Genomic DNA, 144,179 nt, shown 5'->3' with positions numbered 1-144,179 from the left:
GTAATTTTGAGCAATGTGATAAGAACAAACTAGTAGGGCCCTGCTGTTTTTCTGTTTTCTGCTTCTCATTAGGGTCTAAAGAGCTAGAAGTTCACTTTGCTTAGCTCTCTGTTCAAACATCAGTAATATTCAAAGTTTAAAGCCAAAGCATGGTAGCTCACCCCTGTCATCCTAACACCCAAGATGATGAGACAAAGAAAATTAACACAAGTTCCAGCCAGCCTGGGCTACACCATGAGTTCCAGGCCAGCCTGTGCCATATAGTGAGTTCCAGGCCAACATGGGCTATACCATGAACTTGTCTCAACACCCGGGGGAGGAGGGCCTAGGCTGCAAATGACGACAGACTTTGAAGATCCCCCATGGAAGGCCTCACCTTCCCTGGGGAGTGGAAAGGAGATGGGATGGGTGGTTGGTGAGGGGCAGGGGAGGAGGGGAGAGGGAACTGGGATTGACATGTAAAACAAGCTTGTTTCTAATTTAAATTTAAAGAAATTGTCTCCAAAACAAAACAAAACAAACTGACATACAAAAAGTTTGAGATACTTATTCTGGACAGATAGTAGCCTAACTCTCTGTGCCATGGATTTCTGCAAAGAAAAATTGCACTAAGTTCTTGGGGAGAAAGTCTTATGAAAATGTTCATAAATTATATTTTATTATTATCCTATCTCTGATTTCTCTTTTGCAAAGCCATGCCTTTCCCTCTCAGTTCCCCTTAGTCACAGGCTGGCTGAGGCAAGTCATCTAGGTTCCATAGTGCTGTCACCTGGGAAGCAGCGTGGTAGTTATTTCTTCCATTTTGTCACAGGAAACACTCATTCCACCCCAGCATGCTCTCAGACATCACAGCAGCCCTGGTGTTTCAAAATAGATTAACTATGACTGACCTTCGTGTAAGCCTGCTGCCTTCTAAATCATGACCTGTCTTCATGTCCTACTTTATCTCTTCACCAGTCCAGGCCCTGACACATATGAGTCTGATGTCCCTTTTCTAGACCCTAAACCAGCCTGCCACTCAAGTGGAGCAATCCTGTCCTTCGTGACTAAGTGGCTTTGTGAGCTGGCAGGCTTGGGGGAAGAGTGGAGAAGAGGGGACTTCAGCAGAGATGGTACTGGGTCCATGAGCTTCATCCACTATCAGTTTCTGTACAGACTGTTGTATATCAGTTGCACCATGTTGTCCCTTCACGGAGAGCTTGCACTGGGCATGCAAAATGAGACAAGCTCACACTGTGAGCTCCCAATGTTTCATGACTTTATTTAGAAGCTGTGAACAAATTTCTATTAATCTCAGGTGGACACCAACAACATACCTAAGAGATGACTCCACCCAAGTCTAGATGGGTGAACCACTGTGTTTCAGGGGCTGTCACTCACAGGAGCAAAGGTGAGAGGTGACCTACAGGAAGGAGTAAGTGGTTCAAAGGTAGTGGCTTCACTGAAAAGTCCACCCAATGTAGGTGAAGACCTCAAAGCTGAATCATGGCACACCCTGCACCACACTCAGAAAACCAGCCCTTCTTAGCAGTTAAGATCACCACTAGCTGGAATTCAGGACAATTTCTGAAACCATTAGAAGCTGGAAAAACAGTTCCGAATGCAATCTTGGATTGACCCAGATAGGAGCTTACTCTTATTTTCTGATAAATGATGTGCAATCATCACTTCTCTCTGTGGCAGACAGTCAACAAGAGGTAGAGGAGCTTGCTAGGCTCAAACTCTTCTGGGCCATTTGATCTCAGAGACCATATTAGCTGTCGGGATGCAGTGCCCAGGTGAGGGCAGGATAAGAACCTGGGTGGTAATATGTGTTGACAATTACTTCTCTGAATAAAAATAAAACTACAATTTTCATTGAGATTTTTTGTTGGAAAATAAACATACACACACATATATATGATCTAATAAACACATGAGTCACACACATATGCATTGGGAGAGAGAATTATCTATAATTTTAATGCCCAGGCAAAACCCTGTTAACTACTGCTATTTAAAATTAAAGTTATACAATTTTTGTTTAACTTTTGCTTTATTTATTTGACAGATTCCTAAAAGCTTTTTCAATGTAATTAAAGTTCACCACAGACATCATTTTACATCTGCATAATTATCCTACATTCTCCATCAATTTCTTTACTGTCACATATAACCTTTGCTCTTGTAAGTAACACTTCCATGGAAGGTATTTCAGCAGAGAAAGTGTCATGATGCTGATAATTTGTCCCCCCCCCTTTAAAATTAACATGTACTAATTATAAAATAGTGGATTTTAGGCCATTTTCTTAACTGTATGTAATATATTTTGATTATATCCATTTTCCTCACTTGTCCCCAGTCTCCCTCCTGCTGATCCCCTTCCTATTTCCAGATTGTCCCCCTCCTTTTAAAAAAGTCTTTAAAAAACAAATCTAAATTCCACATAGGAGAGAAAACTTACAAAATCTATTTTCCTGCCAACTTACCTTCCAACAAGATGAACTGTTGTCCCAACTGTTGAATGCCAGGTGGATGGCAGATGCAAGTTCGTCATATGTTCTTCAACATGCATTTTTTAATGACTAATAACAAAACATTGGGGGATAGAAGTGGTATGATCGGCCATTCACACATAATTTTAAAGATTTGCCATTTTAACATTTGAAATGGACAGAAGTAACTTCCTAGATGCTAACCCATGTTCCCAAATTATCTTTGAGAGATGTGTTCCAACAATGTCCAGCACCAGACCTCCCTCAGTCCACACACCATAGAGGATGATGGTTCGGGAGGCAGCTTTCTGCTATAAGGAAAGGCAGTACCACACAACTTTGGTGAGACATGTGTTTGAACACTTATCAGGTTCATTAGCTTTTTGTATTCCCTTCTTGAATTGTAACTTTGGCCCATTTTCCATTGGAACTTTAATGTTTTCTCACATCCCTGGATAAATTTTAATTGATTTTTGTGAGTGACACATTCTACACTCAAAGGTTTGTGAGCTGAAACAGTCTCCCTGGCCTCACGAAGCCCCATCTTCAGAGATGACCTGTGCAGAGCTGTTTCTTCCGGTATTTTCTCTAAATGGCATGTCACTTCTTCCTTTTTGTCTTTTGTTTCCTTCTTCAAACTTATTAATACATAATTTATACATAGTTTATCCATGCTTTTACTGTGCAGTTTGATTGCTTTCTAAACTGTGGTTAAAACCAAACAAAATTTATCCTCTAACTATCACCCACTTCACAACTCAGAACATTGACAAGATTCATACTGTTGAGCAAAAGGTCTTTAAATTTTTTCCATCATGCAAATATCTATTGAACAACTTCTCATTTCTCCCTCTGCTCTGATTTAGTAACCACAACGCTACATGCTTTGTGTTTTCATTAGTTTGGCTCTTCACAACCCCCATGAAAGTGGAATTGTGCAGTATTTGTCTTTTTCTGACCAACTTATTTCTCTCTTAGATTTAATCTGTGTTTAATATATGGTGGGGAATTTTCTTTTTCAAGGCTGTGTAATGTTCCATGGTATGTTGAGACATTTGCAATTGCTTCCATTCAAGATTTTGTGGATAATACTGTAATGACCATAAGGCTAGAAAAATCTCTTAAGTGTTTGCATTCAATTCTTTTGCACAAACATCCAAGAATAGGATTACTGCTGGTATATTTGGTGATCCTGTTTTGGGGTAAGAAGGGTGTAGAGGATTGAACCCCTGGCCTTGTGAATGCCAGGCAAGTGCTCCATCACTGAGCTCTATCTCTAGCACCTGCTGTCAATGTACTGAGGAACTTCTGCTAAGTAATATGATTTCACAGATGCTTCTTAGAGCTTTCATACTCTGGGAAACAAGCTTCATTATAAACCTCTGGCATCTCAGTTTCCAATTCTACTGTCTTCCATGTATATTTATACTACAAACTGAGGTGAAAATACTGTTTTGTGTCTACATTTTTACAACTATGGGAACATTGTTTATTCAGTTTCCTTTCCTGAAGAATTTTTTTTTCAGGAGTTAATGGTAGTTCTATTTTTGGCGCCTAGTAGATTTTCATGTATTTATCACCAATTTATAGGGAGGTTCACTTTGAGGAAAGTTGCTCTCAGGGTGGCCAAATACATGGAGAAAACTTCTCATTGCACAGTGTCCCTTGGAGTCACCTCTTTGCCCGCTCTTGCTCCCATGCTTTCTAGCAGCCTGCTGTGGAGACAGCATATTAGAGATTGCTTCCAACACCCCAGTTAGTCTTATTTCCTGCTTACATTGGGTCCCCTGTTTCCTGAATCTATATCAGAGTTTTAAGGCAATCATTGGCTGCCTATTTCACTTAAATTTGGAAGATGTATGCTTTAAAAAATAAGCTGACTTTTAATTAAAGAGTATATTTTAATCTGTATAAATTGACAATTCAATGAGTATAAAAGACTGCAGGGTTTTTGAAACATTATGGTTGATTGCATTTTTATATTCTTGGTAACATGAGTGCCTTTCTAACAAATTTTTTCATATAATATATCTGATCATGATTTCCACTTCTCCAATTCATCCCAGATCCCCCCTCCCCACTTATACAATTCCATGCTCTTCCTTTCTCTCTCTTTTCTTTAGATAAAAAAGATGCAAACAAAAAAATTAGAAATTAAAAAAAACACCAGAAATACGCACACATACAAAACATACAAAACCTGCAAAATCAGAAACAATAACTAATGTACAAACAAAAGACAAGTAAGACAAAAATATCCAAGTGCGGCATCATGAGACAAGTTGACTGAGGAGGCTGGAGGCATGGCTCAGCTATTGAGAGCACTTGCTGCTCTTCCAGAAGACCCGAGTTGGGTTACCCAAGACTCACAGCAAGTGGCTCCCAGGCAACTACCATTGCATCTCCAGGAGATCCAACCCCTCTTCTGGTTTCTGCTGCCACCTGCACACATGTGACACACACACACACACACACACACACACACACACACACACACACACACACACAAGCACAGATACCATAGATAAACTAAAAGAAGATCAAGAGTGACAAGGCAGACCTCCTGTTATGTGATAGGAACAAGAAATTCATAGGGGTTGGTGGTGGTGCTAGGAAGAAAAGTAATGCTCAAAGAAAACAAGTAAAAGACCCGTGCCTCTAAATCTAGCACGGTAGGCTGACTACTGTGTGGGGGGGGACAGTGGGGGCACAGACGGGAATCATCTGCTCCCACTGAGAAGCCTTCCTTCTATGACATACTAATGATAATGCCAGTGAGAATTGCCTAGTGTGTGCATGCTCCTCTGTCAATTCCCTACTGTGTGCATGCTCTGTCAATTCCCTACTTAATTTGTAGTCTTCATTTGGCTTTAGAATAATGACCTTCTCTGAAGTGGTAGGATCTGATTGTATTGGGAAGAATGATTCATAGGCAAGACTGCAGTTTGGCAAAGGGTATTTTACATGGTTTTGTCTTTTCAGCTCTAGTCATCATTGAAAATGAAAGAAATAATGCTTCACTAGCCATCATGTTATACAGGGCAGTATTATAATATATCATCTGTATAAAAAGGAATGGGTAATGCATAGATTTGCATAAATCGATTATTTTTCTAGAAAGACACTCAATATGGTGTGGGTATGTCCCAGAAGGGGTGGGATATATGAACATGTCTAGATTTGAGGAGAGCTTTTGAACATGCCCAAACCTTCTAATGAGGGCGAACCCTTTCAGTCATATGCATTTGTATTGTTTCTTGGGTAAAAAACTATCTACAGTAAACACTGATCATGCACAATGCACTAGTCATCTAGTTTAGATTATAATGGAAAACTCTATCAATATAACTCTCCCCAGCGCTCCCTTCTCAGGAGAGACTCCAGTCCTGAATTTAAAGCAAGGTAAGGTCTTGGGAAACATCCATACTGGGGAAAGGAGGCTGGGGCTGCTGTCTGTCATTACTCATTCCTCTGCAGTGGTCACAGTTTGGGCTAGAGCCAGAGTTTGCAGTCTCAGGGTTAGCTTTAGCCACATAACAGCAAGACTGAAGGAATGAATAACTGAAGTAGTAAAGCTAGTTGGCTGAGACTGAGAGTCCTAAGTGGTCAAAGTGGAGGTCCATGGAAGAAAAGAAAAGCAAACATCAAAAGCAGGATGCAGTAATGTGAGCACTCCAGAGGGTGATTACCAGCTATTATCTCCGAGAAAGGAAGCTGGTCTTTCTGTAGCTGGTTCAGAGTTCAAACTGTGCTTACACACTCAATCCTCCCAACTTCTACAAGGGGGACATCATTCTAATCCCCATTGTACAGATGCAAACACTGAGTCTCAGAACTAGGGAGTGGTTTCCCAGTCATATAGCTGGTAGGTGTTGGTGATTAACACAGTAGCTTGTTCCAGAGGCAGTAACTGTGCCAAGGGTAGGGATAAGCCATTCACAGTATTAACTATTGCTTTCTCTCTAAAGAGGCATGTAATTGCAAACTGAGGTGATAAAGCTGAAGTTTTTTGTTTTTTAAAGACAGTTTATAGCTAACATTCTTGATAAATACTTCAGGTTGAGAGAGAAGACTTTTCTGAAGGGGAAAGCTTAACTGAAACCAAGATATTGATTTGCCATCCCAAAAAGCCGGAGCAGGGGTGTCTGGGAAAGAGGAGAGCCTCCAAATGAGAATTAACAAACACAGATTTCTCCTGTGGCAGGAAGGGCTTGAGTCTGCAGAAAACCAACCTAGCAAATGTTGGCTGCTGTGAGATTAGCCTAAGCCAGGGACAATGCTGTGGAGGCTGATTAAATCTTGGCCATTGCCAAGATATCTAGTATTTATGGGAAGTGCTCTAGAAGGAAGGCCTCGGACTTCTTATGGGGAGTCAGCGTGAGTGTACAAATCAGCATCTAGCCCTATGCTTGTCTGTGGACAAGGGCGTGTTCATTTTGTTCCTCTCGGACCCTTGTTGACTCCTTTCTTCTGTATGTCTCCAATTCTGTGGCAGTGCCCAGGCTGCATAAAGAGCTAAGATGTTAGCCCTTTGGAAGGAGGCCTTTCTCCCAACTCTCTCTACCTCTAGTCTGGAATGACTCACCATAGAGGCAGACAACTGAAGTAAATTTGGCTAAAGCCAAAAGCACATTTTGTTGCAGGGCTTTTTGGCTTTCTATACTCTAGGCTTTCAAAAGCATTACAAATAAGAGAGGGACCAGATGCCAGGGCCCATTGATCTGTGTCTGTTAGAACTGAAGTGGATGGCAGCCATGTCCCCGTGTGGCATTGCTCTTCTGTACCATGCCAGAAAGGTTCTGGAGAATTCCTACAGCATGAGGGATGGAAAGGTGGCAATCTGACTTGCCCTCACTTTCTTTATTTGACTCTATGCCAGTGCCAAGGCTTATGTCTACCATAGAATTACCAAATTCTGTTTGCCAAACTTTGGAGTTTTAGCTAGTTTTTCATTCCTGTAAGATTGTCCATTTAATAATTAGAGGGCAACTGGTTATTCAAGAATGTACTAAAACCTGGGTGTGGTGATGCATGCCTTTACTTACTGAACTTATTCTGGAAGGAAGGTGGAGATAAGCAGATCTCGGTGAGTTTGAAGCCAGCCTGGTCCACATAGTGAGCTGCAGGCCAGCCAGGAAAACATAATGAGATATTGTCAAAGGAAGAAAGGAAGGAAGAAAGAAAGGAAGGAAGGAAGGAAGGAAGGAAGGAAGGAAGGAAGGAAGGTAGGAAGGAAAGAAGGAAGGAAAGAAGAAGTGTAGACACTACAGGGAATCATACTTGACTCTTAAGAGTGTTAAAGGATTATAATGTAGGGACTACTGAACAAGGCAGGTGTTAGCTTCATTTGAAGACGATCCTTCCCAAATTCTATCTGAACAGTCCTGGACAGGTGAGCTTATGGATCTCAAGGTAAAGCTGACTCTACCAACCCCGAATCTTAAACCCAAAAGCCATTCACCAAGAATACTTACCATCAACATGACTCAACCCTACTATGTCTCTCAGAACCCAGAAGAAAGTAACACATGAAGTGAGTGTTGGCCACTCGTACCTTGGGGTTGCCTCCAAAGTCACTGACGGGTGACACGAAGCATGATGGGAATGGAGTGAAAGCCAGTCATATTTGGGAAGGTCAGAGAAAGCCTCAAAGAGCCACCTGGTCTTTTCATATCTCTCCAGAATGACCTCATTTAACCTTCCCTCTTGGAAAAGAGTTTGTTTGCAGAGCATTATAGTTTGAGGTCCCTGTCTTGTCATCTGTAGCTATCACCTTCCTATGCATCTTTACTGGAGTCTTCTGATTGTGTCCCTAGGAGTCAACCACTGTCCAAAGTAAGTCCCATCACATCCACAGCAGAATCCCACAATGCAGTTACTTTCTCATTCTTACTTCATAGATGAGCTGCAACTTGGAGGGATTCATTGGTTATCCAAGTCATAACCTGGAGGTGATTGAGCAACCATTCTAAATAGTCCAGGAAATGTTGTTCTGAACCAACTGATTTTATAAGTAAAGTTTTATTGCAAAATAATTTTACAATTTCTTTTCTATTTTCTATGGCTGCTCTCATGCTGCAAAGACATTTAGGTAGTTGTGACAATGACTGTATGCCCCTGAAAAGCCTAAAATATTTACTATCTGACCCTTTTCAGAAAGGGTTTGCCTGTCGTGTTCTTGACACAATACTAAATGACCTCCCTTCCAATTAAGTCTGTTTCCCAGAAAGCCCAGTCTGCCCTGATCATCACTTGCCCATTAACCTCAAGCCAGGGAGGCACTATCATTTATAGTTATATTCCAATAAACCTTAAAATGCTTACTCAAGTGAATGAATTTAGTCTATGTGAAAACAATCTTCAATACCCTTCTAAATATGTAAAGACCCAGGCAAAAAAAAAAAAAAGAGAGAGACATTTGCTGCAACCTTTCTTGGGCTAGACAAATCCCTGAGGTCAAAACTGATGATTCTAGTAGTGTAAGAAGGGCAACTCTGGATTTAAGTGAATGCTACCTCTGTAGAAATCCCTTGTTAAAAATATGTTATTCCTGTGAGTTAGATCTGCAATAAACTGCCTACAAGAGGAGAAAGAAAAAACAATATATCTTTCACTACTTTGGAAACTGGAAAATACACATAAGCAAAACCTCAAGGAGACAAGAATAAATAAGGAAACTGTGCATTAAGTTCCCTGGCAGCTTGCATCATCCCTGGCTGGAGAAGCAAGAATGAGGGATGGAGCTGGTAGTTCTCCGAAGCAGCAGGTAGGGGATGCTACTGGGGGGTTTCTGACCAGAAAAGGGTACTTATTTTGGGTGGTGCCCAGGAACTGAGTGAGAACATTCCTGGCAACCCTACCCAAGCTTTCCCAGAGTTTGCCTAGTTTGTTGTAGTCTGGAAGGAGGAATGCCCAGTTGATAGGGAAAAACCTGGACCTATTCTCTGGTGACTTCCTGACAGCATCACCTGACCCAGGACCTAACCAGCAAGTGCGTGACTCATGCATGAGTGAGTGCCTATTGGAACTCTGGGATACCAATGCTGGCACTAATCCCAACCATGTCTTTGCCAGCTCTCACACTTTATACAATCATTTGTAAATTAGATTAAAAACTAAAGCAGGGCTGTGTCTTCATCTTTCTATTCCCAGAACCAGGAACCAGCAGGCACTGAGTGTTGAGTGGACAAGTCTCTTTAAACCTCTGGCTAGTGTGAACACAAAATGAGAAAGTGAACATCAAGTCCCGATGACTGCTGTTAGTGTAGATGAAGAGGACACTGGGAATAATGTCAGACAAGCAAAATCAGTTTCTGTCTTTCCGTTTCCTTGACAACAAAATAGACATTCATAAATGTCTCACTTGGGAATTAAGGGTAGAATGAATACAAAAGTGGCTCCCTTCTCCATCTCACAGAAGTGTGTGCCTCTCTCCATTTTAGCACATTACCAGGATCCTATTGCTCTACCACCAGTACAGTAGGTGCTCAGCAAACACACACCAAGGCTAGCAGCCATCAAAAGTCACAGAGCAGTAGGTTCATGGAAAATGACACTATACAAATGACCTTTCAATTCTGAATGCAGGGGACATTTTAGTTCTGCTGTAAGGAACCTTTGAAAGGGGCTGGCTAGAGAGGTAGTGTTATTCTTTTGCTTAAATTAAAGGTAAAGAAGAAAAGTGCAAGATGAGACTTGAGACTATTAGACATATTAACCAGTTTATTATAGGCCCAGCAGAGTGGAGAGACTAAGAAAGAAGAGAAACAGGGTTAATGGCTGATTGCCATGGCTGGTTGCCATAGAGAGAGAGAGAGTGCATAGGTGGGAGAAGAGAAGAGCAGAGAAAGAGAGAGTAGAGAGCATAAATGGGTAGGGGTCTGTCTTTTAAACGGTCCTTTGCACCTGTGTGCAGACTTAGTTCCCATAGAACCCTGGGCTGACCCAGGTACTGCCTGAGCGGATTCCGACAAGTAACAGAGGCAGGCCAAAATAATACCCGAACCTTTCAATCCCACCTTTACTTATTATTAAAAAAAAGATGGGGTGTTAGACATGGCAGATTAAGGAATAAGGGTGTCGAATTCTTAAGACTGCTTCCTGCTGACATGAGGGGCGTTGACCATCTTTGGGGGAACTGAGAAGGTTGGGGTGCTGCCACATCCTGGGGTAGCTGGTTGTTTTATCACAGTCCAGGCTGTATGGAACTCCCTGGTGCCTCTTAGACCTGGCAAGATGTTTGCAGAGCAGAAGACAAGGTTAAGCTTAGGAAAAAAATGTTTTCTTAGGTCCTGTCACTTGAGGGGAAGATTGTAAGATGAGGGGGGAGTTCTCCAAGGGGTCCCAACATGAGGGAAGGGATTCCTGGGACCAGGGAAACATTGAATAATATCTATTTGGAATGAATCTGACCTGTATGTTTGGATCTAATTCAGCTCCCTGGAATTTACAAGAATCCTTAGAGTTTATGGAAACATAAGTATTAGATATACTAACAGCATATTCATGTTAGAAGCAACTTGGCTGAAAGCATTAACATTTTAAAACTGAAAGTTTTTTTTAGGACAATGAAAAGCATCTTAATCTTGACCTTGTAGTTATGGTCCTATAGTGGTATTGTAGAACTTTACTATGAACAGTAGCATGAGAAATACAGAAATCAGGAACATATTTTATTCTTTTTAACTCTCAACTCACTTTATTATCACTTAAGCCTTTTTCTCCTCAGACCTTCATAACTTTAATTCATACACCTTACATAACCATCTTAGACCTTCCATTTTCAGACCTTTATACCTTCTATTCTCAGACCTTCATAACTTGCATTTATCCACCATATTAGACCTTTCCATCCTCAGACCTTTGTAACTACATTCCCAGTCCTTCATATACCTTGCACTTTCCTATCTTCACATAGATAAACCGGAAAATCCCTGTTCCTGAAATCTGTTTTGCTTTAAGCTGGAAAGACTACCAGTCATCAAAAGCATCAGAGTTCTTGAGAAGGATAGGATTTTACCTGAATTAATGATTAAAGAATAACAGAGACTTGCCAGCAGGCTGCATGGACAGCCAGCCCCAAGGTCCTCCATTCATAGTAGTGGGCTGCAGGACACATGCCTTCTTGCTGATAACATGTGACCTGTGGATTACGGACTACAGGAAGGCTTGATTACCATTGACCCAAGCAACTCAGGGGAAGTCGATTCCACTGTCCTCTTGTCCACGGTCTGGAGTACTTTGTAGCTGTTGAGGTAAAGGGAAGGGTTGCTCAGTGACCAGAGTTGTCACTGACTTGAGATGAAGTTTCTTCAGTGCCCATCAGTCTTCTTGGAGGAAATGGGGTGGGGCCAACAGCTGGCCTATCTCTCTGTTATAGAATGCTTTTTAACAAAATATTTTAAATGCCATATTCTCTAGATCTCTGAGCATTTGAGGGCTATCTGTCTGTTTAGTATCTCAGCAGTTAAAAATTTGCCTTTAGTTAGAGCAAAATCCCTTTTTGTAATAAAAAAAAAGCTGTACCTTTGTAAATGGCTTACAGGATGAACTGAGTGGTATAAATATTTTGTTAATTTGTAATAGACCTTTATGATTTTAAACATTTATTATCATTTAAAGATACATAACAATTTAAAAATAGGAGACTTAGCACAGTTTAGTTTAAGTTGCATGTAGAGTTAGATAAGTATAAAGCTAAATTACAGGTACAGAGACAAGTAGGACTGGATAACAGTAAGAGGAACCAGAATGCAATTTCTGATCCGTACATGGTAGCAAACAGACAGGAGATGTAAAGGGACAGAGTAGACTTAAACAGAGGGCCCTGGAAAGATACAGTATTCTGTAAACAAGTCATGAGCAACAGATCCAGTGAAAGAAGAAATCACAGACAAAATAAGAAAAAACCAAGAGTCTGGCAGCCAGGTTTGCTGGCACAGGCCGCTAGAGTGGGCATGTCTACAGGTAGGTCACATGGCCAAGATGGCAGCCCCCAGGTCAGACCACATGGCCAAGATGGCAGCGACCATAAGCCAATTTTTTGACTGTTTACCCACCTGTTGGCTGCAACCAGAAAGGTTCCGTATGCATTTCCCATGGGTGAGGCAAGTAGAAAAACCAGCAAAAGCGCCTCTCCGTCGGCCAATGGGAGTTGCCAGGGGCCTGGTCCCGAAGGGGAACTCCGCTGTCCCAAAACCGAAAAGGACCCAGGGGTCCGAACTGAAAAAGCAAAAAAGCACCATTCCTGGAGCAGGATTCCAAACCTGACCCACAGGAAATTCAAGGGATATCTTACCAGATTGTAGCGAACAGGCAGATGAGTGGGTTCCAAAGATGGTTAGTTGGAAAAGCGACCTGGTTGAAGTATAGAGTTCTAGCATCTCAGGCCACTGCAGACAGTAGGAACTGCCAGGAAAAGCCGAGATGGAAAGTGGGTTATGAGTTCGAATTTTAGGATCCCTGAAATTTCCCGTGCCCCTGGCAGTAGAGGTTTCAGGGAGAGCCTAAACAGAGTTGGGCACCAAATAAATATGTTTTTGCTTAAATTAGAAATAAATAAAAGGAGGCACAAGATGAGACATGAGACTATTAGACATATTAACCAGTTTATTATAGGCCCGGCAGAGTAAAGAGACTAAAAGAGAAGAGAAACAGGGTTAATGACCACCAAGGCCAGTCGCCATAGAGAGGCAGAGAGAGTGTAGGTAGGAGAAGAGAAGAAAAGAGCAGAGAGAAGAGTAGAGTGTGTGTAAATGGGCAGGGGTCTGTCTTTTAAAGGGTCCTTTGCACCTGCGTGCAGACTTAGTTCCCATGGAACTCTGGGCTGACCCGGGTACTGCCTGAGCAGATTCCGACATGTAACAGAGGCAGGCCAGCATAATGCCTGAATATTTCAGGTAGTTCAACAAATAAGATCAAGTACTGCTCTAACAGAGGACCCAAGTTCAGTTCCTAGCACCCATGTCCAGTGGCTCACAACGACATGTAACTCCAACTCCAGGGGATCTGACATCCTCTCTCGTCTCCATGAGTACACACACATATCCACCCACCCATACATAAGTAAATAAAAATAAAACAAAAAGTTTATTTTTAAAAAGAATATGATCAGAAAGCAAGTGACTTACAAATTATGTATCATATGCCAATGCTTGCATTGTCAATAGTCTCTTGCTTCACCAGCTTGCAGGGTTTTCTTGCTTACAGCAGCATTTCAAATCAATGCACCTTCCAGACATTTGTTCATGCCTTTCCTGGAAAAAAAATCTGTTCCTCCTCCAGGCTTCTGACACCTTTAGTACCAGCTGAATCATTTCATGGATAGCGTTTCTGAACATGCTGGTCAAGTGCATGAGTTCCCTGATTCTCCAGGTCACACATGAACTTCTGACAGAAGCCACCAAAGTACCTTCTAGCAGGGAAGATTTCCAGCCATTGTCATCAGTGTCTATCAAACCAACTAGTGAGCAGATTAATGACTTATGTTTAGGTGAGTTAGTTTTATGGACAAGCATCTCCAGAGTCTTCCTAGAACTTCAGATGAGATTAATTTAACTCACTACATTTGTAAAATTATATTTGGCCATGGCAAATATTGGCCTTAGCTGTAGCTCAAGGGTGGAGCACTTGCCTAGCACACATGAGGCCCTCCAAAAGACAACAAACAAACAATCCTACAATAATAACACAGGCCTATTGCATTCTCTGCAGCTCCTGCATTCTTGCCTGTTCCTGGAAGCCCTTGCCAGAGTAAGGGAGGGAGACTAGTCATTCCACTGGGAATGGAAGCCACTTAAATTGATCATTGGTAAAATTGGTGTATAGTAGAAACAGATTGAAAGGAATTAGTTGCTTATATCCAATGGTGGTTTGAATGAGAATGGCCTACATAGGCTCATATACTTGAATGCTCAGTCTGCAGTTAGTGGAACTGTTTGAGAAGGATTAGGAGGTGTGGCTTTGTTGGAGGAAGTGTGTCACTGGGAGCAGGCTATAAGGTTTCAAAAGCCACTCCCAGTTAGTGTTCTCTCTCTTCTTCCCTTTCCCTCCCTCCTTCCCTCCCTCTCCTCTTTCCCTCTCACCCCTCTCTGCCTCTTACTTGTGGATCAGATGGAAACTCTCAGCTACTTCGCCAGTACTATGCTTACCTGCCTGTTGCCATGCTCCACACCATGATGTTCTTGGACTCTAACTCCCTGAAACAATAAGCAAGCCCCTATTCAAAATTTTCTTGTAAAAGTTCCATAGTCATGCCAATAGAAAAGTGTCTAAGACACAGCCATTTTGCATCTACTTGTAATGCATTCATGTGTATAGGTCTGTAAGAATCTTCAAGAAAATGGAGATATATGTATTTTTACTGAAAAAAAAAACAACAGAAAATCAATTAGAGCAAAATGTAAGGAATAAGATCATGGCCAGCCAGATAGATATGGGAAAAACGCAGGTATTGATTGGGAGGGTCAGGAAGCACCAAGGCTGTGTCCTTGCCTCATTGTTGGCAGACAGGGCAATTGATCCAGTCTGGAGTTTTTAATCTTTCCTTTTCTGTGTGACATGAAACTTCTATTTCCTAGGCAGCAATAAGTACTATGGCATTCTCTCCTGCTCCCTAGAGTGCTTCCCAATGCAAGGGGAGTGGGCAAGCCATGCTACTAGGAAAATCCGATGGCCACTTAAGTTGGCCATTGGTGAACTCAGTGTTTACCAGCCCCAAGTTGATGGATAGCTGTGGTGCCTGCACCCTGAGTAAGTTTAATGTATCAGGCAAAAGCCTGGAGATTTAAATGAAAGACAAGATGTCTGGTCATTTGTGCTAAGAGAATGTGTATGAGTGTCTCTTTATCGCAGGGAGGGAGCAGCCTTATATACAGACTTACAGCACAGTGGAAAAACCCCAGGTGTAAGAGCTTGTGTTTTCCCAGGTGAGGCTGATGCCAGTGGGGCAAGGCTGGGACTGTAAGCCAGGACTAGAAAACAGGATGCACCTGTGGTTACTGGCTGACAAGCAACTCACAGAGACCCCGTGGGGGCTGGGACCCAACAGATAGCATTTGCATAGCGATCATCTGGCACCTGCTTGCAGTATACCCATGTGCTATAAGTCTGTAAGAAACTTCAAGAAAATCTAAAATATAATATATCATAATCACTGCTTTGGCCTGCATGTCCTCATCTACCCAAATCCAAACCATGGAATCCTAACCCCAAGGTGATGGTTATCAGGAACTGGGGCCTACGATGTGATTAGACTAGGGGACAGCTTCCCATCCTGAATGGGATCATGCCTTTGTAAAAGAGGCCCCAGAGCGCTTTCTATTTCTTTTCATCAAATACGAAAGCAACATCAACTGTGGACCAAAGCATAAGTCCTCACCAGACACCAAAGCTACTGGACCTTGACTTTAACCAGCTTCTGGAACTGTCATACACAAAATTATGTTGTGTATTGAAGGAACCAGCTTCCCTTTTGGCAGCCATAACGGCCAAACACGTGTTTCTATGACCTTGACCTAGTCACTAGAAAGTCAGATTCCTGTCTTGTGACAGGGAACCAATCAGAAGTTAGCTGGTGGCGCTATGCTTTATGGCTCTGGGTGTGCTTTACTGACAAGCGCACAGCAATGATGTAAAGAGCATAGCAACCACCCTGGGAGGGCCTATGGGCCATAACAACCAGTTGACCAATCAACACAGGGCAAGCCCTCCAAGCCTGGAAGCACACCAATCGTGAGCCTGTGCGTACCCCTAGACACTCCCCTTACGCTGCCCTATAAAGATCTATGCGCAGCGGCTTCAAACCGTCTTTTCTAGCCATCCGCCATGATGGGTGGATCAAAGACCCGAGCTAACATGGGGTTAGCTCGTTAAATTAAAATAAAGCCTTGTGCAGTTTGCAGCAAGCTCTCGAATCCGCCTGGTGATTGGGGTGACCGCGAACGTGGCCTGGGACCCCGGATACTTGAGTTTTCGGGGGTCTAACAGTATAAACTATCTAATTTCTAATTTGTGATATTTTGTTACACAGATCCAACAGACCAAGACCTGCTCAGTGAGTGCTCAGTCTCCTTCCAGCCGGTTTCACCCAGAGCCTGACTTCATTGTTCTTGGTAAGTGTTAGGTCCCAGCCCCCACGGGGTCTCTGTGAGTTGCTTGTCAGCCAAAAACCACAGGTGCATCCTGTTTTCTAGTCCTGGCTTACAGTTCCAGCCTCACCCCACTACACCTGGAAAAACACGAGCTCTTCTTCCAAGAGCTCTTACACCTGGGGTTTTTCCACTGTGCTGTAAGTGTACATAAGGTGCCTCTCCCCCTCGAATAAGGAAGATGAATAAAGTCGGAAGGACGCACATAGCACAAGTGGCCAGACATCTCTGTTTGTAACTAAATCTCCAGGCTTTAGCCCTGTACTCGGACTTAGTCGTGGCATGGAAGCCACAGGTAAGCCTAAGGGCTTTTGTCTAGAGAGAAGTTTAATGATACTAAATATCCATTTTGTTATGTAGTCTAACACCCCCCCAGTCCCCCTACCGCAGACAGCCACACACATCCCCATTAATTTAATTTGCACACTTAAATTTTGTTTTGTTACATTATTTGTGTGTGGGGGGGTGTACGGGCCTCACACATTCTATCTGTCACACATGTAGAAGTCAGAAAGACAACTTGCATAATTGGCTCTCTCATATGGGTCCTGGGCATTCAGCCTAGGTGGTCAGGTTAAGAAGGCACCTTAACCACTGAGAAATCTTGCCAATCCCAAAATGTACTCATCCAGTTGGGTCCTTGAGATCATAATAAGTAAGATGAAACTACAGATGTAATTTGCTGTATAACATGAATTTGCAGGGAAAAGATAATAAATCCAAAATCCATGTTCTGCTGTATAATATAGCAGCCCAAAGTTTAATGGATTCAAACAGCTAATTTTATTATTCTTCAAATGTTTGTTCCACATTGAGTGGTAGTTCTGGGCTGGCTCCATCAGTACTCCATGGCCTAAGGCAACCACCCCCCCTTGACCCTCTTCTCAGATCTTGGGATCTCAGCTGACAAAAGATGGGGGTAGCACAGCTGAGGCCCTTGGCAGATAAGCAAAGCAACATTAATGGTTTTGTTTTGCAGGGCTGGAGATTGAATCCAGGGCCTTGCACGTGTTAGGCCAGCACTCTACCACTGTGATGCACCCTCCGTCCTTGGGGCATTTGTTATTTAAGAGTAGTAAAACTGGCTTTTGTCTAGTAACACAGTGGGAGAGAGAACAGACCTCCAATTCCATTTGCAGAGGGGGACTGTGAGTTTTAAAATGGCCCATGAATCCCAGAGCAGCAAAAGCCAGGGGAGAAAATTACATAAAGTGTGTCTAAGGGTGGATCCATGCCATGCCTACAGGGGCCCTGTCTGCCAGCTACAGGATTGTTTTAAAATCCTAACTCAGAGACAGGAAAGCAGGGTCACTGTCCTGGAGACCACATGGACTTCCTTGCATCAGAACACATCTCAAAGAGACAGAGAAAGAAGTTGGAGTTTTAAGTGGGTTGGGTTGTTTGGCATTTGTTTGGCAGCTGTTTGTTCTCAGAAAACAAGGGCAGAATCCTTTCTTCAGCTGTGGTAGGAACACCTGCAAACTGTTGGACAACCATGTGTTTGTCCAGACAAAACCTCAAGGGTGGTAGAAGTAGCAGCTGTGTTGGAGTCAGCTCAAGTCTTTCAGGGTGAAGGCAGCCAAGGAGGCAGGTGTTGCTGGGCTGAGCCTTTGCCTTCTCAAGCCTGTGGGCATACACAGTGTCTTGATGCACATTAAAACTAGGCAAAGTGCACCCTTCAGGGAGGTTCAGTGGGGAAAGAGACAAGTCCCTGCTTCCTTCGTGTTTACTTACATCTCATTAGTCAAAGATGGTCAGATGGTCACACCCTTCTTCAAAGTAGGAGAGAAATCATCTTCCTGTGAGACGAGAGGAGCACTAACCTCATGGGGCCAAAAGGTTTGAGCTGTCTTGGCAAACAATCTGCCACTACTTTCCCATCTGCTGTGTGACCTTTCTTCCAAGCCTCTTTCTTCAAGGGGGTTGGGGAGTGATCAAATGGAAGCTCAGGCTAAAGTCTAGTGCGTTCTGGTTTGTCACTTCCATAGTCCACCCAGGTAGAAAGTGTCTTTCTGGAATAAGAATGTGCTTGTGTGGTCCTTGTTCTTTCTAACCCATTGAGTCAGTGTCTAAGGGATGTAGCAGAGATGTGTCTGGTGCAGACATTGTGTGTGGTTGTCCGTTTGTGTCTTGAACTTGCTATGATGTGGCTAAAGTGGGGCCTATTACCTCGTGTGCCCAGCCTTGACCAGCTATAATTGAGTCATCTGGAGAAGAGACACCTCTTGCCACTGGCATAAAGACACCGAATATGCTACCAGAGCATCCCCCACCTCCCCTAGTCCCCTGGCAACGAGTCCTTGGGCACTAGGTACATCTATAGGTGATTTAGCAGCCAGAGACTCCCTGGTGTCCATTAACTTCCCATGGCTTTCTGGGATCAGATAGTGCCTGGTGCCTATATCCCCTCCATTGGCTTTTTCAGGTATAAATGACCCCAAAGCAGCCATCAATGGTCCTCAACTGGGACCATCCCATGGGGTTTTAAATAAGTCTAAATCAGTGGTGGTTTTAAATAAGTATTTCCTTGACTCTGCTCTCATGACCAATGTCTTCAACTTTTATAATGTTCCAGGTAAGCTCTCCAGAACTATGAAGTGTCATGGCATGTGTCCAAGTAGATGTGGCTACTCCCCAAACTGTTCCAGTCAGACCCTGGTCTTCCTCAAGTTCCATAAATACAAGTGTCTCTGCCTTTGGCATGTCTCTCAACTTACCCTGAACCCAAGGCCACAGCTCAGAAAAGGAAAGCAGGAACCTATGCTTGTCTTCCCTTCCTATAGTCTCTGGGTCTAGAAGTCAGTGAAGCTTTCTCCCTACCCTGTTTTCCCTGATTCCAGTTCCATCAGACTTCTGACATTTTGCTACCCAATGTTGTCATCTGTAAAGTTAACACAGATCTGCTTAGTAGAGTTGCCCCCCCCACACAGACACCAACAACAACAACACCAGCACTTCCCACACAAACCTTCCATCCTGAGTTCAACCCCTAAAACTAGTGAACTGACTCTGCAAAGTTGTCCCTATCCTCTACATATGTGCAACACACATGTCATGTGCATACATAATAACCAATGTGAGGCAATGTTAAGATGTTTTAGCAAGAATGAAGACCAAGCCAGAAATGCTAAGGCTTCCTATGCCTGCAGACAGAACTAGACCCTCAGGGCAGGTCTCTGGGAGAATCATAGTTCTAGAAGCATACACAAATCCTTACTTCACTTCATCCTAAGTATCAATGTTTTAGTTTTCCCTACAACAGCAGGCTCTGCTACTGACTCATCTATCTCACTAAAGAAGCCCAACTACTAGTTGACATAAATCTCCTTAACAACTGCTTTGTCTGGCATCAGGCAGAAAGCTAAGTGCCAACATAGATCAAGATAGTCTTCACTTTGGGGTCAAAAATAGGAAAAAACTGTGGCCCAGCTGTGCATTCTTTCTCAGAAATGTGTACTGAGAGGGTCAGAGAGCTCATCACCTCCCATGTATCTTGAGTATAAGAGAACCCACAGAATAGCCCTTGTGTATATATGGGGGGATGGCCTGCACTATGTGTAGTGGGTCCATACTGTGGGGGCTCCACACTGCGTGTGCTGGGGGTCCACACTGTGTGTGTCAGGCAGGAGTCCACACTATGTGTGTGTTGGGGGTCCACACTGTTGCACACAGCATGTGGCTTTGCGCAGCACAGCTATTTGAGTCCCTTGCTGTAAAGAAGATGCTGAAAATTCTAGAAAATTTCCCCTGTTCTTCCCATCCCCTATTTCTCTCACCGGTTTCAGAATATGGTGATTAGCATACATAATGAAGAACCAGCCTGCCTCCTGCCTCCGTCTTAGGCTTAAAAACCATCTTATAGTAAAGGCAAACTAGGTTCATTCCTGTTTATGATTAAACCTCTTTCTCAAGGATTTGGCTACGACCCAGCTATAACCTTAACTACAAATGTTTCTGCACTGCCTGTTCCAGGAAACGCAATCATGTCTTTGTTTCAAAAAGTTGTTTATAGCTATCTTGTAACCCTTCCTTTGTTTCAAAAGGTTATGTGACCACCTATGACTACCTTGCTATGCCCACCTTGGAACCATGTCTTTGTTTCAAAGGTAGTTAGGACTGACTTGTTTGTCCTGGTCCTATAACTTCACCTATTTTGACCACCAACCCCCATTTGGAACGCCCCCTCCCCTGAGCTATAAAAGCATTGTCCTCTTCATATCTGTTAGGGTCCTGGAGAAGTCCCACAGAAGACCACTATCCACACACGCAATCAGCAAGAGTGTTGGGTTTGTTTATTTATTTATTTATTTATTTATTTATTGTTTTTTGTTTTCTCGAGACAGGGTTTCTCTGTGTAGCTTTGTAGGCCAGGCTGGCCTCGAACTCACAGAGATCTGATTGCCTCTGCCTCCTGAGTGCTGGGATTAAAGGTACGCCAAGCCACAGCCCAGCAGCAAGAGTGCTTTTATTCCAGCATGCTGGGGCCATCCATCCCATACAAGGCAAGATGGTGATGTCCCTGGCAAGTTCACAGGCTCCTTTAACAGCCAAGGGGAAGTCCAAGGGCAATTAATCATTTTGAATATGATTGGCTTAAGCAAGTGGCAATCATATTAGTGCTTTCTAATTGGCTAGGACTAGCCAGGGGATGGTCAAAGCTACAGTTTTCTGATTTGGTGGGAGGTGGGGGGGCAGGCCAAGACAAGTCCCAGGCCTTTCTGTCCTTGAGCTGCTGCAGAGGCTGACTGGCCTAGTACATACTGACTGTGGGGGCTGGCTCAGTGGCTCAGCCTTGGCACATCTTATCTCCCTTGTCCCTGTCTCAGGGACATCAGTGATTAATTGCACTTTGTTCATGGCTCTTTCTGAAACTGCTTTTTCAGTCTCAGGACACCGAAATTAAGGCCTGATCTCTGAGAGAAGACTGAGCAGCCTGACAATAGCATCTGCTTGGTCTTCTCAATATCCAATGCTGACCTCTTGAAGTCCACATCGGGGGTAAAAGGGAATCCCATGTACACTAATAAAAAAGAAAAAAGCTTGCTTTAATTAATTTACCATGATGATTTGGGTTGGTGATTTTTTTCTCCTGATGTAGGGAGCCGTCCCTGCATTCTCCATTACAATGATGGTGCCTGCAGGCACTGAATGTAAATTATTTCGCAGGCGCTGGGTAATTTGCCATTTCCTTGATCTCTGCCTATTCCATGGCTCATATAGCCTGAGGAGCTGAAGCCATTCATAGGGTGACACGTCCCAGGCGGGGCTGCCAGCCTTTATTAGGGGACGGGATTCTTGGCTCGGGGTCTCCGCTCTGGTAAGCTTATGCTCTCCTCTCTCAAGATGCATTAAAGCTTTCCTGCAGAAGGATCCGAATGTCCTGTGTGATTCTTGCCGGCGAGAATATCGCGCGGGACATCCTGAATCTTTGGGATTAGCAATACATTGAAAAGGAGGAGAGAGGAAAGAAGGGAAGGCACAGAGGTCTCACCAGTGACAAGGTGTAGCTTCAGTATGGGACAGTCCACTGAAGGAGCAAGGGCCTGCCCACAGCAGTCCTGTATGTGTACCCTTTGGCATAGTAGATGGGTTAGCAGACAACTGAGAACAAAGCAGAGTACTTTGGCTCTCTGACAGATGTTCTCATATCCTATACTGTTGCAGCCATATCTAGGCTATAGACACAGAATCCCAGTGATGCCAACCATTTAATACAGTAAGAATGAAGCCATTGCCTTCTGTAAGAAAAGCCACCAAATCAGTGTTTTACGTACCTTAGGGAAACAATCGTATTATAATTTTTAAAATTCTTCCAATCAGTTGTTTCAATGTCTGCCCTACTGTGAAGGTTTCAGAATATATGACGTGTGAAAGCCTTTTACTCTCTATATCAAAACAGCAGTCCACATAGTGGGGTATTGTCTCTTAGAGATAGTCTTGTGCTTACAGGCATGAGAAAACCCTCCCTCATTTAAATATTGTTAAATAAAAAGAAGGTGCAAAATAGTTCATACTGTATAAATCTTCTTGAGGGGAACCCAAGCATGTGAACGTATGTTAATTCGGCAGGCAGGGTTGAAGTTGTTGTGGAGTCCTTTTTGGTATCACCACTGGCAGGGAAGCAAACTGTGAAGAGGTGAGAACTAAAACTTGGTGTAGCTGGTCTTGGTCAGTCAGACGGCATCAAAATGTCATGGTTTGTTCTTACACATTTAAACACAGTGGAACTTTGGAAAAGGTTTTTCACATGCCAGTTATCACAACAGAGGTTTAAGCATAATTACAAAGAAACTCTAGAGCAGTAGCAAAGCACTTGTGACCTTCACAATAAGAACATGTTCTGTTGGTTGATAAACAGGGGTAGGGCCTAAGGAGGAAGATTTTATTGATGGAGGATGCAGAATACATTGGACCTCTTCCATAGGGATGTGTGCTATTCACTGAGGGACAAGGCTCAGGATTAGGCTTTAAGTGATGCTCGGGATATTGGGGGAATCCAGGAAGGCTGGCTCCATAGAACAGCAAAAGATCTCCAGGTTGCCCGACAACATCTGCTTCAGCCTTCTGGGTGACCAGGCATCATTCCTTTCCTTAGGTGAAGAAAATGGGCCTACATGATTGATAGTCCTGGTTTCTCCAATGCTTACTCTAAGCTGTGCTTCCTACAGGAAGTGTTTTCTCTTTGTTCATTTTTTTAATGTGTGAAATAAGCTTGTATTTTTCAAAACAAAAAAGTCAAAGACAGCATCAAGAAAAATGTCTTTGTGGTTAGAATTTTCCAGATTTATGACAGAGTCTAAGATTGCTTCACAAATCAAGTGCCAACAACTAGTGGGTATTATGGTATGTGGAGATTATTTCTGAACTGGAAAGAATGCTGCTTGTAACCAACTAAACACTCTGGGACCCCTGAGACGCATTTGAGAAAGAAAGCCCATATTTCAGAGGACTCAGCTGTGAAGTGTCCACCGAGAAATGTCAGCAAGATCATAGAAAGATGCCTGGCAGCCAGGCTTCTCATCCTGTCAGTCTGGAGCCAGCAGCTACTGGGCCCTGGAACTTGACTGACAAAGTATGTTTGTCCTTTTGTCTTTTTTTGCTTCAGGGTGGTCCCCATTCTAGTTGTTTAGTGAGCTTTCTGTTAGACCTGAGCTTACTGTAGGTCAACCGAGTACCTGTGTGCACTGGGTCAGCTTGGGACACTCTCCTTTCCTGTGGCACTGGGCTTGTCCTTCTGTGATCCCATGTGGCATAGGCATAGCCTTTGCCTTCCAGCCTATACTTACAGACTAAAGAAATGGACATTTACACTTTAAAATGATTATGTGTGTATGTGTATGCATAGGCATGGTGCTATGGGCTCAAGTGCAGACAACAGAGGACAGCTTGCAAGAGTCAGTTCTCTCCTTCCTCCATGTAGGCCTTGGGGATTGAACTCAGGTTCTCAGCCTTGGCAGCAAATGTCCTTACCTGCTGAGCCTCCTCACTGGCCCAACATTTACATATTTTAAGTTTAAAAATGTAAAAACTGTTGAGTGAAATGCTTCAAATTCTCTTGGATACATATGACTCTGCCTTATGTGAGTATTAAACAAGATTGTTTTCAATTTAAATAAATAAAGAAAAGAAAAAATTTGAATAAAATAGCATAGTCCCAGACACATGTCATCAATCCTGGCTGTTGATAATTTCTCACTTTCCTTTTTAATAGAAAATAAACTTGTTAATTCTCCAAATCTGTTTATTTTCAATAGTTAAAAAGTTAGTTTAACTCTCAGTCTATGGAGAGTAGAAGTCCCAGATCACAAAATAATGCTTTATCTCATGTGTCCAGTAGAGATTCCTTTGTTTTCAAACCAACCAATTGCCTTTCCTGATTTCATTTAGGGTCTGGAAGTGTGGATGGTCTTTCAGTGCTATCTTGCTTTGCCACTCTTGAAAAAGGCTGTGCTCAGATGTGTGTGTGTGTGTGTGTGTGTGTGTGTGTGTGTGTGTGTGTGTGTGTGTATGTGTGTATGTGTGTGTGTGTCCCACAAGGGTCAGTCTTGATGTCATCATGGAGTTATTCCATGATGCTGTTCTTGACACTCTCTACCCTGCCCCAGAAAGCATTAAGAGTGTGTGGCCTTAAGCATAAACTTCTGAGCCAAATGGTCTTATGAAGAAAAAAAAAGTCTATACTTTGGAATGTTCTAATTTGGAAACCAATATCCAAGAATGAACATCTCTGCTATTTTTAGAGCACCCACCCTCTCCCTTCTACTCCTCTTGAATTATGGGCCTGACCCTAACACCCAGACTTTCAATTCAAGGACCGAAAGCCAATAAAAGTATATCAGATTCATTTTTGACATTATCCCTGTTGCACTCACAGCGATGCTCAAAATAACTCTGTCAAAAAGGATACTGTCGCCATGGCAGGTGGTTTCACATGCTCACACATACACAGCAGGGAGGGTCTAGTGGGGTGGAGAGGGAGACAGAGTGACTGTTGCTAGCCAGTCACCTCTGAGAATAGGTGCAGTCCTTCTCCTTCCAAGTGGGCACTACTATCAGAGCTTCCTGGCTGCCAGGAGGACACCTGTGACCTGCACTGGTTCAGAGGAAACCTCTGGATGGTTGTGATCTGAGAATGACTTTTTAAAAAAAAAAAAAAAATCCTTTTTGCTTTAAAGTATTGTCCCACAATTCTTACTGCTAGTGGAAGCCACTGCTCTTTGGAATGGCTCTATGGTCACCTGCCTGAGTATTAAGGGAACTGGAGCCAGGATGGAGAGGGTTTGATATGAGAAAGGAAGAGACCAATACCAGAACTAAGTGCCATTTATTAAGTGCTTACAATTGTATTTCCTCTACCTGAGACCCCTCCCCCCCATCAGCCTGATGGGGCACTCATAACAGAGCCCTGGGAAACAGGCTACCATGCTAAGATGGGAAATGGCTATCCCAAAATGGAGACAGTGTTTCCACTAGTTCTGGTTTCCAGTACTCACATAAAGCTAAATCTACATATGTGTGTCCCTTGTTTTAGTTGTGCATTCCTCTCTCCCTAATTCTGACCCCAGTATTCAACTTTTGAGAAATTGGTGTTGTGTGTGTACGTGTGTGTGTGTGTGTGTGTGTGTGTGTGTGTGTGTGTGTGTGTGTGTGTGTGTTTCTCAATGCAGGTGACTATTGGGACCCAAAACCAACAGCTAAGCTTTATGAGTTCTGGTAACACTGGCCCAAGGAAGTCTCGGGTGCCCATCCAAACTCCATTTTGCCCATTCTTCTGTTAAGTGTAAAACTTGAGGCAGTTTCAGATGGGTTCATTTGAGCAAATAATACCTCAATACAAAGGATACTCGGAGTATCCTGTGCATCAGATATTTACATTACAATTCATAACAGTGGCAAAATTACAGTTATGAGGTAGCAACGAAAATAATTCTATGGTTGGGGGTCACTGCAACATGAGAAAGTGTATTAAAGAGTCACAGCATTAGGAAGGTTGAGAACCATTGATTTAAAGAGACATTAGCCACTCTCACAATATTAACAATACATTTCTGCAGTATACAAAGTGCCTTTCTGATAAGACCTTAGCTATTGTGATTCTTTGAATGATCCAACTGATGTACAAATTGACCCCTATTTTATGGATGAAGAAACAGAGGCTCTGTGCATTTTAGGACTTGTCCCAAGTCTTGTATTTAAGTGACAGACCTGGGGACTTGATCCGTGGGATTCTAACCTCATATCCTTTCCTTGTCACTTAATTTGTGGACATGACTTGTCTTCCTGAAAGTGACGTGCTCAATGGCAAATAGTTTTTAAAACTTGGCATGGTCGAGTCTCACCCTTCTAAGGGATAGAAAATGTGCCACCTGCCTTGACAGTTCCCAAGCAAGGTGCATCCCTGAAACCAGGAATTCCCTGTTGTCTCTCAGAAAACCTCAGTGAGCCTGCTGGTCAAAGCACCTGTGGGTTTGAACCTGCATCACAGACAGAGCTTTCACTGGAAGCACTTTCTCTCTATCAGTTCCTTAAAGGTATGAGGGAAAAGTCTCCCACCTCTCTTCTATCCCCCCTCACCTCTTCCCCAGCAAAACAGTTTTTCTGAGGAAACCTCTTACCATGGATTCATGGAGAGACTCGCTGTTGGTTCCCTGATGCTGCTAGCAGGGGGTTGTTTGGTGGGTTGTGATATGGTTATAAACTATGTTGTCTCAAGTGAGCATGCTTTCCACAGACCCATCCTTTTGTCCTAATGAGCAGCAATGCACAGTTCCAGGAGAGGCCTCTCCCTGACATTCCTGGAGAGGGTTTAGTTTTTGATTTCTTAAAAATGTTCTAGTTGTTATTTCTTGTATTTTAATTAGTTAAATATAACTACATCATTTCCTCCTTCTCCCTCCCACCTCTCCCATATATCCTTCCTGAATTCTTCCCAAATTCGTGTCCTTTTATTCTTTAATTGTTATTGGTGTGTGTGTGTGTGTGTGTGTGAGAGAGAGAGAGAGAGAGAGAGAGAGAGAGAGAGAGAGAGAGAGAGAGAAATAGAGAGAAAGAGAGAGAATATATAAGTGTAACATGCTGAATCTACTTAATATTGCTTATATGTATATGTTTTTAGGGGTGACCACTTGGTTCTGGATAACCATTTAGGGGTTATGCAAGGTAATCTTCACAGAATCCTGCGTTTTTTAACTCAGACCTACTGTGGTTCACTGAACAACTCAGCCTGGACTTCAGTCAATCTTCAGGGATCTTCAGATTCCTCAGAAATCCATTGCCAGTAACAGACACTGTTAATAAAGATTAAAGACAAGGTTTTTAATTAAAGACAAATAAAGATTAAATCATCCCTGAGAAAGACTGATTTTCCTTCTCTTGACAACCTTTAATTGCCCATAGCTCTTTATCTACATGCAGCCCCATGAGATTGTCCCTATCCATGCTGGCTTGTCAGCTGGTATTGGCACTGTTTAGGTCTTGTTTAAGTATCTGTGTTTTGGGATTTCATGGATTTGGCTTTCACATCATATGTAGAAGACTCAATCTCACCACAGACTTGCTGGTCTTTCCTCCTCCTCTCAGATGTTTCCTGAGCCTTAGATGGAGGGATTGCCATGAAGCTGTAACCATTAGAGCTGGGAACCCCACTTTTGACCAGTTGTTTTCTTTCTGTAATGGTCTCCATATTTGGCAAAAAGAAACTCTTGGATAAAAGGTGAGAGCTATACTTACCAGCTTCCTTATGGGTGAGCTAGAGAGAGTGTATAGTTTTTGCAGAAGACATTTTTTTAAATATCAAGTACCGACGCTAACCTTGTCTTTAATCTTTGTTAACAGTGCCTGTTACTGGCAATGGATTTCTGAGGAATCTGAAGATCCCTGAAGATTGACTGAAGTCCAGACTGAGTTGTTCAGTGAACCACAGTAGGTCTGAGTTAAAAAATGCAGGATTCTGTGAAGATTACCTTGCATATGCTATCCATATGACCAGATTGTGACTACATGTGGCCAGAGAAGGCCTGGGTTCTGGACCGTCAGTTATGTATTATATTACATAAATGATTAGTGAATCTGGTTGGCCCCAGCCTGGCCCACAGTGAGTTTCTAGTCTACTGGAGGCATATGTCATGGGATAAACTGCTAATTCAAATCCAATATTCACTCCCCCCTTATTCCAAAGTTGTAGAATTTTTAACTGAGTTTATTATTATCAAGATAAACCCTGGACTTCTGAGAATGCTTCACAGCTACATGTGGTCCTATAACAAAATTCTGGGTGATGCAATATTCAAAAGGAGTCTGTAGAGTGGTCACTTGTGTCCCTCCTCCCACTGGTCCCCCTACCCCTTCTATGCTGGTATCTTTATTGAAAGCACTAAGGGTTGTATGCTTACAAACAACATGCATTGCTGATGAAAAGTATGAGTCACTTCACATTCATTGCTCTCACTGAATGCCATAAACAAACCCATCTTAAGCTGTAGAGTTGGAGCCAGTGACTCAGATGATGTGGATGGGATGAGGAGAGGACCCACTAAGAGGCAACCTGCTTCGGAGGAAGGAGGCCTCTGGGAGAGATTGGAGTCATGTCTCTGAAGATTTTGAAAATCAGAAGACCATCCCTGACATCCGTTCTAACAGCAGCAATACAAAAGTCTGTGCTGGATAGTCGTCAAAAAGAAAGGAAAAATCTTTTGAAATGATTTCCGTAGAAGTTCATCTGAAGAATAAATCTTTTTGATTGCAGGAAACATCTTTGAAGAAATGGGAACTCAGTGGAAAGCTTTAAACAGGGTTGGAGGCAACATGAGTACAGATGCATAAAATTCAGCTTAGCAAAAGAGGAAATCAGGGGTGGGATTAGCATTAAGCACATCTAGGGTAATGGAAAAAATGTCCTAAGAGATTATATTAATAGAGCGGGGTTATCTGCAGTGGGGAAGATGGCTAATGCCTCTCTGGTTATGAAACAAAAACAACAGGCTTAGAGCACTATGGGTTGTTTTAGGAAGATTGGGAAAATTCTGTTGCAGGGGACACTCTTCACAGTGTATCACAACTCTCCTTGGCAGTGGGAGAACTCAGCTCTCGTTCCCCTCCTCAGCTTGACCTAGTTCTCCACGGTAGACCCCACTGTGCAGCTTTTGTGGGTTGTTTTGTCTTTCCCACACTTTCTTCAGTTTCTTCATTTAACATTGAACAATGATGGTGATAAAAACAAAGGACTCTGTGCCATAGAACTGTAAAGGTTAAGTGAGCTTAAAACACTGAAAGTGCTTAAAACAGTGTTCTGTATTCAGTAAGCTCGCAATAAATGCTGACTGTTTCATCCCTGTTGGCAAGGGGCTATTATGTTTATTTTACACATTGGGAACTTGCATGTTTAAATTCCTTCACTAGTATTAACCCAACCAGCTAGAAAATTCTAGGGTGATGCCAGGGACTGATTCTTTTTTTTCATTTAAGAAACTAACTAGAATGATGAGCTTTTGCTCCAGGCATCAAGAAAGAAAAGTGAGGCACCATGATATGTGGGCACCACACTCTTGCTCACCCTTCCCTATTGCAAGTGGTGGGTAACTCAGCCTTGCTCCTTGGACTTGCTGTCCCCTGGGTGGCCATGGTGTCTCCTGGGTGGTAGATGGCCTGTGGAATTTTGTGAGCATTTGTTTCTTTCTAAATGACTGGAGTAGAGGCCATTTATGGGCAAAATCTCTAAACCTTGCCACAAATATCTGCTAAATGGGGAGTTTTTCTTCAGTGTCTGGGTGGTTTATCGTGTGAAAAGCAGTCATATGAGTCATAAGCTAAGATTCCTTCACATCAAGCATCAACACAGGTTCCTTTTAGAGGAACGCTGTGTCTAGTTGTGTGCTCCTGCTCGTCTGAAAAACTGACTCCACCTCAGTGCATGCTTCTTTAAAACTTCCAACATGGCGGTCATCACCATGCTAAAATGAGCGGTGAATGAAGTTCCTTTGTTCAGCACAGAGACTCACAGCCTACACATAAGGATTCTGCTGTATAATAAAGCCTCCAGCTACTGACCAAAGGAGAGCTTGCTGCCTCTGTCTGCCCCCCTCTCAGCTCCATCTTTATCAGATGGTGTTTCTGTTGTTACTATAGATATCAAAAACAAGGTTTGTTCATGCCAAGAAATGGCACTAAGATGTTATCATCAGTCAAGGGAAGGGATAAACAGATATATCTGCCCCCCTTTACCTTGTCTGATGGGTTTTTTCTTTTTGTCAGTGGGTTATATATGCTACGTGTGACATAGTCTCCTAGCATGATTGTATGTGGTTGTAAGTAAATAAAAACTGAAGATAATTGGTATTTAAAGGAATGAAGTTTTTTCACATAACAGTTTCAGCAGCTCAGACTGTCCTACTATACCATCTCCTCAGCCCTCCTTTATTAGCCAATTTTTAAAACCTATTTATTCATATTAAAGTAGTCCTTTGTAGCCAGCATATATTTGTTTGTTCTTCCTGGGTCTGGTAGAATTCAGGAATGAATCCATGTAGTCCTGAGCTTTTCTTTGCTGGGTGATTTTTACCACTACTCCAGTCTCATTACATGTTCAGAGCAGAGCCTGACGATTCTCTGGGTTCTATTATATATGTTGTGATGTCACCTTATCATGTCCACGTTACTGATCTGGCTCTTCTCTGCCTCTTGGCGTTACTGTACTAATGTTTAGTTTCTTCTCTTTCCCTGGGAACCGGAAATATGATCTGTTGTCATATTCCTACGGTCTCTGTTTCATTCATTTCCGTCTGAACTTTTCTCATCTATTCCCTTCTAATGTGCTTGGCATGTTCCTGTTCTTGTTCAGCCTTGAGACTAGATTATCTAAAACGTCTGACTTTTTGACATAGGCACTCAGGGTGAAATGTCTCAGAACTGCCTCCACTGTGTCCCACAGGTGCCGCCATGTTGTCTTTTCATTTCCTTTCAATCTGGGGTTCTAAGCAACTCCCCCTCCCCATGCAGTAGCTATGCAGTGTTCAAGAGCACGTTGTTCAACTCCACAGCTGCTTTGATGCTGATTTCTTATTTTATTTCACTAAGATCTGATAAGGAAATGATTTTAGGCTTTTTAAATATTTATTTTGACTTGAAATTTATGACCGAGAATATGACAATGTTTCATGGACTGCTGAGACAAATGTGAATTTTGTAGGTGCCAGGCTCAACATCCACTAAGGTCACCAGAGCAGTCTGATGTTTCCTTGTTGATTAGTTTGTTTGATTGGTTTTTGTCTGAACGATTATTGGAGAGTGTGGAGCCACCTACTGATATTGCACTTAAAGTCCACCTATGGTTTTGATGAAATTGGGTACATTAACACATATTCCATAAATATTTGCAATGATTACAACTTATTGAGGTACTGTTCTGCAGAGGTCTTCTTTGGGGGCATATATTAACTGTGCTTCTTAGAGTGTTTTTTTTCTAATCATGAATGTAGTTGAGTTTAAAGCTAACATTTGACTATATGTTTTCTATTTTCTCCTTTTATAATTTGTTTTTTCCCCTCTTTTTTTAAAAATTACTTCATATAGCCTCTTTATATATAGAAAAACACAGTAAACATAAGATGCACATGTGTGGTGCTGGTGTAACATGGCATACTGTTTCACAGTAAATGTTTTATGAGTAATATGAACGCATCCTAATGATAATGGATAGTACATACCTAATTAAGAACGATAGCATCAGTAGTGTATACTGTGTATAACTGTATTGTTGTTCTCTTACAAAACTAGCAGTGCAGTGGGTTTGTATACACTAGTATCCCCACAAATTACTGTGTGTTGCCTTATAACATAGTAGGGACTCCCACGTCATGAGGTTTAGAATATGCACTGCCAACTTACAGCATCCTTCACATACTATTATGCCAGTTTGTGCTTAAGGTCCCTTACCTGTATCGTTTATCACCTGGTATGCTCTTATTAGTTTCCCATACATTTTATTGTTATACATCATGAATCCAAAATGTGTAATTTTGTTTCAAATAACCATTTATGTTTCAAAGAAAACAAATGGAAGTCTCTTGTGTTTATACACCCGGAATATTTCATCCCTGTTGTACTATTCATGGTTCTTCAAAGGATCTGCACCAATAGGACATATGTAATCTATGTGAAGATATTATCTGTGAGGATTAGCTCCCTTTGGCTATGGAGGCTGACAAGGTCTATGTCTTACCATCTGCAAATTGCTAGTCAAGGTGACACACCTACACTAAACAAGGTGACACTTGAGATTACTGCCACACCTGTGTAGATCCAAATTCCCTCAGGTATTATTTTTTCCTTTTGCTTCCCAAATGTTATTTTAACAAATTTTAGTATTCCTAGTAGAAATATTATTGGTAACAAATCCCTTATCTCCTGTTTCTCTGAAACAGTTTTACTGTATTCTCATTTTTGAAAGTTGGTTGGTGGGTTTTGGTTTTTGTTTGTTTGTTTGTTTGTTTCTGAACATAAAATTCTAAATTATAGGTTTATTTCAACACTTAGAAATTTCCATTCTCTCTGGTCATCATGGTTTCTGATGCCAAGACTGTATCTTTGTTCTGCTGTACCCCCCCCCTTTAAATTTCAGCCTCATCATCAATCTTTCTAGGGCTTTACTACAGTGTTCTGTGGTGTCCTTTGGGCTTGGGAGTACTGTGAGTTTATAGTATTAGTTTTGGAAAATCAAGCTGGGGATGTGGCTCCCTGGTCAGGAGCTCACCTAGTGTTTATAACACTCAATTCTACCCTCAGCTCCAGGGTAACAGGAAACCTCAAAAGGCAGGTATCTAAGACTTCTGTTAAGATGTTTCCTCAGTCAGAGTAACTGCCTTGCTATAGTTGCTAAGCAAGTCTCAAAGTGTTCTTCCCTGGGTGTCTTTTAAAAAGAGAAAGTAAATTTAAAGCAAATACCATTTTTAAAAAACAAAACCACAACAGGGTCAAAGTCTCATGAAGCCCCACCCCCAGTGGAGATGCTACTGGGAACTGATGGCTGCTGGGGGAGGGAGAGTAAGTCTTCTTCAGAGGTGTGGGCCCTGAATATCTGTACTTGTTCCAGTAGATCGTCCCACACCCATGCACAGTCAGACAGCAGGATCAACTCGGTGAAGGCAGGGTGAATACATGTGAAAAGAGGGGAAAGTGCTGGGGGGGGGGCGGGACTGGAGGCTTTGGTCAAAACACCTATTTATGTGTGAAATTCTCATTTTTAAAAAAGTGGTAGATAACGGAAAATAAGATAAATGAGACACAGGGCAGGGGGATCACAATTTGAAAACTATTTGGGTTTTGACAACCTGTTATCTATTTTGTCTCTTTAATCAAACTAGATTGGAATTTATTAGATTTTCTTTATTTTTGTTTTTGAGAATAGGTTTCATGTGGCCCAGACTAGATTTGAAATAGCTGTGGAGCTGGCTTGATCCTGATCTCCTGCCTCTCCCTCCCTGTAAGAATTCAGACATTATGCTGGTCTGCCCATGTCACCTGGCAGAATGCACTCAGGCAGTACCCTGGCCCTCTCTGTTCCCTCTTTCTGCTCCTTTCAGCTCTGCTCTCTTTTCTGCTCTTTCTTCCTGCTCTTCCCCTGGGGCAGACAGAACTTTTCTTGTCTCCCTCTTCTCTTCTGTCCTCTCTCTGTGTCTGTTACCTCTTTTCTCTTTCCTTCCCCCTCCCTCCCCTTTCTAATAAAACTTCTCACTCAGGCTCTGTCTGCCTGCCATGTTTGTTCCCAGCCTTGGTCACCCTCGCCTCCAAGGGAATCCGCCATGGTCCACCATGCCAGGACCCCCTTCCAGTTTTATCCTAACATTGAAGCAAAAGAACAACACCCACCAGACTTGAGATTACTGTTGTATTACCACCGCCAGCTCCAGATTGGAATTTTCCCACCAAACCATAAAGTCATGAATGAAGAGACCAAAGTATAGATTAGCTCTACGGAGCCATCCATCTCATTCATCCTTTAGGCAGGGTTGTCTTGTGGTCTTCCCTCAGTCTGCAAGACTGTCCCTTGTTGTTGTTAGATGACGGTAAAGCGACAACAGGCTCCTCTGTGTCAACATCGATGGGCTTCTCAAACTAATGAAGGAGCCGGTGACATCGGTGCTACAGTCTGTGAGATTTCACTCTCAGCCACTCTCAGCCATGCACAGAGTCTCGGGCTAGGACAAACTCCCAGAGTATATCCTCACTTTATCCTCTTCACCTGAAGTTACAGTTCATGTGTTCACTTATTCATTAAGTGAACATTTACTAATCATACAACATGCATTAGAGACCCTGAAATCAATTTCTAGATGACATGGCCATCTTTTTTATTGGGTGGGGCAATCTCATTTTTCTTTTTTTTATTAAACTAGTTAATTTAATTTTCCAGCCCTGTTTCCTCTCCTTCCCTCTTCTTTTAATAACTTTATGTATAGCTTCACACCCCAAGTTTTTTATTTAAATTAGAAACAATCTTGTTTTACATGTCAATCCTAGTTCCCTCTCCCTTCCCTCCTCCCCTGTGCCCCACCAACCCCTGATCCCATCCCCTTTCTGCTCCCCAGGGAAGGTAAGGCCTTCCATGGGGGATCTTCAACGTCTGTCACATCATTTGGAGCAGGGCCTAGGACCTCCCCCATGACATGGCCATCAGTGCTCTGAGGTTTGTATATGTTTAGACTGTAGCCCCCAAGGGAAGACACGCCAGAGATGTCTGCTGCCCCATCCTGCTGCTACTCAACTGACGGCATCTTCAGAAGCAGGTGGGAAGGAATGGATTATTTATCTTTTTTCTGTTTTCTATTTCACTCTTGGAACATATGATTCAGTTTTAAAAGTTGGTAATGTTTGTCCCGAATTTGTTCATCTGAAAGTGATTTAAGGCAACTAATTTAATGATTGGAACATTTGGGAGCTTTTTCCAAGGCACCAAAACTCTTAACATGGTTTATGAATTTCGTTGCACTCAACTGACTGTTCCCAGCTGTTGAGTAGCCTTTACTAACTCCCTCTGCTGTCTCACAGCTGGACCTCACAGAGATGGGTTTTTATAATGACGTTTAATGGTTGGTCTTAGAATGAGGCTCTGATTGTGGTAAAATACCAGAGATAAGAGTGACCCAAGATGGGATAACATCACAGTAAATATGAACTAATTATTTAGGGGGAGAATCCTTGAACCCGGAATCTGGGTACATCCAAAATTACACACAAGGATCAGATGGGGCTTCAAAGTGAATGGAAAGGGAACATTAAAAGCAAAGTTGTTGGGGTTGCTTCTGAGGGATAGGAAGGTAATAAAGGTCATTTGAGGGTCAAGCTGTGGAAAGAGGCTCCTTAGATGACTGGGGCAAACATCCTGTCCACTGAGATAGCTTTCTGTGCACCGCCCTGTTGATAGCAGGCATCACCCCCACTACAGACTGCTCACTTCCTTGGTTTCTTTTCTCTCTTCTTTCTTCTCCCTGTGTATTTTGCCATGCTTCCTTTGTGTTCTAAATATTATTTAATTAAAGAAAACCCCTATGAGTGTTATTAATATTAATCTGTTTTAAGGGCTGAACATATGTCAAAAGGAAAATCATTCAGGGCAGAGTTCCAGAAAACACATACCTCAGTGATTTCATTCCTAGCTCTGTCAGATGGCCCTGTCTTAGTCAAAATGTAACAGTTAATGTTCCCTTCAAACTCTGGAACAGCAAGAAGCTTCCAAAAGTGTCCAGATTCTGTTAGGAGCTTTGAACTGTTCTGGTCCAGCTGAAAGTTATTTTTGGCACATTCTTGTTGTTCTTGTCCAATCAGGTCTAATTTGGGATAAGGAAAGGAAGCTGAAACTAAAACACAAATCAGTTACAGTTTCTTCTCTAGTTGTCTTTGACAGGCATGGCAGGTTTGGGGTGATACAGTGCTTCAACCAGTTTTCCATCAACGTAATGAAATAACTGAGGAATAAACTTAAAGGGGAGACAGGTTTATGTTGGCTTGTCTGAGGGTTCAATCTCTTGTCCATTAGCTTTGATGTTTGGGGGTCTGTGGCAGGAAGTGCTTTGTGGAAGAGAGAACAAAGCTGCTTACCTGTGATGTCCAGGAATTGTATAAATGGGGAGTAGACAAGGTCCAAGTATCTCCTGCAAGGGCACACATCTAATCCTGCAGGCCCCACCTCCTAATCTGCCATCTCCCAATAGTGTCACCGGCTGTAGAGCAAGCTTTCAACTCATGGCCTTTGGGTACACTTCAGATTCAAACTATCTATAGCAAATGGTTAACAGACGACAATTTTGAGCTCAAATGACTAGAAACAATCTGCCATAGTCAAAAGGGCGAAGAACAGACAGGGCTTCTCTAAGGTCTTGGAATCCTCCAGCTTTATTTGGCATTTACAAGGCAGCTATCAGATTAAAGATTCTGCCATGGGCAGTGGTGGTGCACGGCTTTAATCCCAGAACTCGGGAGGCAGAGGCAGGTGGATCTCTGTCAGTTCAAGGCCAGCCTGGTCTATAGAATCGAGTTCCAGGACAGCCGTGTCTACACAATGAAACCCTGTCTTGAAAAGCCAAATAAAGATTCGCAAGGAGTTCATGGAAAACTCACAAAGGTAATGAAACATGACCTCCTACCCTCATCAGCCTTTTGGTGGGTGAGGCAGGGGAGGCAAGCACATGAACAAATAGTGACGAAAAGACCTGGAGAGCTGTGAAGAGTCATCTCTCCAGATAACTATGGGAATGACTCTCTACTGAGCACCAACCAGGACATGCACAAATGACAAATTTTGGCTTTTTCTTACCTTCAAAATCTATGATGTGGGAAATCCAAAGCAGCAGAAGCACATTTCTGTGTTAAAATACAATTTTTAAAAAAGGACTAACAGAATAGACTATAATTGGTGAGATCTATTGGTATTTCTAAAAAATTGAATGAATTCCAAAGTACAACCACATGAGAGTCTTTTCTGGACACAGGAACTTTCTTTGTCATGTGACATGAGTAAGGAGAACATCCATAATTGTGTTTCCAGAACATTCCCCTTCCTGTGCCAAGGACCTCACACAAGCTCAATTCTGTCCCCAAATTGGGAGTCCCTGAAACTACACTGCACAGAGCCAAATAAGTCTTTATGGTCTTAGCCTCATGTTCCAATCAAGAAAAGGCAGACCCAGGTGATCATGGAAGTCAGGATGGATCCAAATAAAGAAGGAACTTCAAACCCACAGGGAACAGAAAACTACCCGTACCCCTGACCAGCTAGCTTTTCCACTCTGGCCACCCCAATTTCTGGAATCTGCCCACTGTGTTTACAAGTGTAAGGTATCCTGGTAGTTTATCACACATAAGTTCTTTAAATTTTGGGCACATTGTTTCCTGTGTCATATGTATGTCTTGACCCTACAATTAGATTCTTTGTGTTTGTGTTCATGTGTGTGCAGATGCATTGTAGGGCCACATGTCAGCTATTGTTCCTCAAGTACCATCTTGTTTTTGAGGCAGGGTCTCTCAATAGTCTGGACTTTGCCAGTTAGGCTAGGCTGGTGCTGAGCTGTCTTCACCTCCACAGTGGTGGGATTATGAGCACACAACCATGCCCATGTTTTTATGAGTTCAGGGGATTGAACCCAGGTCCTCATGCTAGCATGACAAACACATTACAGACAGAGTCATCTCTCTAGCCCTGCAATCAAATAAACTAAGCCAGCTGTTAATTCATAATAGAGCTCCTTGTATATGACAGGCACTATACTTCCCACTGAGAGATAACAGTCAGCAAGACCCCTGACCCAAAGATGCAAACTAATATAAGATGTAATTACAGACTTTGGAATGTCATAGGAAAGAAATTCACAAAGTGCTATCCTAGAAAAGGACAGGAAGAATGTTTCTGGGAAGCCAGCCTTTTCAGACTGAGGTCTGAAACAGAAACAACCACATGAGGGATTAGAGGGAAGAAGAGTCTAGTGTCCAGGCAGAGACACTAATGGAATAGAAACAGAAAGAGCATGACTTCAACAAAGCATCAGATGGCAAAGGGGCTGAAGATTGGTGACCAACAGGGAGGAGGCAGGAAGTGAGAGAAGACCAGAGCAGGCAGGCCAGAGAAAGGACCCAGAACTACACCTCATTCTATTCTTAGTGTTCACCCCAGACTTCAGCAGTCCTGGCACCTAGCACAGAGCTTTGCTTCAGTGAATTTGCCAATGGAATTGACTGACAGGTCACAGTCATATGCTGGTACTTCCAGAAACTCCTGCCATCACTCACCTCCTCAATTTTGTGTTGGCCACATTCTGCCCTGACTCAGGCTTTCCTAGGAAATGGAAAGTTCAGTGGACAGGAATAGTTGGGATGAGTGTGACTTGGCATTGACTCCCATCTGAAAGGTGAGCCAATGGTGGGGATCACATCTGAAACCTGAGCCATACTGCCTGATCTGTATTCTGGCCTCAAGCTTATATACTTTGGGGGAATCACTTAACCCTTCAGCCTTGAATTCCTTACATACAAAAATAGCTCTAAGAAGGGTACATTCTTGGAGTTTCTCTGAGTATTAGTGTTCAATCCATGAGCTTCAAATTAATCAGAGACCCAGTATCAAATAAGATGAAGAATGATTGAGAAAGACACTTGATGTCAACCTCTGGCCTTTGCATGTGCACCAGCACACAGATGCACACCACACACACACACACACACACACACACACACACACACTCCAGAAAAAAATAACAGCAAGTTAGGGAGGAGGACAGACAAACAGACAGACAGACCTTGTTGGCAGGTTAGTGGACTCCTGCAGCTATAATTTTGGGACCAAGGCTTCATACTCCCAGCAAAACATGGTCATCCTGGAGCTGAGTGATTTCTTCCAAGCAATGGTCCCACAGTAGACCATTTTATAGCGGGATTCTACATCTGTCTAGTTCAGTCTTAGAACTATGTGATGGCCTGAGACCCCTGATGACCCTTCTTCCCACCTACACCTAAAGACCTATGTATGCTCACTTTTCCTTTTTCTATAGGTTCTTGTTCTCTAGAGCCTCTACTGCTTGAAGGTCCAGACTGGCCTATTAGAGAACCTCTTAGAACATATCAGTGCCTTCTGGAACCCAAATAACAATTTCAAAATTTCTTGCATGGGTGTGGCTGGCCCTGCCAAAGAAGCTAGCCTGAGAAGAGGGATACACACCCATGAAGAACTTAAATACTGTGGAAGTTTTGGGAGCCATTGTTAAAGAAAAATTATACTAGGACTTTGGCGGATACAGACTAGATGTATTTGTTTACACACAAATCCCTCCTCCATTTCTGTATGCTCCAAGAAGCCATCAGAGATCCCACAGAAGGGAGAGCTTCACCCAGGGCCTTCCCATCCTGACCTAGCTACTCCAACAACCTTCCCTGATTCTCAGTGTCTCCCATGAACCAAGACCATGACCACCCTTGGCTGTGATGAGTGAGGCCCCAGGAAATTCTGCCTCTGGGATCCACTCTTGACCAAGTGCCAAAGAGGTGATGTTGTTTTATGCTACCAAAACACCAGTGTTTCCTCTCAGTCTTGGACTTAATTTAAGAGTAACTACAATTCAGGGTAAGCAGTGAGCTATTTTTGGTCCCACATCCCCTATACACAGCCCCTTCTCTTCCAAATGGAGCCTTGGATACTTGCCACCACATGAACCCAGCTGTTTGGATGACAAACATGGAAATGTTCTCCTGAGTCAGATGAGCACTGGCTGCAAAAGCCTGCCTTCCTGTAACTTTCCTGCCCCACCCATCACCTCAGCTGGCACTCTCAGAGTGAGGAACTCTTGGAAAAGGGGGCCTTTCGTTTCTCTCCAAAGAAACCAGTGACTTTCAGGACAGGTAACACATAGAAACCTGAACTACATTGTGTATTTTAGTCATCATTGCTAAGTCCTTAATCCCCAAAATCACTTCAGAAAGCTATCCTCCTGGCCTTAAGAGCCCAGGTAGCTACAAATGACTGACACATAGCAGTCATTCAGCAATGTTAAGTGGAGCTATGCCATGCTGGGTGAGAAAAAATAAATCAATAAAATAGAAATTAATTGCATTATAAAACTCTCATTTTTAAAACATTGTCAAGGATATTAAACAGCCACTTCTCCAAGTACATGTGAGAGGATCATGTTTGAGAGTCTCTTCTGATGAAGAGAGACATGGCCACTGAGCTGCTTGACTCTGACCTACCAGGGAATAGCTGGAATGGGAGAGAGCCAGTGCCTCTTTTGAAGCATCATGGGATTCATGGGTTTAGGGGTGGCAGCATGATCCAGGCTACTATTGGATGAAGGATCTCTTAGGTGGAGGAATGGCTTTCCCAGTTGTAGTGCCTCTGCCTTCCCCAAGTCCCAAGTTCATCTGTGGGAAGTCTGGAACCTATCAAGGTTCCACGTGCCTGGAAGCTCAGGTATGCAGTGATGTAAAAGTCTGTATACCCTTCATCTTATATGGACTCCATATGGCAGAACTTTTGAAAAGTAACAACCATTGCTTTCCGGACCAACCCGCCTCCCTACACATACACATACATACACACACACACACACACACACACACACACACACACACACACACACACACAATGAAAGAGGAAGATCAGGGAAATAAAAACAAATGAAACCAACATTTATTTCTGATATTCCTCACCACTTCCATGCTTTCTTGTTTCCTCCACATGATAAATATATAACAAAACTTCAATATACAAAAAAACACGTGCAGCAGGTATGTAAGCATGTAATAGTAAGTAAACCCAGACAGCTCGTCAGTTCCTGTGCCCAAGTTTATGAAGTCAATCTCTCTGGAAACAGAGCAACTGTGTTTGATACCTCCCCAGGGTCTGCGCCATTGCCAAGTTGGAGGGCCTCCATTAAAGATGGTTAATAACACAGAAAAGCTGTTCATGCTATGGAACAAAGCTGCCCACTTTTCTTTTTCCTGGGACTCCACTTTGTTCTCTTGTGTGACATATTCTAAATTCAATGTAACACCAAAAGATGAAGGGACACAGTGGAATAGACAAAGAAGACATGGAATCTGGGGAGTTTGGTGATGGGTAGCTGGTGGTCTCTAAAGAAACAGTGTACGGGAAGCGTAATCAGTTCATCTGTCCCAGAACAGAAAGTTTAGATTATGTAGCTAAGGGGCTTTTGTGGAAGAGGAAAATGTCATGGGAAAATGGAAAATAAGTCTAATGTCTACAGCACATAAAGTATCAAAGTAGTATAAAATATTACAAGAGTGGCATGCTATCAAAGAAATTATAGTTCACATTTTGGATAAAATTGTGAGATTAAACAGCTGGGGCCTTGATGTAGCACACAATGCATAAACTCCACCAATTGTAGTTCACATTTTGGATGAAATTAAACAGCCAAGGCACTGATGTAGGATTTGGTGCATAAACTTTTCAAATTCAGCTTCTCAGAGGTCTAGTTTCAGGGGACTGGGGATTTTCAACATTATCGTTTCCTTTATCTTTCTTTATTCGGATGAATACAACTGCTAAAATTATACCTGAAAAGAGAAAACCCAGGGTCAAACAACTTCGGTCTTTAGATGTACTAACACAGTCACAGTATCTTAGGGGCAGGAGTGGAGAATGACTCCATTTGTGGGATTTGATGGTGCTTTTCTGTTCTAATGAGTACAGAACTCTGGGCATTGGCTCTCTTGCGTAAGTAACCAGATCTTTTGCTATCAGTACGTAGGAAGCCCCCAAGCTATAACTAATCTGGAAGCTGGCAGGATCTCTACTGGGGAATAGAGGAGCCGATGTCCTAATTCCTCTGCAGGGAAAAAGCATGCAGAAGAGTGTCCGAACTTGGTATGTACCAAAATATTGATTCCAGTTTTTCTTCTCCAGAGAATGGAGTTAAATCAGAAGCAGGGAGCAGTCGGACCTACCCACCCACCTAGAGCCTGCTTCCATCATACCTATCAAACATGCATCATTTTGTGATTCAAAAACAGTTTTAATTTCACAGCAAGGGCTTGGCATGCAGCCTAGTGGTAGACACTTGGCAGATACATACTATGGGTGCCTTCCTAATAGGGCCAGTCACGCCGAGGGACCTTGAGGAGACTGCCTACCCTTTCTGATTTCTCCTACCTCTCTGAACTGTTACAAGATCATACTGTGGGTTTTTGATAGTCATCTGAACTATCAGAGACTGATAGGAAAAAGGGGGAGTTACTTTAAAGAAACTGCTCATCAGTAATACAGGAGGCATCATGGTGGAGAAGACTAGATGCTCAGACAATGATCTTGTAATAACTCACACATCCCCATTTGAAAAGAATAAAGGTATGAAATAATAAGGCCCTGTTAATTCTATTTCTACATGTTCTCAAAACTGCCCATTCTTTAAAATAGGATCACAGAAATAAGACTACGTGAGGAAATTGCAATTTGGGCATGAACTCAATCCTTTCAAGGAGGGTAGAAAAAAAAATGAAAGGAATAAAAGCAGAAGGAGTTTAGTAAATAGTATCTCACATATCTAGCTGTGAGGTTGAGGCAAGAAGATTGCCTGAGTTCAAGGCCAGAATTAGCTACAAAGAGAGTCCCTTTCTCAAAAGAAAGGAACCTCATCCCTGTTGGTATGAAGTGTGTACAGCAGACAGTGGTTCTCAAGGAGGCCACCTGGACACCGTGCATGGTAAGGTGAGTAGCAGCCAGGCTGCCAAGGCCCTTCAATATCACCCATGTCATGAGGAGTTTGCACTGAAGAGCATGGAGAAAAGAGAGTCCTTTCCAAGTCCTGTGTTAAAGTCCAGTGTGATAGCTTGGGACTTGGGAACAAATGCCTAGATACAAAAGGAATAGTTAAGACTTTAAAGAAAGGGGGAGATGGGAATTACTCCAGGAAATAATGTGAGACTGGGTTAAGCCATTCAGTCATATACACATGTATATTAAAATAACTCTTGAATTAACCACTGTGAGGACAGCTATAGTTAAAGCATGGCTATTGCGGGAGGTACAAGAGAGGACTGCTTTCCATCAAGGCTGTGATGCAATGGAATTACTCTGGATTATAAAGAATCAAGGTCCAGAGTCATTTTTTAAAAAAAGAAACTTGAAGCAAAACTCGGCAACATTTCAGTTGTCACCGCATCTATTCCTATTCCAACCTATTCCTATCTATTCCAACATGGACAGTAGAGCCCAAGACCTGTCTAAGTAAAGGGTCATGTGGGCCTTACCCATCACAATACCAGCCCAACAAGCCCAGCAGAGCAGAGAGTGCAAGTCTTTCTCACTCAGAAAAGCTTGGTAACCAGGCTCAAAATACAGCATTCTGTGTGTAGAACTTCATATGTCTTCTATCTTGACTATACGCCAAAGGTCCCCAATACAGCATTACTAGCAGATAGTAAGAACTTTAAAGATCAGGAGACTTCCCCCTAGTCCTCTTGAAGACGGACCCTCAAAGGGAATGTAGGACCCTTCTTCTTCATTTGTTCCCACTGGCTGGTGAGCAGCTTTGCTCAATAAAGAGCTCCCTTGGCATGGATCCTGAATGATCAGGCCAGTCAGTCATCAATTCAAACCACTGAAACCACGAGCCAGAAGGGAACATTTTTTTTAAAGTTGATTATCTCAGGTATTTGTTACTCAAATTAAAAAATAAAGGCTGATTAATACAAAGAGTCCTGTGGTACAAATGTCAGCATGGAAATCCAAGGTCAGGAATGACAGGTGGTGGGCTGCTTCCGACATAGTATCTCCCAATCAGGATACTCTGATGTGACTGACTGGTGACAATCCTCAGTTAGTTACCCAAGCTATGAAACCCCTAAGTAAGATGATATGATGAGCTCACAATCAAGCCAGGGACAAGAATCCTTGGCTCCAAGAAGTCATACTCACCAATGACCAGAAAGGTGGTCAGAAGTATACCAACTGCCATACCCACAGTGGGTATCCCATCATGGCTACCTGCTGGCCGGAAACAGCTTCCTTCCACACACTGGCAGAAAGTAACTAAAAAGCAGACGAGTATTTGGTAAGTAAGTTTTCAAATGAATATTGTTGCTGAATCCCACTTTAAAGACAAGTACTCCTTAACCTGCCCGTGGTAACAGATATTCCACATTGCCTATGCAAAGAGCCTACCTGATAAGGAAACAATGCCTTCCATGGGTGGCTGCCCCCCATCACTGAGGAGGATGGGGATTTCATAAACTCGTTCCTCAAAGCGTGTGTGCTTGGTGGACAGTCTAGCATGTGTGCCTGTCAGAACAGGGAGAAAAAGAACTCAGAACCCTTGCCCAGCAGAAATGAAGCTCATTGTTGCATTGTATGTATATAATAAGATAGACTGGAAAGTAATCTGACATAGGTGATACTTCACATAACTAAACACATTTTTCCATGTCACTTACCTTAATAAATAGACCAAAACATCCTCTAACTTCTCCCTTGCCCATTATTCTCAACTGTATCTCCTTCTTTTGTCTTACTGCTCTATCTAAGACTTTACAAGGGCTATGATTGAATAGGAGTTGGAAGAGGGTGAGACATCCTTGTCTTGCTCCTGATTTTGGTGAAAAGGCTTCAAGATTTTCTCCATTTAGCATGATGTTGGCTGGGGACTTGCTATATATTGCCTTTGTTATAGTGAGTCCCCTGTATTGTTATACTGTGTCCCTGTTTCCTTAGATTCTCCAGATCTTTGATCATGAAGAGATGCCGGATTTTGTCAATGGCCTTTTCTGCACCTAATGAGATGGTTATTGGTTTCTGTCCTTGAGTTTATTTATATGATGCTTATCGATTTACATATGTGAAATGATCCCCAAATCTCTGGAATGAAGCAGACTTGATCAGTGTGCCTTTCCATATTCTTTTTTGTTTGTTTGTTTTGTTTTGTTTTTTTGTTTTTCAAGACAGGGTTTCTCTGTGTAGCTTTGGAGCCTATCCTGGCACTCTCTCTGGAGACCAGGCTGGCCTCAAACTCACAGAGATCTGCCTGCCTCTGCCTCCCGAGTGCTGGGATTAAAGGCGTGTGCCACCAGCGCCTGGCTAAAGTCACTTATTGTAAATTCTCCTCCTAGAACTGCTTTTCAAATTGTGCCACATAGATTTTGGTATGTTGTGTTTTCTTTTTCATTTAATTATAGAAATTTGGGGGGTTTTCTTCTTGATTTCCTTATCATTCTGTAATGTGTCTGGTTTCTATGAATTTAATGTATTTTCTCTATATCCCAAAACTCTCCGGTGTTCTATCCATTAAAAAAAAAAAATTCTCATCGAACTTTCTTTCTAGCACTGTACTTTGTCTTCACTCCCTGACTCTATTTTTGGCATGATCCATATGTTAGTGAGGCTTTCCACTGAGTTTTCTTTTTTTATTCAGTTGAATTTTCTTCAGGATTCAAACTCTATATTCATTCTTAGATAGACTTCCTTGTTGCATTCAGCTCTTTGTCTTTGAGTTGTTTGAACACAATTATAATCCTTATTTTTAATTCTCTGTCTAGAGATATCCTCCTACATCATTTTCATTAGGAGCCATTACTATGAAACTTCTATTTTTGGAAATAGATTATTTTTTCTTGCAATTTTTGCTTCTGTGTTGGTATTTGTGAATCTGGGATTAGTTTGTTGGTTGAGTTATTTTGTAAGTCATATAGAAACCCACTATTATAAAAAGTTCTTATATATGCATAAGTACATATAAAGATTTTAAATGGTTATAACACATAACATACTAGACATTATAGGACAACAAATAAAAGTCCAAGTACCAGGGATGTGTTGCCACTGTTGAAGTTGCTGAACAGTGATGTCTTATAGATTACCAAACAATACAGGCTATTGCCAGTGCCCTTGGTTACTATCCAGTACTTAATCGTGAGATCCTACTGTTGGAGTAGCACATATTTAAGACATAGAACATGCAGAAATCAAACTAGTATTCATCTGGAATTTTAATACCTACTGGATAGTTTTCATAAATAGAAGGCACTATGCACAATTACAGAGGAGAAAAATAATTATCAGTATTACCCAGTTGTGAACTCTATGTGCTACAATAACAACCAACCTGGCAAGACATGCTCACTGGACAACAATGGCATGGATGTCAGGGGAGTACCCAACCACTTTCTGATTGATTTAAGGCCATTTCATGAGATGAAACCCATAATAGCACTGCTATTGGGTCCTGGGACCAAGAACCTGTGGCTAGATATGTCATGAGTTCTAGGGGGAGAATCTTACACTATTATTTTTATAAGTGGACATAGCATTAAATTATATAGTCAAAATATATTGTACAAAATTCTCAAAGAACTAATTAAAAAAATAAAGCTATCCTTTAAGTTCTGAATTCACAGTTTCTTGGTAGAACAGCAATTCTATAAATTTGTCCTAAACACTGAATTAATAAATACTGAACTTTTATTCCTTTGAGAAATACAGGTTTTAAATTTCTGTGGCCTTTAATCACAACATTTTAATCAAGTGATAAATGTGTAAACTTGTTTCCTGTATGTTTCTGTTGAAAGCTACCTTATTAACATGTATTAAGACATTGACTTTGAACCCCTGGCCAGTAGCACTATAACTTCTGTCTACACAAAATACATCCAGGCACATCACAACATCTTTCCATTTAGGAACACTAGAATGGCTCCAAAGGAGGAAAAGTGCTGTCTACAGAAAAAAAAATCTTCAGTAGATAGAACAAACAAGCAAACACAAGCCACAAAGTAGACTATAGAAAGAACACTCATTATGTTGAAGCCAAAGGACAGTGTTATTTGCCTCAGCTGTGGCTGGGTGCTTATTTATCTAATTAACTCAAAATTGTCATTGTTGTGACAGTGGCTGACAGTATTAAAGTTTCATTAAGCATTGACTTTTTGTTTACAAGTTTTAGCATATATATATATATATATATATATATATATATATATATATATTCATCTATATGCCAAGAAAATTTCCAATTCCAAGACAAGACCTTTGCTTTTAACAGGATCTAGGTTTAGCATCCAAACAAAAACAATGAAAATAACAGATAAATACAGGAAAATGTTAAAGGAAGAAAGATAAATGGATAAGTCCCACAACTGCCTCCAGCTTCCTGTTACATCTTTAGTATCTCTGCAGGGAAGAGGAACCTGGGCTTGACTTCACATTGTAGCTTCAATTACACAGAATTTATAAAAAAGAAAAAATAGAAGAATGGAACAGTCATCTGAATTCACACAGGGTGGGTTCCTGCTCCCAGAACCAAAGCCAAAAACATTGTAGCTCATGAGGATAGCCAGTTGAGCTCCTAGGGGCTCAGTTCAGGTCAGGCAGGGCCAGCACTGAATTTTCAAATTGATAACAAGACTTTGCAGTTCAGAATAAAACTCAATATTTGCAGGAATTAAAAAGTGTCCCATGTTTTATAAAAATTTGTCAACATGCTAGAAAAATAGAATAATAAGAAAAACTAACCAAGTAAATATGTGATAGAGTAGACAATGACAAGAAAATAGTCATCTATTCAAGAAGCTGGACACTTGAGAACAGTATATATAGACGCTGCACAAAAGACCCAAATTAATGTGTAGTGCTGACAACTAAAATGTTTTGATGTGAAAAATATACTTGATGGAATAGATAGAAAATAGAATATGACAGAAAACTCAGTAGCCTGAAGACACTGAAGTAGAATCTACCCAAAGTAAAGCACACAAAGAAAATAGGAAAAAATGAAAGTACATTTGCAAAATATTTTTAGACATTTCTAAGCAACCCATAGGACACAAAAGATAATTCTGTGGTTTTGTAAACTACTAAAGAAGTAAAAGACAGGTGAAGTAACCCTGAGAGATAGTCTGAAGCACTACACACCTATCTTAACAAAGAAAGAATATCCAAAATAAACTGCACAGACTCTACCCTAGTAAGTATAAAATAAGAACAAGGAAAGCACAGCAGAGGAATAAGGAAAATAAAGACCCAGGCAAGGGCATACAAAAACACAGAGAAAACTCACATCTAAAAGCTAGTTCTTTGAAACTAAGAACAAAACAAATAAACTTGTCCCCTACTTGGTTAGGGAAAACAAGAAAAAACTTGCCAACATCAGAATGAACTGATATCACTATACATCTATTGATATTGAAGATAGAATGTTATCAGTTACTGTATGCCAATAAGTTAGACAAACCAAACAAACTAGGCAAATATTTGAAACTACAGACTAACAACCTCAACCAAGAATATGTAATTGAAAAGACTTATTTAACAAAGAAATGAAATATACAGTTAAATTTTCTACCAAAAAAAAAACACCTTTCTGTTGCCAAATGTATTCATCAGCAAATAAATTCTCCCAAACTTTAAGGAAGAAATGATCCCAATTTCACACACATAGGCTTCCAGATTGAATAGGTAGAGTACCTCCAAACTTACTATATTAGATCGGCAGTCACTGATATCAAAAACTGATTTTTTAAAAGCATTGTAAGGAAAAATATAGGTCAATTTATATAAATTTATTAACATAAGCACAAAGACTTAATTTTAACAAATTAAATTCAAAATTGCATAAAACATTTCATCACCAAACAGACCTTATCCAAGCAATTGTTTTAAGATAAAAGCCAATATAACCCACCAATTGCTGACCAAAACAAAAAACAAAAAACAAAAAACAAAAAACCTCCAACTTATTCATACAAATGGAAAAAGTTCTCAGCAAGTTGTGACTAGAAAGGCAAAGTATCAAATTTATAGATCACCTATGAATTATACTTACCATGAGGATGGGCAACTTACCCTCTACAATAAGAGAGCAAGCAAGCACTTGGGTTCTCATTACCACTACTCCCCTTATTGAAAGCTTTAGCCAGTGATGAGGCAAGATTGAAAGGGAAGTAGTAAAACTGTCAGTTATAGACAACACAACCTATGTAGAAAGCCGATAGGTTCCAAAGACTATAAAAATTGGCACACAATGTCACTGAATTGTCATATGAAAGTAATATATAAAAACCACCAATTGTGTGTCTATATCCAGGAGATGTATAGAAGTACAAATCTTACAACACTATTCAAAAGAGCTGAAAATTTTTGCAAGAACTACACACTGAATCCTAAGCTATGTTGTTGAAAGAAATTAAAGATCTCAGTAAGTGGAGACACACACGGTGCTCATGAATTGAAGACACCCCACCCCCAAACACCCATACAGACTCGGCGGAATCTAAGACCAATGTCAACAGATTCTTTTGATAGAAATAGACAAGTGGCATGCTGACATTTATACTGAAACACAAAACACCTAGAACGGACAAAACAACTTTGGAAAAATGATAGCACCTGATTCCTGGTCTTATATGGGTCTATAGTAACCAAAACAATATAGTATTGTAAGATAGGATTTTTTTTCCACTTGATTTTTCTGAAATTTTCAAGATAATCCATGCTAAGGGATATTTTAAATAAATGGTGTTAGAACAATTAGGTAGCCATATTAAAAGCTAAGCACCTTGACTGTGGCCACTTACCCTATAATCATTAGCACAAAATGCATCTTCTTTTAGTGACCTTTGTTAGGTTAAAAAAATTTTTTTCTTCTTTTTTGGTTTTCAATACATCCCTATTGCATTTTCTTCTCCCTCCACTCCTCCTCCATTTCTCTTCAGAAAAGAGGAGGCACTTTTAAAAATCACAGATTATATAAGAAACCAATAATTCTGATTTTAATATTTTTTAAATATTGCAATAGGATCTGGAGAGGTGACTCGGGGGTTAAGAGTGCTTGCTGCTCTTTCAAAGGACCAGAGTCAGTTCCCAGCACATCATATTGGCTCACAATCACTGTAACTCCAGTTCTAAGGTCCCTTGTGTGACTCTGTAGTCACTTGACTGCACATACATGGTGCACATTCACAAGGCACATATACATAATAAAAAATAAATTTTTAAAATTGAGAAGACAATGCTATAAAAATCCAATCTCCTAGCACTCGGGAGACGAGACAGGTGGATCTCTGTGAGTTTGAGGCCAGCCTGGTCTACAGAATGAGTTCCAGGACAGGTTCCAAAACAATACAGAGAAACCATGTCTCTGAAAAAAAAAAAGAGGGTTGGAGAGATGACTCAGTGGTTAAGAGCACAGGCTGCTCTTCCAGAGGACCTGAGTTCAATTCCCAGCAACCACATGGTGGCTCATAATCATCTGCAATGAGACCTGGTGCGCTCTTCTGGCATGTAGGCATATATGCAGACAGAATACTGTATACATAATAAATTTTTTAAAAAAGAAACCCAGGTTCAGTTCCTAGCACTTACATGGCAGCTCACAACTATTTAAAACTCAAGTTCCAATGGATCCAACAGTCTCTCTGGGCTTTGCAGATACCAGGCATGCAGTGTACATGGTATACACACATTCATGCAAGCAAAAGACTCAGACACATAAAGTCTATTACTGATATTTCATTAAGGAGAAGGAATGGAAAATTAGAGGAATGCTTCAAGCCCATGTCTAAAATTTTGTAAATATTTTTGGTTTTGCTTTGTTGTTACATTTACTTGTGTGTTTGGGGAGACATGCCACAATGCAAACATGGTGCCACCAACGCCTGGCAAGCAAGTGTTCTTAACCACTGAACCATCACTCCAACTCCACAGACAACTTTTTTTTCTTTTTGTTTTTGGTTTTTCGAGACAGGGTTTCTCTGTAGCTTTGGAGCCTATCCTGGCACTCGCTCTGGAGACCACCAGGCTGGCCTCGAACTCTGCCTCTGCCTCCTGAGTGCTGGGATTAAAGGCGTGTGCCACCAATACCTGGCTCAGACAACTTTTTTAAAAAATATTTATTTCATGGGTATGAATATTTTGCCTGCGTGTGTGTGTGTGTGTGTGTGTGTCTGCTCATGGAGGCCAGAAGTGGACATAAAATCCTCTGAAACTGGACTTACAACAGAGAGCTGCCATGTAGATGCTGGGAAATGGAACCCAGTCCTTCCTAAGAGCAGCTAGTGCTGTTAACCACTGAGCCTACTCTTCATCCCCAATTTTTTTTCTAGAGACAGGATTTCTCTATGGCTTTGGAGGCTGTCCTGGAACTAGCTCTTGAAGACCAGGCTGGTCTTGAACTCAGAGATCTGCCTGCCTCTCCCAAACAACTTTTATATAAATGTCACTCATCTTGGCTGGTGGTGGCACATGCCTTAAAAAAAATCCAATTTCCTGATAAAGTACACACACACACACACACACACACACACACACACACACACACACACACACACACAGACCCCTACAGTTCAATAATAGAAGCTGAAGAACCCAAGCTGGTACCAATATTCGATCAGATGCTTCACTGATGTAAGGATGGCAGCTCACCACATGAAAAGAGGAGGGCCTTAAAACTTTAGTCACTATGGAAATACCAATCAAAACTATAATAGGGGACTGATGCACACCCTTTAGAGGCTAAAAATAACTAAGCCTCGCAGATGCACGGTGGTGGGTGCTGAGCAGCTGAGGTTCTTGTGCACTGGTGGGAATGTAGAATGCTACACACAAATTGGGAAATAGTTTAAACTTTTCTTAACTAGCAAAGCTTAACCTACCATGTGATGTAGGCAATCAACTCCTTGGTGTTCAACTAAGAAACATGAAAGAGTATGCTCCTACCAAACACTTGGCCACACATGTGCCCAGAAACTAGCAGTCTTTGAGAGAATGAGCACTAATTTGTCTTATTACTACTGTACAATGATGAAATGAAGCTCTAGGACCCAAAACAAGAATGCATTATTAATCCTCAAATAATCATATTGCGTGGAAGAAGATGGAAGTATATGAAGTTACAAAAATAAACACAAATTTGTAGCAACAGAAAGATTAGTTGCTGGCTGAGAAAATGGGGTGGGCTTAGTGCGGTGAGCAAGGGTAATAAAAAAATCAGGTAAGATAAAAAGTTGAGTAGCAAAATATTCACTTGGTTGTGCTGATCTTATGTATATAATATTACATGTATATATATTCTTATAAAGTTGTACACTTTGATCTAATGTACTTTACTATATATTAATTGTATTTTGATAGCATTTATTATTAAATCTGTTTCTCGGGCTTCACTGGAAATTTACTGTTAGATTTCTGCTGCAGCTATTGGTAGAGAAATGGGAAACTACGAATGATCAATCTACGTGGAGTTTATTGACAAGAGGGGGGATGGGGTTGGATTGTCAGCCAACCCAAGGAGAGGTGGGGGGCAGGCTGGACTGGTTAAAGGGAAGACCGCGCATGCGCACTGAGGTTTCACGCATACACAGAGTCCTCACGCAGACGGTAATGCATGGTGGGTAACGTGGTGATACGGTAGCTCCTGTGCTTGCCCCGCCCATCGTTAGGGGCCAGGGTCAGCCAGGTGTACATCCTAACATTTACAACTGATGTTCAAGTTGTTCACCTACTCATGTACACCAACCAGGATGTGCATGGTGTCAAGCTTCCCTTCCCACAAAGCCTGGATCTTTGAAGACTTTCCCTGTGTTGTGTCCAGGGCATGACCTGCTTTCTTGGAGCAAGAAGAAAATTTTGTGTTGAGTTGTAAAGCCAACAAAGGGGGCGAGGGAACATTACTCCTTCATCCATCATTGATTTTTCTACCTGTACATTTGAGAACTCACCATTGATTTTGGAAACTTCCCAGTCATTTTGTAAGCTTTCTCTGCCAAGGGCAAATGTGAACTGAGGCCTCCAAAACGACTGCTGGTCATCATCGGTGGCCTCAAAGACGAGACTCTGGGTGGCACTGAGGGGATGGCAGAAGAACAAGCCTGTGTACTCCTTGGCTAGGCGTGGGGGGTTGTCATTCACATCTGTGAGAGTCAGGTGGAAATGTGCCGTGGTGCTCAAAGAGGACCCACCTGAGAAATTGAAAGGTTAGAACATAATTCCAAACATTGTCATCATTTTTCATACAGAAGAAACATGTTTCTCTTTCCTTAAAAAAATCAATATTTAAACAGTCAGGTCTATTAAAGTAGTAGGAGCTTTTAGAATTATAGGTCTACTTTTGGTACTGGTTAAAATGTTTAAATATAACCTACAAGATGACTCAATGGGCAAAGGCACTTCCTGACAAACCTGGAAACTCGAGTTTAGTCCCTGAAAGCCTCGTGGAGAAAGAACTAACTCCCACAAATTGATCTTTAACATGTACACACACACACACACACACACACACACACACACACACACACACACACACACAAATAAAATATAATAAAATGTTTTACATGTTTAAAAATGGTGTGTGTGTGCATGTGTGATGATACTCAGAAGCTGTGTAACTTAGCTAAGTTCACACAGCTAGTACACACTGGAGAGGTCACTAGTCCAGGAGGCTACTAGCTGAACCTTCCATCACTTACCACTGCCTTAAGCATCCTGACTCAACTTCCTAATATTCACTTTTTTCAGCTGAGAATCCTGGCTTTGTGAAGGTCTCACATGTAAACAAAAGCAGCAAATGGCTGCACAATGTCATCTGTTATACCATAGTAGTGAAAACCATGGCCTCTGCTATATGACCCATAGGGAGCCATGCACTCTTGGGTAAATCAGTTTCTCAGTGCCTTGGTTTCTTTATGCACAGAGTGTGGTCAGGAAAGGGAGCACACAGGAGGCATCCTGTGGTACAGCGGACCCTGAGTGTCCTCGCCTGGCCTCACGCAGACACTGCATCAATGGCTGGACTCTACTTCCCTTCCCCTAAGCTGTTTTCTGATCCTGTTTTGATTCCAGGAAGCCTCATTTTCCTGCTTGTCTTCACAGAACTGTCTGACTGTTCTTTAACCAAAGATGAGTCCACTGATGTCCTTGAAGTCGTTTGGTCTATTTACATTATGATTTCAGTGCCAACAACTGACAATGGAACAGGGTTTTGGCTCAGTCACAATCCATGAAACTTCTAAAATGTGAAAGCCACTTAGGAAACTGGTGCAAAGTGAAGCGTTGATCCTCATGGGTTCAAGGGGAGGACATGGCACCAAGGTTTAGTCAGAAACTAAGACTTACTGGGAGCTTTTTTTGGTAGGGGGGTTGAGACAGGGTTTTTCTGTGGCTTTGGAGACTTCCCTGGAACTAGCTCTTGTAGACCAGGCTGGTCTCAAACTCACAGAGATCCGCCTGTCTTTGCCTCCCAAGTGCTGAGATTAACAACACCGCCCCAGCTTTACTGGGAGCTTTTAAATCACCAATTGAACATATACAACCTGACTGATAGTGGAATGCACAGCAGATAACGACAGAGCTGTCTGTCTCAGCAAGGCCTTGTCCACATCCACTTCCCCTCCAACAATAGCCTGCAGTCTGTGTCTGCTTGCTGGAGTTGAACGTGACTGTGGTTATTTTGGTTTTCTCCGTCTTTTCCCATACATTTTTATGATTCCTTTCTCTGTGCCCTGTGTCCACCTCTAATTTGGGGCTTTGTATTTTTAAAGTATATTATTTTTTTGGTCTAAAACTATTTGTTTGGTAGTAATTTGTTCCTCTCTCATCTTTTTTTATAAGCTAAGCAGACACATTACTAGCTAATTAGAGTTCTTGATCAGCATAAGAGAAACAGAATTCCTACCGCAAGATGGAAAATTCCACTTAAAGATACTCAATGTTTTAATTATCAGACTTATTGCCTGTTAGCATACTATTCCTGTTAGCATACTATTATCTTTATTTTAATCTGAAAATTTTCCTGGAACCCCATGTTCAGAACCCATAGACAACTTGTGTCACAACTGAATTAAAAAATAGGATGCAAGGATTATGCAGGAACGGCTCAAGCATCCTGGCATATCTGTGCAATTGTCTTCCCTTTCAGAATTTCACCCCACCTCATCCAAACAGCAGAAACCCAGGTCCCCGACACCTGCTGAGTGAGAATCCCTAAAGATAGACTGCCAGGTCACTACTGCAGTACTTGTTCTGGTGGACAGCTTTGCATAAAATGCCTTCTGTTCCAAAACAGCTTCACTGAGTGGGCCTTAAATTGCCTGTTTCGTAGAAGCCCTCAGTCCCCTTTGAGAAGGTAGTGAGGGAGGTTAGCTAAGAACTCTAGAACTTTCCTACAAGAGGCTCTGGTTCCTGCAGGAAGCCAGAAGTGCTAGCATCCCTGACACCCTGCCAGCCTCAGGGAAACTCTGCCTAGTAGAAACCCAGATTGACACAAATATTCTCTAACACAACCATTAAGGGTTGAGCGCGCGCGCGCGCACACACACACACACACACACACACACACAGACACAGAGAGAGTTTTGCATCTGGCTTTATGGTTATACTCAGCAGTGATTTTTTTTTCCATTTTTAAAAATTTAAATTAGAAACAAGATTGTTTTGCATGTCAATCCCAGTTCCCTCTCCCTCCCCTCCTCCCCTGCCCCTCACTAACACCCTACCTATCCCATACCATTTTTGCTCCCCAGGGAGGGTGAGGCCTTCTATGGGGGTCTTCAGAGTCTGCCATAGCCTTTGGGATAAGGCCTGGGCCCTCCCCCAAGTGTCTATGCTCAGGGAGTATACCTCTATGTAGAATGGGATCCCAAAGTCCATTCCTATGCTAGGGATAAGTACTGATCTACTACAAGAGGCCCCATAGATTTCAGAGGCCTCCTCACTGACACCCACGTTCATGGGGTCTGGATCAGTTCCATGCTGGTTTCCCAGCTATCAGTCTGGGGACCAAGAGCTCCCCTTTGTTCAGGTCAGCAGTGATTTTTAACCTCTTCAATTCTCTTGCCCCTCCATCTCATTTTTATTGATGATTTACTGATAATCTGGTTTGGTTTGGTTTGGTTTTGCTCACCTATTTCAGTGGCCACCACTTGTACCCGATACACATTTTCTGTTTCCCTGTCCAGCGGAGCCGCGCTAAATATCTCCCCGGTGACAGAGTCGATTTTAAGCCAACCTCTCTTATCGCCACTCAGTGAGTAACTTCATAGAGGGAAGAACAAAAGAAAATGTGTTACTTTCAGTGAAAATGAAAGGTAGTCTGTGCATTTATACTATGATATACCATTTTCATTTGCATGTACCATGGAGCAGAATCACCGAGTCAGCATCTCATTTATATCTCTCTTTAGAAGAAGAGTTGCCTTTACAGAAGCTGTTCTCAACCTTGGGTTGTGACCCCTTGGGAATCAAATGACCCTTTCATGGGGCTCACCTAAGACCATTGGAAAACACACTAGATATTTACATTGCAATTCATAACAGTAGCAAAATTGCAATTATAAAGTAGCAATGAAAATAATTTTATGTTTGGGGGTCACCACAACATGAGGGACTGTATTAAAGGGTCACAGCATTAGAAAGGTTGAGAACCACGGCTCTATAGCCTAGTCCTGGGATTATTTTTTATGTATGGCAGAGTGACAAACTCTGGCAGAAAGGTATACTTTCCCAGCAATCAAAGATTTCAAGTTGAAGTCATTGTCTTCTGAAACCTTGCAGTACAACACTCCACTAAGGAAACCTGAGCAGCTAGTGTTGGAGACCTGATCTACTGTGGCCCAGTGAGCCCTCACTGAAGAAACATCAGCTTCAGCAGACAGGATCAAGGCAAGAGTTGATGGAAGTGGCCTTCAGACATACAGATAATTCCAGTAGACACAGTGCAAGTGCTTGGAATCACAAGGTTGATTGGACCGAGAAAAGCCTTTCTGGAGGAGATGTTGGCACAGGCAGGAAGGGTGCTTCAAAGATAAAGCAAGCCAGAACAGAGAGAACAGAAGATCCTGGTGTGGTGCACAGCTCATGGATATGTGTGAACAGTAGTGGACAGGAAAGAGGAGGCCACAGAGACGGGGAGAGCCAGACTATAGGAGCCAGAGGCAGCCATCAAGCTGTGTTGAGGGGAAAGGTGACCTGGCTGAAACTGTGCCTTCAAGAGAACTCATTGGTAAATATAGAAAGATTAATTTGAGAGAGACAAGTCTTGCCTGAGGAAAACCAGTGAGTTTTTGTAAAGTATCACATCATGACCATCTATAGCTGTATGCCACTTATTCCCACTCGTGGAAATGTCAGCTCAATAGAAATTTAATAGGAGTTAAAGAACTGTGTGCATGCACAGCTTCAAAAGATTGTCTATAATTTTTAAAATTCTGTTAGCCCACATGTCCAGAAATAGGAATGATTAAAACTATATTTAGTCGAATTAATTTTCCTCAGTATATTTTTAGCATGTTGTATATGTCAAGTGCTGTATTCATGTTTGTGTGTGGGTGATAAATGAGGGATTCTTGGGATCTCCCCCTAACAGAAGTGAGACCCCCCAGGCAGGATCTGAAGAGGAGCTGGACAATCGGCTTGCTTTGTGGACTCAGTGCACAAGTTGACTCAGATGGGGTAGGTAGGGGCTTGTGGGAAAGGCTGTGTTCTAAACAGCAGTGCTTTGGACCATACTGGAAGTAGTCAGAAACACTTGGGCTCTGGATCTGTGTCAGCAACAGGGTCTATAGTGTTGAAGCTGGGCTGGAGGGGTCTACTGGTGCTGATGGACTCTCCAGTTTACCCGACTGGAGACTTAGACTTCTCAGTCCACAGCTTTGGAGTCTGTAAAGTTCGTTCTTGCACACCAGGTGCATCTTTCTGGGCTGGCTTGATTATTCCTCATTTGTTTGCCTTCTAGAAACAGACTTTACAGAACACCCCTTTTCTATCTCCCTTTGCCCCCCTCATCTTCTGACTGCAGTTCCGTGGCTTTATGTTTTACACCAGTTTTTGATCCACCAGAGGAATCTCCTTAAGTGCTTCTGTTTGCTCTGTACTGACATGCGAATGCCTCTGGCCAGTAATTATATTAATACTTTATCGTTTAATTACAGCCAATAATTTTGTAGCATTTTCATGAAGGATGCAGAGGCATCTCTTAGAGAATAATGGGCCGTGGAATTTAGATACTTCGGATCCCATCATGACATGTGACTCAGATATATAGCACGGTTTCTACACTGAGTAATGCAGTATAACCCTCACTAGTTAGTAGCTTTACTCTTCAGTATGATGTGGATAATTTGAGTGCTGCCCCATCCCCCATAAAATTTCTCATGTTAGAAGCTTCATTCTCAGGTAGTGAATTTTTCATGTACAAGACCTTTGAGAGGTAGGGCCAAATGGGCTGTCCTTGGGTCAATTAGGGACAAGCCTTTGCAGAGCTTTTGAGGCCTCAGTGGTTCCAGATTCCAGTCTGCAAATGTGATTCTTTCCCTCTGCTGATGTTGCTGTTAATGCTAACAGTGGCACAAGGCCTTCACAGCCTGCCCATGCTGGTGCTGTGCCCATAAACGTCTAGAGCTATGAGCTACATAAACTGCTCTTTAAAAAAATAAAGTTACCTGCTTCATACTTTTTGCTATAGTAAGCAAACCAGTAATACAATCCATGTAAGACACTTAAGTCCATGTAACTGCACCTAAGTGTCTATAGGACAGCTCAATAGGACATAAGATTTCACTCATTTGTGCAGAGAAACATAAGGCTTGTCCTTTGGAACTACCTACACCAGCTAAGTCATGCTGAAGTATTTGTTTGCCATATAAATTCTCCACAATGTTGTACAAGACAAGCAGAAGATCTGAGTTCAGGTCCTATCTATGCTTACTAACCATGTGATCTTTAAGGTCAGATAGGTTTTGTGTGGATATGTATGCTATAAGCAAACTAATCATTGTACATAATTGAGGCAAATGTATGGGGGGTGCTGTTGCACACTCACAAAAAAAGATTGAGAATGGCTGAGAACGAAATATCTATACACTGTTCAGCATCTCACCGTGAGCACTAGTCCCTCTGGGAATGAGAGGAGTGAGTGTTGCTGCCCCAGATTAGCTTTCTGGAGAGAGGGGGAGCCCAAGATCCCTACATCTAAGAGAATGTCTTTGGCCTGTAAGACTTCTACCTCTCCACAATCCCAGTCCACTTTCCCTCAGGAACTTTCCCCAGAACCTCAACAGTTCAGACCCTGTGGCTCACCCAATCTTGGGGGCAGGACCTCCGGACTTTTCCATACCTCAGATGAGGCCTGCATCAAGGGGACAGAATGGCACCTGGTGCCACATGCCTGAAACACTGAACCAAGGCCAGAGACTTTGTTTCTGATTTCTGCTCCACGGCTTGCTCCTAAAGCCAGTATATGCTGCTTCTCCACCTTCCCAGCCCTCCTTAGTGCCCTGGCTGTGGTTGCAGCATGCAAGTAGGCCTGCACAGCCCTACTGTCCTGTACCTCACAGGCAGGCCTTCAGGGTCCCTGGCAGTCACATTGCCCACTTTAGTGCCTATGGCAGCATCCTCTCTGACTTTTGCTTGGAATACATGTTGGGGAAACACAGGGGCTTCATTCACATCTGTCAAAATCAGCTTGAATGAGGCAAAAGAACTAGCATTGTAAAATACGTTGTCCACTAGTGGTTCAGGATTTTCTGCTTGGAATACAATGCTGGTAACTGGTTCAGTTTCAAAATCGAGAGGCTGTGGAGGAGAGAGAAATAGGAGAGATTAACCTTGGAATGAATAGCTCCCTTAAAATATTCATTTCTTTAAAAAACTCTACAGTCTTAACTGAAACCTACTTCTGAAGAAAACCATACAGAAAAACAAAAGCATGGCTTTCCTTCAGGTGTTGTCAGGGTGCTGAGTGTTTTCATGGACTGTCCTGGAAGAGAGAATCTAGCACAGCCCCCTCCTCAGGTTCATTTAACCCTGGGGCATCCAGTTCATCCCCTCAGCAAAACCTTGATTTTCCTCAGGCAACGACAACTATGAAACCATTCATGCAACAGAGATGTCCATGTGGTATGGGGAATTCAGAATCCAAGACCAGAAATAAGACTTTCTAAGAGAGGCCATGCCAGGAGAAGGATGTGTTCCCATTCCATCTGGCCAGACAGGACCATGAATAAGAACAGGACACTGTTTAAGGCTCACATGTGGGAGAATTTAACAAGCAGGCTACCTAAGAAGAAGGAAGGGTTGATTCGGAAAACAGTCCATTCCCAATTCTGGAAGTTTCTAAGCACAGGCTTAACTACATGTGCCATCACAGGAAGACTTAGCTATCCTATGAACAATTGGCTCCACTGGGGCATCATGCCCCCTCTAAGAAAAAGTCTATGGTTCTACAAGAGGAGAAAGGCCAAGAAGGGGTGATAGCCCCTGCCACAGGCTGCTGTCTCTGGACTCAAGGATCCCATAGGACTCTGAACCCCTGGAAACTAAAATATAAATTATATTATATATATATATATATATATATATATGTATATATATATATGTATATATATATGTGTGTGTGTGTGTTGTTGTTGTTGTTGTTGTTGTTGTTGTTGTTGTTGTTGTTTTAGGATGAGGATATGTGGGCTTTTAAAATCCCATTCTTTATTTGTATGAACGTGTATATGCATGTTAGCACATACATGCACAATACATGAACCAAATCGAAGGACAATGTGTGGGGGTTTGTTCTCTCCTTTTTCCACATGGGTCCAAAGGACTAAACAGGTTGTCAGAATTGTGGAGTAAGTGCCTTTTTCCACTGAGCCATCTTGCCAGCCCCAGTCAGCTTAGTCAAATTCTCAAAAGGACCCAAAACCTCAGAAACTAGGACAGACCAATGCAAAGCCTTAAAGGGATGCCATAAATTAAGGAAGCAGCGTCCATGATTTTATGCAGGTGTATGGCTCTGGAGGACTTGAGACAGCTGGGCCTAACCTTATAGTATTTTTTCACCAGTTATACAGATAGTGATATCCATTCATGGAGTACAAGACAGACACAGATCACATCGACTCAGTCTGCCCTTCTGACATCTGAAGGACTTCTTCTCCCCCAGGAGTTGATCAATACTGTTCTCATCCATTTCGCTCAGCCCACCATATAGCCTAAAACAGATGAACTTTTCCTTCTCTGCAACTACACAGTGTCCAAGCCAGGCATTTAGCTGTGTTGTTCTTATTTTGTCTCACCACTGGCCATCAGCTCTGTGAGAGGAAGAACTGTAGCATATTCCACTTACTTCTCATCTCCCTGGTACACTGTACCCATAGTCTATCAGTTAGAAGATACATAGATAAGACTTGATCCTTGAGAGTTTAGATGGAAAGAAAATTGTAGAGACCATCCTTTCCCTGCAGAAACCCCTTACCCGTACACATATTCTGGTAACTCAACCCCTAATTCATAAACCCAATGAGAAACCTGAAAGAGAGAATCATAAAAGTCAAGGTCACTCGAAGTAAAGCCCAAGAATCGATGACATTTGTTTAATCATGTGAATATAAAAGGAGAGACTGTTCATAGAGATAAGTGCCCAGTGGCTGACGGGCATGGGTTCTCAATGGCTTATTGATATAATGATCAATAATCTAATAGGACCCTTCTGTGCTCAGGAGTTCTGGGAATCACTCTGAATCCCAGAGGGTGACTACAATAGTGTCCAACTAAGGTTGGTGCCCAGTACACCCATCAGGAAGGAAGAACCCTTAGGAAGTCAAGACAAGAAGACAAAAACAGATGGAACTCCAACTTGATGTGCCAGACTCAAGTAGACATTTTAACTATCTACACACCTAGACAAAGAAAGCCTGTCTGTCTTTGTCACCACAAAAAGCCCTGAGTCTCCTGCCTAACTATTCCATCCACCACTACAGTCCTAGAGCTACAGGGGTTAAGGCAATGAGACCTCATATCTACAGATGAAGAGGAGTCTGTTGTGCTAGAACAGAACACACAGGCAAAATGAGAAAGATGACAGAGAACGTTAGACATCAAGCCAAGACCTGGGACTTTATTCTTGACCTGCAAGGTCAGGCTGTGTTTCACTATTCCCTCAATGCCTACTGAATAGAGGGACCAGAAACAAGGGAGGCAGTCTACAGATGAGCAGTTGTGCTCTCTGCCTGACTTGCACATCTGAGTACTGCCCAACCAGACCTTCTGCAACAACAAAAAGTTGGAAGGCACTAGATACCAACTCTGAACAAACACTGCTGAATCCATCCATTCAGGTTTTCATAGCACTGGTGGCTGGAAGCCAAGTCAAGAGATCCATGGGGACACATTCATCAGACAAGCAGAAGACTGCCTTTGTCCAGACTTGCCCTCTGCACCGACTGCCTTAAAGGTCTAGTCATTGGCTTAGATTTGATCTGGAAACAGATAACGTGCTGAGAGCAAGGGTCCAGGACAGGACATTTCACTTTTCACCACACAGAAACCATATGTGTCCTGGCTTTCCAGCTGATGCCTGAGCTAGTTAAAACATCCATGACTCAGGAGTTCAAAAGGACTACCTATAATGGGGAAGGGGCAAACTTTTATATAAAAAAAACCTCCAAATTCCAAAAAAGGAAGGTCTCAGGAGATATACTGACATACCAGGAATAACTAAAATAATAAACAATAACGAACACCATCCCTCATTGCTGACATCAGCTCAGCCATGAGAACATGACCATCCACTGGCCCGTGGGGATCAGAGAAGATGGATCATCTCCATAAGCTGTAAGTGTCAAAGCGTTGCACAGGAGGCTTTTCAAAATCCTGGATTTCTGGGCTTTCCTCTGAAGAGGCTGTGCTACAGGCCCTGGTTGAGGGGCATGTTTAGTCACACCCAAATGTGATTGACCTTTGAAAGCAACTGAAGCTGACTGGCCCCTTACATATCCATAAACAAGAGCATACAAGCAAGACCAAGCCATTCTTAAGAAACCACATTATGGAGTCTATAACTGATATAAACCACCAGTGTAATTTGTGTTTGGCAAAACCGTTACAGGTAAGGGTAGAGAGATGGTTTAGTGGATAATAGCACCTGCTGCACAAGAATCTGAGCTCCACTCTCCAGGGCCCATGTTAAAAAAAAAAAAAAAGAAGAAGGCTAGGCATGGCCATGTATGTAGCTGGAGACAGGAATATCTATGGGGCTTGCTGGCCCTAACATGCAGGTTCAGCAGTTGCTTATGTGACTATTAGTAATTGTACATGAAACAAATTTCCATTATTCATTCAGTCAAGCAACACTTGATACCTCCATGTACCATGTGTCAAGCAATATTCTAGACATGGGAATTACAGCAACATACAAAATAAGGCTTATGTGGACGTGGACAGACAACAACAACTCTCCCCTGCAGAAGGATCCAATCACCACACATAGTCAAGGCAGCTGGGATGGCACATGATAAGATACCACAAAGAAGAAAATGGCATATGGCAGTTGTTTACTGGAACAGGCATCCTCCTATCTGCCCTAAGTCCCTAGAGTGGTGGGAGGAGAAAGAGAGTCATACCACCATGCTTGCTGGCACCCACTCCTGACTCTGAAACCACCCTCTCCTTACCCTTTCCAGGTTTGCTCTCCATGTAGAAAGCTGGGCATGGAAGGGGAATCTGTGAGGGCATTTTCTCCAAATGTCAGACTTCCACAGAGGCTGTAGGTGTTACACACTGAACTCTGCTGAGCCCGCACCTTTGTCAGATTGGGTATAAGTGACAACTGTGCAATCTTTTCTTGTTGCGGTGACTAAATACCAGATAAGAGGCATTGTAAGGGAGGAAGGGTTCACTTGGGCTCACAGCTTAAGGAGAGACACAGCCCAGCACAGTAGGCTGCAGTGTCTGCAGTCAGAAAGCAAAGAATTGGATAGCAAATAAGGCTGGTCTACAAAACTTCTCAGCTCTGGCCCTAGTGAACCACTTTCTCCACACCCTGGAGGCTCCACAACCTCACAACACAGCACCACCAGCTTGAGACCAAGTGTCCAAACACATGAGACTGGGCAACGTTTCATATTCAAATAGCAGGTGCCCACCTGTGGCTTAGCTCAAAGCCACCATTACTTTTTCCTTTGTTCTTTCTCACTTTCTGTATAATAACTCTACCTGAGTACTTTCAGCTTTCCATTACTGTTGTTCAAAACTGTCCTGGGCTTTTCTTATGCAACCCCAATCAACCAGCAGTACCCCCAGCAGATTCTCTGTTGTACCTGTCCTCCATTTAACCAGAAGGCTTCACACTCCCCTGTGAAAAGTGCTTTAACTCAACATCTGTTGGATGATGTTTTATGCTGGTTCCTAATGAGTCATTGGAAAGTAAAATATATAGAGTCCCTTAATTTCAGATAAAGAAGTTTTAATATAAAAGTTCTATAAAAATTTTAATATAAAGTGAGACATGCTTTATATAAAAATCATTCATAGTGTATTTATGAATCCCAACTGGCAACACTAAATACTTGGTCAGTTAATGACACATTACAGCTAGTACCTTGACTTTCTTTCAGGGGGCAAGAATAACAGAATGTGCCAGGAACCCACTGCCAAACCTGAAAGATCACTGTGACTATGTCACTTCTGCCTGTTGGTCCTGACACAACCATAAGTAGATTAATCTACTTCATTTACTTTATTAATAATCATTAAGTGTTGCTCAACTATGTTCATAGCAGCTTTATTCACAATAGCCAGAATCTGAAAACAACCTAGATGTCCCTCAACAAAAGAACAGATAAAGAAAATGTGGTACATTTATACAATGGAGTATTACTCTTCTGTTAAAAGAAATGACATCATGAAATTTGAAGGCAAATCAATAGAACTAGAAAAAAATCATTCTGAGTGAGGTAGCCCAGACCCAGAAAGACAAACATGGTATGTACTTACTCATAAGTGGTTATTAGCTGTAAAGGGTAACCATGCTACAACTCACAGACCCAGAGAGACTAGGTAACAAGAAGGGCCCAAGGAGGTATGCATGAATCTCCCAGGGAAGGACAAATAGAAGAGATTTTGTGGGTGGACTGGGAGCAGGTGGGAATGGGACCATGAGGGATCAGGATGGGGGTGAAAGGAGGGAGAGAATACTAAAAGAGATGACTGGAAAGGAGGACATTTCAGGGTCAGGTAGAAACCTAGTGCAAGGGAAACTTCCAGGAATCTACAAGGATGAACCCAGCTAAGACTCCTAGAAATAGTGTATGGGTAGCCTGAAACAGGCCATCTCCAGTGATCAGGCAGGACTTCCAGTGGAGGGATTAGGACACCAACCAAGTTATACAACCTCCTTTGAACTACAGTCTTGTCCTGCCTATGGGATATATGTGTGTGTGTTGGGGAAGGGCATAATGGTGGTGCTGAGATTTTAGGAATGGCCAACCAATGACTGATCACCATTAGAGTGAGCCCACCCTTGGCACTGCCTGGAGTGTCAGGACTCAGAGGCTGGATGGTCCAGAGACCTAGGATCCAACCAAACATGATTAGAGAAAAAAAGTGTCAATGTAATGATACCCAATGATATTCTGATATACTCATAGATTAGTAACTACTCCAACTGTCATCAGAGAGCCTCATGCAGTAACTGTTGGAAACAGATGCAGAGACCCATAGCCAAGCATTGGGCCAAGCTCACAGAATCCTGCTGAAGGGAGAGAGAAAGAATTGTATGAGCTAGTGTGTGTGTGTGTGTGTGTGTGTGTGTGTGTGTGTGTGTGTGTTGTTGTTGTTGTTGTTGTTGTTGTTGTTGTTGTTGTTGCTGTTGTTGTTGCTGCTGCTGCTGCTGTTGCTGCTGCTATTGTTGTTGTTGAAGGACATCACAAGGGAATCCACAGAAACAACTAATCTGGGCTCATAAGAGCTCATAGAGTCTGAACTGACAGCCAAGGAGGCTGCAAGGTACCAACCTAGGTCCCTTGTTAGCTTGGTCTATTTGTGGGACTCCTAGCAATGGGAGCAGAGGCTGCCCCTAACACTTTGGCTGGCTTTTGGGAACCTATTCTTCATATTGGCCTTGCCCAGCCTGAATACAAGGGGAGGAGCTTATTCTTACTACAACTTGCTAAACCATGCTTTGTTGATGCCCATGGGAGGCCTGCCCCTTTCTAGACAGAAACAAAGGAGGAGTGAATGGGAAGGAGACACAGAGGGAAAGTAGGGGAAGAGAATGGGAGAAGAAGGAGGAGAAACTGAAGTCAGGATGTAAAATTAAATGAATACATTTAATTAATAAAAAATAATCATTAAGTGGCTTTCTACCTTTTTGATCTTGACATATCCTGCATTGGTCTGGGGATCTGTGATGACTTCCAGTCTCCCCTCAGGGTCTCCCTGGACAACCTTGTACAGGATTTTAGAACTTCCAGTAAAGGGCTCATCCGCATCCGTGGCTTGGATGACTAAGATGGTGGATCCAACAGCTGTGTCTTCAGGAAGAGTCATGTTTCCATACTGAGCAAGAAATAGGAAGGGGAAAGGAAGAAGAATGTCCACTGTCATTGAGCTTAACTGCCACAAGGCAAGCGTCTCGGGTTCTGGACAGAGGTCACAGCTGGCATTAACACCCAGCACAGTTTTCCTCTTGATGAACAATTTACAGTTGGTTTTAACATTATTTGTACCCTATGAACTGAAATCTATACCAAAGAACATAACATCTTAGACATTCTAGAAGGATTCTAAAGTAGATTTCCCCTCCAACATCCAATGTACTCAAGAACTACAAATATTTGAATAATAATGATATAAATAGCCACAATATGTGAAATGCCTCTGATGTGACTTGGATTCTTGAATCAACTAAGGAATAGAGATTAGGAGCTCAAAACACTGAAATCAGAGTTGGCTACAAATCCTAAACTTGCTATTTGTCAGTTAAATGATGTAGTTACCACATTTCTTTAAAAATGGGCTTGCTCACTTCTCTGATGGGAAAATGCAACCTACCATTTTAAGAGAGATGGTGCATGCAAAGCCCTGAATGGCTGGTACACCGTGCTTATGAAAGATGAGCACCCTAGAAGGCAGCAAACTTACCAGTGATATTTGACAGAGGAGCCAAGGGCTAACATGGTAAATCTCACCCAGGTCAACATGGTATGATATAACTCAAACCTCAAAAGCCCATATTCCTCATACTCCTATAAAGCATACTGACTCCCCAGAAGCTCCAAGATCCACTCTTCCTGCTTCCTGAGATTATTCATGATCTCAAAAATGGTAACAGTCAGGGTCTAAGAGAAGATACTGGCAGCAGAATAAGCAAGCCCACTTTCTCTCCAGCCAGGTTTGCATCTCCAAGCTTTTAAATTCCCCACTACAGAATTTTTCTGCTCAATCTACTTGACCACTGTCTGGTAAAATTCAAGGAAGTCGAGACACTAGGAAGGGATAAAATGCCCAAGAGGTTAGAGGCTGAGAAGAAATAAGTTCTTTATTTCATGCTTACTTAACCTCAGTGCCTGTTAGACAAGATACGTCCCATCACACTTCTTACAGTTCTGAGCCTTACCATAAATCAATTCCCTTCTTTGTCACAGCTTTGTCCCTGTTGATTTATGGACATCATCAGAGGGCTCTGGGCTGCCTCAAAACTGACTGCTAATATAACAAGCTAGTCAAAAGGTCTTCACTCTCCCTTGAGCTAAATAAATTAAGACATCCCTTTTAAGGGAATGATGATAATGCCACACCATGAGTACAGCATTTGCCTTGATGTATTTTATATTGATACTTCTTACTCTATGCCCAATTCTAATTCTTGCAAATACATGGAACACATTCTTTTCAGACTTAAGCCAGAAACTGACTTTTTTCCTTTCCCTTTCCTCTTACCTGGTTAAATGCAAAATGAGTTAAAGTTGCCAGTACTTCTGATGTTAATATTTTATCCCAAATGCTTGGATAATATTAAATAGCATTCTACCTACTGTCTGTTACATACAAAAATCTATGACAAATTACAAGCAGCCATTCATCTTTCAATTTGAAGAAGATTGTGGTTGTAGCTGTTAAGTAGCCTTTGGAATAAGTAAGCTGTGGGCAGGAGTTTATAAACAGACATTCCCAGATACAGGCAGTACATCCTAGTGTCCCTGACAACTCATGCTAAAGATGGTACCTGGCTTTTGTTGCTACATTCACCAGGCTACCCGGCACTTTGTGTTTTTATTTAAATTAAACAGTAATATGATCAAAATAAAGATAAAACAAATGGTGACATCTACTCACATCTGATACTTCAAAGATGGGGATCTGATCATTGATATCAATAACGTTGACTTGCACAGAACAGAGGGTCTTGAAATCTGAAAACCAAAGTCACAACAAAGAATTCTCACTGGAAATCATTCATAGGTAGCAGGACTTGGTAAGGAATTATTGGCAAATGATGTGAGAGCTGCTGCAACAATTGAACAGTTCACGTGAATGGAGGCTGCTCTGCTCCCCTCCTCACCCACAAGCAGGTCATTAAGAGGAGGTGGAAGCCAGACTGGGCCCTGAGATGCTGGGTTCCCGAGCTTCCCACTGCCCCCATCCAAGGGAAGACTGTATCGCCATGCAGGATGACTGCCTTTCTGCAAAGCAGTCTCCCTTCTGGGACAGGCAGATGTTATGTCCAAAGCAAATCCTTCCCTTGCGGCAATGCTACCAAGCATCCTACAGGCTGCCTTTCCTTCTCTGAGTACCTCTGCCCAGCATCAGTACCCCCCAGCATGCTGGAGAGGCTCAAGGCCACCAGTGTTCCTCTTCTCCAAGTAAAAGAGAAAGTAGCATAATTCATCTCCAAAGGGGGCTAATAGGTGGTTCAAAAACCCTGGGGAATGGCACAGGCTTTAAGGGTGGCTTGACAAGTCAAGGACCAGTTAGAACTAGTAGTTGGATCCTAGGTCCAAGATGAGCATGGCTGGCAGGTATGTTATGAGAAGCTGTCTAGGAAGAAAGCCAGAATGATGGAGGAGAGTAATTTACTGAGGGAGAAGGGTACACTGGGACTCCATTATTTGAATTCTGGCTCTTCCATATACCAGAGATGTGAGAACATGAGAGTGTCACTGTAGGTCTCTGTGTCCCATCAGCTTATCTTACATACACAGTGTGGGGAACAACAAAACCAAGGTCCTCATCCTAACACAAATGTTAGTATTCTAAGTGTACCAAGCCCTGTGTGACAGGTCTTGCCTCTATTACTCATCTCATGTCATAATCACTACATGATGTACATACTATTATCATCCTCATTTACTTTTACAAATGCAGAAGCCAGGAAGTAGAGACATTAGGAAACCTGCCTAAGATCATACAAGAGATAGTAGGGCCAATTTCCCTTGTCTTTTCCGTGCCCTGTTAGCTTTTTATTCTGCTCTGTGTTTGGATCCAGGCTGTATGAACCTCATTGGTGATGTCCTTGTTCTTCCACTAACACCTAGGTTCTTCCCATGGGCACTTGGCAGGAGACTGAAGGAAGGACAAGAAGAAAGTGGTGGCATGTCCCTCTTCCCTGTCTGAGCACAGGTCTTCCTGTCTCCTGAAGTCCTTTCAAGCTTCATGGTGGTGAAGCGTCCCCTGTCTCCCCACATCATACCTCTTGCTAGCTTCCCTTGACTGCTTCCTCTAAACTACTTTGGCCATCCCTTTTGAAAAAGCCCTCCACTTCCAACTGCCGTCCTCACTGTTCTGCCCACAAAATCACCCCCAGAGCTTATGCTCAATGCATCAGCTATGAAGCTGAATACAATTTCTAATCTGATTATAACCAAACAGACATTGATGAAAGTTGGAGCTGATCCCAAAACATCTGCAGATATAAATGGGTTGGTACAGGGCTCTGAAATTATTGGCTCTAGTCTCTGCAAAAGCCTTGTTTGGGACATGATGGGTTTCCTGCTTACCAGGCTCTTTCTTCTTATTTATGTGTGCATAAGCACATGTACTCGTGTGTGTGTGTGTGTGTGTGTGTGTGTGTGTGTGTGTGTGTGTGTGTGTGTGTGTGTCTCATGTATCATTCCTCATTGCTATCCACCCTTTTCTTCTTGATATGGGATCTCTCACTGGCCTGGAAGACACCAAATAGACTAAGCTGACTGGGCAAGAGCCCTGAGGAAAAGTTTGTTGTTTCTCACTTTCCAGTACTGGGATTACACATGTGTGTAACAAAGCCCTGCTTGTTTAATGGATACCTGTAGAGATCATAAGTGGATGTTGGCTCTTCTGGAACTAGGTTACAGGCAGTTGTGAGCCACCCACCATGGGTCCGAGGAATCAAACAGGGGTCCCACGGGAAGAGCAGCAAGAGCTTATAACCACTGAGCCATTTCTACAGGTCCTCTATACACTTACATTTTCAAACTACTTCAGGTTCTGATGTCTTTGTACATGGAATCCCCACTCTTCCATAAGTTATCCTCAAAACTCAGCTCACCTAAACTTCGGGAGTTAGGTAAACTAACCTTCCAGGCAGCCTTCCTTGCTCTCTCCCTTATCCATGGGCTCCCCTGTATGTGCCCCTATAACTTGTTGACTGCTGTGTCCATCTTTCTTGATCTTTCTTGACAAAAGGAGAGCTCCCTTAGGAACAGACACTGGGTCTTGTTCATCTGTGCACCCCTAATGCTCTGTGTGGTACCTTTGCAAGGCAATGATCAGATACTGAAAGCAAGGGTGGCCAGTCATGTGAGTCTGCCACTTTACCAAGGATAGGGAGGTTTATTACACTCACCTCACTGCACCTTTCAACACAGTGCTAAACAGCGTCAGACCCTCACTATGCACCAAGTTATTAGCTTTCCTGGGAACTTGACAGACAGGCATTTTGTATTGGAGCCTGCTAAACTCAAGTTCTCCCAGGATTATCAACAATGCAAATAATGAGGTAAACATATGAACCAAGGTTCTTTTCTTTTCCACATCTATGCAAGCTGTGGTCCTCAGAAAACAATTGCAGACCTATTTCATGAAACAGTTACCTCGGAGGAATCCGAGCGCTCCAGAAATAGTAACACATTTGTCTGTGGGTGTGGAGATGGGTTTAAGAACGGGAAGTTTCCATGAGATTCTTAAAGACTCCTCTGACCCAACAGAGGTTAAGAGCTACCCCCTTTGGCAATCTACAAGGATTAAGGGAAAACATCTCCTGGCATTGTGTAGCAGGCACTGAGAAGCTGACAAGAAAAGGCAGAACACTCCAAAGACATATTTCTCCACCACTTTCATTTGCAGATATTTTAAGTCTGGAAGCAAGGAAAGGGAAGAGAATGTGCTTTCCTGGTTTGTGATTATGGTAGCTGTAAGACTGTGCATGGCAGACTTTTAACAACTCTAATAACCTGGTGGCCACACTGTTACGCTCTGACCAACATTGCATTTTGCACGAAGGCCTCATCTCCCATAGGCTGCCCCCCAGCCAGTTGTGATGTAAAGATAGGCCCATCCCCAGAGATAATGCACTGCAGAACTCAGACAGCCATTTGGAATTCTCCTCAGACTTCTCCTGGTCCAGAACATTCTCGACAGTGCTCCTTCCTTCACGAGCAAGCCAGAGTTACTGTCTGGTGATCTCCAAGACATCACTGATTCCCTCCCATTCTCCTCAATGGCAATCCCTCTGAGACATCATTGGATCCCTCTTGACTCCTGTTTCTCAGAGGACCAAAAACAACAAAATGTTGCCTGATCCGCACCAATGGCTCTTGTGAAAACACCACATCTGGGTTTCTCAAACTCACAAAGGAAGCAGAGAGTCTACTGGCATGTGAACATCCTCTCAGATCTTAAGTAGAAGGAAAGTCACTGTCTACTCAGCACACAGGGGCAGGACTCACCTCTGTCAGCCACCTCGACTGTCAAGTTGTACTGAGGATTGTCTTGCTTCTTCAAGGAGCGTTTACCTAGCTGGACCTTTCCCTCATATTCTTGAATGAGAAAGAGTCCATCTGAGGGAATTTTGGGGGTTTGGTCTACAAGCTTGTACTTCAAAATACTGTTGACGGTGTTTGCTTCATCCATGTCGTGTGCAATAAAGAACCCGATGCTGCTACCTGTGGAGAGGAAAGGACACCCACTCACATCAGCTCCATGAGATTCATAAGCCCGCTTCCTAGAAACCATGGGGAGCAATTTGGGGTGGTGAACAAAAACATTTAGAATTGTGTTGACTCCTTGCATTTTTCCATGGAATGCCTTGTGGAACACTATGGTAGATTAGTTAACCAATGCTGGCATAAAGTATGATGGACTGAAAGGCTTAAACAAAAACCTGCTTTCTCAGAGTCCTGGAGGCTGGAAATGTGAAATCAAGTGTTGAGAAGGTAGCTTTCTTCCAAACTCCTCGCCCTGGCTGTTTCTTCCTCCCTATGCATTTTCTCTCTGTACCTTGGCATCCAAATTTATCATAGGAACTCCAGTCAGATGAGATTAAGGCCCACCTTTGGGTCCTCACCTTACATGCCTGTGTCTGCTGGTGTATGTAGGTACATGATGATGTGGAAGTCTAGAAAGGGGTCACAGAAGCATTAAGGAAGACAGGCACATGGCATCAGAGGCTCTCATTTCTTACCCATGTTTTCATTCTCCTGGACTTCAAACACAGTCACCTCAGATGGACATGTTGGCGGGTTATCATTAATGTCAATAACTTTCACATGAATTTCCAGTGGGAATGCAAGTGGTTTTCCATTCTCATCCTTGGCAGTTGCAAAGAAAACATGCTGCAATGTCAAGATCAGAGTTAAGACTCCTTCACTGTCCACTTTAATAGGTAGAGAAAAGTAACTTTCATTTACCAACTCTCGCCTTAATGTAAATGTACTTAGAACTGAGAAATGGGGGGGGGGTCGGTAAAATGTGTTGGGCTTGTGGGAAAGTTATGGAATTGTTGTGTCTTTAAGAACTCATAAACTTCTAAGATCTAGAACACAGGTTTTTTTTTTAATGTACAATTAATTTTGTGCTCAATGGAAAGCAGACACAGGATCTGTCTTGACACTTGTGACACTTTCCATCTTACTTACTGAGTCCTTTTCCTCTCGGTCCAAGGGCTGAGTCACATAAATATTCCCTTCCTGGTCAATAGAGAAGGGGAACTGTGGCAGCTTCTCCTTGTTGATTAAGGAATAGTGAGCACCTGGGTCATTCCACTGCACCTGCATGGCCAAAGTGGATGGTGAGCAAAGATTATACGGACAAACAGACCAAAAAGGCAGTAAGCAGCTTCTTGAGTCTCACTTTGGAATTTCTCACAACTCTGTCTGCATGTCAGTGATTTCTTAGGACAACTGAGCAACACTTAAATTGTTTTCAACCTAAACTAATTTTTAAAATGCACAGAAAAGAGAATGCTTCCTTCCCTAAAGCAATCCTTGCAAACACATGGAAGAGTCCATGGATTGTTTTCTTCCAGGACTCTGATGGCACATAACATCCATTTATGAAGCAAAGTGTACTTTACAGCTGTCATACTCTATGACTAAGCCATAATATATGATAATCTTCTAGAAACCACAATTCAGATGAATTGAGATCAATAGAAGATGCCTTAGACCAGTGGCTCTCAACCTTCCTGATGCTGCTCTGCAATCCTTTAATACAGTTCCTCGTGTCATAGTGACCCCCAGCCATAAAATTATTTTTGTTGCTACTTTATAACTGTAATCTTGCTTCTGTGATGAATTGTAATGTAAATATTCAATAAGCAGGATATCTTATATGCAACCCCTCGGCCCTCAGGTTGAGAACCACTGCCTTAGACTCTTATTCATTTTGTCCAGACACATGGTGCATACATGAGGTGCACTCCCTCAAATATTTAAGTCTGGAAGATTTCAGGGATAAAAGGAACTGCCAACCCCTAGAGTTATTTTACAAACAACAAAAAGTCCTCTATAGAAGTACTATATCAGACCTGATACATAGACAGGCCTGCTTGTTACTAACAACATGTATTGAGGGTTTACCACATGCCCACGATAAAGCAGCCATATTTCACACTGCTTGATGTGATCAATAAAACACCACAGCATCTCCTAAAGCAAGTGGGAGTGAAGTCTCCTCTCTGACAGTTTGTGTGTGGGTGTGCGTTTGCTCATTTGTGTGTGTGTGCAAGTTTTCTGCTAGTGATGATAAACTCGAGAGATGTACGGCCTTGGATACTCAACTTGCTTTGTAATTACATGATGCAAAATGTACCTAGTACAACAATGAGAAGGCCACAAGTGTACGTCCCTATACCACAGGTATGGATCTTAGCTGTAGGTGTCACTTGGACACTACCTGGGTGATTTTGATGGGGTGAGGATCAGTTGAGTTTTCTGTAATCTCCACAGGCTCTGGTGCTTTCCAAATGTTCTCCCTCACGGTAATATCCACAGATGTGGTGTCGCTGAAGGAATTCTCACTCTGGCCCCCCATGTCCTTCACTGAGACCACCAGGTTGTAGAAAGCATTCTTAACTGGATCCAGTTCCTGGGATCCTAAAGCAAGTAAAGGAGGAGAAGAAGAAAGGACACGTCTCCAAAGATGACAGACCTTCCTCTGACTGAGATTCACAAGGGGCTGGCCTTGACTTACCTTCTTGGGTAAGCGATATCCCCCCAGTTTTATTGTTGATCTGAAAGTACATAACGTTGTTGATTGAGGGAAGCTGGATGACAATTTGATAAAAAAGCTGGCCGTTGAGAGTAGTTGCATCATCCAGGTCTGTAGCATTGACATACATGAAAGGCTTTCCTGGTAACAAAGCACAAACAGAAAAAGAGGGTTAAATTGTCCCCTGCAGAAGGGGAAAGGGTCACGATCCCCTAAGCAAATTGAGAGCATAGGAAGAGGGGGGAGGGAGCTACTAGTATGAAAAGGGAAGAAGAGGAAGGATGCAGAGGTCATGAGGGAGCAGAAAAGTTGAGTCAGGTGAAGAACAGAGGAAAGGATATGTGATAGGTAGGGCTTTAGTTGGGGGGGGTAGGGGAGGGAGAATGGAACTAGGATTGTCATGTAAATCAATCTTGTTTCTAATTCAAATTAAAAAGATGAAAACAAAAGAGGGTTAAAGCTTAAATCATCTATATCCATGATTGCTGCCTGAAATGCACAGATAAAATGGGAGGAGGTGCCGAGTTCCTGACAGTGGAGAAGTGAATCTTTCTCTTGTTCCCTCTCCCTACAATAGGGTTTCTTCAAAGTATCCAGGAGCCTATGGGAGTCCCTGGGCATATTTCAAGAAATTTTACAATGTTAGAAATCACATGTGAAAAAAGATCCATTTAAAAACAAGATAATTTGATAGGTTTTAATGTAAAACACCATAAAATATACCATTAATGATTGCTACTCATCTGCAAGAAAAATCCACTTCTCAAGATTGGTTATTATATCAGAGAATGTCCACAATATCTGAATTTACTATTAAAATGTTCTTTACCTAAACTACAGATGTGTGTGAGACGAAGTTTTTGTCATGTTCTACTTCAAACAAAATGGCATATAGTAGCATCATGAATGTAGAAACAGACCATTAGCCCAGTTTTTTTTATTTATACAGACATTAAAGAAATTTGCAAAGATTCAAACAATGTCATTTTTCTCACTAAATTATTTTTGTCTTGAAAAATATACTTTTCATTAAACTCTCTGTGTTCTTTTAAATTGTTAAATAAATAAGTGTTTAAATTCCTAAGACAGTCAGTGCTGGTATATGCTAACCAATACTGCACTGGGCTCACCTTCTGAAAGCACAACTTTGAATTTCCAGGAATTCTTGAGTCAATTACTTTTAATTTTTTATAAAGTTGATTATAAAAATTATGCAAATAAAAATACCATACACAAAAGCTAACTAGACCCAAAGTCCATAAAACTCATTTATTAATAGCACTAGTAATTTGAAATAGGTCATGGTAGAGAATTTGTACCATGAAATCTGACAAACGCTACAAATCATTCTCTCATTCACCCCAAGAGAAACAGCTATTAAACACTGCCCAGGATACCACTAGGTATAATTCACAGGTTTAAAATTTTATGTAAGTTAACACAGAAGCCCTGAGCCCTCCAATTTTTGAAAATCACTTCTCTAGAAGATTTGATTCATGGAGAAGAAAGATGTTACCATCTGGAAGATTCTGCATATATGACTGTTTGGTAGACCAACCAGGAGACAAAGGACAGGGACAGTGCAGCTATCCCTGAATGCTTACTCTTGGCCACTGAAGACTGAGAAAAGGAAAAGACTGAGTAGCACAAATAGTTACTTGATACGAGCTGATGGAAATATCAAGAGAAGGAGTGGGTCACAGCTGGGTGAGAGCCATTAGCAAAGGAACCAACAGCAGCGCTAAGCATCCCACAAGCTATGGGAGAGCAAGCTCCTCTTTCCAGACAATTCTTGGGTATTCTAGAACTGCATGGTGTTTGAGAGTTCACTAAAGAAGCATAGTTTTGCCTCTCACTGTACTTTTGGCAAGCTCTGGAGGCGCCTTTAAAGACTTCCTTTGTTTGTGATTATGCGGGGGGGGGGGGGTAAGTATGAGCATACAAATGTGGGTGCTCACAGATGCCAGAAGGCACTGGATCCCCTGGAGCTAGTTATAGGTGATTGATTGAGAGCCACCCAGCACGAGTGCTTGGAACTCAAATCAGGTCCGCTGAAGAGCAGCAAGAGCTCTCGCTGAGCCGTCTTTCCAGCCCTCCTACAGACATTTTTATTGTCACAGCTTTAGGGGGCGGTGGTTTCAGCATCCTACAGTACACAAGACTCAACATGGCCAAGGATGGGGGACTCTGGTCCAGAGCAATAGGTCCAATCAAACACATTCAGATCACTATGAAGTTCACATAGGTCAGTAAGTTCGTGAGGAGTGATAATGACAACTGTCAGCCACACAATCCCATTCTTCTATCATACACCCTTTCATTAGTCCACAGACATATTCAGGATCCTGCCTATTACCTGGGCGAGAGTTCTGCCTCACTGAGCCTTCATATCTTGACTGGAGAAACGTGGGTCGATTGTCGTTGATGTCCTTGACTTCTATGGTGATGGGGACTGGGCCTTCCACTATTCCTCCTTGAGAATTCAGGGCTGCAAGCTGTTGGTGAAGAAAAACAAAACAAAACAAAACAAAACAAAAAAACATGTCTCTGGACTTCAGATCACATGCCCAAAGGCACTTAAAGGAACTTAAAACTCAAAAGACCAACGACCTGGTGAACACAAAAGCCCAAATTGTATGCTGCTAAAATAGGGGTTGGATCAGTTAAGCCAGCATGATGATGGCAACAGCTTGCCAGCCATGAAGGGTACTGGACCCAAGGCACATCCTGCCATAGATGATAGCATGCCATGACTCCTTAAAGCTGGCACAGTGGTCAGTCTACAGAGTCTGTGGCAGGTGACAGACAGCTGCTGGCTGGATCTTTTTCAGTTACCTCTTTGCCCTTCCTAGCTATTTAGACACCCACAGGGAAGCTTGGGGCGGGGGAAGAAAAGGAAGGGTATTTCCAGTAGGCTTCTGACTATCAGTTCCTTCTGCTTTCTGGGGTCCCAGTGGCTCTGCCCAGCATTGATGCTGCCTTCATTTTGGGTGTGGAGCCCACCAAACAGCCACAGGCCAAGCACCAGTGCACACCAGAGGCTTATCACTGGGGTTCAGCCCCAGTACCTGAATGACCACAGGTATCTGCTGACTTTGGCCATGTAAGGCCACAACCCTCTGTAGTTGGTTTTAAAGAGGGGGGAAGGGAGGGAGGCAGCCAGGAGGGAAGAGGGAGAGGGGCGGGAGGGAGGAAGGTCATATGAGGATTGTGCAGTTTGCACTAACTTCGGGAGTTTCTGGGTGACTCCAGGAGCAAGGGTGCTGCAGCGGCTGCAGTCCTATCCCTCTGGCCTCAACTCACCTGCAGATGATGCACGGCCCTTGTTTCTCTGTCCAGGGCTCTGGTGTAATACAGAAGTCCATCCCCTTCTATCATGAAGATGCCATCTGTCTCCCCTGTTAGCTCAAACCTCACCGCTGAACTGTTGGCCTTAAACTGAGAAAAAGCAAAACACAGATTAGGCTCTGAGGAAACACACGTTGTAGAATCTGTAGAAAGTTGCCAATTTCAGGTTTTCATTCATACAAGCACTGAATAAGAAACCTTGGGCCCTTTACAATGGTGTGTGCTGAAAGCTTGTAGCATTCAGAACACGTTTCTCCCAGTGCAGTATTCCACTATTCAACATACAGGGGAAGGGCCATAACACTGTAAACTGTGGCTGAGGCCGAAGACAGAGGATCAGGGAGTTTACTGTGCGATTGTCTTCTAGTAACATCAACATACTGCATAGATTATATCTAGAATATCTGTGTATATACATATATGCATACAATCATAATTAGTGAAAAAAGAAGCCATGTATTTGAAGGAGAGTGGGGAGGGGTGTGTGAGAGGGTTTGGAGGGAGGAAAGGGAAGGGAGAAATAATAATAATATAATAATATTATAATAATATTATAATAATATAATAATCTCAAAAAATGTCAGAGAATTCATGCAAATGGTTAAATTGCACAGAAAGACAATTATTAGGAATCTGACTCTATGAGAGACTAAAATAAGGCATAATTGGCTTTGGAATCAATTAGCTTTATTTAAAAGGTGCTTGTTAAAAAAGTCCTGCTTTAAATTATTTAAAGATAAATTTAAGTGCATAATGCAGTTACTAGCAGTCATACCCAGTGGGAGTTATCAAACTGAACTTTAAAGGATAAGCGATGTATGCTGTGGACTGCTCTGATTTACAGGAACTCTTTTTACATTAGACTAAACTTTATTTAACAATGAAAAAAAGAATAGTGTTTGCAAAATCTTGTGCTGGAGTGACTGGATACCCAAATGCTAAAGAAGTGTCATTATCACTCATCACAGCCTGCACCAAAACAAACTGAAGACACACAAAACCTTAAATGTAGGAAGTAAAACTGGAGAGCACCAAGGAAACCACACAGAACCCCCTTGTCTTAAAGGGGCAGTGGTTCCTGAGATGGCAAAATCATGAACAGAAGACAAAATCAGTTAGACCACATAAAAACTGGAGACTTGTATTAAAAGGTCAATATCCCAAAAATGAAAGCAGAGCCTACAGAATGTGGGGAGACAGAGATGATGATAAGGATCCCCAGAAAGAAATATATGGAACTGTCACAATAAAAAATAGGACAATGTTACTTAATAAAAGGGCAAAGAATTTGAATAGACATTTCTCCAAAGAAAACAAAAGCCATGAAGACACATTCAGTCACCACTACTCTTTGGGTGTCTCAAGTTCTGTAGCGGTGACAAACCGCTACAACCAAAGGCAGCTTGGGGAGGAAAGGGTTTGTCTGTCCTACACTTCCCTATCATGGTAGGCAGAAACTCAAGGCAGGAACCTGGTGGTGAGGGATAATTCTCTTGTTCACTGTAAAGATTCGTCATTCGTATTGGTTTAATAAAATGCTGATTGGCCAGTAGCCAGGCAGGAAGTATAGGTGGGACAACCAGACTAGGAGAATTCTGGGAAGAGAAAAGGCAGAGATGGAGTCACCAGCCAGACTCAGAGGAAGCAAGATGAGAATGCCTTACTGAGAAAAGTTACCAAGCCATGTGGCTAAACATAGATAAGAATTATGGGTTAATTTAAGTTGTAAGAGATTTTTAGTAATAAGCCTGAACAATAGGCCTAACAGTTTTTAATTAATATAAGCCTCTGTTTATTTGATATTGAACACCTGCAGGACCTCGTGGGACAGAAACTTCCATCTACAACCTGGAAACCGGGACTGATACAGAAGCCAAGGAAGAGTGCTGCCTACTGGTTTGTTCCCTGCAGCTTACTCAGCCTGCTTTTTTCTACCATCCATGACCTTTTGGCCAAGAGTAATATTGACCACAATGAGCTGGGCCTTCCCATATCAGTCATCAATCAAGAAAATCCCCCTATACACTTGCCTATAGGCTGACCCTGTGCGTGCATTTGCTCCATTAAACTTCCTCCTTCCCAGATGACCCTAGCATGTGTCAAGTTGACATTTAAAACAAACAAACAAAAAACATCCAGCCAGCACAGTGAGAAAAGCAAAATAACAAACACTTGGAAAGCTATAATAAAAAAAGAAAGACAATAGCACTGCAGCAGATGCAAACAGACAATGCTAACAGAAATGTAAAAGGACTCACTTGCCCACGAGAAATTCTGTAGATCATCAAAAAGTTAAACATAAAATGAACCTGTAAGCTGCATGATCAGCAGAAAATGGCCAACAGAAAAGTAACTCAATGGCATCTTTGGAGGTTCCTTGTCTCACAGTGTGGTGTTGGGACTGTTCTTTTTTATAAATATATTTTTTCTTCCTTTCCCCCCACAGATGCAGTTTAGTGTTTTTATGGGATTTCTGAGTGTGCAAATGAGTGGGTCTCTTTCTTGTGCCTTCTCTTGGGCTCTTTTCATTCTGTTTGTTTTTTCCTATTCTGATGTGTTAGTTTTTTTATCTTATTTTGTTTTATTATTATCCCAGTTTGGTTTTTTGAGACAGGGTTTCTCTGTGTAGCCCTGGCTATCCTGGAACTCACTATGTAGACCAGGCTGGCCTGGAACTCACAGAGATCCACCTGCCTCTGCCTCCTGAGTAGTGGGATTAAAGTTGTGTGCTGCCACCACCTGGCTCACCTGTTTGTTTTCTAATGAGAGACAGGGTGTAGATGTATGGGAGGAGATGTGGGGAAGAACTAGGAGGAGTAGAGAGTGGGGAGACCCTAATCAGGATAGATATATATATATATATATATATATTCATATATATCCATATATGAATTTGATGTTTCTCCAAAAGGATAGAAAAGTTGTTCTCACGAAAAAATTGTACATTAGTGATTGTCCATAGTAGTTTGCCCTTCACAGTGATAAGTAAAAAACACCCAAATGTTCAACTGGTATGTGAATATTCAAAACATGGTATAACAACTGTGCAATATACGCCATTCAAAAGAGTGAAGTTCAGACACATGCTGTAACTTCAATAAACATTGAAAACATTGTGGTACATAAGAGAAGCCACCCACAGAGGACCACGGGTAGCATGGTTTTGTTTCCATGAAAGGCCCCAAATAGATGAATCTGTAAAGACTGAAAGCTGATCCATGATTTCAGGAGTTGAGGCAGGGAAGGGCTGAAGAAGAATTGCTCATGGCACAAGGCTTTTCCTGACGCTGGCAAATACCCTGAAAAATTTGATGGTGTGATAGTATTCTAGCTTTGTGACACACTGAAAACCACTGAATTATATTTGGTTTCTTTTGGTTTTTGTTTTTTTGTTTGTGTGTATGTGTGTGATGAGATGGAGGATAAGTGCAACAACACCAGGTTGTCAGAGGATAACTTTGTGGAGTTTACTTGGGTCATCAGGCCTGTCCCACTGCATGTGCACACTCACACACAATAAACATCAAAAAATGCTTAAGGAAAACTAACTCTTAATAGTACTGCATGGGAACAGTTTCAGTGGATGAATTTGGAGAAGCATCAACATTTTTTGCCCTTACTTAAGCAGTGCCCTATGCTTCCCACTGGAATATTTCAGTGACCCAAGACCATTCCACTTGTCCCCTAAGCCTTCTGTGTTCACCAGGCTCACTGATGAACACATGTAGGGAATGTCTTTCCAAAGGCCACCAGTGGTACTTAGTAGTGAACACAGAATGAAGGGCCAACCTAGTCTACGCTGAGTCAGAAGCCTGCAGACTTGATGTTCACAGGCTTCCACCCTCAGCTCTGGACTGTCTGTCGCTTTCTTGCTAAACAAACACCTCTACCATCTGCCACCAATGACTGCTTCCTTCTATGCCTTCTCACTCACTCACTCACTCACTCACTCAGTTCAGAGATGCAGAAACCTGCCTGTTCACCCACTACCATCCTCCTTGAAAAATCAACTTTGCCTTTACGGTTTTTAATCACAAAAATGATATTTGAGCAGATAGGTATAGTAATCGATTCAATATATATATATATATATATGTGTGTGTGTGTGTGTGTGTGTGTGTGTGTGTGTGTGTGTGTGAACTTGTGCATGAAAAATATATGAAAGTGTTATTTGTCAATTTCAAAATAAATAAAACTCATCACTCTTCTACTGCCCTCTGACTGCCAGCCTCTCATCAGACTCTTCCATGCATGGGTTTGCTTTTTAGTTCCTCTTCTAACCACTAAGTTCACATGAAAAAATGAACGAAATGTCAAGTGTGTGAAGTATTGTATGCGTAGGAAATGAGTGAAGAACGCTGGGGGGACTCTAATGTGCTCCTGGGCAGGGCAGAAAATGAGGAAGATTTGTGAACCTAGTCTGTCCAGCTTGCAGCCAGAGGGAAGATCTTTCTGACCAGAAACGTAAGCCAAGCCCATTTGTGATGTGCAGGATACTGGTGAATTGTCATGTGCTGTTTAAGCTTGTTGAACATGGACTCTGGGAGCAAGGAGGATTCCTGTCCCAGATTCCAGCATGTTTATTTCAAGTGTCCTCTAAGACTTGTCGGAAATGAGCTGGCCTCCTTGACTCTGTAACAAGGAAGCAGCAGGAGAGCAAAATAGCACAAGAGTAAAAACACTGTGCCCTTGAAAACAACAAAGAGCCAAACTATTCTCACCCAAGGTCACTACTGTTGTCCCATATTATAAAGATGCTTGCAATGGAAAGAGAAGACAGAGCATTCTCAATCTCTAGACAAAATGCTCTTCCTGGACCTTCTGATGCATTTCCAGGGTATTTCAGTGCCCTGGGGAGCTGAGGTTCCTCACTCCACCTTCGGGCTAATCCTCCACACTATGTGCATGTGTGTGTGTGTGTGTGTGTGTGTGTGTGTGTGTGTGTGTGTGTGTGTGTGTGTGTGTGTGTTAAGAGTTCAACATCAGGAGTCTTATTCTCCACATTGTTTCAATGATGCATGTTGTATGTGGTACGTGTACATGAGTGTGTGTGTGCACACTGTACATGTCCCTGCACACACAAGGAATCTAGTGCAGAACACTGGGTCCCTTTGCTTGCTGCTCTCTGCCTTACTGCCTTGGGACAGAGTCTCTCACTGAACATAGAACTCACTGACTTGGCAACACTAGCTGGGCCAACAAACCCTGGGGTTGTCCCACCTCCTCTCCACTTTATCTGGCTTTTTTTTGTGTGGGTGCTGAGGATCCAAACTCAGGTCATCATGCTTCTGTGACTGTCTCCCCAGCCCCTGCTGCTTTTCATTGGCACCTAACCACCTCCCAGGATTATGGCTTAAATATGAATCACCTGCCCCCAAAGGCTCATGTGTCGAAGGCCTGGTCCCCAGCTGGTGATGCTATTGAGGGGATTGCATTGTAAGGGTGTGAATGTCTTCAGTAGACTAACTCATTAATGAGTTCATTTGCTGAATGGGTTTAGGAAATGGGGACTGAGAGGGATGAGTCACACTGGGTGAGTACCTCTAGAGTACATAGCTTGTCTGGACCCTCCCTGCAGTCTCTGCCTCCAGCCACCACAGGCCAAGCAGCTTCCCTCCACCACACTCTACCTTGCCAGAGGTCCAGAAAAATGGAGCCAAGTTACCACAGATTGAAACCATGAGTCAAACTCTGTTTTTCTCTGAGTCATTTGCCCTCCATCCCCTGTAGCTGGTCATTATTGTTATTTGAATGTGAAATGCTGCCCACAGGCTCATTATCAAATATATGATGGCGGTCCTGTTTCAGAAGTGTATGGGACTTCTAGAAGGTAGAGCTCACTGGAGGAAGTACATTACTGGGTCACTAGACTGAGGTTTTGAGGTTTGATAGCCTGACCCCACTTTCTGTTTTTTTTTTTTCTCTCTGCTTACAGAGTGATGTGATGTCACTCTCTCAATCCTCATGCCACGTCTGCCATGATATGATGGGCTATGTCCTGTCTGGCACTGTGAACCCAAACAAACCCTTCCTCCCTCGAGTTGGCTTTGTCAAGGTATTTTTGAAAGCAACAGAAAATGAAACAAAACCATCATAATGACAGAAAAGATGACTAACGTCCAGCATGCCTTGGGCAAGCCACAGGCAAGGACATCAACTTTCATGCACAAGAGGAAAGGGGAAGTCAGGCTGTGGCCACACAGCGAAGCTCTTCCTTTAGTCATCTCACAGGCCAGGTTCATTGAACAGATATCCTAATGGTCAAGAGGCCAGCACTGTCCCAAATCAGTACCTTTTCTACCCAGGGCAGAGGCAGAATCCATAATGCCAACTCCCTGTGGGAGGAACAGAAGCACTGGCCACAGGTACAATTAAGGAATTCTGTGAGAATGCCAGATCCAACTCATGGGACACTACACCCACCCACCTCTGCAACTCAGCTCCCAAAGTCACAGGTGATAAGAACTTCCAGCCTCCATGTTACTCCCCGATGTCCAGTAGAGTTGGGGACAAAGGTCCACTGTGGACAGGAGAAGTCAAGATGGCAAAGATGAAAGGCAGCCTTTACCTGGAATATGACTTGACTGGGTTCTTGGCCTTCAAAAATAGAGAATGTCATGGGCTTCAGGGGACCGCTGAACTTCCCTTCTTGGCCATATCCACTTGTCTGTTAATAAAGAAAGAGAAAATGAGCACATACAGTGAATGTATGCATGTCTATCATGGTTTTATTTGACTTTCAGAAACAATGTGTGGAGCTAAAAAAAAAAAATGGTCTAGTTTCATTAAGGGACTCTCCTACCCTGTCAACGTTGTCTGCCATGAGCCTCACATTGCTGTTTCTCATTTAACCATGACAGCTGCCATCCCATGGGAAGAATCTCAACTCCCATGTTACAAAAGAAACTTCCAAGAATGAAACCGGAGTGAAACATGGTGTGAGAGGCAGGGACCTAACGCTTTGACCTATCTTAACAAATCTGTGGCCTCCCAGGAGTCACTCTGTCTTCTAAATCATTCATGGCTACACCAGCTTTTTGAAACCATTTCAAATGTTCTCTGACAACATTGTGCCCCATTCCCAGCATCTTGAATGAAGTTTATAGCCACCTCAAAGACAGGTGCATTTAGGTGTGGGTGGGTAGGGGTGGGTAAGGGGGGATATGTAGATAGCTTAGTGTAATGCTTCCTTAGCATATAATCACATGGTAAATTCTAGTCAAACTGGAACTGCAGCATTAAGAAAAGCTTCAATCAAGTTTACAATTGATAGCACGTTATGTTCATTTAAAACTAATAAAATCATGAAGTGTTTACTTCAAGCAGGGATCCTACATGGCTCTAAAGTCCAAAGACCTTAAAAATCTAAGCAGCCTCCAGGGTCACTGGAATCCAGGCCAGGCTGGTAAGGAGTACCAGCCTGTAATTGTAGTTTACAATTGCTAAAATGCTTTTCATGGCAGTCTGTCCTAAGCACATTTAATCCTGGCAATCACTGTACCTACTGGGGAAGTATAGTGCAGGGAGCCCTATTGAGACCAAGGCGCTGAAAAGTTATGTGTCCATGGAGTAACTAGAAGCCGGATTTGAACCTGCAACTCTGGAACCAGCCTTCTCAACCCATAGACATTATTGCCCATGGGGGGGGGGGTGAAAAGTGATGGAAGGGAAGGTGGCTGTAGTAGGGAGGTGCCTGAAGGTGTGGCTCCCACCATGCCAACCCCTGGAGATTAGTCCACAGTCAATGGCTGCCATCACTACTGTCCCTTACTACAGCTCCTGAAGGGAGATGGGGGCAGAGGAGAGCAGGTGGAGAGGCTTCCAGCCTTACACCCAACACCAGAATTCAGTGCCATATTCAGGCTGCTGGCAGGTTCTCCTTCCTAGGTGCTCCCTGGTCCTCCAGTGTGTGGCAGGGTGAGCTGGGTTAAGTTAGAGTCAGACACACTAACGGCAAATTTTGTTTCCCCTTCTTCAGGGAAAACAAGTGGATGCTTGGCATCAAGCTACTTCCTCCTGGGAATAATCCAAACAGTCAGAGGGCAAGGGACAGGGAGAGGTCCTAAGCTGCATCTCAGCCACAGGATCTTGACTAGTTGATACAGCTTGTCTAATAAAAGACAACAACAAACAAAAACAGAAGGCCTTTGATTTTTGTCTTCTCTCTGCTCAGTGTGGCCTTAGCCACTGCCAGTCTCTTTGCTGCCTTCCACCACAGAGGTAGGAAAGTTGAGGGTTCCCTCCCAGGCTCCCTTGCAGATGGAAGCTGAGTCACCTACTTCTTGTTCATGACAGGAGTGGGGAGGTAAGGAGGAAGATGAAGAGGCCAGGCCTTTGTTTCCTGATGGGAAAGGACGGTATACCTGGCATTTTCACCCTTCCTTGTGGCTCTCTGAGAGGCACTTGCCTTTATCTGCAACTGGAGCAGTCACCCTGAGCTGTGGGGAGACAAACCAGCTAAAACGATAGTGGTCCAAAGAGAAAAGCATTCCTGCCTCTGATATACCATGGTATGGTTGTCCCTGTCCTGAATTTGTCACTTGGACTTCCTGTTATCTATGAGAAATAACCCTCCTTTATTTAAGTTGCTCCAAAGCCCAATTTCATGTTGTTTGCAGCTAAAAGCATTTTTAACTTCCACAATAATTTTCTAGACTTTAGCTGTCTCCTCCTTTCTGAGATTGCCTTCCTTTGTGAACCTTTCCTTCCTTCTTCTCACGGTTTCTCCAGTTCCATTACTTACGAAAGGTGAGACAGAAGGGCATAGGCGTCCAGTGTCACTATGGTGGAGCTAAGACAAGGGCAGCATTTTTCTGTGGCTCTACCAGCAAGCTCCAAAGCTTGCCTCTGAGACCACCCAGTAAGCAATCAGCCTTGCAATTACCCACACCAGTGGAAACCTCATCAGGCCACGGACCTCACAAGCAAGGCTTCACTTTCCACATATGGACGAGCTAGCATACTGCAGGGTAAGAGAGGTGGTTCCAGGGTTCAAAGTTGCATCCTCATATCGAAGCAGCAAATCTGCCTTCCCTTCCATTAATATGACTATTGGGGCCATAAAGATTTCAAATTGAATGTGTACACTATGAGTCACCAAACCACACCGCCAGAGCTGAGATGGATGGCATGGTGGAAGTGGCAAGAAGACAAAGCAGCCTTCATCCAGAAAGAGAAATGCAAGTCACCTTCAACAAAGTATTACAACCAACTGTCATTCTCTCTTAGATCTCAATGCTGCTTCCCAGTTCATAACCATGTAATTCAAATCTACCCTGCCTCCTAGCTCTGTGCTAGCTGCTGAAGCTGCAAAGCCAGCTAAAATAACTGCCTTTATTATGGAGGTCAGGGTCCATGTAGTTATAGATGCTGGACATTTGAAACGTCATGATATTGATGGCTCTTATCTATTCAGTGCTTGGCTATGCTCCTCCTTGATCCGAAAGCTCCTATAAGTCAAATGCTAAGATTAAATCCATCCCAAAGGACAGAAAACTGAGGTTTAAAGCCTAAAGTGACTCAGTCTATTTCCTATCATAGGCAAGTGGCAGCCTCACATTTGAACCTGGCTCAGACTTTACTGTCCCCTATGATAATACAGGTAGAAAAGGATGTTTGAAAAGTCAAGAAGAACAAGGGTCAAATGAGGATGTTTGTCGTGGTCCTCATACAGCCCCCAGGCTGTGAGAATTCTAGGAGCTGAACAGCAGTCTCCACCTCAACCTTGAAGGAGAGTCTAGAAATCTTGGTTTGGTTCTATTTCACAATGTGAAAAAAAAAAAAAAAAGGCATGGGCGAGTGATGGAAAGACAGTATGTACATGCGTTGAAATATATCTATTATTATGCATAATGTATTGAATAAAACATTTAAACTATATTAACTATACTAAATTAAACTATACAGGCCCAGTGAGGCTTTTTGAGGACTTAAAATTTGGTGTATTGATTTGAGATACCAGAAAAAAGGAAGCAAGATTTTAAGTAAGGCAATCTAAATATTTCCTTTTGTGGAAAAAAAAAGTCAGAACTACTCCTGAAATCTTGATTCCTCAGACAGTTTAATTTTGGACAGCCTTCTGCACCTCAGGAGTCTTGTGAGTAAAGCAGGAAAGGTACCTGCTGTCTAGCCAAGCTCAGTAGCTGGAGCCCAGTTTCCTTTCAGTTCTATGCTCAAAGCCTGTCAGACAGCAACAACGACACAAGATGTGGCTAAAGACAAATGCAACTAGGAACCTCCGAGCCACTTACTAAAATAAAAATACAGAGTATACAATGGTAAAAACAGGGGGAAAATCATTTCTTGTGCTTTTGTGGCTGGCTTTCATGATTTCTTTAAAGTTAAGTGAGTTCCAGCACAACCTCCAAAGCCACAGAGAAACCCTGTCTCAAAAAAACAAAATAAAGTTAAGATTAAGTGACAGAGACTGATAGACACATCACTGCAAATCCTCTCTTCAGCCAGAGGCTACAGGTGAAGGGTGGGTCAAGTTTAAACTCAGGGCTGTAGCTAAGTGGTATAACACTTTTCTATGTACAAGGGCCTGGGCTTGGGCCTCAGTATCATAAAAATAAACCACAAACATTGAGCTAAGCCTTGCCCATTACATGGCTTATTGCCTTCTAAGAACTAAGGATAAAATGTCCCCTTCACCTGATGGGCAACCATGGGGCTTGGAGTCACTTCATTAGATACATCACATGAGAAGATAGCACATCCATTCTCTATGACGACTTAATTTTGGTAGATTACCCTAAAAAGAAGTGGTGACAACCATTCTTTCCACGGTATGGGGTAGAAAGATGTCAGAAAATATCCCTTTGTGCTTACCAAATATAGTGTGAGAAGACACAGGGAGTGAAGCCGGGTGGAGGTCATTGCTATCTTCACTTGGACGCCTGTGAGTGAACCAGAGATAAAGGGTATTAGTTATCAGACTGTCAAATCACATCTTTCCAATAGTCAGGATCTTTGGATGCTATCCTGTCATACACTTAGCAAAATAGGGTCCTTAGAGGCCAATTCTCCCTTGTGTGGAATGGCCAATCTTCCAGAAGCTTCTCTATCCCCATCTATAACAATGCACCAGTCAACATTTCCAAATGGGCTCTGTAATTTCATTTCTGTGATTGCCTCACTTCACTTGAGTGTCTTATATCATTGGCATAACGTATCTCTCTCACTCATTTTTGCTCTGTGTTTGCTTTATAGTTTTTATTCATTCCCATAGCTGAGGAGATGTGCTGTGGGGGATGCCAGGATAGCTAGGTCAGAGAATTTCCATGGTTCAACTCTGCAAATGCATGAGATTCCTCAAGTGCAGGGAAGCCAAGACCATTGACAACCCTCGGCGACCTCGCCAGCTGCCCCCTTGGTCTTCTGAATATTATTATAGCCTGTGCTTTGGATTGCTCCAAAAGAATGCATACTATTTCCCCACCCCCTCTTAGAGCTGCACATTTTCACCCAGTCATGCGTCGAGACTGATTCCAGTATGTAAATAAAATTCCCACTTGGCCTGCAAAGGAGCATGGCTGCCTATTATAATATCAAAATCAAAATAAATAAAATTTAAAAGAACAAGCAAGGAACCAAAATGTATTCATTTCACTAAAGTTCCAAGTCAGTTTATCATTATACCAGGGGATTATGGATGATGCCGGGTTAGTTCATTCTGTCATTTATTTAAGTTTTTCTACATTGAATATGTATTACTAATATCAACAGCATAGAAAACTGCTTAAAACTTTTAAATCCCCTGGAGAAGAGAAGCATGCTATTCCAGTTTAGCCTTACAAAAGTCCTGGTGGATACAAACAAGCTGTGTCATCACCTTCAGACCTCCAGGTTGGAAAGCCCTGGAAGTTGACGTGGAGTGGGACAGAGGGTGGCACAGAGCCAAGCTGCCCGAGTTGCTGCTTTATTTCAACCATAAGCAAACAATTTCACTGCTCTGTCCCCCAGTTTCCTCATGAGGAAAATGCCTAGTGGTTATATAATAACAGGCATGAAGTAAGGGATAATAAGGAATTTTTGGAATGTCATGGAATTGTTCAACTTAAAGTTGAACAATTTGCCTAAAGCCCCTTAGGTAAGAGGTGGCCTGGGTGGACATCCAACAAGGGAGGTGAACTCCAAATTCCAAATCTTCTTCCCGTTCCTGCTTCTATGTCGATGTGATAGTAACAAAGACACACACATAGCAACATAGGTGGAAACATTTATAGAGAGTACGGTTTTCACATACCATCTAAGTTAAACAACCCACTCTTAAGTTTCCATGACTATTTTAAGAAAAAGCTAGAATTATAGTCCTTCTGGACTCTTAGATTCATTAGTTCCTTGACTGTTTAAAATTTAGTTTTTGTAACAGAATAAATTTGGTAGACATGCCAAATACTTTAGATTAAACTCATTATAATTAAATACAAACAAGACATGTTTTTTAATTATTGAGAACTGTTTATTTGACTTGGGAAAACATTCAAAGAAATTATGAGTCATCCGTATTCTAGAATAGTATGAGAGGAAATACAAGCAGCCCCATATATCCACAAATTCCTAACCTGCAGATTCACTAGCCACAGATAAAAAATATTGGAGGTAGATGGGGGCACTAAACACATGAGGAAGTTGTTTCTTATCACTTCCAAGGCAGGACAAGATGATAATGATTCCTATGGTATTTACAACGAATGAGGCATTCAGGTTGGTGAGATATCCCAGAAGGAAAGTGTGGCACTGAAAAATAAGATTGCCATGAGTGGGTGACTAGAAACCATATGTCAAGCCAAGTACAGCAGACTTGGAAGACAAATACTTCAAGTTTTCTCTTATATGCAAAACCTAGCCTTAAAATATACTGGACAGTGGTGGTGCACTCCTTTAATCCTAGTACTCTGGAGGCAGAGGCAGGCAGATCTCTGTGAGTTCAAGGCCAGCCTGATCTTCAGGGAGAGTTCCAAGATAGCCAGGGATACACAGAGAAACCCTGTCTCAAAAGAACAAAATGAAACAAAAAAGCAAAAGATGTGAATGCGGTTATGTATTCCGGGGTGCAAGTCCTGAAATTAGAAAGGCAATTATGAGAAGAAAGGAAGAGATTTTAAAGGATGCGGCCAATAGAGCAAAATAATACCGTCAAGACCGACAGGAAGGGGAAAGGAAAACAGCTGGAGCTAACCTTAAAAGTTAATTACTTTAAAATTAAAACCAATTATGCATTTAGGTAATATTAACTGGTTTAGAGTGTACAGGAAGAGGTGGGTGGTTACAGGCAGTGTCACACCCTTTTTTCCTAAAGGCCTGGATCTGGTATAAGTAGATGTCCTAGATATCAAAGGGACCCTCATGCATACTGAGTGATGTGTATTCTTAAGTTTAACTACCTTTTTTTATTTTTTTTTTTTTTAGGTTTTTCAAGACAGGGTTTCTCTGTGTAGCTTTGAAGCCTATCCTGGCACTCGCTCTGGAGACCAGGCTGGCCTCGAACTCACAGAGATCCGACCGCCTCTGCCTCCCGAGTGCTGGGACTAAAGTCGGGTGCCACCAACACCTGGCGCTTAACTACCTTCTAAACATGATCAAAATCCACATGACTAGTTATCAACCTACAGTTTCTTGATACAAGTAAAACAACAGCACTGAGGCATTGGCTTCCAATTCTCAAATTCTTCCCCATCCAGGATCTTCACAAGCTAGACCAACTCTCTCAGGCTTATCTACCACTCCCTCTCCACACCCTGGCCACTGTGCACTTTGCCCAGATCACTGGATCTGTGTCCTGCACTTGCTGCTCTCCCACCTGCCACAGGTCTGAGGCACAGACAATAAGCAGCAGGAATTTGCTTAACAAAGTCTGGATATAGGCTCCTCACTCTCCCTTTGCTTCTCACCATCACTGGGCTGATGGTCCAGCTCCCTTATTCCCTTATAGATGTTGAGTCAGACTTCTTAAATAGGATGCTAGGAACTTGGCTCCCAAAACAAGGAGAACAGGTCTGCCATCGAAGAGCTGGGCCTTGACTCCTACCTTCTTCAGGGAATCATCCTTGACTCCAGACAGAGGTCTCCTCCTTTTTAACTTCCTGGTCTTATTATTTATCATTACTTGATGGATTGTTTTATCTATGCTTTATTTATTGGTGTTACTGCCTCTACTAAAACATAAAATCCTGTGCAGTAGAGATCTTGTTACTTTTTTAACCTCCCAGAGTGCTTCATACCATAGTTCACATATATTAAGATCTCAACAGATGTTTGTTAAATTATACAGCCAGTCATCATTGTCTAACATGGAAAGCCTATTAATTTGTTCTCATCTATAAGCTTTCAGAATAAATATTACTCTCATAAAAATAACCATTCACTAATTTGAGATTTAAAGCATAATCTTAATGCTTAGTGCAGCAATTCATTTTTTTTAGTTGATGAATGGGGTTATTTCTCTGTTAAATTCGATAAGATTTTTGCTCCAATAAATGGTTGAAAAATAGTTGGAATATGTCCTCTTTCACTGAACTGACTTTTTTTTTCTTTTTTTGGACTCTTGAATCTTTCAAAGAAATACAAATTGACAGAAAAACCAACGTTAATAAAATGAATTTCTTATCATTGTCAGGGAGTTAAAACAGATAGTGATCAAAAATCACCTATTCATCATTTGCATGTAGTATTACCTCTCACAGGACTGTTTCCTGAGAGAAATAGAAATAACCACTTGCCACATCTTTGTAAGGAGTGTCATGACATATTTGAGGACAATCCTCCACACCACGAAGTTGTAAGAAGCATGGAATATGGAAACTGATTTGTTGGGGTCAGGTGTCTGCCCTGACTAGGCCCTGGTCACCCGGCAATGAGGGTATCCACCTTTGAGAGTCTTGGATTAATACCAGGACGGGATGTGGCATTCTGAAATCTGTGCTTTCTCAGTCAGAACTTTAAGCACCATTGGCCTGGATATCACCTTTTACAGCCCACTTCTGACAGCCCCACTCTTCGAGCAACAGGCCCCAAGCAGTCTCCAAACAGGAACAGCAAGTTGAAGCCTTTCCCCAAATGATTCAGAGCAAACTATGCCAAGGATAGAATTATGTCGGAGAACTTTGTTCTCTCAGACAGGTCTTGCTTTGACTTCCTCTTTGCAGGAACATGACTCACTAGGTGGATATCAGACCCTGGGTCATGCCTAAAGCTTCAAAATCCACATCACAGGACAACTTGGAGATACCACCTGGACAGAGCTTAGTCGACTTTCAGATAACTCAGCGGCATCTCATCTGAAGGTTTGACCCAACCATCTGCTTGAAAATTTTTCTATTGTCAAGGTCTCCCTCAGGAGCAAAGACCAATTCAGACAGTTCTTATGGTGACTGTCTGAAAGGTCAAGTGTACCTGCTTTAACAAAGACCAAAGACTCTGGGCTCTTACTGAGTTTTGAACAGAAGACCTCAGTCACCTCACCCAGCAGGTGGCTTATCAGGACCTTGACCTTGAATGTGGAACTCTCTAGGGGAGTTGCCTTCACTGAGTCTCCCGTAGTCCACTGTAGCCCGGAAGTCACAGTCATCCCTGCACACTATATGAGATCACAACACAAAGGCACTTGGCACTCACTGGAAACAAGCCACACAGCTCTGAGACTTTCACGTGAATTATCTTATGATTTTTTCAGAGGAACCCTATGAAAGCAGATACCACATGCATTTGAGATGAAAATATCAAAAGGCAGAAGTCTGAGAGCTTAGAGACTTGGCTGAGGTCACACTGTTCATTTCTAGGCCTGTGCTCTAAACCACATGCTCTTTCTTCTAGCCTGTAAGCTTCACTTTCATCCATTATATCCTTCCACAAATTTAAGAAGATTTAGCTTGTACTTCATGGCTTTTCTTCCTTTTCCTGCACTGTGTCTCACCCTGCCCTAACACACATGCCTCATACCATGTGTGCCAAGGCAAAAGTTGTGACAGCCTGAGAGATTTTGTTCTTGTATGGAACATATTTGTGTATTGTTCTTTCTTCAAATCCCCTCTGAACCTTACTCCAGAATTTTTAACCAAGCCCAATGTGATCAGCTATTGATGTTTCTTCCTCCCAAGTTCATATGTCACAGTGCTAACTCCCAAACTCCTCAACTTGTTTCTTTGTTTTGGATTCTTCATAGAAAATGAGGTGAAAATGAGGACATTAAGGTGGGCCCTCACCCAGGCTGCTGCTGCTGTCTTTATAAAAATGGGAAATTTAGACACAGATTCCTAGACAAGAAAGAAGACTACTTGATTACGAAGGCAGCCATCTGCAAACCCGGAAGAGAGGTCTGGAACGGAACTTTCTCCGTGGATTTCAGAAGGAACCTTGCAGACACCTAGGTCTTAGACTTGAGCTCCAGAACCATGTGATGTTGAAATCTGTTTCAGCCATTCATTCCTGACTTTGACTGAACAAGGTGCTGCCTTGTTCCTAGGACAGGGGTGGCCTCAAAGGAGACTTTATGATGGCAATATATATTATAGCATCCCCAAAGTGACACTGGAAGCACAAACATGAGCAATTCTCTTGCTGGTCTCTAATGCTTCTAAAATGTTTTCCACCAGCTGAAGACACTCTTGTCATTTCTCTACTTCCTCTGAGTAATTACAGGGACTTCCTAGGTCCAAACCTACAGAAACTCAACATGCAAACATTACCTACACACACACACACACACACACACACACACACACACACACACACACACACACACACACACACCTGTTGAAAAGCTAAGTGCTAGGCAAATCTTAAATAAGGTCAGTCATCGATAGTCCTTTTCATTTGGGTTTTTGAGGGAAGAGAATGTGGGCTTTGAAATAACTTATTCAACACTGAGGAATGAGCCATGCAAAAAGCAAGGAAGGCGTGGGAGAAGGACAAAAAATTAGTTTATCACAGGGTCGTGTGGGCAGTAGAGGATGTGACTAGACCCATAACACCATCAGGACTAAACAGTGCTGCTTAGCCTGTGTGTCATTTGTTTTACAGCTGCATTGTATATTGCTAAGAGCAGCATAAATTCTAAGGCAAGGCCAGATATGAATAAAGATCAGATTAAAGTTGGCTCACACCATTGTTCACCAAGCCATGCTGAGGTCACCCAAGCCCATCTTTCTGCTCTGGCTCACAAATCACTGGCACCAATTACTTTGCTTAAGTAGGGGCTGACCAATTTGTACCCTTGACAAATTAGCCACCCAATTAAGGCAACTCTTAACAAGCTAGAAACAAGCACCCAGGCATAAAATGAGGTCTGCTGCCTCACTCTGCAGACTGATGGCTCCTGGGGTGGGAAGTGACAGTGTGGTGTGCTTAGAGCTGAAGGAAAAGAAAAGAAGGAAAGAGGAAGGAAGGGGAACAGACAGCCCCACATCTACCCCAGACCCCACAAAAAAACAAGCCTTTTGGTCTCACTAAACTTCACAGTATGGATAAACTGGTCTATGAATATGAGAATCTGGGTCTATGTATCCAAAACAGGAGGTGATTATTTTATCAGCAGGTTCATGAATTCACAAGAGGATAGCTAGTACCCTGGAGAAGGTAAAAATTATTTAAATTTATAAGATTAATGATAATAGGAATTACTAATGTAATTACATTTATTAAAGAAAAATAGAGCTCTTGAGAATATTTTGAGGAACATTGTCATGGTCTCCATGCTGGCTTTCTTTTCACCTAGCATGCTCACAAACTAGACAAGGACTGGGTCGGGTGGAAAGCAAAGGATTCCACTCAAAGGCTCAAGGGACATTCTAGTTTCGATAGCTAGAATGAGAAACCCAGAGATTCAGGCATTTGAACACTTGATCCCCAGTTGGTACAGCTTTGAGGGAGGAAGTAAATCACTCAGGGTGTGCCTTGAGGGTTCACAGCCTTGTCCTACATCCAGTTGATTCTCTGCTCCTGTTGCAGTTGAAGATGTTATCTTTCAGATTCTTGCTCCTGCCACCATGCCTACTGCCTGCTGCCAAGTCCCACCTACACCCTCCCAGTATGGACTCCCCCTCCCAAAACCATAAATACTTCATTAAAAGCTGTCTTGATATTTTCTCACAGCAGCAGAACAGTAACTATTGGAGAAAGTATCTAATACTCTAGTCCCAAAAGGAAAGGTGCCCCAAGTCATCAGAAGGATGGGGACTTGGATGTGCACATAGCAATGTGCTTCTCACCTATCTTAGTCCGGGAGATAGGAGTTAGCCCTGCTTCTCCTGGTGGGAGCAGGTTGCAACCCAAGTGAACTGGGAGAGGTGCAGAAGTACTCCATATATAGTAGACCACTACCGTGAGGGTCCTCTGTGACCTAAAGACAGAGGTAGGGATTGCTATTTCTCATAAAAGATGGCTTGATTTTTTATGAAGGTTTCTTTTGTATTAAGCATCATTTCTTCATGTGGACGAAGCATAAAGATCGCACAGGCTGGCCTACAGAATTCATTAAGAGATAATTCTAAATTCCGTTCTATACCACAAAACCAAAACACTAAAGGTTGTAAAAAAAAAAAAGTCACCATTTGATATTGTACTAGTTAATGACCTTGAGATGTGTGTGTGTGTGTGTGTGTGTGTGTGTGTGTGTGTGTGTGTGTGTGTGTAAGCAAACATATAGTCATGCTCAAGTGAAGGGGGTTAGCAGTCTCCCTCCAGTCATTAAATCTTAACTGATGACTATGCAGAGGAGATGAAGCAAAAATGAATTTAACTTAATTCTGCCTAATGAAGGGTACCTAACCCTAAAAGGTTTATAATGACTCAAATGTCTTTTAAAACTTGTATTTACTCAATGCACTTTGGAAAATCCATTCATTTAAATACTACAACCCTGCCATGTGGATCTGGTTATCATACAAGGCAGGAAACTAAACTCAGAGAAGTTAAGGAAAGGTTTTCCTGACTGAAAGTAAAGATCCACGAAGGAGCCACATGCTAAGCAGCATGCATGGGAGGAAGATGTTCATCTTTAAACATTTTCCAGAACACAGATCTAACACTCTGATTCCCTTCACTCCAGAACTGCATGTGACACTTAACTACCATGAGTGTGGCCTGGATTTAATCCCTAGCATCAGAGAAAAAATACCTATAAGTCATAATCTTTTCAATATGGTAAGAAATTATTGAATCTGAGTATCTTGAATAAAATTCAAATTGTCATCATTACAGAATATTTTTAAGAAGAATTAAGGTTTTCTTTCACCACCTATGTAACTACCAAGCATAGCTTAGTCTGTTATATATTGCTTACATGAAAAATATCTGTTTTAATATATTTAATACTTGAGCTACTTGGTAACTATCTGATTGTGTTAAGTTAATAAAACTCAAAGTGAAGCAAATATTCCCGTTTGTTTCACAACTTACATATGGCAAATAGATCTGCCCCCAAGAAAATTCTCTACATCTTTCGTTGTTTAGCTACTCAATGAGTAGGCCACAGAAAAGCTAAACCCATTATAAATTAAACACCAGAGATTTCTGAATGAATACAATTTTATGCCAACAAATAAACAAATATTTCTACTTCTATTTGCATGTTGTTTTGGTTTGGTTTGGTTTGGGTTTTTGTAGAACAATGGTCAGCATTGTTTCCCAGAGTTACCTCTCTTACCATAGAAGTGGAGCATGTTTTCTTTCTAGATGCCTCCTTTGACAGTAGGACACGGTTTATACTTTGACTTTTGAAAGAGAAAGAAATTACTGCAAATTTAATGTTCATCTTCAACAGCTATAACTTCCTTCAGGGCTCATCTGAGTGATCTTCAAACCTCAAGGCTTACATGGGAACCACTTGAGGGACTTTCAACCTTTGAGTGTTATCTATCAGAACCCAGTCACTTTATCATCCTTATTATGTCAAATCCCATGTTCTTAACATAGGTGTGTGTGTGTGTGTGTGTATGTGTGTGTGTGTGTGTGTGTGTGTGTGTGTGTGTGTGTGTGTGTGTGTATTCAATGTAGGAAGATCTTTCTAGAAGGGTGTGGTGTTACACACCTATAATCCCAGCATGCAGGAGAATCACAAGCTCATGGGTAGCCTGCACCACATAGTGAGTTCCATCTAAAAAGACTTTTGTTCCTGTGGTATTACTACTTTTGTCTTTTTTCCTCTACAGAGCAAACAGCAACACCTCAACTTGACCTGGCTCAGTTACCCGGACTTTCTCCTAGAAAAGAAGCCAATGTTCACTGAGTGTCTACCATTGCAGCAAGCACTTTACCTATGCATTTGCTTCTCATGATCCACATTTAGGCAGGTTATCTGTTATCTAAATGGAAAAGATTAGGGTTCAGAGGGCATAAGTACTCTGCTTCATGCACTCTAGCCAATCAATGATGAAACTGGCCCAACCCAACTGACCAACCCCAAAGGCTCATAAAGTATATGTCCCACGGTCAACTGTAGAATCCCAGGAAAAGGATTCCTTTTATTTCTTTAGAAAGCCTCAACATTGCCTGATTTTCTTGTAATCTAAATGTATATTCTGTTCTTTTAAGCAAGGCCTTGTTTGAACTTACATTCTTATAGAAAAATAAAGACAGAAAAGTATCAGAGAGAGCATTGCCCAAACAGTCAGCTTGGCCCACCCTACTACGGGGAGCTTCTGCTTCATCCCTATAAAGTCACCTGTAATCAAGAAACATAGGCAATGATCAAGTCCACAAAGATTCCAAGTGACACATGACATCCCAAGAATCCCTCATGAACAAAGAGCTCATCAGCCATGAGGGGAACCAGAAACTTGCTCTCTCTCTCTCTCTCTCTCTCTCTCTCTCTCTCTCTCTCTCTCTCTCTCTCTCTCTCTCTCTCTCTCCCTCCCTCCCTCGATCTCTCTCTCTCCCTCCCTCCCTCCCCACCTTCCCCCCTCTCTCTTTCTCTTTCATACACACACACACACACACACACACACACCAGTCATCCTTTCCCGACTGTGTGGCAAGACTGATTCTCTCCCTTTAATTCGTATTCTAGAACTTTCTTTTAAAGTCTTCTTTCTCCTCTGTGCCATCCCTTCCCACCATGTCCTAGTCAATAGTAAGAATCAGACCCTGGATTTGCCTTCTCTGAAAAGTAGACAGAGCAATCTTTAAAGACATCTGAGTGACATTGCCGTTTATGAGCCTAAGAGTGTAACTCCAATTTTGCAATGTAAGAGTTCTGGAGTGTTGTCAGACGAGTTTTAGATGCTAATTACAAATAATGGCTATTAATACTCTTTTACACTTCAGAGAACCCAGTATTCCATTTAATTCCACTCTAGGCTCAGTTCACCCAGAGCTACTTCATCCAGTGAATGTCTGCAATGCAGACTCATGAAAAGGAACTGTTAGAGAAAGAAACTGTGTCCTCCTACAAAGCTAATGACACCAGGCACCTTTTCCAGGTGTAGCACTACACCTTGAAGAACACATTTATCCAGCCCTTTTTAAGTCTTCCCCACCACTCCCATCCCACCACCTAAGTTACTATTTTTAAAATAAATGTTACTGAAACAATGGTGAGGACGATCCATCCTTACCTTTCTGTAAGTAAGAAAATGCTGCTTAGATGTTGTCGTCTTCCATTCAACTGTAGAGATACTTGCTGCAACTGGAGAACCCCAGGAGACACTTCCTCTACCTGCTCTGTTCCTCTAGCCTCTCCCTTCACCTCTAGTCAAACATTAACCACAAACATTTTTATTGATCCCCAAGAGCCACTGGCACCATTCAATCCAGGAAAGGGGTTACTTTATATGCCAAAAGGCTCCCTTCATACTCAGCATGCTTTAAAACTCGTTGCTGGGCTTTCATTGTTGTTTTTTGTTTAATACACAAGCAAACTAGAAGTTAAGAAGTTAGAATGGTGAAACAAGCTGGCTGAGTATTCAGCTATCTCTGGAGTGTGAGCCCTGTGACATCCAAGAGAGTTGTCTACATTTTATGTCAACACTTAGTGCAGTCTCTACAAAGGAGACCATGCAAGAAGCACATGTGTAGGTTCCATATAAATACAAAAGACAAGGCATCAAGTCTGGTGACAATGCAGTCCCCTGACAAGTGACACTGGCAAGAGAGACTATAGTTGACCCAAGTGGCATGCTAAAAGACATAGGGCTGTAGACTTTTGAAAGCCAGGGATTCCGTTCAAAGACTACATGAAACAACTAGAACTTTCCATCAAACAGAAGCTAACCCCACACACAATTCAGGGAATGGTCTTACCTAAGATTATTCCAATCTAGTCAAAATGCTGTAGAATAGTTTTTTGTTTATTTGTTTGTTTTTAAGCTAATGTTACAGATGTCCTAAGTCAAGGCTTTATTCTGACTGATGGCTAATTCCTACACTTTAGTGGCTCTGGGAAGCTATCCTGAAAATGAGAAACCATGCCAGTAAGATATCACACATGCCAAACTATGTCAAACTTCTTCCTGTTTCTGGGGACCTTCTAAAGTGTACAGAAATGGTTCCTGGAGAAGAAAGAGCCTTGTTGCCACCATCTGTATAGCCCCATTTTGCTGGTCGTATGAGGGAAGCTGTCTTTTCTCCAAGGAGCCTGAGCTGGTGTCCTTTCCTGGGGCTACCAGCACCTAGTCAATGATGAGAACACAACCTGGTGCTGTGTGTTGGCCATCCCCAAGCTCTGGAGGAATGCAGTTCCATCTTGGAGTCCTGCTGGCCTGACATGAACCTCAGCCTTGAGAACATGGGCTGCAACCTGCAGCACATCAGTGACCAGGAAAACATCTCCAAGCTAGCCCTTCTTGGAACACACTCCCCCTCTCAGGTTCGAATGGTGGGCTAGTTGCCTGGCTTGGACTGCAGCCCAAAAAAGACAACTTCCCACAGAGCCTCTTTCAGGGTGTGGTCCCTGGGAGGTTGACCTATACTTACTCTAGTGCATGGCCCCACATCCAAGAGTATAGGAGCAGCACAAACTGGACTCAGTGAATGATACAACACACACACACACACACACACACACACACACACACACACACACACACAGAGGACAAGAAGTTGGGGAGTGACAGCTGGATCTTTGAGGAGTTAGGGGAGGAGTAGGGGAGTCATATTATCAAAATACATTGTATGTATATGTGAAATTCCCAAAATATTAATTAAAATATTATATTTTTAAAAACAAGTAAACAAGAGGGTATGAAAAATGATTTTAGCCGGGTGGTGGTAGCAAATGCCTTTAATCCAAGCACTCAGGAGGCAAAGGCAGGAGGATCTCTGAGTTCAAGGTCAGCCTGATCTACACAGGACAGCCAGGACTACACAGAGAAACCCTGCCTGGAAGCCCCCCCTCCCAAATGTTTTTAATTGTAGATAGCTTCATGAAGGTGAAGAAACATTTTAGCACTTTTGTCTGTAATAATATTTTAGCCACTCCTCTAACATTAGTCATAGAAATTGCATAAATAATATCTCATTTATCATAATGTTAGTTAGCAAAGGTATAGGTAGACTTGCAGAAAAATAAGAAAACAGAATTGTTCTTAAATTTTAAAGTGTGGTACATTTCTGTCATATTTACCCTTTAAAACTCAGGAAATGGGAATCAATGAATGCTGACATTTTCTGTTTTTAAACACTTGAAATATTTTTCTAAATTTCGAATTATATACTGTGTATCAGCCTATCAACACTAGCCTTCCCTAGCAGAAGTGTGTGGAAATATTCTAATTACTTACTATCTATTAACTTAATGATGACAAAAAAAAAAAAAAAACCTTTGCCATCCACCTTCTCTTAGGAACCACTTCTTAGACCTGAATGCCCTTTGGTTACATAATTTAATAGTTCTAAACAGTCAAGCTTACTCATCTACAGACTCTACCAGCTGGCAAGAACCCAGGCAACCAAATGACTCTGTACACCTTCCAATAGTTTGCATTGTTATTGTTCCATATGTTTTCAGTTGGATGCTGCAAAACTGATTTCCTGCTAGTCAATACTTTAAGATGAAACCAAATCTTTCCTAGTTCCTTTCCTGCCCAGGACAGGATCTGTTTCGTGACAAATTCAAACGCAATGGCTTCCACTTCCCCATAGTTCTTATACCTGGTTCTCAGTTTGTTTTGAGGTCCTTTTTGTTGTTCTTGTTTGTTGTGGTTGTTGGAAATTTTCTAAGCCAGATTAACTAAAGGTGTCATTAAAAGATTTTGAATAAGGAGCTAAACAATAGCATTGAACCATACATACTGCTTGTCTTAGTCACTGTTCTACTACTGTGAAGAGACACCATAATCAAGACAACTCTTATAAAAGCATTTAATTGGGGCTGGCTCACAGTTTCAGAGGTTTAGTCCATTATCTTCATGGCAGGGAGCTTGGTGGTATGCATGGCAGACATGGTGCTAGAGAAGTAGTTGAGAGTTATATCCTGATCTGCAGAGAGAGAGAGAGAGAGAGAGAGAGAGAGAGAGAGAGAGAGAGAGAGACTCTGGACTTGGTATAGGCTTTGAGACCTCAACAAGGCCACACCTCCTATTCCTTTCAATCCTTTCAAAAAGTGTCACCCCTGGTGACTAAGCATGCAAAGCTATGAGCCTATGAGGGCCATTCTTATTCAAACCACAACACTGCTGTTGAAAAACTTGTAGTTGACAGCCACCTTACACTGGCCCTAAAAATATTCAATTAAGAACTTTGAGTGCTGGAGAGATGGTTCATTAATTGAGATGCATACCACTCTTCCAGAGGACTGGCGATCAGTTCCCAGAAGCCAGGTCAGGCAAACTCAACAACCTCTTGTAATGCTAGTTCCTGTTGACTTCTGCCCCCCTTGTGTAAATGCACTCATATGCACAAACCCACACACAGATCACAATCAAAAACAAACTTTAAAATAAAAAAAGTTTGAAGTGAATAACCAAACCCCAAGCCCCATGTCCTCCTGACAGAGATAGACCCAGTCAGCAGCAGTTCATTCCACAGATAATTGAGTTATCTGTAATTGCTAGTCCATGCAGGTCCTTAATCAGGCTCCTGTTAACCAGATGAAGAAACTGAGTCTCGAGTTGTAAGTGCTTGTATTCCCAGCTGTGTACTGGACAGATGCCTGCTGGGCCTTCCAAACCTGAAGAGTTTTCCAAGCCAAGCTCACCCAAGGTGCTGGCTCAGTAGGTCTAGGGTCCCAGGGAACTGGCATTGTCCAAACACTCTAGACTTCTGACACAGGGGGCAGAAGCCCTCCCATGAGCTGCACTGGCCCAGTGCTCTATCTACCAGTAAACACTCTTCAGCAAGGCCTGTGCTTGTTGAGATATTTTCCCACCATGGAGGAGCCATTCCTGAAGAGATATCTCTGATAACAATCAGGCCGGATCTGGCATACACAACATGCCCAGCAAGCCACAAACATTTTTTCTCACAGTCAGCTAAACCCTTGATTTGACCTTGTGTGTTCTTTAAATTCCAAGGGCTGATAGAGATCTTGGTTTTCTGAGACCACTCATTGGATTTCACCAAACAAGCTGTTGCTTACATAAAGCTATGGGCTCATATCTCTGCATCTGGCATCCTCCTCCATCACCACACAAAAACAGCACTGGCCAAGATGGGCAACCATTGTCTTTTGTGAAATTCAGATCTATGCCTTTACATTCCCAAAGCATTCATCACCATCACTAGCTCTCACTGAGTCACTCTTTCCCCAAGGTGACCTCTCCAAAACTGTACTGGCTTTTCCTTTATCTTTGGAGACAATCCCTTGCAACTGCATATGTGGGACTCCATGGGTCCAACCCAGATTATCTTGCCTTGTACCTCATTCTAGGAGACTGGACGTATCAAATTTTTCTCTCGAGCTCAGGTCTCTCTTCTGGTCAGAGGTCTGACCATCTATTTACCCACAGCTGTACCTACATCCCATAATCACAACAAACTCCACTATTCACAGTTAACATTTTTTAAAAAATTTATTTTTTATTATGTATGTGTGTATCTGTGTGTCCATGCATTTATGTGTGTGCATACACATATGTGTGGGGGTACCTACAGAGACCAGAAAAGGACATCAGATCCCCTAGAGGTGGAGTTAAAGGCAATTGTGAATTTGTCCATGTACATGCTGGGAACCAAACTCCAGTCCTCTGCAAGAGCAGCAAGTGCTCATAACCACTGAAATATCTCTCCAGCCCCAACCTTACTGCTCTAATTCCTCTAAAACATGTCCCTTCTTCCATGCTACCCCTTCATGATAGTCCCAGCATCCCTCATGGCTCGTGCTTAGCCAGACCACATGCTGTAAATGGCTCATTACTCTTGTCCCTAACAGGGTTATTTCTCTTTTGTGTCATAACTCAGGAGACCAGAGAAAAACTCCTCCCTTTTGTCTTCCAGTTCAGTAAGCCCAGTGTCCACATCAACCCAGGAAAACTTCTGAAAAACCACTCTACCTTAGAACCGGAATTTTCCAGATGCCACATGACAGGGACTGAAACATCACAATTATCCCCTACTCAGCTCCTCAGGTAAAGGAGACCCGCAGGCCCTCCATTAAAAGAAGGAGGAGGCACATTGCTGGGTCAGATTCCTATAACATCACCTGGGTACATGCTGAGCCCTAGTAAACCCCACCCAGTTTAACCTTGATTGGGTGGGCATACTTCTGAGAAAGGCTTTTTATTCTGGGATCTTTCCAATTCTGTTCCTCCAGTCATGGGAAACACAATTTCATAGAAGCAGGATCGTATCCAACTATACCTACAAGACAGAGGTTGTAAATGGAGGTTTCTTTCCCTCCCACTAGTTCCCAAATAAGTTCTCAGAAGCTTAATATTAATTATAATTGTTTGGCCAATGGCTCAGGTGTATTGCTGACCAGCTCTCACAATTAAATTAACCCATTTCTATTTGTTTATATTTTACCATGAGGCTCGTGGCTTGTTACCTCACATCTTGCTTCTCCAGGGGCTACATGGCATCTCTCTGACTCTGCCTTCTTTCTTTCTGTAACTCTGTTTAGATTTCTTGTCCAGTTCTATTCTGCCTGACCATTAGCCAAATCAGCTTTATTCATCAACCAATAAAAGCAACATATATTTGAAGCACAGAAGGACATCCCACAGCATCTCCCCTTTTCTGCCTAATTAAAAAGGAAGGTTTTAACTTTAACATAGTAAAATCACATATATCAAAACAGTTATCAAACAAGAATTACAGTTACAATTACATTTTTAAATGAGCTACATAAACATAATACCTTAAACAAGAGTAGAAATATATAGTGTAACAAAATTGACCTTAAATTTGTATCAATAAATCAAAATCCATACCTTGTAAAGTATCTTGAGATTAACAGTTGCTTTTTAAAATTGGGATTAAAGCAGATTCAATAATATACCTTTTTTCATCATTTCTATATTATACTCCCTTTTCTTCTTTAGAAAGAAGTTGACTATAATCATTAACCATTTATAACCAACCCTCCTTAAATGATAACAAACATTTATAAACAATATTTTGGGAATTTGGACATAGTTCTCTAGACAACTTACTGCTGATTGGGGACACTGGTAATCTTATGGGGAACCTGAGAAAATTTAGAATATGGTCAAGTCCTGATTGGGGTATCAAATGTGGTTGGTCCATCTCAGCCAGGAGGCTTGAAGCTGTCATGGATGTTGGATCACCTGGGCCATCATTTCAGGAGGCCTTACTTGATCAAACCATATTAGCCTGGAAGGAAGCCACAGGTTCTAATCTTCTGTGGAAACAAAAGCAGAACCTCTTTTCCAAGGCGACATATTCTTAGACCCAAATTCTGAAGTCAAAATACCTTGAAAATACATATGTTGGTTTAGCTTAGGAGCCCTCACAATCAAATATCTCTCAGCAGTTAGCTCACTAACAGGCGCAAAAAAAGGTGGCTGCACCTTTTTTAAATAACCACAGTAGACCAAAGAAAACCAACAGCAGTTAACACTACATGGACTAAATGCCACCTGTAGGGAGTTTGCTTCATGAATTTCATTTGGGGTTTCTGAACTTTGGCTGCATGCAATCATGGGGATTCTGGATATTCTGGGTTTTGGTGAAATCTGTCAGAATTTTCTTAAGTTTCCTTGATTCTGATATACAGGGATATTAAGAACTAGCAGGCTGGGGCTGGAGAGATGGCTCAGCGGTTAAGAGCACCGACTGCTCTTCCAGAGGTCCTGAGTTCAATTCCCAGGAACCACATGGTGGCTCACAACCATCCATTATGAGATCTGGTGCCCTCTTCTGGTGTGCAGATATACATGGAAGCAGAATGTTGTATACTTAATAAATAAATGAAATCTTAAAAGAAAGAAAGAAAGAAAGAACTAGCAGGCTAAATGTCTACCTTCTACCAGGCACTTTTGCAATTGTTCCATATATATTATCTCGTTCAAGCCTCACAATTAAAGACTTGTGGAACAAAGAAAATACATAGACACTTTCTTAGGTTTAGACCCAATTCAGTGTATTATGTGGAGATGTATTTCTATTTTATGTGTATGGGTGTTTTGCCCACATGGATGTCTGTGTATCATGTACATGCCTGGTGCCCACAGAGACCAGAAGAAGACATCTGATTCTCTGGGACTAGAGTCAAAGATGGCTATGAGGTACCATGTAGGTGCTTGGAATTGAACTCAGGTCCTTGGGAAGAGTAGCCAGTGCTATTAACTGCTACGCCATCTTTCCAGCCCCGGGGTCCAATTTAAAATGAAAAATTAGGGAATGGTGACTCAGTGGTTAAGGCACTTACTGCCTACAAAGGATCCAAGTTTAGTTCCCAGCAACTATGTCCAAGCAGCTCACAACTGCCTGTGAATATAATTTCCAGCAGCATCTATCACCTTCAGAGGCATCCACAACACATGGCGCATGCTTAAACATACACCTAAAAATCATTTTTTTAAATCTTTTTAAAGTATCAAAGTGTATAACTCTACCTCTACCAAGTCTCAGGAACAGGCATTGAAAACCACCCTCACCCTCTTCTGCCTTCCTACAAAGAAGAGTGATGCTATGGGAGCTCCCCAGACCCCTAAAAAGATTGACCAACTTAAAGATCATAGGAATCAATGTGGGGGCTGGAGAGATGGCTCAGCAATTAAGGGCACTGGCTGCCCTTCTGAAGGGCCCAGATTCAATTCCCAGTTCCCACACAACACCTCACAGCCATCTTTAAGTCCAGTTTCAGGGGATCCAATGCCTGGCCTCTGTGGATACCAGGAACTCATGTGGTGCACATACATACATGCAGGCAAAACACCCAAACAAAAAATAATAAAGCAATAATTATAAAGAATATCAATGTGTCTACCACAATGACATTGTCCCCCAACTGTCCCTCCTACTCTTTTCTGTTCTAAGAGTTCTGCAGCTCCCCAGGTGGCTATTCCACTCAGAGGTGGCCCAGCCACTGTGGCCTGAGGTGTGTGGGGAGGGGACTCCTCCATCCTCTCTCCAGCTGGCACCGTTTGTCTTTCCTCCAGACTTCTGTTTACATGGCACAATAGCAGGTGATGACCTGAGAAACTGGTTATTAGGAGCGCTCTCAGCTGGCAGGGAGGAAGGTCATGTCCCACCATAAGGAAGACATGGCTGAGTTCACTGTAGCTGAGCTATCCAAGGCATGGTCGGGCAACACTACTTAGAGCTGTTAGTAACATCAGGAGCACCTTATCCCCAGGAGTAACTGATTACAGCTGAGTCTGTGGGTTTCCTAAAATGTGTTTTTCTCCCAGCCTTGCAGCTCTAGGCTGGAGGAGTAGGGCATAGATCCTGATGCAGCAGTGCTGGTACCTTGGACTACGGGATTTATCAAACAGAATCAGAAAATATCATGAACCCTATGTACAATCAATCACCTTATGTCAACAAGGCTCAGCTTGTTCCCCATTTCAGCCAAACACCCCCCCAAAAAAATATCCAAATTGACCTCTTAGGGGGAAAAAAAACAAAGCAAAGCCCAGAAGCTCTTCTGGAAGTAGCTTCATGGGGGAAATCCCATGCTGGGGAGGATGTAGAGAAAGAAAGCTCTGATGGTGGGTCACATGGTAGTCTTCATAGACACATGAATAAAGAAAATATGGTCTATGTGTGCAGCTGAATATCATTCAGCTATTAAAAAATTGAAACTGTCATTTATGGCGACTTAGATGAAACTATGGTAACTGAAACAATCTAGCACAGAAAGATTAATACTGCATGTTCTCACTTATGTAAAAGATAAAAATACTAACCATACACTGGATGTGATAGGGCATGCCTTTAATCACAGCATTCAGAAGGTAGGGGCAGGTGGATCTCTGAGTTCAAGGCTAGCCTGGTCTACAGAGCTAGTTCCAGGACAGTCAAAGCTACAAATCTACATAGAGAAATCCTGTCTCAAAAAAACAAAACAAAACAATATTAGCCATACGGAGGTAGCCGGTAAAATAGTAGTCACCAGAGCCTGGAAGTAATAAGGGATGGGGTTAGAGGATTGGTAGCAGGTGTGCTTGAATAGAAGGACTAAACTCTAGCATTCTACAGCACAGCAAAGTATGATGGTGTAGAATGCTTCAAATAACTAGTAAAGAGGATTTATTTTTTATTTTTTGTTTTTTTTATGCAAAGAGCAAGAGGTTTTATTGTAGTTGTTTAACGAGCTAACCCCATGTTAGCTCGGGCCTTTCATCCATCCACCATGGCAGATGGCTAGGAAAGAAACTGCGAAGCCACAACATAGAGATCTTATAGGGCAGCAAAAGGGGAGTGTCTAGGGGTACACACAGGCTCAGGATTGGTGTGCCTCCAGGCTTAGAGGGTTTGCCCTGTGTTGATTGGTCAACTGGTTGTTATGGCCCATAGGCCCTCCCAGGGCGGTTGCTATGCTCTGCACGACATTGCTGTGCACTTGCCAGTAAAGCACACAGAGAGTTGTAAAGAATAGCACTACCAGCTAACTCCTGATTGGTTCCTTGCCACGAGGCAGGCTTCTGACCTCCTAGTGACCAAGGCAAGGTCAGGCAAGCACATCCTAGGTTGTTATAGCTGCTGAAATGGGGAGCTGGTCCCTTCATTCCCCCATTTTCTTTTTTGGAGATTCCAATCATGGAATTGCTGTCTCTCCGGCATCCCCATCAGGGAGTGAGAGATATTGGCATCCCCCATGAAAGGGAGTTCCTTCTGACTTAGCATTTCAACCAGGGAAAATAGATGGCATATTCATTCCCATGCTACTTCCTGCTGACTTTGGGATGAAGTTAGGGACCCAAGAAGGCTGAATGCTAGTCAAAAGCAAAAAAAAAAAAAAAATGGGAATTTAGGCAATGGGGAATCCCTCAGGAGCTTCTGGTTGGCAGACTGTTGCAGAGACAGGGGGTGTCCACATCAGCTGGACTGGCTCACATCCACAGCAAGTCCAGGGCTCGAAGTCTACTTAGGAACAGCCTATAGTCAGCAACTGATACTCAGATGTCTGCCAGAAGCAGAAACCTGTTTAAGACATTTTAAAACTGGGAACAGATGTTAAAACTTATTTACTGAAACCCATAATACAGAAAAGCAGTTATCTGTCAAACAGCAGGGACATATTTATAACTTTGAGTCTTAGCAAAAACTACAGATTTGGGCTAGAAGCATGTACATTTTTCTTCTGTCCAGAGAGCCAGGTATGGATTGGACAGAGGTGCCTTTGACCTGATGAAAAGCCCTTTAAGTGTATACTTAGATGACAACCAAAATAAACCTAAAAGCCTTGAGCTTGTAACTAAACAGTAGGTAGTCACTACTTGATCAGCTAACATGTTGACTATAATCTTGTGGATCTGACTGCCTGATGCTGTCAAGCTGACAACCATTAATATTTCAGAGATCTGAGAACAGTAAATTTCATACAGTTTCTGAATCTATTAAAAAGTGACAGAAGCCAGTCCATATACAGTTAGCCATATCCAAGTCTCTCCATTAGCATTGGAGGCAGAAGTATCAAAAACCAGCAATCTTCAACATGCCTATAAGGTGAGAGGTTTTTTTCTCTCTGTGGAAGATGGACTTGGAAAAGACTGACCTTGTTTTGTCTAGGCAAAGGGGGTGTAATCAATTTTCCAGTGTCCAGCAGCTTTGACCACAGTCTTGGCCAGGTCCTGGCAGGCAGTAAGTGTCACATCTGAGCATCTCGCTCACTGGTCAGCGTCATCATCATCCAGGTGCAGGAACTGGGGTGCCTCATAATCTTCTTTGGAGACTTTGGGTCACTGTCAGGATCTGACAATCTGTCTGATATTATAAACTTTTAAAATAACACTTTAAATGCCATATTCTGCAGGTCTCCGAAGCATTAGAGGTCTGTCTGTTTAGTTACTTGCCTTAAGCACATAGGTGGCTAGGTAAAACCTTATTTCTGCAATTAATTTTTAGTCTGACTGTAACTGATCTTAACTTAGTAAAATAGTTGGAACTCAGCACAGTTGAATTTAAAACTGCATAAAGTTACTTTATATCCCTTAAATAGTAGCTACATGTACACATTTTAGCTGCTTGACTAAACTTAACTTCTGAAAACATAAACTGTATTAATTTGTATTTTTAACATTTTAGATTAGCAACTTTTATAAAACAAGAACTTCACATTGTCAAGCTTTGCTTAAAAATAATGATTTTAAATTTAAGCTCTTTAAGTAAACATTAATGAAAACATCTTTAAAAACATAAACATTTAAAAAACTGTTTTTAAGAAGAAATTTAAAATTCCTTAATGTCTTTCTGTAATATATAGAAGGATTAACATTTTAAATATTAATTGAAAAACTTGTTTCTAAGATGGTACCTTCTAATTTCCATGCGGTCACCTTTAGTCAAGATGGTGGTTCAAGTATCTTTTTTAACTTCAGCAAAATGGCTACCAGCCAGCCAAGTGACTAGCTTGCCATGAGGCTGGCTGCAAAATGGCAGTGACCTGCACCATTTGTTTTAGCTGTATGCTTGTAACAGAACTTAGGTTATGCCAGGAAACAGACCATTTTAAAACAAGCATACATAAATTACTTGAGAAATAAACAGAACTTTTTAACAGAATTAACTTAATATGGTTAAAATTTTAGCTTATATTACCAATTTTTACTATTTGTAAGCATGGGAAACCATAACAAACAGTTTACATTTTTTCTCTGACTTTTAACAACCTTTCCTCTGACCTTCTATGACTTGCTTTGACCCTCTATAACTTTCTATATACCTTCAGTTCATTCCTCTGATTTCCTTAGACATTCTTAGACAAATTTCTTTCCCTCTTTATTACTTTAGTCTCCTACATTTTCTCTCATTTCTCAGTCAACATAAAAACTCTTACCAAAGTCCTTCTTATGGTTTTTAATAACTTTAAGGCCATTTCTTTAGAACGTCTGTATCAAGCCAAATGGTTCACCTGCCCCAGCTCCATGTTCTCAGGGCAGAGACCTAGGGGGGTGCTAGTAATCCCAGACCCTCTGCCAATGCAGGCGTGGGAAAAAGACCCCCAAGGTTTCCCCCTGCTCCATGTTCTGCATACTGTGTGTGTGGAGCACAGAGAAGGCCAGACGAATGGTGGCCTTGCAAGCAGGGAAACTCCTGCTGCATGCTAGGACCTGCAGCAGGACGGTAGTTGGGGCGGAGAGAGCCCCACTTTGCATGCCTCACAGACAGGCAGGTGAGGATGGAGAGAGAAACTCACCTGCACTGGCCAGGCTCAGCTGTGAGGGCCACAGCAGTGGTTGGAATTCAGAACAGTGCCTCACCATGTGCTCAGAGACAGGAGACTCCGCTGCAGCACACTCTAACCCATGGCACATGGCAGAGGAACTTCTATCCCACACACCACATGTTCAAGATAGCGAGAAAAGACCCCTGACCCACACATGCCACATGCATGGGCAGTAAGGACAGAGAGAGACACGTACACAATTAACAAAAACAGCAGACATGAAAACATAAAACTGACATAAAATCATACAGCTCAGGATCTGCCAAGCCAGCACTAAAAAGCAGGCAGACAGACTGGATTGCAACAGATCAGATAACAAACCCACTTAACCAGCCAGTCACATAGCCTGTTCTGATCCTCCAGACTTCACAGAAACTGTACAGAAACAAAGACAGAAAAAAGAAAGTTACCTATTTAGATCTATACCCCATTTTTTAATTGGATTATTTGGTAGTTTGATTTCTAGTTTCTTGAGTTCTTTGTATATTTTGGAGATCAGACCTCTGTCAGATGTGGGGTTGATGAAGACCTTTTCTCATTCTGCAGGGAGCCATTTTGTCTTGTTGACTGTGTTCTTTGCTTTACAGAAGCTTCTCAGTTTCAGGAGATCCCATTTATTAATTGTTGGTCTCAGAGTCTGTGGTACTGGCATTCTATTTAGGAAATGGTCTCCTGTTGGTGATGGCATTGTGTATTTAATTCCCTTCTTTAGGATTTGCTGCTGTAAGCTCATCTATTTCCTGTGCTCTTGTAGATGTAGGTGATTTCCTTGAGTTGGCATTTTCCTTCTAGTACTTTCTGTAGGGCTGGGTTTGTGGATAGGTATCGTTAAATTTGGTTTTATCATGGGATATCTTGTTTTCTCCATCTATGGTTATTGAAAGCTTTGCTGGGTAAAGTAGTCTGGGCTGGCATTCGTGGTCCCTTAGTGTCTGCATAACATCTGACCAGGACCTTCTGGCTTTCACTGTTTCCATTGAGAAGTCACGTATAATTCTGATAGGTCTGTTATTATATGTTACCTGGCCTTTCTCCTTTGCATCTCTTAATATTCTTTCTTTATTCTGTATGTTTATTGTTTATGTGGTGAGGAGGCTGGTTTTGGTTTTTGTTTTTTATTTTTATTTTTTGGTCCAGTCTATTTGGTGTTCTGTAAGCCTCTTGTATTTAAATATGCATGTCTTTCTTTAGGTCAGAGAAGTTTTCTTCAATGATTTTGTTGAATATATTTTCTGTGGCTTTGAGTTGGACTTCTTCTCCTTCTTCTATCCCTATTATTCTTAGGCTCGGTCTTTTCATGGTGTCTCAGATTTCCTGCATGTTTTTTGTTAAGGGTTTGTTGAATTTAAATTTTTCTATGACTGATGAATCTATTTCCTCCAAATTATCTTTGTTACCTGAAATTCTCTTTTCCATCTCCTGTGTTCTGTTGTTTATGCTTGTATTTGTGGTTCCTAGTCATTTACCCAGATTTTCCATTTTCAGAATTCTTTCAGTTTGTGTTTTCTTTATTGCCTCTATTTCAGATTTCATGTCTTGAATAATTTCCTTCACTTGTTTGATTGCTTTTTCTTGAGCTGAATCGGTGGCTCAGTGGTTGATTGCTTTTTCTTGGTTTTCTCTAAGGGATTTGTTAATATCCTACAATATTTGTTTGTCTTTTCCTCTATTTCTTTAAGAGAATTTTTCATTTCCTCTTTAAGGGCATCAATCATCCTCATAAAGTTATTTTTAGGTCGTTTTCTTCTATTTCATCTGTGTTGGGATGTTCAGGGTTTGCTGTTGTAGCACCACTAGTTTCTAGTGGTGCCTTAATGCTCTTTATGTTGTTGGGTGTGTTCTTACCTTTTTGTCTATGCATCTCTTCCTCTAATTGATATAGGTGGAGCTTGTGTTTCAGGGGTTCTCTCTTTCTCCAATTGGTATAGTTGGGGGCTGTGGCTCCATTGACTGCTCCTTCAGGCACAAGTAGAGCAGAGCTTCCAGTGAATGCTCCTCCTCTGATGCTGCTCCCAGGTTTGAGGCTTATGGCTCCCTTGACCCTGCTCCGGGCCTGAAGCTCGGGCTTCCCTGTGATGTTGCTTCTGGGCTCTCATAAAGAGGATTTCTAAAGCTCTCAGAACAAAGAAACAAGAATTTGAGGTGCCATCATACTGTAAACATGGTCTAATGGTGGATATGAACCATACCACAATCATCACACATTATATACATGGATTGAAATGCTGCACTAAAGCCAACCCTATAATTCCAGCACAAGGGAAGCTGAAGCAGAAGGACTGCCATGTGTGAGGCCAACCTGAGCTGTATAGTGAGAATAACTTCTATCTGTGATTATAGACCAATTTATAGGATAGACTCGTAAGTGAAAAATACAGCAGAAATATTATATGACTCAGTAGTAGCTTGTGTTTAGCAGTGTGAGGCCCAGGGTTCGACCCTTAATACCTAAATATTTATACATAATAATCTGTCACCTACGAGGGGTGAGAACAAAATATAAACAGTACAGATGTGCGTGCTATGTCATGTTTCCTATGCACTGGCTTCTACCTTAAGAAACAAAAAGATAAATTGCTGCTTTGCTGGGTTACAACAAGAAAGGGACCAAGTGGACAGAGCTAGAAGCTAGACTTTCTCTGAATATAACAATGCACTGTATAGATTTCCCATTACCAGTGCTGGTGGCTATTGTAATGATGAAATATTAACTCAACAAGGAGAGAAGCAGTTCCTAAGAACCAATGATAAGCAGGACAAACGAGCTTTACGATGGCAGCTGGATATCTAATTGCTCAAGAATTAATCTAAAGGAAATGTGAAATGATTATCTGACTTTATCCTCCATAAGGAAAACCTTAAGAACAATTTAAAATAACTTTAACAAACTCTTAAGCTGTTTCCGGAAAACATACTGTCACCTGCAGGCCTGATATACCATTGTAAAACATGTAATAGTAAAACAGGGAAATAACTGTTAATCTTGTTTCTAAACAAGACCTGTACTACCAAATTTAAAATATTAGCATGAACTCATGATATATTTAACCTTTAGTACTGCTATTAATTCCTCACACTGAAAAGACTAGAAATGATCACCTTGGGCTGGAGAGATGGTTCAGCAGAAGTACCTGCTGTGCTAGCATGAGGAGCTGAGGATGGATCCCTAGTGCTCACATAGCAGCCAGGCGATTGCACATGTCTACAACCCTAGCCCTGGCAGGGTGGTAACGGGGAGCATGTCTAGAGCTTGCTAGTAAATGATCTAGCCAACTCTCGAGCAAGGAGTTCACTGAGAGACCATGTCCCAAAAGAGACAAAGGAAGACACCCAAAATGGAACTGTGGCCTCCACATGCACACATGGAAACTCTCTATCTCTATCTCTATCTCTATCTCTGGCTCTCTCTTTCTCCATCCATGACCACACATATACACAAATACACACATGAGTGCACACACACACACACACACACACACACACACACACACACGGGAGCAGGCACACACACATGCGCACATATGTACATGCGCACACACACAAAGAAATGAGCAACTCTTCAGCAATGAGCTGTCCTTTCACCAGCTGATGATTTCTAAATCTCACTTTTAAAAAGATATTTAAAGAAATTGTTGTTGGTTGCTTTTTTTTTAACTCTTTAGTCTTTGGAACCCCCCTACCTGGCTCCCAAATAAATCACATGGAGTCTTATTCTTTGTTTTGAAAGCCTGGCTGGCCTTAGCTTGGCTTGTTTCTTGTCATTCTTAAATTAGCCCATCTACCTTTTGCCTCTGGGCTTTTACCTTCCTCTATTTCTGTATACCTTCCCTTTCCTTCTTATTCCGTGTCTGGCTGTGTGGTTGGGTGGCTGGCCTCTTCTTTTCTCACTCCTTGATCTTTTCTCTCCCCAGATTTCTCCTGCTATCTATTCTCTCTGCCTGACAGCCCCACCTACCCTTTCTCCTGCCTTGCTATTGGCTGTTCAGCTCTTTATTAGACTGGTCAGGTCTTTTAGACAGGTAAAGTAACACAGCTTCACAGAGTTAAACAAATGCAGCATAAAAGAATACAACACATCTTTGCATCATTAAACAAATGTTCCACAGCATAAACAAATGTAACACATTTTAACTAATATTCTACAACACTCGATCTCCTTGGAGAGGTTGATGGCTACTGGTCTGGAATGGGAAGCATACAAGATGTGTTGTGGCATTTGTCAGCATCACACCAAGAGAAAATTTTCAAACCTGAGCACATTGAGCAATCAGAAGCCAGCTGGAAGACACACTCCCTGGAGAAGCTTATGGAGAAGTTAGAGAAGCAGGAAAAATGATTCCAGGCATGATAGCCCACCACGTCCACACTCAGAGTTCCAGGCTAGCCTGGGCTATGTAGAAAGGCCTTGCCTCAAGAAAAAGGGGGGGGTAGAAGTAGGAGTAGTGATGTCAATGAATTTAACACATTGAATATGCTAAACATCCATGATGTCACAACTGTGTTTGATAATATATGCCCCTTAAACACTGGAGAATGCCAGGCAACCCACTTCTCAGTCTAAAAGCATAAATACAGAGCAGAATCAAGAATTTAAGCATTCTGGCTAATAAAACTGTCTCAGGATAAGCAGACTGGTTTTGTTTTAACTTGTATCATACTGTAACTAGAACTGAGGGCCTTATACTGCTAAGCCAGCTCTCAACTACCAATGCATTTACGACCACCAAACAGTGTTTAATGAATGTTATTCTTTATGGGACTCTTTCTAGCTAACAAATGAAGAAATTATAAAATAATGGATTATACTGGTCCATTTTTGCATTGTGTAACAAAATAGCATCCCCCAGTTGTTTTATAAAGCAAGGAGATCTGTTTGGTACAGAATTCTAGTGACTGGAAGATGACCTCAGCCTGTCAAGAGCCCCAGGATGTGTCACTTCTTAGCAGAGAAAAGGAAAAGAAAATTAGCCTGAGAGACAACTTAGGAGGTAAGGAAACCTGCTGCCAAACTGACGGCCTGGGTTCAAGGACCCACATAGTGGAAGGAGAGAGAACTAATTCTCATAGGTTGTCCTCTGGCCTCCACACGTATGCCATGGACACACACACACACACACACACACACACACACACACACACACAGAGAGAGAGAGAGAGAGAGAGAGAGAGAGAGAGAGAGAGAGAGAGAGAGCATAAAATGCTTAAAAGCAAGTGGTGTATATAAAAGGACCAAGCTCTTAAGCTCTTAAGGTAAGTCCTACCTTGAACATCCCGAGCCTATGGGGTTTTACTACAAAAACCAAAATTCCAAGGGCATTCATGACCCCACTACACAACCCCCTTCCACTAGGCACCACCTCTTAATGCCTCCCCACTTTGGCCCCACAAGACTGAGGCTCATGCACACCAACCATTGAAGAGAAAGCCACGCCCAAGCCACAGCCCCTCAGCTTCCTGTGTCTTAGGAAACTGATGATGGTAGGTGGGGCTTTCCAACACTATGATTTCCAAAAAGACATAGGAACGGATACAGCTGAAATGGATTTTAGTCTTGGATCTGCCTCAAAAGAACCTATTCAGGCAAGGACAGTGGTGGAGGCTAAGCAAAGGTGAAAGGCCGGGAGAAAAACTGGTGCCCAAAACCAGGGTGGGTGAGGATACACTAGAATATTCTACCTTGGATTTTAGATTGAAAAATAAGAACATTGAAACACAAAAATGGATGCCTGTACCTCCACATCCCTCCCCTGGGTTCACAGAGGCCTAGGGATGCATTTTTCTTTTCATAACTCCACCACTTTCTTTGGGGAAGTGAGTGCAGAGCAATAGTTCAGCCACCCTGTCATGTGTCATGTACACCTCTGTGCTATACAGAAAGCTTGAATACAGATTCCTGAACTAGGAGGGAAATTTAGAGTCAGGGCACCACCTTGGGAAGCTGAAACACTGAACCTTGAGGCAGATTTCTGGGTCATTCTGTAACTGTGAGGTCCCTCGGTTGAGCTGTGTCCTCCCCATCAGTGTGAAGCAGGCATAGAAGCTGGGGACTAGGGCTGGGTAGTCAGAGGAGAATGGAAACTCAAGGTGATTGTCCTCTTCAGGCTAGGCCTTGGGATTTGCCAGAGCTGTGGGGCTATGGGAAGCTTTGTCTGAATCTCCACATAGGAATTGACCTGATGACAGAGTCACACGCCTTTACAAGAACAATAGCCTGTGAGTTAGTGCCGTTGTAGACCATGGGACCCTCTCCTATGCCATGGTGATAGGGGTAGAGCATGGTTTTCTAAATAAGAAAGAGGTTAATACAAGACGTTAGATAAAAGAAGGTAGATAAAAGAAGGTAGATGATCTGGCCTGGAAATTCCCTCTGCTGCTGCCCATGTTTAGTGAGCCATGGGACAGTGCTCTACAGACACAACTGGTTGGCGTCTCTGTACAGAGGTCACACACAGAGGAGTTCCTGATAACCATTCTAATCCTAGAACACAAAGGCAGACTAGCCATCTGGAAAGGCCAATGAGTGAGAAGGAGATGGCTCACAGCCCAGAGCAGCCCATTCGTCAGAACAGCAGGTGAGAGCATTCAAGGGGCTGGGCAGGGGCTGGGAGAGAAGGGGGGAGTATGCTTCCCAGCCCCTGTCCTTGTATCACTTTCAAACAGATCATGATCAATATTCCAGATAAATGTAGCCCCCTTCCCATGTGGCAAGTAATGCAATAACAGACATATACTTAGCACCCTATTGATGAGAAAGCAGTGACAGAGGCAATGACAATTTGATGACTGATGACCCAAAAGCAGCCTGGTATTATAAGAGGCTTATGACTCATCATTACAATGCAGTTATATCAAAGAGACAGAATGTTAAATGCATCTCACTGAATTAATCTGATAAACTGTTCAGCAGCTGTGGTAACATAACAGCCACAGAAACAGAATACCTGAGTACCTTGACCATGCTGACTTTTCTGACACTGGCTCTAAACAGGGTCACCATACCCATTTACTATCTCATGGGTTGTGGAGAGTCAGACTTACAACTGGACTGGAAGGAATGTGCTATTAAATGGTGGAAGGCAGACTTTCCATAACACTACATTGTTTCTAGGAATAAGTACTGCAGGACAAGTTGGAGTCACAGACAGGCTCACCGAGTCAGTGAGGACTTGGCATTTATAGGTTTTATGCTTAAGAAATCATTCATGCAGGGCTAAGGAAGCTCACCTGGTAAAGTGTTTGCCTTGCAGGCCTGGGGACCTGACTTCAATCCCCAGAACCCACATAAAAAACCAAACATGGTGGCATGTGTGAGTAAGCCCAGCATTGAGAAGCCAGGCAAGCATATCCCTGGAGCTCACTGGCCAGTCAGCCTAACCTAGCTAACAGGTGAGCTACCTGTCAGGGAGAAACCCTGTCCAAAAACAATAAATGGTCAACCCCCAAGGTTGACCTCTGGCCTACACACACACACACACACACACACACACACACACACACACACACACACACTGAAAAAAACACAGTCAAAGAGTTTGACTGTGCATTAGTGACTACTGTTGTGACCATATTATACTAGACTGATTATAGAACTAGGTTGGTAAGAATTGCCATGTGTTGTCTTTTGTATTCAAAAGTAAAGGAGGGATATGTTCTGTAGATCCATAAATTCATTTCTGGTTGCGCACACCGTGCAGAGTGTTCGGTTGGCTTTACATCAAGCCTGTGCAAGCTGTAACAACCCTTAGAAAGAGTCTTGAGGATGCTTCTGGTAAGAAGGCATGCCCGTGTGTCCTAACCCACCACAACCCTCCACAGTTGTCATCTGTTGTGGCTTCTTACTGTAGCCCTGGAAAGGCCACCATTCAAATCTCTCATTTCTGCCCATCTGAGCTTACGTAATGGGTGCTGCCATCATCAAAAAAGGTTTCCAAAGAGCTCTGAGATGCAGCCAGTCACTAGTGCAACTATGGCTTCCAGCTGGTTCCAGGCAGTGGCAGGAAGTAGTGGCAGTGTCCCTTAGAAGCCTGTGTCTTCACATCTGGCTCAGATGTGTTCCCATTCCTGGCCAGTTCTCAGGGGTAGATACATCAAGGGGCTGATTTTCATGGAAGCTCTTGTCAACCTTGAGGTTCCTGCTGTCATCTGGGTTGGGAAGGCTATCCCACTACAGGTGTGTCACCTGTCACTAGACTAGTGTATCAACAGCGGAAGCACATCCCCTCGTCTACTCCGTGGTTGATCTTCAGGAGGCGGAAGAGTTGGAGGAGAGGCTGAGTGCCTGGGACAGGACCCAGGTACAGCTATGACAGGAACCATCAGCCCACGAAATGGGACTCCAGTAGGGTGTGTAAGGGATGACCCCTAGGGAGAGCCGGATGGGAAGGACGCCCGCCTTTCTTCCTCAGCCAGCCCGTGAACAGGTGCCCACAGTCTAAACACCCCATTTAAGCTGAAATCATTGTGGGACGTAACCCTCTGCCAGGGCAGCTGTGCAAGTACTAAATCAGCGCCCCAGAGGAGGATCCCAGACCCTTCGATGCAAAAGTAATGAGTAGGAAGCAGAAAAGCGTTACTTTATTCTACAACCACACCACCAGCAATAAAGTAATAATCATGTAAGGACTCATGGGAAGAGGATCTCACACCAGGAAAAAAGTGATGCATAATTCATCCAAGTCTGAAAATGGCCGGCTCTGAGATGCATGTTGTCATTCTCACAGCTCAGACCCAGGCACTGGAATAAACTCACACCAAGTAAGGCCGCCAGTGACCTGCTATGGCCAGGAAATCTGACTCTCAAGGCAAACAGCTTAACCACGCTGCCGTACTGTGTTCTAATTATGAAACTGCTTTGAGATTACAGGACAACGTAGGGCATCTACTGAGAAACCAACCTGAGATGTGGGCATGCTGGTTTTCCTACAGGGCAGATTTGGCTTTTAACTCAGCATCTTCCCTTAGTTTTTATGTTTTAGATTTTAACCACATGGCAGAGACAGTGCTACTCAGCACTGTAGGCAGTGATCATCTGTTCCCAGCTCAGTGGATATATAGCTCTTAATGTATTGCTTGAGATTCTCACAGCTGAGTCCCAGTGAGAGCAGCACATGGCCCACGGTTAACTGAAGACCTGGAGGCACCCTCAGTCTGGCAGACTGCAAATGGCTAACACCCAGAGGTGTGCCCATGGGTTCTGGGGGTGATTTGTGATGAAACAGACTGACACAGAGGCTGTGGTCGTGTCTAGTGCTCAGTTTTTTATGTCATCTGGTCTGTGCTGTGAGTGGTTCGAACCATCCCCAAAGAGACTCGGCTCTTTAGTAAACACCTTGCTTGCTGCTGCTTTCCTTGGAAGAAAATAAAAAGCAGGGGCTTAAGAAATTGGGTGAGGGTGGAGCAGAGGGTCCAGAGAGGTATGCAGAAGCAACAGAGAGACTGAAGGAGTCGAGTGGGCAGGCCACAGGAGATGGAGGGGCCTTTGTTAGGTCATCCGTAGAGACATGCTAAAGATGAGATGATTCTGATAGGCTGAGAGGCTCAGAAACCTGTCCTGCCCAAGCTGGCATGACTAGTCTTCACAAAGAAGCAATGGAATGGTGAAGACACACAACGTCTCCTGCTCAGCAAAACTTTTCTCCAAGTTCAGAGCAAGCCTTACCTGAGGTGAGAAAGTCCTGCTTCTCTGTGAGGAGAGGAGAGAAGCCCGATATGTTGTGGCCACGGCCAACCTCAGGACACTGTGTCCTCATCCCTCTCTCCTGCTGGAAACTCCTCCTCAAAATATGTTTCTTGAGGTGGGAAAAAAGCCACCTGATTTCTCTTTCATGGTCCAAGGTAATAAGATTGATCTGGGCTCCCTGGATCTCCAGGACAGAATGATAACGGTCCCACTGCTCCCCAACCGCTTGGACTTCGTCATCTGTTTTTATAAAGCTCTCAAATTGTTCTCCTGTGGCTTGGAGGCTGCAGGATGGAGTTGCAGTCCCTGAGACCCTGACAGAGTTTGGTTCTCACAGTGGATTGTGGGCCCTGCCCTCAGCACAGCAGGCCAAGCAGGTAAAGAGTAATTGAATGTTCCTCCTTAGTTCCAGACTGACAGCAATCCTGGTCTGTGGCCTCTCTGTGTGAGAATTAGTCTTGCATTTGAGGGAAGCTGGCCCAGGGTTTCAGGATATGACTGAGTCCCTTCTCTGGTGACTCACAAATACAGGCCTCATTGTCATCTCTGTGGCAGCTGTGGCTTCCCTTGGCATCTGTCACACTGAGACTGACTACACAGCCATCAAACCACCTCCCCAGTGCCCAGCAGATTGGTCTCCAGGCAAGTTTGTTTACTCCACCAAAGCTGTTTCCCACATGCTGACTACCTTAAAGGTCCCTTCAGAGGCTCCCACACATTTCCTGTGCCAAAAAAGGGTTGAAGGCTTACCACACTTACCAAGGCTGCTTGGGGGCTAATGAAAACCCAGGTTCAACTTTCAGTAAACAGTTAGGACCCATTCATGGCCACCACACACACCCATGGCAGAGGCCAAGGGTCCCTCACTTTCAACACATAGACAACCTGACTTTAAGCCCTATGAATCTAGAAAGATCCAGAACTGGGGAAGTGGGGAGAGACAGTTTGGCATCAGAGATGGGCTCTGCCTTGGGACTCACAGTCTTCTAATTGCTTTATCCGTGCATCTATGGCTAATTTAATGCTCTACTCCAAACCCAGGGCTCCACATTGTGGAGACTCTTTGGCTGCTCCTCTGGGTGCTGATGATGAAACTGTGTCTGAAAACACAGGGCAGGCATGAGCCATGTAGGCCGTGTAGACCACCTGTCTCTCAAGGATGAGGGTCAGTACACAGGCCTGTGCTTCTTGAACAGTGGAGTGTGCCCTCTCTTTCAGTCACTTATTGTGACAGTGTGGAGCTGAGTGGAAGCCCTGCACTGAGGATCCTGCACTGGAGTTGGCTACATTCTCAGAGGTCTGACAGGATATGGAGGAAGGACCCATGCTTTGGGAGGAAGAGAGGCCTTTGGGGTCCTGAAAGTAGAGGAGCTCGGGCTGCAGGCTGTAACTACTACTTCACTTTATCACTCTCAGAAGCAGGGGCAGGCCTGCTTTCAGCCAGCTGGTATGAAGGGTCTGGGCTTATGGAATGACTAGGTGTCTGGAATGGTTTTTGAACTTTGAACACCCATGGTCATTCCCATAAAGGCCCTACTTTGTAGGACTTTAACCTAGGGACAGGCCTGGATCAAGTTCTCTTCATAGCTGGAACCCTGAACTCCACTGTACTGGCCCTCTTCTTCCAGTGTAAGATTCGGAAGGACCCTACCAAAGAGGCCCTTCCCTCTGTGACAGAACAGAGCCTGCCCATCTTCTTGTCTTGTGTAGACCTGAGATCGGTGCTGTGACTCTTATGTGGCCTTCTTGGCACAATGCCTGTGACAGGACACAAAGTGGGTAGCAAATGATATCTGTGATTTAGGGCTAGAACTCATGACTACAAGCTATAGAATAGAACGGGCAGGCCCGAGACTCAAAAGGCTGGAGTCAGTCCAGACCTACTTAACAGCCATGTGTCCTTGAACAAGTCACTGGGCCTCCAGCCCATGGAAAGGAGAACCCGCCCTGCCGTGTGGTCTGATATTGCATGGGACCAAGGGATTCTGCAGATTGGGCATCAAGTTTTACAGATTTTGAGAGACCCTGAAGGCATGTCACAAGGACATGTGGCAAGCCTTATTTAATGTCATGTCCCATTAGCACAGGGTTTGGCCCAGAATCAAAGCTTGGTAAATGTTTGGCTGTGAATAAATCTATTTAGCCTAACTCTCTTAACTACAGGGACAAGTGTCCTATAGCACTGAGGTAACTAGTCACTTATGGAAGAGCTGGTGCCGAGCTGAGGGTCCAGCTCGCTTCCTGGTCCACTTTCTGGACCAGGACTTTGGTTCTCACTTATCCTGGGCCTCGCTGTTTTCACTCAGTGTGTAGGATGCAACCTCCAAACTGTGCCTCTATGCAGCAAGGTGAGTCCAGAGATCACAGAATCAGAAAGCGGCCTCAGACACTAAGAGACTCCAGACAGCTTGATTCACAGGGCATCCCTGGTTGCCAATGTTTAGAATTAATAAGATTCCCTGTTTATCTGCCGCTGCTGATGGAGCTGCTCCTGGTGGGAGACCACTCCCTGATGTGCATGGCAGCATGTATAAGATGGTAGAGGTTCTGCTGTCTGCCTGAGAGAAGCTGAAGAGCTGCTGCTATAACAGAAAATCTAAAGGCACTAATTCTGAAAGTCACAAAGCTCTGCAGATAGGAGGGAACTCAGCTCTTCCCTGGGAGTTCAGCTTCCTGCCCAGCCCCATCTCTTCCACTTTCAATCCATTCTAGTGGGGGAGGGGGGTACAACTCCAGCCGTAGCTCACAGGGTACCTAGCCACAGTCAAGCTGAAACCTGCAGACCACACCTTCTAGACTCTCCTCCATTTATAGAAGTCTCTGAACACAGTTCTCTGAGGCTGAATGTCCTGTTTCATTGAGTGGAAACTGGACTGGGTTTGGTTGCAAGCTGTTGACACCTTTCGGAAGCTGGGCAATAAGCTGCTAACAATTGAAAGATTGTTTTGTTTTGTTTTGTTTTTTCTGCCTCCAGAGCTAAACCAGGCCTTTCTCCCCCGACCCCCAAGTCTAGAGCAGTTCACCAAAGCAGGGTTAGGAGTGCATTTGTTTTGCTTCCTATTGATGTGACAAACACTACTACCAAAAGCTTGTAGTCTATCATGAAGGAGGGGCGGGGAAGGAACCTGGAGACTGGAACTGATGCAGAAGTGGTGGAGGAGTGTTTCTCACGGCCGGCTCTACAGGGCTCACTCAGCCTGCTTTCTTATACTACCCAGGACTACCTGGGTGTCTAGGGATGCTCCCCCCACAGCATGTGGGCTGGGTCCTGCCACATCAATCATTAATCACGCAAATGTCCACAGACTTGCCTGCAGGCCAATCTGATAAACACATTTAATCAGTTGAGGATGCTTCTTCCCAAATGACCCGCGCTTGTGACAAGTTGGAACAAGTAAAACTAGCCAGCACACGGAGTTTGTGTGTGCACACAGTTCCTAAGGGTTCTGGAAAAATAATTCCGGACAAATGTGTGTCCCCTCTACTTGGCACCTGCAAATCACAAAGCAGCATCAACTTCTGAAAAAGTTTGCAGTGCAGAAAAGAGCAGTGGGGAGAGGAGAAAAAAAAGAAAAGGGAAGAAACCATAGAGGTGAAAAGTAATGGGTATGAGCTGTTCAACCTTTTTGCCTTTGGTTTTAGGTTTTCCTTTGGGAAGCCATGCCTCTTTCTAATCCCCTACCCCTGCACTTCACGTGATCCTGTTTGCTGAGACCATTAAGTGACAAAACTGCATGACCACTCACACACAGTCCACTAACCGGCCACTAGTCCACCCAATGCATAATCATGCACTGAGGATTTTTGGAGCTGTGCCACAATCTGTATGTGGCTTTAGGGTTAACCTGGCTAGGGCAACTGAAAGAAGAAGCAAAAGACACACAAAGATGCTGGGATTGGGTGGGCCTTGCACTGTAATGGAAATGCACCCGCAGCCTGGAAACTCAACATTTTAGCGCTTACTGCTGAGTGGGGAGGTGGGCTACCTAATCTCTGCAGATTGAGAATCTCTGTATAGATGACACTGATAATCTCTGTAGATTGCAGACCAGCCATTTGGGGCTGCAGTTGTCCATGCACAGGAAGCTCTGGTTGGTAGTTTCTGCTCAACTGTCCACATTCTTACTTGACCGGGGCTTTTCCATTCATCCGAATCCAGCTGGCGACACCTTGCCTTTCCTATGGGTCTGAGACACTGGGGTCCTTGACATGGCCTTGCATATGTCAACAATACACATTTACCAGGCCTTCATCTGCTCTCCAACAAAGTGCAATTCCCAGAATACAGCCCCAAAGAGGCCATCTGTGAGGTCCTATTTGTAGCTTTCCAAGCCTTCTTAAGACGTCTACATCCAAAGGTTTAAGCATTCTGCCTTACTTTAGCTCTTTAAACTATGTACATTTCCCCCCTTTCCAAAAGCTAACCTATATCAGGTTCTATTGCTTGAGACCAAATAAAATCTTGTTAATACGAGAAACCTATTTCTCACATGTAAAAATGAAATTGGATCCCCACCATATATAAAACTAACTCAAACTCTCAGCGGGTGAATACTGATCTCTATTCTGAAGCATGATGGGCTCCATACATGATGGAGTCTGTAAAAGGCAATGTTAACACAATACTGGGCAATACGAACTTTATACAGGGCCTATAAAGTGCACTGTGAGTATGTATTCTGTACTGTATGCAAGCGCATAAAGAATTGTATCCAAGACACTATGAGTCCTACACAAAGCAATATGATCTCTATTCTGATGCATTACAGTCTGTGTACTTCACAGACACACACAGACACACACAGACACACACACACACACACACACACACACACACACACACACACACACACACACACACACGTGCACACCAATGCACTCAAAGCCCTGTGAAATGTGTAGCAGGAACTAGAAACTCTAAATAGGTACACTCTGAACACCATGTGAGTGTAGTATAAGCTGAAAGAGAGGTACTATGAGATAGTTAGAGGTGGACTATGAACGAATGAACTCTGTAAACAGCATTGTGAGCTCACACTATGCTGTCACTACATGTGTACCATGAGTATAGACCAGATGACTTGAAGTCTCTAATGGGCATTGTGTTTATGGGTCCTAATGAACTCTGTCTGGGCACTATGGGCTCTATAAAGCATCCTATGACTTCAGGACATCTCACCATGAGCCCTGTACAAGGCACTACGAGATACATCCATACACACAGATATTATACTATCTGTATACTGCTGCACTGTGAGTCCTGAAAAATGTATGTTGTGACATAAACAGAAAGCATTGGGAATATAGCCTCACAGGAGGCTGTGAGCTATGACAGGAGGACAGGACACTATGTCTAAATGGGGGTGCATCTGTAGATGAACTGTAACACGAACACAGAACACTGTGATGTCTAGATGGAACACCGTGAGCACTTTAGGAGGTAGTGAGCTCTGTACAAGTGCATTGTGACATGAGATGTGGCACTGTGACTTCTATGAATTCTAGATATGGCAATAGGAACTCTGTACAGGTGTATTGTGACATAGATACAGAGAAATGAGCTGTAAAGATGCAAACTTTACAGAGGGCACTGTGATGTCTACTTAGGGATAATGTGTGTTCTACAGGTGACTGTGACATGACACAGGGCACTGTGATGTTTCTATGGGGTACTGTGTGCCCTCTGAGTGACTCTTACATGGACAAGGGCACTATGATGTCTACATGGGGGTACTCTGAGCCTTAAGGCTGACTGTGACATGGACACAGGGCATTCTGAAGTCTACATGGTGGTATTGTGTGCTGTACAGGTGACTGTGACATGGAAACAGGATACTGTGGTGTCTAAATGGGGTACTATGTGCTCTATATATGACTGTGATATGGACACAGGGCACTGTGATGTCTCTATGGGGTTACTGAGTGTTCTAAAGGTGACTGTGACATGGACACAAGGCACAGAGATGTCTATATGGGGGTACTGTTTGCTCTAAAGGAGACTATGCCATGTACAAATGGCACTCTGAGGTCTCTATGGGGGTACTGTGTGCTCTACAGTAGACTGTGATATGGACACAGGGCACTGTGATGTCTATATGGGGTACTGTGTACTCTACAGGTGACTGTGACATGGACACAGGGCGCTGTGATGTTTACATGGGGGGTAGTGTGTGCTCTAAGGGTGACTGTGACATGGACACAGGGCACTCAGATGTCTCTCTGTGGGTACTGTGTGTTCTACGTGTGACTGTGACATGGATAGAGGGCACTGTGATGTATCTATGGGGGTACTCTGTGTTCTACAGGTGACTGTGGCATGGACACAGGACAATGTGATGTCTCTCTGGGGACACTGTGTATTCTACAGTTGACTGTGACTTCGACACAGGGCACTGTGATGTCTCTATAGGGGTACTCTGTGCTCTACAGGTGACTGTAAAATGGACACAGGGCACTATGATGTCTCTATGGGGGTTCTGTGTGCTCTAAAGGTGACTGTGACATGGACACAGGGCACTGTGATGTCTACATGGGGATACTGTGTACTCTACAGTTGACTGTGACATGGGCACAGGGCACTCTTATATCTCTATGAGGGTACTCTGTGTTCCACAGGTGACTGTGACATGGACAGAGATCACCCTGATGTCTCTATGGGGGTACCTTGTGCTCTACAGGTGACTATGACAGGGACACAGGGCACTGTGATGTCTCTATGGGGGTACTGTGTGCTCCACAGGTGACTCTGACATGGACACAGATCTCTGTGATGTATCTATGGGTGTATCCTGTGCTCTACAGGTGACTGTGACATGGACACAAGGCACTCTGATGTCTCCATCGGGGCACTGTGTGCTCTACAGGTGACTGTGACTTGGACCCAGGGAACTGTCATGTCTTTTTGGGAGTATTTTGCACTCTACGGTGATTGTGATAGGAACACAGGGCGCTGTGATGTCTACATGGGGGTACTGTGTGCCCTATAGGTGACTGTGACATGGATACAGGTCATTGTGTTGTCTATTAGGGGATACTGTGTGCTCTATGGGTGACAGTGACATGTCCCAGGGTACTGTGATATCTTTATGGGGGTATTGTGTACTCTACAGGCAACTGTGACATGGACACAGAGCACTGTGATGTCTGTAAGAGAGTACTGTGTGCTCTATGGGTGACTGTGACATGGACACAAGGCACTGTGATGTCTATTTGGGGGTACTCTATGCTCTACAAGTGACTGTGACATGGACACAGGGCACTCTGATATCTATGGGAGTACTCTGTGCTCTACAGGTGACTGCGACATGGACACAGGGCACTGTGATGTCTAATGGGTGTACTCTAAGCTCTACAGTTGACTGCGACATGGACACAGGGCACTGTGATGTCTCTATGGGGTACTGTGTGTTCTACGCGTGACTGTGACATGGATAGATGTATGTATGGATAGATGTGATGTATCTATGGGGGCACTCTGTGTTCTACAGGTGAATGTGACATGTACACAGGGTACTGTGATGTATCTATGGGTGTGAGGAGCCACACTCACATTCGCTATTACAAGATGGTGCTGACATCCGCTGCCAGATCAAGTAAACAACGTTGGTGCGCATGTGCCAAGTGTTTTTCCACTTGCCTATTCTTGCCTCTCCTATGGCATCATATAGGGTGATGAGTCCTGCACCTATCCCAGCTTGTACATGCATTGCTCAGAGCTTATGAGCCTTTATAAGGGGACGGGATTCTTGGCTCGGGGTCTCCCTAATCAGAAGCTGATCATCTGTCTCTCAAGATGCATTAAAGCTTTACTGCAGAAGGATCCGAGTGTCCTGTGTTGTTCTTGCTGGCGAGACGATCGCGCGGGACATATGGGGGCACTCTGTTTTCTACAGGTGACTGTGGCATGGACACAGGGCAATGTGATGTCTCTCTGGGGACACTGTATACTCTACAGTTGACTGTGACATCGACACAGGGCACTGTGATGTCTCTATAGGGGTGCTCCGTGCTCTACAGGTGACTGTAACATGGACACAGGGCACTATGATATCTATATGGGGGTCCTGTGTGCTATACTGGTGACTGTGACATGGACAGAGGGCATTGTGAGGTCCATAGGTGTACTGTGAGCTCTACAAGTAACTGTGACATGGACACAGGGTACTGTGATGTACCTATGGGGGTACTACATGCTCTACAGGTGACTGACATGGACACAGAGCACTTTGATGTCTCTATGGGTGTACTGTGTTCACTAAGGTGTTTGTTACATAAACACAGGGCACTGTGATGTCTGTTTGGTGGTACTGTGTGCTCTACGGGTGACTGTGAGGTGGACACATCGCACTTTGATATTTCTATGGGGTTACTGTGTGCTCTACAGTTGAATTGTCATGGATGCAGGTTACTGTGATGTCTCTATGGGGGTACTGTATGCTCTACAGGTGACTGTGACATGGACACAGGGCACTCTGATGTCTGTATGGGAGTACTGTGTGCTCAACATGTGACTTTGATATGGACACAGGGCACTGTGATGTCTACAATGGGGCACTCTGTGTTCCACAGGGGACTGTGACATGAACACAGGGCTTTCTGATGTCTACATGGGGGAACTGTGTACTCTACATGTGACTGTGACATGGACACAGAGCACTCTGATGTCTACATGGGGATACTGTGTGCTCTACGGATGACTGTGATATGGACATAGGGCACTCTCATGTCTATATGGGCGCACTGTGTGCTCTACAAAGACTGTGATATGGACCCAGGACACTGTGATGTCTCTGTGGGGGTGCTGTGTGCTCTACAGGTGACTGTGTGATCTACATGGTCACAGATCACTCTGATGTCTCTATGGGGGTACTGTGGGTTCTACAGGTGACTGTGACATGGACACAAGGCACTGTGATGTCTCTATGGGTGTACTGTGTCCTCTATAGTTGACTGTGACATGGAAACAGGGCATTGTGTTGTCTATATGGGGATACTGTGTGCTCTACGGGTGACTGTGACATGATCCCAGGGTACTGAGATGTCTCTATTGGGGTACTGTGTGGACTACAGGTGACTGTGACATGGCCACAAAGCACTGTGATGCTTGTACGGGGTACTGTGTGCTATACCGGTGACTGTGACATGGACACATGGCACTGCGATATTTCTATGGGGATAAGGTGTGCTCTACATGTGACTGTGACATGTACACAGGGCACTGTGATGTATATGGGGGTACTGTGTGCTCTATGGGTGACTGTGACATGGACACAGGCTACTCTGATGTCTATGTTTGCACTGTGATATATATGGGCGTACTATGTGCTATAAAAGTGACTGTGACTTGGACACAGGACACTGTGTTGTCTCGGTGGGGGTACTGTGTGCTCTACAGGTGACTGTGACATTTACAAAGGGCAATCTGATAAGTATGCGGGTACTGTGTGCTCCACAGGTGGCATGTGACATGAACAGAGGGCACTGTGATGTTTCTATGGGGGTACTCTGTGCTCTACGGGTGACTGTGACGTGGACAAATGGCAGTCTGATGTCTACATGAGGGTACCTTGTACTCTACATATGACTGTTTCATGCACACAGGGCACTCTGATGTCTCCATATGGGTACTGTGTACTCTGCAATTGACTGAGACATGTACAAAGATCACTGTGATATTTCTTTTGGGGTAATATGTGCTCTACATGTGACTGTGACATGTACTCAGGGAACTATGATGTCTTTATGGGGGTATTTTGTGATCTACGGGTGACTGTGACATGGACACAAGGCACTGTGATGTCTATATGGGGTACTGTGTGCTCTACATGTGACTGTTATAGCACACAGGGCAATCTGATGTGTCCATGGGGTAATGTGTGCTCTACTGGTGTTTGTGACATGGACACAGGGCACTGTGAGATGTATATGTGTGTACCTTGTGCTGTACAGGTGACTGTGACATAGAAACAGGGTACTCTGATGTCTACATGGTTATACTGTGAGCTCTATGGGTGACTGTGATATGAATAGAGGGTAGTGTGATGTCTCTATGCGGGTAATGTGTGTTCCACTGGTGACTGTGACAGTGGCACAAGGCTCTGTGATGTCTATATGGGGGTACATTGTGCTCTACAGGTGACTGTGACATGGACACAGGGCACTGTAATGTCTCTATGCGAGTACTGTGTGCTGTACATGTGACTGTGACATGGACAAAGGACACTGTGATATTTCTATGGTGGTATGGTGTGGTCTTGGGTGACTGTGACATGGACACAGGGCACTCTGATGTCTCCATGGGGGTACTCTGTGCTCTACAGGTGACTGTGACATAGACCCAGGGCACTCTGATGTCACTATGGGGATACTCTGTGTTCTATAGTTTATGGTGACATGGACACAGGGCACTATGATGTCTCTATGGGGATACTGTGTGCTCTAAAGGAGACTATGACATGTACAAATGGCACTGTGATGTCTCTATGGGGGTACTGTGTGCTGTACAGTAGACTGTGATATGGACACAGGGCACTGTGATGTCTATATGGGGTACTGTGTGCTCTACAGGTGACTGTGACATGGACACAGGGCGCTATGATGTTTACATGGGGGTAGTGTGTGCTCTACAGGTGACTGTGACATGGGCACAGGGCACTATGTTGTCTATTTGGGGGTACTGTGTGATCTACGGGTCACTATGACATGGACATTGAACATTGTGAAGTCTTTATGGGGGTACTGTGTGCTCTACAGTTGACTGTGACATGGACACAGGGCACTGTGATGTCTACATAGGGGTACTGCGTGCTCTACAGGTGACAGTCCCTGAACACAAGGTACTTTGAATTGTCTGTGCTTGTACCTTGTGCACTCCAAGTGACTGTGAAATGGACACAGATCACTCTGATGTCTCTTGGGATACCTTGTGCTCTACAGGTAACTCTGGCATGGACACAGGGCACTGTGATGTGTCTATGGGAGTACTGTCTTCTCTACAGCTGACTGTTACAAGGACACAGGGCATTCAGATGTCTCCCGGGGGGTACAGTGTGCTCTACCTATGATTGTGACATGGACACAGGGCACAGTGATATCTATATGGGGGTACTGTGTGCTCCCCAGGTGACTGTGACATGGACACACGTCCCTGCGATCTCTCTATGGGTGTACTGTGTGCTCTACATGTGACTGTGACATGGACACAGGGCACTGTGATGTCTCTATGTGGGTACTGTGTGCTCTACAGGTGACTGTGACATGGACAGTGGACACTGTGATGTCTCCATGGGAGTACTTAGTGCAATACAAGTGACTGTTTCATGGAAACAGGGAACACTGATGTCTCCATATAGGTATTGTGTGCTTTTCAGTTGACTGTGACATGGACACAGGGCACTGTGTTGTCTATATGGGGGCATTGTGTGCTCTACGGGTGAATGTGACATGGACACATCACACTGTGATGTTTCTATAGGGTTACTGTCTGCTCTACTGGTGACTGTGTCATAGACACAGGTTACTGTGATGTCTCTATGGGGTACTGTGTGCTCTAAAGGTGACGGTGACATGGACACAGGGCACTCTGATGTCTCTATGGGTGTACTGTGTGCTCTACGTGTGACTGTGACATTTATTCAGGACACTGTGATATCTATATGGGGTACTGTGTGCTCTAAAGGTGACTGTGTCATGGACACAGGTTGCTGTGATGTCTCTATGGGTCTGCTGTGTACTCTACAGGTGACTTTGACATTTACACAGGGGACGGTGATGTCTGAATGATGGTACTGGGTTCTCTACAGGTGACTGTGTCAAGGACACAAGTTACTGTGATGTCTCTATGGGGGTATTGTGTTCTCTACAGGTGACTGTGACATAGACACAGGACTCTCTGATGTCTGTATGGGGGTACTGTGTTCTCCACAGGTAACTGTGACATAGACACAGGACTCTCTGATGTCTGTATGGGGGTACTCTGTGCTCTATATGTGACTGTGAGACGGACACAGGGCACTGTGATACCTACATTGGGGAACTGTATACTTTATAGGTGACTGTGACATGGACACAGGGTACTGTGAAGTCTATATGGGCTACTGTGTGCTCTAAATGTGATGGTTAACTTTGACACAGGGCACTCTGATTTCTCCCACGGGGTACTGTGTGCTCTACCTATGACTGTGACATGGACACAGGGCAGAGTGATATCTATATAGCGGTACTGTGTGCTCCCCGGGTGACTGTGACATAAACACAGGTCACTGTGATCTCTCTATGGGTGTACTGTTTGTTCTACATGTGACTGTGACATGGACACAGGGCACTATGATGTCTCTATGGGGGTACTGTGTGCTCTACAGGTGACTGTGACATGCACACAGGAAACTGTTATATCTCTATGGGGCTACTGTGTGTGATATGGTAGACTGTGACATGGACACAGGGCACTGTGATATCTCTATGGAGGTACTGTGTGCTCTACGGGTGAATGTGAAATGGACACAGGGCACTCTGATGTATCCATGGGGTACTGGTGCTCTACATGTGACTGCTACATGCACACAGGGCACTCTGATGTATCCATGGGGGTACTATGTAGTCTACGCGTGACTGTGACATGGACACAGGGCACTGTAATGTATCTATGGGTGCACTCTGTGCTCTACATGTGACTGTGGCATGGACACAGGACACTGTAAGGTCTACATGGGGGTACTGTGGGTTGTACAGGTGACTGTGACATGGACACGGTGCACTATGATGTCTCAGTGGGGATACTGTGTGCTCTACAGATGACTGTGACATGGACACAGGGCACTCTGATGTCACCCGGGGGGTACTGTGTGCTCTACCTATGACTGTGACATGGACACAGGGCACTGTGATGTCTCAGTGGGGATACTGTGTGCTCTAAAGGTGACTGTGAAATGGACACAGGGCACTATGATGTCTCTATGGGGGTACTTGTGCTCTACAGGGTGACTGTGACATGGACACAGGGCACTGTGATAGCTCTATGGGTGTACTGTAACAGTCATCTACAGATGACTGTTACATGCACACAGGGCACTCTGATGTCTCCATGGGGGTACTATATAGTCTACGCGTGACTCTGACATGGACACAGGGCACTGTTATGTATCTATGGGGGCACTCTGTGTTCTACAGGTGACTGTGACATGGAAACAGGGCACTGTAATGTCTACATGGGTGTACTGTGGAATGTATGGGTGACAGTGACATGGACACAGGGCACTGTCATGTCTCTATGGGGGTACTGAGTGCTGTTCAGGTGACTGTGACATAGACACACAGCACTGTGATGTCTTGGTCGGGATACTGTGTGCTTTGCAGGTGAGTATGACATGGACACAGGGCACTCTGATGTCTACATGGAGGTCCTTTGTGCTCTACATGTGACTGTTACATGCACACAGGGCACTCTGATGTCTCCATGTGGGTACTTTGAGCTCTACGGGTAACTGTGACATGGACACAGGGCACTGTGATGTCTGCATTGGGGTACTGTGTGCTCTACAGGTGACTGTGAAATGGACACAGTTTACTGTGATATCTCTATGGGTTACTGTGTATTCTACATGTGACTGTGAAATGGACACAGGGCACTGTGATATCTAATGGGTTTACTGTGTGCTCAACTGGTGACTCTGACATGGTCACAGGGTACTGTGATGTCTCTATGGTGATACCATGTGCTCTACATGTGACTGTGACTTGGACACTGGGCACTCTGATGTCTCTACTTGGGTACTGTGTGCTCTAAAATTGACTGTGACATGGACACAGGGCACTCTGAGGTCTCTATGGGGGTACTGTGTGCTCTACATTTGACAGTGACAAGGTCACTGTGGGGTTTATACGGGGTAATTTGTGCTCTACATGTGACTATGAGATGGACACAGAGCAGTCTGTGGTCTCTATGGAGGTACTGTTTACTCTAAAGATGACTGTAACATGGACACAGAGCACTGTGATGTCAGAATTGGGGTACAGTGTGGTCTATGGGTGATTGTGATATGGACACAGGTCACTGTGATGTCTATATGGGGGTATTGTGTGCTCTACGTGTGACTGTTACATTTTAACTGGGGACTGTGATGTCTATATAGGCGTACTATGTGCTGTACTGTTGACTGTGACATGGACACAGGGCACTGTGATGTCTTTAAGGGGGTACTGTGTGCTCTAAATGTGACTGTGACATGTACACAGGGCACTGTGATGTCTCTTTGGGGGTACTGTGTGATCTACAGGTGACTGTGTAATGGACACAGGGTACTGTGATGTCTCTATGGGGGTACTGTGTGCTCTACATGGACACAGGGCACTCTGATGTCTATATGGGCTACCTTGTGCTCTACATGTAACTGTCACAGGACACAGGGCATTCTGATATCTCCATGGGGGTACTGTGTGCACCATTGGTGACTGTTACATGGGCACAGGGCACTGTGATGTTTATATGGGGGTACCTTGTGATATATAGGTGTCTGTGACCTGGACACAGGGCACTGTGATCTCTCTATGGGTGTACTGTGTGCTCTACATATGACTGTGACATGGACACAGGACACTGTGAGGTCTCTATTCGGGTACTGTGTGTTCAACTGGTGACTTTGACATGGAAACAGGGCACTCTGATGTCTACATGGTTGTACTGTGTGCACGACAGGTGACTGTGATATGGAAACAGGGGACTGTGATGTCTCTATGTGGGTACTTTGTTTTCTAAGGTTGATTGTGACATGGACATAGGATGCTTTGATGTTTACATAGGGGAACTGTGTGCTTACGGGTGACTGTGACATTGACAGAGGACACTCTGATGTCTCCATTGGGGTACTGTGTGCTCTACAGGTGACTGTGACTTGGACACTGAGCACTGTGATGTCTGAATGGGGTTACTGTGAGCTCTATGGCTGACTGTGACTTGGACACTGAGCACTGTGATGTCTGCATGGAGGTACTGTGTGCTCTACAGGTGTATGTGACATGGACACAGGGCACTGTGATGTCTCTATGGGGGTACCTTGTGCTCTACAGTTGACTGTGACATGGACAGAGGACACTGTGATGTCTCTATGGTAGTACTTTGTGCATTACAAGTGACTGTTTCATGGACACAGGGCACTGTGATGTCTCTATATGGGTACTGTGTGCTGTTCAGTTGACGGTGACATGGACACTGAGCACTGTGATGTCTTTATGGGGTACTGTGTGCTCTACTGGTGACTGTGACATGGATACAGTGCACTGTGATGTCTAATGGGGGTACTGTGTACTCAACTGGTGACTGTGAGATGGACCCAGGGTCCTGTGATGCCTACATTGGGCTATTGTGTGCTCTACAGGTGACTGTGACATGGACACAAGGTACTTTGATGTCTATATAGGGTACTGTGTGCTCTACGTGTGACTGTTACATGGATACAGGGCACTCTGTTGTCTCCCGGGAGGTACTGTGTGCTCTACCTATGACTGTGACATGGACACAGAACACTGTGATATTTATATGGGGGTACTGTGTGCTCCCCGGGTGACTGTGACATGGACACAGGGCACTGTGATCTCTCTATGGGGGTACTGTGTGTTCTACATGTGACTGTGACATGGACACAGGGCACTGTGATGTTTCTATGGGAATACTCTATGCTCTACAGGTGAATGATAAATGGATACAGGGCACTGTGATGTATCTATTGGGGTACTGTGTGCACTACGGGTGAATGTGAAATGGACACAGGGCACTATGATGTCTTTATGGGGTTACTATGTCCTCTACAATTGACTGTGACATGGACACAGGGCACTCTGATGTCTCCATATGGGTACTGTGCTTTTCAGTTGACTGTGACATGGACACAGGGCACTGTGATGTCTCCATGGGAGTACTGTGTTCTCTACAGATGGCTGTGACATGGGAACAGACTCTCTGATGTCTGTATGGGGGTACTATGTGTTCTACATGTGACTGTGGCATGGACACAGGGTACTGTAATGTATCTGTGGGGTACGGTGTGCTCTAGGGGTGAATGGAAAATGGACAGGGCACTCTGATGTATCCATGGGGGTCCTGGTGCTCTACATGTGACTGTGACATGCACACAGGGCACTCTGATGTATCCATGGGGGTACTATGTAGTCTACACGTGACTGTGACATGGACACAGGGCACTGTTATGTATCTTTGTGGGCACTCTTTGTTCTACAGTTAACTGTGACATGGACACAGGGCACTGTGATATCTCTATGGGGGTACTGTGTGCTGTACAGGTAACTATGACATAGACACACGGCACTGTGATGTCTACATGGGGGTACATTGTTCTCTACATGTGACAGTTACATTCACACAGGGCACTGTGATGTCTCCATGAGGGTACTTTGTGCTCTACAGGTAACTGTGACATGGACACAGGGCACTGTGATATCTAATGGGGTTACTGTGTGCTCAACTGGTGACTCTGACATGGTCACAGGGTACTGTGATGTCTCTATGGTGGTACCGTGTGCTCTACATGTGACTGTGACTTGGACACTGGGCACTCTGATGTCTCTACTTGGGTACTGTGTGCTCTAAAATTGACTGTGACATGGACACAGGGCACTCTGAGGTCTCTATGGGGGTACTGTGTTCTCTACATTTGACAGTGACATTGACAAGGTCACTGTGGGGTTTATATGGGGTAATTTGTGCTCTACATGTGACTATGAGATGGACACAGAGCAGTCTGTGGTCCCTGTGGGGGTACTGTTTGCTCTACAGATGACTGTGACTTGGACACAGAGCACTGTGATATCTGAAGTGGGGTAGAGTGTGCTCTATGGGTGATTGTGATATGGACACAGGTCACTGTGATGTCTATATGGGGGTACTGTATGCTCTGAAGGTGACTGTGACATGGACACAGGTCACTCTGATGTCTCTATAGGGGTACTGTGTGCTCTACGTGTGACTGTTACATTTTAACTGGGGACTGTGATGTCTATATAGGCGTACTGTGTGCTCTACTGTTGACTGTGACATGGACACAGGGCACTGTGATGTCTTTAAGGGGGTACTGTATGCTCTAAATGTGACTGTGACATGTACACAGGGCACTGTGATGTCTCTATGTGGGTACTGTGTGCTCTACATGGACACAGGCACTCTGATGTCTATATGGGCTACCTTGTGCTCTACATGTGACTGTTACATGCACACATGGTACTCTGATATCTACATGGGGTTATTTTGTACTCTATAGGTAACTGTGACATGGTCACAGGGCACTGTGATCTCTCTATGGGTGTACTGTGTGTTCTACATGTGACTGTGACATGGACACAGGGCACTGTAATGTTTCTATGGGGGAACTCTATGCTCTACAGGTGAATGTTAAATGGACACAGGGCACTGTAATGTATCTATTGGGGTACTGTGTGCTCTACAGGTGAATGTGAAATGGACACAGGGCACTCTGATGTCTCCATATGGGTACTGTGCTTTTCAGTTGACTGTGACATGGACACAGGGCACTGTGATGTCTCCATGGGAGTACTGTGTTCTCTACAGGTGACTGTGACATGGGCACAGACTCTCTGATGTCTGTATGGGGGTACTATGTGCTCTACATGTGACTGTGGCATGGACACAGGGTACTGTAATGTATCTGTGGGGTACGGTGTGCTCTAGGGGTGAATGGAGAATGGACCACAGGGCACTCTGATGTGTCCATGGGGGTCCTGGTGCTCTACATGTGACTGTGACATGCACACAGGGCACTCTGATGTATCCATGGGGGTACTATGTAATCTACGCGTGACTGTGACATGGACACAGGGCACTCTTATATATCTTTGTGGGCACTCTTTGTTCTACAGTTGACTGTGACATGGACACAGGGCACTGTAATGTCCCGCGCCCGCTCTGTATTCCTCGCCAGCAAGAAATCATACGCAGGACACTCGGATCCTTCTGCAGACAAGCTTTAATGCATCTTGAGAGGAGAGCATAAGCTTACCAGAGCGGAGACACTGAGCCAAGAATCCCGTCCCCTAATAAAGGCTGGCAGCCGCCGCCTGGGACGTGTCACCCTATGATTGGCTGTAGCTCATCCGGCCATATGACGCCACGGAATAGGCAGAGATCAAGGAATGGAAATTTACCCAGCGCCTGCGCAATAATCTTGTTTACATTCGGTGCCTGCCGGATGCAGGCGCCATCTTGTAATGGAGAATGCAGGGACGGCTCCCTACAGATCCCCCTTTTTTTATTAATTAATGATAAGGCTTTATATTTTTACAAGCAAATAGGTCACCCATATGTTGAGGGATAGAGGCAGAGGTTGAACCTTCCCAAAATCAAACATTAAGACTGTGTACGGGAGTCGCAACTAGGCTGTTAGCTTGACCCGAAGCACTCTCGACCTGTCCTCTGCCGTTTTTCTGGGAAAGGGAGACTAGGGCAGGCAACCCTTATGCAGGACAACGTACCTCCCAGAGAAGCCTGTATAATAGGCAACTCTGTGCGATGCCTATGCTCAGCATCCCTCATGGGCTGCTCAAGCCAGGCACTCTACCCTGTGCAATGAGCCCAGGCTCCGGGTGTGCAAGAGCTGTCTGGCCAGCGGCCTATTGCTTCCTTGTTCCAAAGCTACAAGCGCTTGGGCGATAACCACCTTGTCTCTCTTAGTTTGAGCCCTGAGCTTACAGACCAGCCAGAGAAGCAACATCAATCCGCAGCAAACGGCTGCACCAAACAATCCCACCACCACCCATTCCTTAAAATAGGAGACAGCTGAAGCGATCCATGATGACAATCCCTCCGTCAAGGACAGGAGTTAATCTGGATAATAGCGGCTCTCAACTCCCGGGGAGAGGGTGGAGTTCCGACTTTTGAGGGTCCAAAGGGGCTCTTCGGGTGAGTCTTTCCGGGATCCACAGGGGATTCTCTTCATCCTGTGGAAAAACACATATCGCTCCCCTGGATCTTATGAGAATAGGATCCGGGCCTCTCCAAAGACCAGTTAAGACATCTTTCCATTTTACCATCTCCTCTGAGGTATGACGCTTGGCCGCTGTATGGCCCTGAGCGTCGGTGTTTAGAAAATTAAGGGTAAAGAGTGCCATGGATATTGTAACTCTTGGCACCGAGGGTAAGGATGCTCCCATTCCCTCCTTTTGTTTGATTAAATAAGACTTAAGTGTGTGATGGGCACGTTCCACAATGCCTTGTATAAGGTAGGCCAGTTAGATGGGTAATTTCCATCTGTCTGTAGAAGTGCTGGAACTTTTGAGAGGTATAAGCCGGCCCATTATCTGTTTTTAAGAAGCACACAGGTGGCTAGGTAAAGTCTTATTTCTGTAATACAGCTGAACTTCCTTAAACAGTAGCTTAACTTCTTTCTGAGGCAGGGTTTTTTTTGTGACTTTGGAGCCTGTCCTGGAATTCGATCTGCCGGACCAGGCAGGCCTTGAACTCATAAAGATCCATCTGCCTCTTACTCCCGAGTGTTGGGATTAAAGGCGTATGCCGCCAACGCCCAAAACTTAAAGGCGTGTGTCATCAACACCCTGAGCTTAAAGGTGTGTGCTACCAACATAATAGATTAGCATCTTTTATAAAAACAAGAACTTTACATTGTCAGGCTTTGCTTAAAAATTCTAAATTGAAGCTCTTTAAGTATAAACATTAATAAAATTAAACATTTGAAAACTGGTTTTAAAAAGAAATTTAAATTCCCTTAAGGTCTTTCTGTAATATATAGAAGCATTAACATTTTAAATCTTAACTGAAAAACTTGTTTCTAAGATGGTATTTCTAATTTCCATGTGGTAACCTTTAGTTAAGATGGCGGTCTAAGTATCCTTTTTTTTAACTTTAGCAAAATGGCTACCGTCAGTCATGTGACCAGCTACAAAATGGCCGTACCAGGAAATAGAACATTTTAAAACAAGCATACATAAATTACTTGAGCAACTTTAGGATATGAGGCTTTTCCCAGGCATCCCAGGCCTCCAAGCAGTGTTGAATAACATGCACGGCCTTTTCCCCTATCAAAGACTGGGAAAGCCATCTGTAATTTTCTCCGCTCCTCTGATGGTAAAAAGGAGTCGGTACCAAATAGTGGGGGTGCTGATGGAAGCACACCCGCTGGCATTTTTGGCAGCCGATATCTATCGGGGTGGTATCGTGCTGCTTCTTTCTCTAGCTCTGCTTCCTTGCTAGAGTCTAAAATCTCAGAGTCTGAGCTGCTCAGCTCCAAGGCTTCCAGTTTCGTTGCAGGGAAGAGGCTAGGTTTTGAGTCCTCATCTCTCCTAAATTTACCGGGGTGTGACCGGTTATCTCCTATTTTCTCTCCCTCCATTTTTGTTTCTTTTTCACCTAGCTGAGCTGTTTCCTCTAAAACTTTATCTCTTGAGCTTTCAGAGTCATCAGAGCTATCAAGATTTAAAGCTTTAATCTCATTTACAGAATCATCTAACAAATTATTCACTCCCTTGTCAGTAGACATCCCAGGAGGTCCTTTTTTCTTATTTATTGCTGTTTCTCTTAACAAATTATTCACTCCCTTGTCACTAGACATCCCGGGAGGTCCTTTTTTCTTATATTTTATTGTTAGGCGCGCCCCATCTCTCACCACATTCGGTTTCTGATATGTAATTCTGGACTTCTTTAAGATTGCTACAACAGTGAGAAAAGTCAAAATAGCTCCTAGTAAAAGCATAGAAGCCTCTATATTAACCTCCCACAATAGCAACATTCCCAAGCCAAAGAGCATAAGCTTACCAGAGCGGAGACACTGAGCCAAGAATCCCGTCCCCTAATAAAGGCTGGCAGCCGCCGCCTGGGACGTGTCACCCTATGATTGGCTGTAGCTCATCCGGCCATATGACGCCACGGAATAGGCAGAGATCAAGGAATGGAAATTTACCCAGCGCCTGCACAATAATCTTGTTTACATTCGGTGCCTGCCGGATGCAGGCGCCATCTTGTAATGGAGAATGCAGGGACGGCTCCCTACACTGTAATGTCTGCATGGGGGTACTGTGGGCTGTACAGGTGACTGTGACATGGAGACAGGCCACTGTGATATCTCTATGGGGGTACTGTGTGCTGTACAGGTAACTATGACACAGATACACGGCACTGTGATGTCTCGGTGGGGGTAATGTGTGCTTTACAGGTGAATGTCACATGGACACAGGTTACTGTGATATCTCTATGGGGGTACTGTGTGCTCTACTGGTGACAGTGACATGGACATAGGGCGCTGTGAAATCTATGTGGGGGTACTGTGTGCTCTACTGGTGACAGTGACATGGACACACGTCACTGTGATCTCTCTATGGGTGTACTGTGTGCTCTACTTGTGACTGTGACATGGACACAGGGCATGTGATGTCTCTAGGCGGGTAATGTGTGCTCTACAAGTGACTGTGACAGGGACACAGGGCACTGGGATGTATCTATATGGGTACTGTGTGCTCTACGGGTGACTGTGACTTGGACACAGGGTACTTTGTTGTCTACTTTGGGGTACTGTTTGCTCTACAGGTGACTGTGACATGGACACAGGGCACTCTGATGTCTCTATGTGGATACTGTGTGATCTATGTGTGACTGTGACATGGACCAAGGGCAATGTGATGTCTATATGGGGCTACCGTGTGCTCTACAGGTGACTGTGACTAGGACACAGGGCACTGTGTTGTCCCTATGGGGTTACCGTGTGCTCTACAATTGACTGTGACATGGACACAGGGCACTCTGTTGTCTACATGGGGGTACTATGTGCTCTACAGGTAACTGTGACATGGACACAGGGCACTGTGATGTCTATATGGGGTACTGTGTGGTCTACATGTCACTGTTACCTGGACACAGGGCACTCTGATGTCTTCATGGGAGTACTGTGTGCTCTACTGGTGTCTGTAATATGGACACAGGGCACTGTGATGTCTATATGGGGGTACTGTGTGCTATACTGGTGACTGTGACATGGACAAAAGGTACTGTGATGTGTATATGTGGGTACTGTTTGTCCTCCGGTGACTGTGAAATAAACAGAGATCACTGTGATCTCTCTATTGGTGTACTGTTTGCTCTACTTGTGACTGTTTCATGGAAACAGGGCACTGTGATGTATCTATGCGGCTAATGTGTGTTCAACTTGTTACTGTGACACAAACACAGGGTACTGTGATGTCTACATTGGTGTACTGTGTGCTCTACAGTTGACCGTGACATGGACACAGGGCACTGTGATGTATCTATGGGAGTACTGTGTGCTCTACAGGTAACTGTGACATGGACACTGGGCACTGTGATGTCTCTAAGCTGGTACTGTTTGTCTACGGGTGACTCTGATATGGACACAGGGTACTGTGATGTCTCTAAAAGGGTACTGTGTGCTCTATAGGTGACAGTGAAAATGACACAGGGCAATGTGATGTCTACATGGGAGTACTTTGTACACTACGGGTGACTGTGACACAGACACAGATCACTGTGGGTACTGTGTGCTCTACAGGTGAATGTGACATGGACACTGGGCACTCTGATGTCTCCATGGGGGTACTGTGTGCACTAAAGGTGACTGTGACATGGACAAGGGCACTCTGATGTCTCAATGTGTATACTGTGTGCTCCACAGGTGGCTGTGACATGGACACAGGGCACTGTGTTGTCTCTATGGGGTTTCTGTGTGCTCTCCAATTGACTGTGACATGGACACAGGGTACTCTGTTGTCTACTTGGGGGTATTATGTGCTCTACAGGTAACTGTGACATGGACACAGGTCACTGTGATGTCTATATGGGGGTACTGTGTGCTCTACATGTCACTATATCTGGACACAGGGCTCTCTG

At 43.2% G+C, this 144,179-nt stretch overlaps 1 protein-coding gene across 1 annotated transcript; it reads right to left on the bottom strand.

Moving 5' to 3' along the window:
• Positions 1-40,812: 40,812 nt before the first annotated feature.
• Cdh17 (cadherin 17) lies at positions 40,813-121,744 on the bottom strand. The gene is made up of 18 exons (XM_027403525.2): positions 121,286-121,744; positions 88,728-88,795; positions 84,466-84,564; positions 77,853-77,987; positions 76,906-77,044; positions 74,532-74,690; positions 74,235-74,434; positions 72,977-73,108; positions 72,523-72,673; positions 71,789-72,004; positions 68,199-68,275; positions 66,228-66,419; positions 59,422-59,666; positions 55,999-56,129; positions 52,820-53,059; positions 44,280-44,396; positions 44,034-44,147; positions 40,813-41,674 (listed from the first exon to the last, which is right to left on the bottom strand). Exons 1-18 carry the CDS (start codon positions 121,374-121,376, stop codon positions 41,574-41,576), a joined length of 2,607 nt encoding a protein of 868 aa, XP_027259326.1. The 5' UTR covers positions 121,377-121,744; the 3' UTR covers positions 40,813-41,573.
• Positions 121,745-144,179: the final 22,435 nt, after the last annotated feature.

This window comes from Cricetulus griseus, chromosome 2 (assembly GCF_003668045.3).
Source record: "Cricetulus griseus strain 17A/GY chromosome 2, alternate assembly CriGri-PICRH-1.0, whole genome shotgun sequence".
Classification (NCBI taxonomy): Eukaryota; Metazoa; Chordata; class Mammalia; order Rodentia; family Cricetidae; genus Cricetulus; species Cricetulus griseus.
This window is presented reverse-complemented; position numbering and strand designations above follow the sequence as displayed.

Coding starts and splice junctions, on each gene's coding strand:
- Cdh17 (XM_027403525.2), bottom strand. CDS start 121,376: ATGAGGACACAGTGTCCTGAGGTTGGCCGTGGCCACAACATATCGGGC. Junction 74,691..76,905: donor GAGGCAGAACTCTCGCCCAG/GTAATAGGCAGG, acceptor CTTTGTTACCAG/GAAAGCCTTTCATGTATGTC. Junction 72,674..72,976: donor ACCGAGAGGAAAAGGACTCA/GTAAGTAAGATG, acceptor TTGACATTGCAG/CATGTTTTCTTTGCAACTGC.